The 109630-nt window shown below is 40.9% G+C and overlaps 2 protein-coding genes, 1 long non-coding RNA gene and 2 pseudogenes across 10 annotated transcripts; 2 read left to right on the top strand and 3 right to left on the bottom strand.

The window, feature by feature from the left end:
* Nucleotides 1-1246: 1246 nt before the first annotated feature.
* On the bottom strand, nucleotides 1247-26671 carry NOX1 (NADPH oxidase 1). 4 transcript variants are annotated; one of them, XM_077989175.1, is made up of 13 exons: nucleotides 26411-26671; nucleotides 23042-23137; nucleotides 17757-17867; nucleotides 17428-17512; nucleotides 16941-17092; nucleotides 16664-16845; nucleotides 16450-16582; nucleotides 9693-9785; nucleotides 8650-8885; nucleotides 8271-8433; nucleotides 7781-7927; nucleotides 7102-7226; nucleotides 1247-1999 (listed from the first exon to the last, which is right to left on the bottom strand). In XM_077989175.1, the coding sequence occupies exons 1-13, from the start codon at nucleotides 26453-26455 to the stop codon at nucleotides 1873-1875; spliced, it is 1695 nt and encodes a 564-aa protein (XP_077845301.1). In that variant the 5' UTR covers nucleotides 26456-26671; the 3' UTR covers nucleotides 1247-1872. The 4 variants fall into 4 exon arrangements, with proteins under 4 accessions (XP_077845301.1, XP_077845302.1, XP_077845303.1 ...); XM_077989176.1 differs by lacking the exon at nucleotides 17757-17867; XM_077989177.1 differs by lacking the exon at nucleotides 7781-7927.
* Nucleotides 26672-39488: 12817 nt separating this feature from the next.
* Nucleotides 39489-83758, bottom strand: XKRX (XK related X-linked). Of its 4 annotated transcripts, XR_013412999.1 has the most exons (5): nucleotides 82279-83758; nucleotides 77012-77280; nucleotides 68532-68994; nucleotides 54620-54874; nucleotides 51667-52153 (listed from the first exon to the last, which is right to left on the bottom strand). XR_013412999.1 is itself a non-coding variant. In XM_077989182.1 (4 exons), the coding sequence occupies exons 1-4, from the start codon at nucleotides 82650-82652 to the stop codon at nucleotides 40962-40964; spliced, it is 1146 nt and encodes a 381-aa protein (XP_077845308.1). In that variant the 5' UTR covers nucleotides 82653-83758; the 3' UTR covers nucleotides 39489-40961. The 4 variants fall into 4 exon arrangements, 3 of the variants coding, with proteins under 3 accessions (XP_077845308.1, XP_077845309.1, XP_001090721.1); XM_077989182.1 differs by lacking the exons at nucleotides 51667-52153; nucleotides 54620-54874 and adding an exon at nucleotides 39489-41001; XM_077989183.1 differs by lacking the exon at nucleotides 51667-52153 and having other exon boundaries at nucleotides 54242-54874.
* On the bottom strand, nucleotides 39826-40780 carry LOC701495 (heterogeneous nuclear ribonucleoprotein A1-like; annotated as a pseudogene).
* Nucleotides 63958-66372, top strand: LOC106995268 (ribosome biogenesis protein NSA2 homolog pseudogene; annotated as a pseudogene). The gene has a single exon (XR_013413000.1). The product of XR_013413000.1 is annotated as a ribosome biogenesis protein NSA2 homolog pseudogene (transcript).
* Nucleotides 83759-89508: 5750 nt separating the features above from the next.
* On the top strand, nucleotides 89509-93259 carry LOC144338709 (uncharacterized). Its single transcript, XR_013413027.1, has 2 exons — nucleotides 89509-90470; nucleotides 92760-93259. It is a non-coding gene; the product is annotated as an uncharacterized LOC144338709 (long non-coding RNA).
* The last annotated feature ends 16371 nt before the right edge of the window (nucleotides 93260-109630 follow it).

Raw genomic sequence — 109630 nt, forward strand, 5'->3', positions numbered from 1 at the left:
ATGAAATTGAAGGATTTTCTACTCATAAACATTTATAAGAAATTTGCTGATTAAGGTATTTCGTATTACAACTTTGCAAGAAAAACTTGCTCAAAGCAGATGAGGAGCTTTCTGTATATCCTGCTCATCCCCAGTTCAACTTGGATGTTGGCTATGCATAGGATTTATTATTTTCATTACCATGAATATAATAAATCATGAATTTATGTTTACTTCCATAAATATTCAAGCCTTGGGATATTGATTTTGGCAGCCATCATATCTTGAAGTGAGTGTGTCAATATATTTAGACATGGAGACCAAGAGTGATGCCTTTCTCATTAGTAACTCATTATAAGTTTCAAGATTCCAAATCAAAGTCATTGAAGATGAAGTTGTCATTTGGTCAGTAGTTGTCTAATAAGAACCATGTCTTCAAGGTTTCATTGTGCATTTTCCCAAAGCCTTATTAAACCTGAATTAGCTGAAATCCGGGTGAACAAATTGGCAACAGCAGTGGTATCCCTCCCTATGTAAACAACTGATCAGTATTTTTTTACTGTTGTAATAAATGAAACATTATTAGCCACCATGAGTTCATGACCTACCTTTATTGTGCTCAGACTAGTGACAAAAAAAAAGGTTTTATTCCTCAAGCCATAGAGGTTCCTAAAATATTAGAAACAACCATTTGTTCATTCTTGGTCACTTAATGGTAGAAAAAATAGATAATATAATGCTAATTCAGTAGAACCATTCTTCTAAATCTATAATGAGTTGAATTGTCTGGGTACAATGAAGTGTGAGGTTTCTCTCTTAAGAGCCCTGGGCTTCTCTCCTAGTGATTCACTGTGACGCCTAACATCCCAGAGCCAGTGTGGTCCTTCTAGGCTGAGGTTGGGTAGAGGGCAGAAATAAAAAGCATTCTGATAGAGAATGAAGGCGTTTTGTTTATGTCATTAGCTGAATTATTCCTTAGCGATATAGGTAGGAGTCCACAAAAATCTATGAAAATTATAAATTGTTATTTTTTAAACTAGACATTAATAAACTCCTTTAATAAAAATAGTGATAAAGAGCTCCTCTTGACTAAATAAGTCATCCTAACATGGAGTTCAGGTTTTCACAATCGCTTTTAACAGAATAATACAAGACGACAATATAGCTGACTTGCAATTGTAATACAATTTCAATTACAATTAGCATACTTTCTAGATTTTCTTTCCCAAATGGAGAGCCCAAAAAGAAGTAACAAAAGACTCATTCATCAAGCAAAGAAGAAAATCCTTTATTTTTTGACAAGCAAAAATAACAATAAATTGCTGTTCACACTGGATAAGACCATATCAAAAGTAACAGTAAAAATGTACACTGTTGGTGTTATATGGGGATGGGGTTCTCAGTAATTTTGTTTATTATTTATGTTTATTGTTATGTTTGTCATTAATTATTCAATAAATTTTTATTTAAAAAGTCAACCTACTTAGAAATCTTCTGTGGGGATGGGAGGGACAAAAGATTACAAACCAAAATTCAGGAGATGGTAACACCAGAATTGATAAAATCACCTGGGGTTATTTGTATAACTCAACCACCAAACCTCTGCTATCAAGCCTTGCTACAGTCATGGCTGTCCAGAAAGGTTTACAGTTATTTTTCCAAGAAAGGATCCATGGGTTTAAGAACTTCAGAACTTTAAGAACTTCAGAAGTTCTTTAGTTGCTGAAGCTCAAGTAACGAAGTTGAATGCAATCAAAAAAAGAATACCAGGGAGTCAAGGCTTGAGAGGTACATTCTTACCCCAAAGTAACTGCTCAAACCTACCAGACCAAGTAAATTACTGAAGATACAAAGGAGAAACAAAATGCAGATTGCCGTCCTTATTTCTATAACTCAAAAATTTTCTTTGTTGAAGTAGAATTGAACTTTTCTAGGATCCAGACTGGAATATCGGTGACAGCATTTGCGCAGGCTCTTTGCCAAAGTCTGAGGGCCACATAAGAAAACTCCCACTACAGACCTGTAGGAACAGAACAATAGTACGGGCTAGAATGCAACAATGATAGAATGGAGAAACTGCCTCTGTTAGGCCTCTACTACTTCCAAGAACCTTGAATAAAAATTTGGTTGTTAACTCCCACGTTCTTCATGGTAGTTTTTTAACCTTTTCTGCGCACAAACCCCAAATATGCTCTCAGCCCTTAACACTTTCAGCACTCAGCCTTCCCTGTTTTGAGAACACAGATGAGAGACATAGGACAGTGCAGTGGCTAAGTGCCAGACTGTGCAGCCAGTCTGTCTGCGTTGTCTGGGCTCACATCTCAGCTCTGACATTTATCCCACCTGTGGGACTTTGGGCACATTTCTTTTTTTCTTTTTTCTTTCTTTCTTTTTTTTTTTTTTTTTGAGACGGAGTCTTGCTCGGTCGCCCAGGCTGGAGTGCAGTGGCACGATCTCGGCTCACTGCAACCTCCGCCTCCCGGGTTCAAGCAATTTTCTGCCTCAGCCTCCTGAGTAGCTGGGACTAATTTTTGTATATTTAGTAGAGATGGGGTTTCACCATGTTGGCCAGACTGGTCTCAAACTCCTGACCTCGAGTGATCCACCTGCCTCAGCCTCCCTAAGTGCTGGGATTACAGGCGTGAGTCACAATGCCCGAGAAGGGCAAATTTCTTAACCTGTCTCTTTCAGCTTTCCCACCTGTAAAATGGGGATAAAAATAGTACTCACCACATAGGGTTGTTTTAAGGATTAAATAAGAACATGTAAAGAAATTAGAAAAATGCCTGCCACATAGCAAGTACATATGTATTAGCTCCCATTAAACCCATCCACTGTGAGCTTATCCCCACCTCAAAATTTCTCCTACTGGAGAGGTGGTGTTCTTTCTTGCCAAGGCTAATCTTTCCAACTGTGCTCTGGGTCTCACCTTCTTCCTTCTTTCATACCCTTCTCTCCCCCTCTTTTTTAAAAATCTAATCATGGTATAGTTTCTATACCACAATATTCGCCCCTTTGAAGTGTGCAATTTGTGCTTTTTCGCATAGCCACAAAGTTATGCAACCATCACCGCTATCTAATTCCAGAACATTTCCATCATCCCCAAAAGAAACCCTATCCACATTAGCAGTCCTTATTTCCTCCCAACTACCCTGTCCTACTCAAGACGATCACTTACCTACTTTCTGTCTCTGTTGGGTATGCCTATCCTGAACGTTTCACATAAGTGAAGTCATACAATACATGGCCTTTGGTGTCTGGTGTTTTTCAGCATGATGTTTTCAAGATTTGTCCATGTTGTAGCATGTATCAGTACCTTGTTGTTGTTTTTTTATAGCTAAATAATATTCCAGTATGTGAATATACCACATCTGCTTCATCCATTCATCTATTGATGGACACTTGGCTTGTTTTCACTTTGGGGCTATTATGAGTAATGCTGCTGTGTACATCATGTACACGTTTTTGTGTAGACATATATTTTCATTTCTCTTGGGTGTATAACAAGGAGTGGGATTGCTGGGTCATATGGAAACTATGTGATTTTTTTTTTTTTTTTGAGACACAGTGTCGCACTGTCACCTGGGCTGGAGTACAATGGTGTGATCTGGGGTCACTGCAACCTCCGCCTCCCGGGTTCAAGCAATTCTCCTGCCTCAGCCTCCCGAGTAGTTGGGATTACAGGTGCCCACCACCATGCCCGGCTAATTTTTTTCACCTTTTTTTTTTTTGAGACGTAGTCTCGCTGTCACCCAGGCTGGAGTGCAGTGGCACAATCTCAGCTCACTGCAAGCTCCACCTCCTGAGTTCACGCCATTCTCCTGCCTCAGCCTCCTGAGTAGCTGGGACTACAGGCGCCCGCCACTGCACCCGGCTAATTTTTTTTTTTTTGTATGTTTAGTAGAGATGGAGTGTCACCATGTTAGCCAGGATGGTCTTGATCTCCTGACCTCGTGATCCACCCGCCTTGGCCTCCCAAAGTGCTGGGATTACAGGCATGAGCCACTGCGCCCGGCCTAATTTTTTGTATTTTTAGTAGAGACAGGGTTTCACTATGTTGGCCAGGCTGGTCTCAAACTCCTGACCTCGTGATCCACCCGCCTTGGCCTCCCAAAGTGCTGGGATTACAGGCATGAGCCACCGTGCCCGGCCTAATTTTTTGTATTTTTAGTAGAGACGGGGTTTCACTATGTTGGCCAGGCTGGTCTCGAACTCCTGACCTCGTGATCCACCCGCCTTGGCCTCCCAAAGTGCTGGGATTACAGGCATGAGCCATCGTGCCCGGCCTAATTTTTTGTATTTTTAGTAGAGACGGGGTTTCACTATGTTGGCCAGGCTGGTCTCGAACTCCTGACCTCGTGATCCACCCGCCTTGGCCTCCCAAAGTGCTGGGATTACAGGCATGAGCCACCGTGCCCGGCCTAATTTTTTGTATTTTTAGTAGAGACGGGGTTTCACTATGTTGGCCAGGCTGGTCTCGAACTCCTGACCTTGTGATCCACCCGCCTTGGCCTCCCAAAGTGCTGGGATTACAGGCATGAGCCACCGTGCCTGGCCTAATTTTTTGTATTTTTAGTAGAGATGGGGTTTCACTATGTTGGCCAGGCTGGTCTCGAACTCCTGACCTCATGATCCACCCGCCTTGGCCTCCCAAAGTGCTGGGATTACAGGAGTGAGCCACCGTGCCCGGCCGGAAACTGTGTTTAACACTTTGAGGAACAGTCAAAGAGTTTTCCCCAAGTGTGGTACCATTTCACATTCCCACAAGCAATGTAGTAGGATTGCAACTTCTCCACTTCCTTGCTAACACTATTGTCCATCTTTTATTATGGCCCTCTTAGTCCTCTCCCCTCTTTCATGTATTTATTTTATTCTATGTAATGGTCCCTGTTCTGTCTATAAATATGCTTAAGCTAAATAAACATTTCCTGACCCTGCTACTCTTCCAACACTATTGACCACGCTTCTCTAATATTTGCTCCCTTGGGTTCTGTGACACCGCTTCTCTGTGTACTCCTATTTCTTCCTTGGTTTGTCTTTTTCCCTTCCCATATAACCTAGGCAGCATTCCTTGGTACTCTGTCCCTTGCTAGTCTCTCTCTCTCCCTCTCTCTCTTTCTCTCTCTCCTGACAACCTCATACTCTCTCAAAACTTCAGTTACATTCAACAGGATAATTAGCATCTCTTATGCTTATATGCTGCTTTACAGTTTACAAAGCATTTTTTTCATATATTGTCTCACTTAATTGTCACAACAACCCTGCAAGTGAGTAGAGCAGGCATTCACTAATATGACCCTTGTCTTACAGATGAGGAATCAAGATCAGAGGGTTCAGAAGTTCAAGGTGTCATAACTAGACAGTGTCAGAACCGGAATGAAGGCCGGGCACGGTGGCTCACTCCTGTAATCCCAGCACTTTGGGAGGCCAAGGTGGGTGAATCACCTGAGGTCAGGAGTTTGAGACCAGCCTGGCCAACATGGCGAAACCCTGTCTCTACTAAAAATACAAAAAAATTAACTGGGTGTGGTGGCAGGCGCCCGCCTGTAATCCCAGCTACTCGGGAGGCCAAGGCAGGAGAACAGCTTGAACCCAGGAGGCAGAGGTTGCAGTAAGCCGAGATCGCACCATTGCACTCCAGCCTGGGTGACAAAGCAAGACTGTGTCTCAAAAAAAAAAAAAAAAAAAGAGAACCAGCATGAGGACCCAGGATCATCTGAATCCAAGTCACTAAGTGCTCCAGCCACTGCCTTCCTGAAGCCTTTCTTAATCACCTCATGCCATGTGGCCATAGACTTTTCTTCCCTCTAGCGTCCATGCACCTGTTTCACGGAGTGCATTATTCTGCTTTGAGGTGATTGTGTGCATCTCTTATTCAAATGTATTCTCCTTGAGGGCAAGAACCATATCCTATTTCTCTTTCAACCTCCAAAGCTTCTAGAATGGTGAAAGCTGAGCTTATAAAAAGTAACCAAGGCTGGGCTCGGTGGAACATGCCTGTAATCTCAGCACTTTTGGAGGCTGAGGCAGGTGGATCACCTGAGGTCAGGAGTTCGATACCAGCCTGACCAACATGGTGAAACCCCATCTCAGCTAAAAATACAAAAAAATTAGCTGGGCATGGTGGTGGGCACCTGTAATCCCAGCTACTCAGGAGGCTGAGGCAGGAGAATCGCTTGAACCTGGGAGGCGGAGATTGCAGTGACCAGAGATCATGCCACTGCACTCCAGTCTGGGCGACAAAAGCGAAACTCCATCTCAAAAAAAAAAAAAAGGTAATCAAGAATATTTGTAGCATTGAATTGATCATCACCTGCCTACTTGTTCAGGGAATCTCAGCTTCATATCCTTCCCATTGGCATGGCTGATTTCATAGCACCAGGGTTTTTTGTGCTCTAACATGTCTCAAAACCCTCCAGAAAGATTGAGCTCAGGTGGCCAGTAAACTAGATAATACCTTTGTTACTTTAAGTAGAGATTATTGAGTCCCCTCCCCCAAAAAATGCATTTGAATTGCTCCAGTTCTCTAGTTTGTTTGGTAGGATAGATCAGAACTGATTCCAGTTGCCTCACTGTTTGAATGGAGTTTGCTAGGGCAAAAAAACCTCTTTTCATCAATTTCAAGATCATGACCCTATTTTTCTAAAACCCCAGATGAAATTTCCTCAATCTTCACCAAGAATCTAAGAATGGCACAAAAGGTTTCTGCCCCAGAGATCTTTTCTTAAGAGTGTTCAACATGCTGTAATACCTTTCCTAAATCCTAACTCCGCAAACTCATCTTTTTTTTTTTTTCTTTTGAGACGGAGTTTCTCTCTTGTTGCCCAGGCTGAAGTGCAATGGCGCAGTCTCAGCTCACTGCAACCTCTGCCTCCCAGGTTCAAGTGATTCTCCTTGCCTCAGTCTCCCAAGTAGCTGGGGTTACAGGCATGCGCCACCTCACCCAGCTAATTTTTGTATTTTTAGTAGAGATGGGGTTTTGCCAAGTTGGCCAGATTGGTCTCGAACTCCTGACCTCAGGTGATCCACCTGCCTCGGCTTCTCAATGTGCTGAGATTCCAGGCAGTAAGTCACCGCACATGGCCCCCACAAACTCATCTTACTGGAGGAAAATATACTTACTTGGGGTGGGAGGTAGCTATTGTAGAAAACTCATTGTCCCACATTGGTCTCCCAAAGGAGGTTTTCTGTTTCAGACCTGTCAGGATGTCAGTGGCCTTGTCAAAGTTTAATGCTGCATGACCAACCTGGATTCAGAGGAATAAAAAGTTAGAAAAACCAAGTCCTAGGCTGGGCGTCGTGGCTCACACCTGTAATCCCAGTACTTTGGGAGGCCAAGGTGGGTGGATCACCTGAGGTCAGGAGTTCAAGACTAGCCTGACCAACGTGGTGAAACCCCGTCTCTACTAAAAATACAAAATTAGCTGGGCGTGGTGGTGCATGCCTGTAATCCCAGTTACTCGGGAAGCTAAGGCAGGAGAATTGCTTAAACCCAGGAGGCAGAGATTGCGGTGAGCTGACATTGCGCCATTGCACTCCAGCCTGGGTGACAAGAGCAAAACTCCGTCTCAAAAAAAAAAAAAAAAAAAAAAAAGAAAGAAAGAAAAGAAAAGAAAAGAAAGAAAAGAAAAACCAAGTCCTGATAGCTGCCTCTTCCTTCTTTCCACCACTTTTAAACTTGTGTGTGAGTGTGAGGGCAGGTAGGAAATCATAAGAAATAACTTCTAATCCATATGCACTATCCTTTGTCTGACATTCGTCTTATGTTTACTAGGTGAATTAGTGTGTTATTTGGACTCACAATGTTGCTGTCCCATCCAGTGAGAAAGAGACGGTAGTTTAGAAAACCCACTTTGCCTAATTCCTCCATTTCCTTTTCCAGGGAAGTCAACAGGTCGTTGAACCAGGAAAAGGCACCTGTCTCCCTGCAGATCCAGTAGAAATAGATCTGAAATCAGCAAAAGAGATCATAGCCTTATTAGGTGACCTTAAAAGTCACATTTACAGAGCCGCAAACTTTAGGCAGCAGGAATGTTCAGAGTTCTGACAATTTTCCTTAGGAAAGAGCCTTCCAACATCTTTGGTCAGGGTTATCTTAAACTCCAAATAGAAAAGAAGACGCTGTTCTTATGATAAATCTGTTGAAGTGGATGTCCTGGCCAAGAGAAGTGGTCACTTATTCTCATAACCCCAGGGATAGCTTGCTCTTATCAATTGTAAAGAACTTAACCCAAGAATGCAATAGACTTGTCAGACCCAGGTCAGATAAAAAGTGATATACGGGATTATACCTTTTTTGTTTTGAGGTTGTGGTCTGCACCCTGGAATTTGTACCAGATGGATTTCAAGATAGAAGCAAAGGGGGTGACCCCAATTCCTGCTCCAACCAGCACAGCCACTTCATACTGGAAAACATCCTCACTGGCTGTGCCAAAGGGACCATCCACTTCAATCCTGGCAGAAGACAGAAGATAACGGGCAACTGAAGACTCCCCTCCACCTCTAACCTCAAACATCCTCCCAGAAATATAGTTGTTCCCATGGTTGACTTCTGTGTATTTATTTTAATCCTATTCTATTGTACCAAACTTAAGGTTCAAGGAAGAATTGCTTTCTCTTTTCTGCCAGTCTGCATTCTGGTCTGGGACTCTTCTGGTCTCAAGGACCTACCTGGGAATTGGTGAATACTGTTGTTCAAAAGCCCTTATGAGATTTTCTGTCCAGTCCCCTGCTGCTCGGATATGAATGGAGAAGAAATCTTCCTCTGGAGCAGAGGTCAAAGTAAAAGGATGCCATTCCAGGGGAGAGATTGAGGGGCAATTAACAAAGATATACTGCCCCACTTCCATGCTGAAGCCACGCTTGTTCATCTGCAATTCCAAAACTTTGGATGGGTGCATAACGACCTAGTGAATGAAGCACATAGACCAAAGAAGGCAAACTCTAATGGCAACAAGGACAGGCAGATAAAGCGAATGAGTGAAGCTAGAGGGCTGGTGACAGTGGTGAACTACAAACACAGATCCTCTCTAAAGAGGGCAGCAGCTACTTAGCTCCAGACAGTGGTTGCAATATGGAACCATGACAATGTTATCAGGTTTTCTGATTCTTCAAGAGAAGCAAGAAATAGCTTTGAAAAAAAATCAAACAAAAGCTTCCATCCAGATTTTTAAATGCTAGCAACCAATTCAACTTTATAAACAAACATTGTGTGCACCAAACAATCATCCTGATGATTTCGGCGAAGCCCCTCTTTCCCAGTTCTGTCCAGTACTGTATGCCAAACCCAATTTTGTTTTGTTTTTGTTTTTTGAGACAGAGCCTTTCTCTGTCACCCAGGCTGGAGTGCAATGGCGTGACTTCGACTCGACTCACTGCAACTGCCGCCTCCCAGGTTCAAGCGATTCTCCCACCTCAGCCTCCCAAGTAGCCAGAATTACAAGTGGGCACCACCACGCCCAGCTAATTTTTTTTTTTTTTTTTTTTTAATTTTTAGTAGAGACGGGGTTTCGCCATGTTGGCCAGGTTGGTTTCGAACTCCTGACCTCAACAGATCTGCCCTCCTCGGCCTCCCAAAGTGCTGGGATTACCACCCACGGTGCCCGGCCTCCAAGTTCCTCTTTATTCCTTTCAGGGTGACAACATAAAAATTTAGTTCTATAGTCTGATAGAAGAGAACTCATCACAGCAAGAGGAAAGTGCATATTCTTTACCTTGGTAATCACAACTTTCTGCTGGGAGCGATAAAACCGGAGGATCCTTTCACAGATATAAAGAATGACCGGTGCAAGGATCCACTTCCAAGACTGCACAGAGACAGGGTTAAGAATGAGATTACACATTAATTTCTTGTTTAGGACTTATTTGTGTAGCAGTTCATCCTTCATTCTTTACTGAGTTCTCCAATGTGTATCATTTTTAAGGTACTAATTTCACCAAATCTGGAAGACGGAAATAGAAAAAATAAAAGACAACGGTGTCGTTTGCTAATCTGTTATTCATAAAACAGACCAATTCCTGGAAATTTACAAGTCTGACCAAGAAGCAAGAGAAAAGCACAGAAATGGGACACATGGTAAACATCCTTATTCTTAGATTATATGTAAAATTTAATTTTAAGGCCTGGCACAGTGGCTCATCCTGGTACTTTAGGAGGCTGAGGCGGGCAGACTGCCTGATCTCAGGAGTTGGAGACCCAGCCTGAGCAACATAGCGAAACCCTGTCTCTACTAAAAATACAAAAAATTAGCTGGGCGTGGTGATGCATGCTTGTAATTCCAGCTACATGGGATGCTGAGGCATAAGAATCTCTTGAACCCGGGAGGCAGCAGAGGTTGCAGTGAGCTGAGATCACGCCACTGCACTCCAGCCTGGGCAACAGAGCAAGACACTGTCTCCAAAAATAAAAAAATAAAATAAAATAAGATTTAATTTTAAGAATCTAAGATTATCTTCGAGGACAGCTTGTACAATCTAAAAAACCAACAGAGAAAGTAGATGTGAAATAGAAGCAGATGATTAAAAACAAAATAAACACAAGAAAGGGAAAGTATGTGGCTGATGCTATTGGCTCATAAAACTCAGTACTTATCCATCACCTCCTTTCTCAAGTGCTTAAACATTTAACGTAGTCACTTTTTTTTTTTATTTTTATTTTTTACCTTGTCTACATTTTTTTTAAAGTCAGCTTTTCGGCCAGGCGTGGTGGTTCACACCTGTAATCCCAGTACTTTGGGAAGCTGAGGCGAGTGGATCACTTGAGGTCAGGAGTTCAAGACAAGCCTGGCCAACACGGTGAAATCCCATCTCTACTAAAAATACAAAAATTAGCTGAGTGTGGTGGTGGGCACCTGTAGTCCCAGCCATTTGGGAGACTGAGGAAGGAGAATCACTTGAATCCAGGAGGTTGCAGTGAGCCCAGGTCGCGCCACTGCATTCCAGCCTGGGCGAGAGAGCGAGACTCCATCTCAAAATAAAATAAATAAATAAATAAATAAACAAACAAATAAATAAATAAAGCAGCCTTTCTATCCCTGAGATCTTTGCAAAGCAGCAGTTTGTTTCTACCTGTACAGGAACTACTAAAAATGTACTTCCTAGCAATACTAAATTATGTCCTTTCTTGCACAGTTGCTCAAGTGTTATACATTGGGACTGTGTGAAGTGAGGTTTCTTAAGCTGGTGCAAGTAAATAACTTCCTTGAGTATCTCTAGGGAAGGAAGAGGCAGAGATGGGATAAGTCAAACAGAGTGAACATTATGCAATTCAGTGCCATTTCTTATTTGAAAAAATTCCCTAGCTGAATTTGAGGAAAAATATATTTAAGAAATGGGTAATAACAATGTGAAAAAAATATTGGCCTCAGAAATAGTCAGAGTAATAAATATTAAAACAAGATACCGTTTTAGTCTCTCAAATTGAAAAACAACTTTAAGTAATAATGCCCAGCATTAACTGGGATTCAGGGAAATGGGAGTGTTCATGTGGGCATGCAAATTGAACATGCATTTCACATGGCTGAAAATGCAAATTGGCAACATCTTCCCAGAGAGCATTTGAGCAGCACATCTCAATAGCCTCAAAAGTGTTCTTTCTCTTTTACCCTGGAACTTCACTTCCAGGAAATGGAGATAAATAATTAAGGTGTGAAAAAGTATTATACATGAGTAAAGTAATGGCCACAATGTTTACTTTAAAAATGATTAAAATGGTATATATACCATACACATATTTCTTCAAAAAAGTACTTTAAGACCACATGGGAAGTTTTTTTCTAATACTGAAATGGGGGAACATGTTTCTAAATAAAATAAACCATCCCGAAGCCATAAAAGAAGAGCGTGAAATGGTGTGTCGTTGTGGTTTGGATCTGCATTTCTCTAATGATTGGTGACGTGGAGCATTTTTTCATATGCTTGTTGGCTGCATGTGTGTCTTCTTTGAAAAGTGTTTCTTTATGTCCTTTGCCCACTTTTTTTTTTTTTTTTTGAGACTTTGTCCACTTTGTTATGGGATAATTTATTCTTTGTTGTTGTTGTTGTTAATTTGTTTAGGTTCCTTATAGATGCTAGATATTAGACCTTTGTCAGATGTGTAGTTCGCAAATATTTTCTCACATTCTCTAGGTTGTTTGTTTACTCTCTTGATAGTTGCTTTTGCTGTGCAGAAGCTCTTTAGTTTAATTAGATCCCATTTGTCAATTTTCATTTTTGTTGCATTTGCTTTTGGTATCTTCATCATGAAATCTTTGCCGGGGCCTATGTCCTGAATGGTATTAGGTTGTCTTCCAGGGTGGTTGTCTTCCAGGGTTTTTATAGTTGGGGGTTTTACATTTAAGTCTTTAATCCATTTTGAGTTGGTTTTTGTATACGGTGTAAAGAAGGAGTCCAGTTTCAATCTTCTTCATATGGCTAACCAGTTATCCCAGCACTACCTATTGAACAGGGAGTCCTTTCCCCGTTGCTTATTTTTGTTGAGTTTGTTAAAGATCAGATGGTCATGGGTATGCAACATTATTTCTGTTCCATTGGTCTGTTTGTCTATTTTTATACCAGTACCATGCTGTTTCGGTTACTGTAGCCTTGTAGTATAGTTTGAAGTTGGGTAACATGATGCCTCCAGCTTTGTTCTTTTTGCTTAGGATTGCCTTGGCTATTTGGGCTCTTTTTTGGTTCCATATGAATTTTGAAATAGTTTTTTTCTAATTCTGTGAAGAATGTCATTGGTAGTTTGGTAGGAATAGTGTTGAATCTGTAAATTGATGTGGGCAGTAGGGCCATTTTAATGATATTGATTTTTCCTATCCATTAGTATGGAATGTTTTTCCATTTGTTTGTGTCATCTCTAATTTCTTTGAGCAGTGTTTTGTAACTCTCATTGGAGAGATCTTTCACCTCCCTGGTTGGCTGTATCCCTAGGTATTTTATTCTTTTTGTGGCTATTGTGGATGGGATTGCATTCTTGATTTGACTCTCAGCTTGGGTGTCAGGGTATAGCAATGCCATTCATTTTTGTATATTGCTTTTGTATCCTGAAACTTTGCTGAAGATGTTTATCAGATCTAGGAGCTTTTGGACATAGACTATGGGGTTTTCTAGGTATAGAATCATATTGTCTGGAAACAGGGATAGTTTGACTTTTTGTCTTCCTATTTGAATGCCTTTTATTTCTTTCTCCTGCCTGATTGCTCTGGCCAGGACTTCCAGCACTATGTTAAATAGGAGTGGTAAGAGAGTGCATCCTTGTCTTGTTCCAGCTTTCAATGGGAATGCCTCCAGCTTTTGCCCATTCAGTATGATATTGGCTGTGGGTTTGTCATAAACGGCTCTTATTATTTTGAAATATGTTCCTGCAATGCCTAGTTTGCTGAGAGTTTTTCATATGAAGGAATGTTGAATTTTGTTGAAAGCCTTTTGTGTATCTACTGAGATGATCATATGGTTTTTGTCTTTAGTTCTCTTTATGTGATGAATCACATTTATTGGTTTGCATATGTTGAACCAATCTTGCATCCCAGGGATAAAGCCTACTTGATCGTGGTGGATTAGCTTTTTGATGTGCTGCTGGATTCAGTTTGCCAGTATTTTGTTGAGGATTTTTTCATCGATGATCATCAAGGATATTGACCTGAAGTTTTCTTTTTTCATTGTATCTCTGCCACATTTTGGTATCGGGATGATGCTGGCCTCACAGAGTGAGTTAGGAAGGAGACCCTCTTCAATTTTTTTGCAATAGTTTCAGTAGGAATGGTACCAGATCTTATTTATACATCTGGAAGAATTTGGCTGTGAATCTGTCTGGTCCTGGGCTTTTTTTGGTTGTAGGTTTTTTATTACTGATTCAGTTTTGGAACTCAATATTGGTCTGCTCAGGGATTAAATTTCTTCATGGTCTGGTCTTGGGAGGTTGTATTATGTGTCCAGGAATTTATCCATTTCTTCTAGGTTTTTAAACCATTTCTTCTAGGTTTTTTTTTTTGTTTTTTTTTTTTTTTTAGTTTATATGCATAGAGATGTTCATAGTAGTCTCTGAGGGTTTTTTTTTTTTTAATTTCTGTGGGGTCAGTCGTAATGTCCTCTTTGTCATTTCTGATTGTGGTTTTTGGATCTTCTCTCTTTTTTCTTTATTAGTGTAGCTAGTGGTCCATTCTTTATTTGTGTAGCTAGCACTCCATCTGTCTTATTACAAAATTAGTTTCTAAATAGGTAATACATGTATATGGTACAAAATCTGAAAGTACAACAGGATATACAATAAAAAGCAAATCCTCCTTCCCCTCCAGATCCCCAGAGGTAATGTTATTATTTTGTGAATTCTTCTGGAGAACAGGCATTTAAATGATCTTTTCAATGCAAATGATAGGAGACTATATACACTGCCATGCCTTTTACATTTAACATCTTAGAGACTGGTCCCTATTAGTGTCTATGGTGCTCTCTCTTTCGTTTTACTGGTTGCAGACTATTCCACTGCATGAAAGTTCCAAAATGTAACTAGTTCCCCATCGAGGCACACTTGTTTCCAATCTTCTTTTCTATTTAACAATGCTGTAATGAATAACTTAATGCATGTAATTTAACACATATTTAAGTATATTGGTGGAATAAATTGGAAGTCGAGTTTTAAAGCTTAATTGCTACTGCCAAATCACTCTCTACAAGCAGTTGTATAGGTTTACACTCTCACCAGCAATGCATAAGAGCATTTCTCCATATTCTTGCCAACACCATACATTAGCAGGTTTTTTATCTTTGCTAATCTATCAGGTTAACAGATTCTTGTGGTTTTATTTGGCATTTTTTCAATTATGAATAACATTAAGCATCATTTCATATATTTAAGATAAAAATATATCTCCATTTCTGAGATCATTCTGTTCATATCTTCTTTATCTCTTTTTATCATGTTATTAGGCTTTTTCTTATTGATTTCTAGGAGTTACTGATATATTAGAAAATTAGTCCATGGCCTGTGAGTTGTAAATACTTTTCCTACTTGGTAATTTTTTGTCTATCTTTATTTACAATGGGAATTTTTGTTTGTTTGTTTGTTTGTTTGTTTTGACACAGGATCTCACTGTCACCCAGGCTGGAGTGCAGTGGCATGATTACAGCTCACTGCAGCCTCAACCTCCCAGGCTCAAGTAATCCTTTCACCTCACCCTCCACGCCACCATGCCCAATTAATTTTTGCATTTTTTTGTAGAGATGGGGTTTAGCCATGTTGCCCAGCTGGTCTCAAACTCCTGGGCTCAAGCAATCCACCCACCTCAGCCTCCCAAATTGCTGGGATTACAGGTGTGAGCCACTGTGCCTGGCCCGATGGGGATTTCTTTTGCCATGCAAAAATATTTCTTCTTTTATGGCTTCAGGATGGTTTATTTTATTTAGAAACATGTTCCCCCATTTCAATATTAGAAAAAACTTCCCATGTGGTCTTAAAGTACTTTTATGGGTTTTTTTACATGTAAATTTTTGCTTCATGTATCCTCGATTCATATTTTAGTGCAAGGTGTGAAATGAAAATATACCTTTTTTCCCAGATGATGATCTTCTTGTACTAAAAATTGTTAATTTATCCTTTTCCTGCTGAATTAAAATGCCAACTTTATAAGGCTTTTTGTTTTATATATTTTTCGTGTTCTAGATGAGAACTAAGCTATTGCTCTTAATCCTGAATCTGATTTAAAGACCTTAATCATTCTCAGAGTACTTTGAGGCACCACAAATCAACCTTCCCCTTCCATTTACTCCTCAATATAACCTATTTTTTGAGAAAGCAAAGGTAAATCATAATATCTGCAAGAATTACCCTGGGGCACACCTTGAGTTCCCTAGAACACAGTTTCATGATCGCCCAGTATCTAACAAAAATTTCCAAGCATAGTCTTAGAACACCAAAGAAAGCCCACTTCAAGAATGCTTTATTTCCCTCCAGAATTTGACTGGAATATCACAGCTGAGCTTTGGGGCAGTATAGTGGTCAAGAGTTCAAACCTTTGGAATCCAAAAGGCCTGGGCTTGTATTCAAGCTCCACTACTTACTTACTGTAAGAGCTTGTCAGTTTACTTAATCTCTTGGATTCCTGTCCTTTTGTTTCAAAATTTAGACAAAAAAGAAGTACATATCTCATAGGTTATCGCTATATATAAATGAAATAATCCATATTATGCAGCAAGGCTGGCAGATGATAAACACAATTAATAATGTGGGCTATCATTATTACCTTTGCAGAGGGTCTCACAACATGCAAGAACTATTAGTTTTTTCTCTTCAAGATCCCCTTGTAATTGCCTGTTGCCAGTGATATTGGAAGTTTCTTAAAGGTAGGAACCCCATGGATATCCTTCATAAGACCCAGCACAGGACTGAGCTAATAATAATGATGATAATAACAATAAGAGTAATAATAAGAATAATAACAGTAACAGCTCCAAACAAGAGTCTGTCCTTGCCCATAGGGCTCTTACCTCAGGGGGCTGCCCTTCAAACTCAGGGCGCCTACAGCGGCAGTCATGATTATTCCACATCTCAAAATACTCTGCACACTTGTGAGGATGACCCTCATTTATGCTCTCCTCTGTTTGACCCCGGACAATTCCACTGAAATAGACAAAGAAGGATGGTTTGGGACAAAGAATTATGCAAGGTCAGGGGCTGAGAATGAGGGTTTGAGGATCTTACCCAATGCCGTGAATCCCTAAGCCAAGGATATAGAAGATAAAAAGGTGGTGAGTATACCAGAAGACCTCAAAATAACTCCTCCGGATGAACTCAGTAGCTGAAGTTACCATGAGAATCAAGGCTATTGTCATGATCACTCCAGTGAGACCAGCAATGCTGGTGAATGTCACATACTCCACTGTCTGTGAAAGGAGAAATATCAGCCTGACACAATGTCCACCTGTGCACTTCCTGCTCATGACCTGATCTCAGATGCTTTGCTAGAAAGTCAGCTCACCATGTTTCGGAACTGGATGGGATTTAGCCAAGAACCCCCCTTTGTCTCATCATGAGATAGGCTGGAGAGAATGGAGACAAGTGAGCCATCTGTGGCCTGTCGGCTTCTGCTATAGCGGTCAAAGTTAAACAGGTGTGCAATGATGTGAATAGCTAAATGGAAAGATGAAAAGAAATGTTAAGAGGCATCTCAGCAACATCACGGTGGGTGTGCTCCATGAGACTAGAAGAATCCTACATTATAGTGCTTAGCAGAATGCTGAGTGCATAGAAGGTGCCCAGTAAACCCTTGATTGCAGAGATCTTTTTTATACTTACTCTGTTCCCAAAGGAATAGAACTTAAGCTCATGGAAATAGGCCAAGAACAGTGCCTGACAAATAGTGCCCAGTGCTCGATAAATATTTTTTGAATATGCATATGGATGGATGAATGAAGCAAGATTCTGAATGCCCTGGAGTCTGCAGATTCATGGATTGCCTGCATTACCTGTATGTAGGCAGATCATATAGGCCACCAGCTTGTGGAAGGTAAGGTTGTGATCCAATTGCTTTCTCAGTGTGCGACTGCAAAACTACAAATGTAAAGTGATCATGGTCAGATGTATCCAGCCAGCTTTATTAAATTCACTAACCCATAACCAATATGTCTTCTTGCACATAGCATGCCAATACTCACCCACCCTTACCCACCCCCTTAGCTACCAAAGGAGACTTCTGCCTTCCATTCCTAGGAGCATGGTGTTGGGCTGTCCTACTGAGGAGTCTGGGGTCTCCTTCTTTAATGTGAAAGTTGACTTAGGAGTGGCTGGGACTCACTGAGCAGGTGCCCCTCAGGAAGGACAGCAGACTGCGGCACACAGGAAGCAGGATCAGCATGCTGTTAAAATTCAAGCAGAGAGCAGACGCTCGGGCACAGGCCAATGTTGACTAGAGCAGAGGAGAAAAAGAGACCATTAGCTGCTTCATTTCACCATCTAGCATGTGAGCCACTGACCCAGCCCACTCGTCTGAGGCCTGCAAATGAACGGGGCTACAGCTGCCTCCCCTCTCTCTCAGTAGCTAACACCATCAGGCCAGGCTCTGTTTGCAGAATACATAAAATATACTGAATTTAATATTGAATTGAGATATTCTCATGACAGTAGTTTGGAAATGTTTGACTACATTTACTAACATGAAAGAAAATAGGATTTAATGATTACATGTTAGCAAAACATTCTATGGATGTAACATTTTACTTAATACTCTTAATTATAATTTTGTTATTTGCCACTTGTAAAAACGTCCTAAGGATCATACACACACACACACACACACACACACACACACACACACACACACATATATATATGTGTGACAAGGTCTGGCTCTATTGCCCAGGCTGGAGTGCAGTGGTGAGATCTCAGCTCACTGCATCCTCTGCCTCCTGGGATCAAGCCATCCTCCCACCTCAGCCTCCCGAGTACCTGGGACTACAGGTATGCACCACCGCACCCAGCTAATTTTTGTATTTTTGGTAGAGACGGGGTTTCGCCATGTTGCCCAGGCTGGTCTGGAACTCCTGAGCTCAAGAGATCTGCCTGCTTTGGCCTCCCAAAGTGCTGGGATTACAGACGTGAGCCACCATGCCTGGCCAAGGATTATATATACCTTTATTTGCATTTTAAATAAAGCTCATACTTAGAGGTATAATTACAGATGGTATTTTATTCTTTTCTGTATTTTCTAATATTGCAGTTATAAGCACATAATAGTTATATAATAAAAACCCCTAAAATTTTAAGCAATTCTATTAAAATGTCTTTTAAAATTGAACAAAGTTAGTCAAGACTAGCAAACCTCTTAGAGTAAAATTTTTAAACAGGTAGATATTTGAGAAGGGAGAACTTCAGAGGAGCAAAATTTTAAGCTGATTTTCTTGGGTGGCCAGGCAGCATAAATCAAGAACAACCTGATCCAGCAGTAGAAGCTGCTAGCAAAGGAGACAAGAAATCAATGCTTCAAAGAAGTATTTAGCCCAGAAAAACAGGCCTTACTAGGTATAAGCTGGACAGAATATGCTTAACTCCATGGCAGCTAAAGCTGACTTCTCTCCTCAACTCTGTACAACTGGTCTCTGAGTCTACTTCATGAACTTGGGACTGCTATAGAGTGTGACAATGTTGTCATAGCAGAGGAGCTGACAGCAGCAGCCAGGCAATTTTTTTGCATTTCAGCTGACTGGCCAGCCTTATATTGTGTGCATGTCAAAGACTTTCTAAAAGGAAGGGTATGGGTTAAGGTTAACAATTTCTTGGCCTTTTTCTAATTATCTATGAAGCACAAAATTGATTTTTCCTTACATCGTAAACCCAGGAACATGTGATATCAGTTTAATACACCAGGACAAGACCTGTCTAGTATCCATAATGGCTAAGAATGTCAGGCAGTGTGGTGAACAAAAGCTGCCCTACTGTTTTCCATTTCTGGCTTTTCCACATGACCTGTGTTTTCTCCCTCTGCTGAGTCACGCTCCGACTGTTTTCGGTACAGACAGCCTGTTCCATTTCTGAGTAAATTTCCTCTGCTCATCTCAGAGATCCTGCATTTCCACACTGGTTCCCACTACTTGCTTATTTGAATCACAGAGATTTCTTAAAGCTAAAATTGGCAAGTGAATTGAAAATATAGGACTATAATTTCACAGTTCCATATTCTGTGGTGGCTATCTGTATAGGATGAATTCTTTTTAGAGAAAACATTTTTTCCTCATTGCAGCACATTTAAATATGCCAATGTATGTTCATTTCTCTAGATCCCCACTCACTGGTGTTATAATTGAACTCCTGCTGCCATTAATGCATCATTGACTATGGATTTAAACTTCTTCCTCTGCTGCTTATCTGCTCTACTTCATAGTGAATCAAACTGCTCTCTATATTTTCCCAAGGAGAGCATGAGTTGAAAAAATAACCTGTGAAATGTTTAAATAAATTATGGTATACCAATGTAATTAATTGTTATTCTCTTAAAAGGCTGAGAGCTCTATGCAGTGATGCAGTGATGGTAAATATTTTAATGACTAGCTTTTTGGGGAGAGGGGGATTCCTGATTTCTAGCATTTGCCAATTTTGATGATGTAAATACTCCTACCATGGCGGATTTCAAGACACTAACTTGATGTCATTGAACACCACTGAATGTAGAGTTGGGAAGAGATGCACACAACTGGCATTGCAACCTGATATGAGCTGGTTTCAGCACACCACTGGTTAGGCACTCACATGGAAAGATATCTGAGGCTGGGTGCAGTGGCTTATGCCTGTAATTCTAGCACTTTGGGAGACCAAGGCTGGTGGATCACTTGAGGTCAGGAGTTTGAGACCAGCCTGGCCAACATGGTGAAACCCCATCTCTACTAAAAATACAAAAAATTAGCCAGGCATGGTGGCGCGTACATGTAATCCCAGCTACTCGGGAGGCTGAGGCAGGAAAATTGCTTGATCCCAGGAGGTGGCGTCACTGCACTCCAGGCTGGGCGAAAGAGTGAGACTCCGTCTCAAAAAAAAAAAAAAAAAAAAAAAAAAAGATATATGTGAGATATATTAACATAAGCAATTTCCAGCCAATATCTACAAAGTGATCCCTTTTTCGGTTAAAACAAAAAAACTGTGTGTCCTATTGTATGTGTTTACCCAAACTCATAGAACCGTACACCAAAAAACAGCAAATTTGACTATATGAAAATGAAAACGTGAATAAACAATAGTACCCACCTCAAAAACAAATCCTATGTGTCTGATACATTTGTGAGCTTATGTCAGTGTGTGTGCATGTCTGTTTGTGTGTGTGTTTGTGTGTGTGTATCTCCGGGGAGTGGGGTGGGAGGGAGATTTTCACATTTTACTTATACCCTTCTATTAGGTTGGTGCAAAAGTAATTGCTGTTTTTGCAAACAGTTTTAATAGCAAAAATCACAATAACTTTTGCACCAACCTAATATATGGTTTGATCTCATTGCAAGCAGCATTATTGATAATTAATTTTTTAAAATAGGGCCTTAAAAATGAAATGTCCTACGGAGTAGAATAATGGACATTGGAGACTACAAAAGGTGGGAGGGTGGGAGGGGAGTGAGGGTTGAAAAATGACCCACTGGGTACAATGTTCACTATTCAGGTGATAGGTAACTAAAAATCCAGACTTCATCACTATGCAATATATGCATGTAAGAAACCTGCACTTGTGGCTGGGCAAGGTGGCTCACACCTGTAATACCCGGCCTTTGGGATGCCAAGGTGGGAATTTTACTTGAGCCCAGGAGTTTTGAGACTAGCCTGAGCAACACAGGGAGACCCCATGTCTACAAAAAAAAATTTTTTTAATTAGCCAGGCTTGGTGGTGCACATCTGTGGTCCCAGGAGGCTGAGGTGGGAAGATAGCTGAAGCCTGGGAGAGTCGAGGCTGCAGTAAGCCATGATCATGCCACTGCATGCCAGCCTGGGTAACAGAGAAAGACCCTGTCTCAAAATAAAGAGAATGAAAACAAAGAAGGAAAGAAGGAAGGATGGAAGGAAGGAAGGAAAGAAGGAAGGAAGGGAGGGAAAGAAAGAAAGAAAGAAAGAAAGAAAGAAAGAAAGAAAGAAAGAAAGAAAGAAAGAAAGAAAGAAAGAAAGAAAGAGAAAGAAGGAAAGAAAGAGAAAGAAGGAAGGAAAGAAGGAAGGAAGAAAAGAAAGAAAGAAAGAGAGAGAGAAAGAAAAGGAAGGAAGAAGAAAGAAAGGAAGGAAGAGAAAAAAGAAAGAAGGAAAGAAAGAGACCTGCAGTTATACCCCCTACATATATAAACAATTTTTAAATAATTTTTAAAAAACAAAATGTCCATGGGACATCAGCATAATTTATTTTTCTGCTGCTGACATTTTGGTCATGCAGTGATCAAGCTGTTAATAACTAGTCACATTTATTGCATCATTCTCTTAGTAAAAAGCTATTTTTAAAGCAAATTAATACCTCCTTTGGAGTTATTTTCTAAAGAAGGATCAAGGATGAACATTTAAAATGGAAAACAGCAGGGTGAAATAAACCATGAACAGAACATTCAAATTAGTTGTGATCTCAACATGGATTCTTTGATTATGGAGAGAGAAAAAAGCATTTTTTAAAAGGACAAGCTGTCTTTAAACATGTACATTGGGAGGATACTGAAAGCTACTAAGAAAAAAAAAAGACACTGTCAAGATGAAAGTGATTTTAAAATCCTCTGTTATTGCATAATAGACTAGAGGTAGCAGTCAAATATGATCTTCTAACCAGGCAGTGTCCGGGTTCATCAGCCTGTGAGAGAACCATCCTCAACTCCACGCTTCCTCCTGGTCACCTCCACACCCATGTGCCCTACCCACTCCCTCCCTCTTCTGTTTTTGATCTGCCGCTTCCTCAAGCTTCTCTGTTGTGTAACCTTGACCTGAGCCCTCCTTTCTGCTGGCCTTGAATTCTGTAGCACCCATGAGACTCCCCTAAGTATCCCTCTTATTTGATAGAGAGGTATGTTTCCATGACAGCAGTGTTTTCAAGTTGTGTTTGTTTTTTCTTTTTTACTTTCCTTTTTTTTTAAAAAAAAACCAAACACTTCCTTAAAATTGTAAGCAGGTGTTCATAGATAGATATAGGCTGCTTTGGTTGAAACAGGGGCAGGAGCAGGAGCACTGCCCAGTTAGCCTTCCCCTCATACCCTGTAGGAACACCCGAGTTTCTGGAAACCAGTTTGAAAACCACTGCCTAATAGTTTTCTTTATGGCATGTTTCCTTTATTGGGTCTGGGTAGTGTGCCCTAGATGGGGTTATCAGATTTATTAAATAAAAATACAGGATGCTAAGCTAAATTTTAACTTCAGATTTTTAAAAATAAATATTTTCATATACCTGTGTTCCATACAATATTTGGAGCATACTTATATCAAAAAATAATTTGTCATTTATCTGAAACTCAAAGTCAGTTGGGCATTCTGTACTTTTTCTGGCAACCCTAGCCGTAGAGGATATCAGGGCATTGGGTCACAAAGAAGCCAGAATCAGAGATAAGGAAAAAAATAGGATTCCTCCATCACAACCGTGATACTCACCCCAAGGATTTTTCTTGTGTAGTAGTATCTGTCGGCCGTCTCATATTTCAGGAAGGCATCCACAAACAGGAAAACATTCAGCCCCAACCAAACAGCCTAGAGGAAGAAAAAAAAAACATGCAAGGGATAAAGTGAAATTTGAGTATGGGAAGGAGTAAATAAAGGATAGGGATAGGAAGAGTGTCGCCATTTTGGCTATTTTGTGTTTACCTGTTTTCATCTTAAATGAGTACAATCCTGCCAGTATCTAACTGGCTTTCACAGTGAGTCAGCACTTTGAGACATGCATTAGACCAGAGCATGGTCAGCAAACTGAGGTCCATGGCCCATGACCTGTTTTGCCACAGCCTGCAAGCTCAGAATGGTTTTTTATATTTTATATTTTCAAATTTGCTAATGGTTGAGAAAATCAAAAGAAGAATATTTTGTGGCATGTGAAAGTTATATAAAATTCAGATTTCAGTGACCATAAATAAAGTGGTATTGAAACTTAGCCACTGCTACTCATTTCTGTATTGTTTATGGCTGTTTTTGTGATACAATGACGGAGTAGAGTAGTTGGGACAGAGACCATATGGCTTGCAAAGCCTAAAATATGTACTATCTAGCTTTTTACAGAAACATTTGCCAATTCTTGGACTACAGCATTCAAACTGTTGCACCTAAAAGATGGCAATAAGTGAATAAATGGATATCTGAAGAAACAAAGAACAAATTTAGCATCTATAACAATACCTATCTGAAAAGAACTAAACCATTCCAGATGGGCCTGCCTTTTTAATTACACCCTGACATACATTTTCCTGTTTTCAGATTGTGAGTCTTTTTTCAAATTAATCTATTTTTCCTTTGGACTCATTTGAGCTCTTAAGACTGCTTTTGCTTGTCCCAAGTTCTGTCTCTGCACTGGCTAAACGTGAAATTTGGAACTCACTGCCCATTGCCTTGAGGACCAACCAACTGGTCTCTAGCTCAAGTGTGAAGGTGATTTGACAGTCTGTAATTCGACAGGTCTCCAGGGCGCTAGTATATATCCCTTGACCCAGTGTGAGTCAGAACCATCTCAGCACAACAGGCAAAGGACCTTTAGCCTAGGACATGGCCTATTCAGAATCCCTAGATCTAGACCACTCACACACCTTTAGTACTATAATATAGTGATTTAAAGTGTGATATTGGAGTCAAGTTGTAGCATCACCAATTAATAGCTCTGTAATCTCAGACAGACATGTGATTTAACTTTTCTAAACCTCAATTTCTTCACCTGTAAAATGAGGATAATAACAGGACCTACTTTATAGTAGTGCTATGAGGCTAACGTCAGATGATGCGTGTAAAGTGATTAATGCAATGCTTGGGGCTTAGTAAGAGATCAATAAGTGCTAGCTACAGAGTTGTGTCACCACCGAACCTCCTTTACCAATCAATTTCTTCCTGCCTCCTTTGCTCAGATACCCTTTTCCAGAGCTGAGTGTCTTCCAGAGAAACGTCTTTGAAAGAAGAGAAAGTCAACAGTCACAGATGCCTCCAGAATTTGGAAGACAGAGGAGAGAAGTTTATTTAGAGGGAGCAGAAATATTTCTGGATCACAAAGAGACACAGGGGCAAATAACTCTGTGTCAGCCCATCATCAATTGTAGGCAAGGCAAATGATGAAATACAGTGATAGCTAGGAGTAATGAATTCCATTCCCCATCTTAGCTGTCATTTCCTCCACTATGAATGACAAAGTAGGTAAACTACAAGACCTGGGAGGAAGGAGGAATAAAACTATTTTTAAGTAATTTATTTTTTATTTAAAAATCAGTGCATAGGAGTATATATCAGAGATAATGAGAAGTCTAAGCTTGCCAGCTGGTTTGGTGGGGGATGGAAATTCAAAGCTAGAGAGTTAAATGTGAGTCACCATCATAGCTGGTAACCTCTCCTAGCAAAAAATAAGAGGGGAAAAATGCAGGTAAATGTGGATTTTAGAGCTAGAAACACCCTTATATTTCTATCTAATCTAGTCACTTTATTAATTCCCTGCTCCCCTCCCCTGCCCAGTCCCCCCCACATACACATACAGGACCTGAAGTCTAGAGAGGATAAATAATTTGATCAAGGTCACCCAGTTAGTAGCAGAATTCAAAGTACTTGTCAGGTTCTCTTTCTCCTAAACTAGTGTTTTTTCCATTATTGTGCAAAAGAACTCAATATAAGGCATTGAGCATTTAAAATATGTCATGGGATAACCTGACAAAATAAGCACTTTTGTTAAATGTAAAACAAACAACCCTCCAGGAAAACTCACATATTTTTCCCTGGAGCACCTGGTGGGGGAGCGAGGGGGTGGACAGGAGAAAAAAGAAGCATCACATCTTCTCTTTTCTCCTGTTTCGCCTGTGGGACCCAAAAGCAAAATAGGAGAAAAGAGAAAGAGTAATGAATGAAGATCTAGGAAAGTGAGAAAGGACACAGGGAGCCCCAGGCTCACTTGTGGCTCAGAAATGGAAGAATGAGAGTAGAGAGAGGTGTTTGAGTGTTAGGAGAAAGGGATTGTGCATACATAGGGTGGTAAAGGGGTTCTGGCCTGAACGTCACTGGGGAGCTGGGTTCGAGTGATGCCTCTTCAGTCAATTCATTGTGTGACATCTAGGTCTTATTTTCCTTTGTACAATCAATAAGTTGGTTTACATCTGCACTATGCAATGCCACAGCCACTACCCACATGGGGCTGCTGAGCACTTGAAATGTGGCTAGTCTTCGCTGAGATGTGCTGTGGTATACATATCAGATTTGAAAGACTCAGTAAAAATAAAAATATGTAAATTATCTTATTAATATGTTCAATATTGAATACATACTGAAAGGATCTGTTGATATGTTGGGTTAAATGAGTTATATTGTTAAATATTAACTTCACCTGTTTATTTTTACATTTTCAGTGCAGGTATTAGAAAATTTAGGAAATACATTATGTGGTTTGCTATATTTCTAGTGGGTAGTGCTGGGCCAGATGATCTCTAAGATCACTTTCATCTCAAACATTCAGCGACTTTTTGAAATCTTGACGGGACCAGTATAGGAAAGATAGAGAGAAATCAGCACTCATGGTAGTAGTTAGAAGTGAGATGGAAGAGAAAGGGAGATGACAGAAAATGAAAACAGATTGAAATTCCAAATACTTGTGATTTGACAACATGAACAATTGCATGCTATTTGCCTCTGTCCTCTCATCTGACCCAGAGTTGTATTTTTTAACTAACTGGTCCTGAGGAACCCAATAATTGGCATGGAATCTTTCCCTTTCAAATTATTTTACAAATATTAACAAACATGATTTCTCCTTAATTCTTCCTGATTAATAGGAAGTCAAACATCACTTACCAGAAACAAAACTGAAAACCAGTGGTTAACCACCCAGTTTCCCATTGTCAAGAAACTGGAGCCCCTCTAGGCAGCAGGGAAGATTCAGCAATCCGGATTCTGGAGAGGTCCTTCAGGAATGGGACATTTATCCAGCTCAGGGTCTGTGAGTCTTCAAGATGTGAAAAACGCACACCTACCCCAAGAGTCCCCGGGAATGAATAAGTTTATTCTGCCTCCCTTCTCTGGATGAAACTGTGCTATCAGCTTAGATAGACCAGCCCTACCTATGAGAACCACAGGGGTTTTCCCTGTGGGGTTTTTACCCCTTCAGGAAATAGCAGTATTCTTGGATGAAATATTCTCTCTCATCACCTTATCAACATAACCTAATGTGAAGCATTGCCTTCCTAGATAAAAGATTTGCTAAAGTTTCTCATAAAAAAGATAATTAGTCTGGGTCCATAAACAGATTACTTCAGGAGAAGTAGGGAGGGAAGCGTGTGTGGTAAGGAAGCTGTTTCAAGGTGGACTTTTCAAAGTGTTGCCACGTCTGCCGGCTGCCATTTGGATTTCAGCCTGGCTGGCTCAGAAACTTTAGTATACCAGTTGCCCTGGAGGATGACCCATGCTTGACATATATGATGATGGCTTTGGGGAGAGCTTGACTGGCTGGAAGGACAAGTGAAAAGAAGGGCCAAATAGAATAAGAGAAAATTTAACAAGTATAAATGTACTCTTTGGTTCAAAATAAACAAGGGCAGAGCACTCAAAAGAATGGAGATGATTGCCTTCGAGTATGATAGATTAACTAGAGTTGTATGTTCAGCTCTGGGCAGATTAACTAGAGTTGTATGTTCAGCTCTGGGCACTGATTTTTTTCCTTTTCTAAAATGGTAAAATATATACAGAAGAGTGTATACAACATATATATGTAACTTAAAGAATAATTTTAAGGAACAAATATCTATCTGTTCACTACTCAGATTAAAGAAAATAGACTATTTTTCTCCGGTATCTTAAAGCTCTTTGTGTTTCTCTCCCCGATCACATCTATCTTCTTCCCCTCCTCTACCCCACCAGATGTAATTACTATCCTGAAATTTGGGGTAATCATTCTGTTATTTTTCTTTATATTTTTACTAACTATAGTTGCATCCCTAAACAATATATTGTTTAGTTTTTCCTGTTTTTGAACTTTTTGTAAATGAAACCTGGCAGTGTGTATGTATGCTTCTGTGGTTTGCTTCTTTCAACATTGGGTTTTTGAGATTCATACATGTACATGTAATTACAGTTCATTTACACTGCTATCTAATATGCCATTGCATGAATGAATATACATTAATGTATTCATTCATCCCACTACTGATAGATATGATGACAGAACAATGTTGATCAAATGTCACACATATGCTACAGTTTCTCTAAGGTATATACCCAGGAGTGAAATTCCTGGGTCCTGAGATTTGCACATATTCTACTTTGCTATGTAATTCTAAGCCCGTTCCAAAGTGACCACCTAAATGTATACTACAGAGAGTTATGAATGAGAGTTCTACTTCCGCCACATGCTTACCAGCCCTCAGTATTTTCCAGACTTTTTTGTTTTTATGATTCAAGTAAGTGTGGAATACTATTTTATTATGATTTTAATTTGCATTTCCCTGATTACTAATGAGTTTGAGCATCTTTTAATTCAACTGCTGGCCATTTGAGTTTTCTCTTTTTAAAAGAGCCTATTCTGAGCCTATTCTACCTTATGGCCTATCTTTCTATTGGTTTATTTTTCTTTTGCTTATAGATTCTTAGGGTTCTGTTTATAATCTTATACTAATCTTTTATTGGTTATGTTTATGGCTTATCTTTTCACTCTCTTAATAGTGTTTTCTGATAAATGAAAGTTCTTAATTTTAATGCACTCTGATTACCAGTCATTTCTTTTATGATTTATGCATTTTATGTTTTGCTTTAGAAATCCACCACTATCCAGATATCAAGACACTCTTTTATATTTTCTTCCAGAAATTTTATATTTTTGCATTTTACATTTATGTTTTGAATCCACCTGGAGCTGATTTTTACTTATGGTATCCAATTTACGACTTTTAAATATGGAAAACGAATTGCTCCAGCATCATTTTTGAAAAGTACTTTTTTTTTTTTTTTTTTTGAGACAGGGTCTTGCTCTGTCACCCAGGCTGGAGTACAGTTGTATGATCTCTGTTCACTGCAACCTTTGCCTCCTGGGTTCAAGTGATTCTCATGACTTAGCCACCCGAGTAGCTGGGATTACAGGCAAGCACCATCATGCCCAGCTAATTTTTGTATCTTTAGTGGAGACAGGTTTTTGCTATGTTGGCTAGGCTGGTCTTGACCTCCTGGCCTCATGTGATCCACCCATGTGGGCCTCCCAAAGTGCTGGGATTACAGGCATGAGCCACCGCGCCCGACCATTTTTGAAAAGTACTTTCAAAAACATACTTTCTTCGCTGATCTAAAATGTCAGTTCTATTATATATGAAATGTCTTTATACACGAGTTTGTTTCGGAGCTCTCCATTTAGTTCTTACATGCCACTGCCTTAATTACTAAGTCTTGACATCTGATAAGACAAGTTCTCCCACCTTGTTCTTTAAGAGTGCTTTGGCTATTCTTGGCTTTTTGTTTGTTTGTTTCTTTGTTTTGTGGGGGGGGGGGGGGGTTCTGTGTTTTGTTTTTATTCTTGGCCTTTTCATTTTCATGTAAATTTTATAATCAAATTCTTGCATCTCCTTTGTTATATTCACTTCTAAGAACTTTATATGTTTTCATGGGGTCGTAAATTATATATTTTTATTTTAATTTTTAATGATGGCTGTTAAAGAGACAATTTGTTTTTACATATTGATTTTTATATCCAGCAACATTGCTGAACTCACTTATTAATTGTAATAATATTTCTGTATTTTGTCTTAGATTATCTATAAACATGGTCACATTTTTTGCTCTAAACACAGTTTTATTTCTTTTTTCAAATTCTATCTTTTTTTTTTGAGATGGAGTTTCCCTCTTGTTGCCCAGGCTGGAGTGCAATAGCTCACTGCAACAGCTCACTGCAACCTCTGCCTCCTGGGTTCAAGCGATTCTCCTGCCTCAGCCTCCCGAGTAGCTGGAACTACAGGCGCCTGCCACCATGCTCGGCTAATTTTTGTATTTTTAGTAGAGACGGGGTTTCACCATGTTGGCCAGGCAGGTCTCAAACGCCTGACCTCAGGTGATCCGCCCGCCTTGACCTCCCAAAATGCAGTGATCACAGGCGTGAGCCACCGTGCCCAACCTTCTTTTTTCTAATTTTTATAACTTTTATTTCTTTTTATTTGCTTACTGCACTTACTAGAACTTCTAGTACAATGTTGCACAAAGGTAGAAGTAGTGATCCCCTTGCCTAATTCCCAATCTCAAAGGGTATGCTTCCATTTCACTCTTCCATACCAAGGGGATGTTTTGTACAGGTTTTGTAGATATCCTGCTACATATTTTTATTTTACTTTACTTTAGGCACAAAAGCAAATATTTATTTAAAATGGAAAAGAAATCACAGCACATTTTAAACAGATTTATTGAGGTATAATTTATATGCCATGAAATGTTCCCATTATAAGGAGTATAGCTCAATGCATAGTACATTTTATATTTATTATAAAAAGCTGAAAAATCTCTTCAACATCACCAAACCCATAAAAATAACATTTTCATTAGCTGCCAAACACACCTGCAATTTAGTATCATAATGCCAGGTGAAATTGGCACAGTGCATAGTAGGAGTTTTCCTGGAAGCCATTTCTACACTAAGGCAGCTATCGATCAGTTAACTAGATATAGAAGTGGCAGTGAACCACATAATATATATTCTCCTAAATCCAAACTAAATATACCACCAAAACAATAACCTCTTATCTGTATTCCAGAAATGCTCATGGCCAGTCCAGCATCACTTGACCTGAGGGGAAGTGTGACAGAGGGAAGTTGGAGTGGTAAGAGACAGTCAATCACTAGCAATGAAAATATTTTACATTTGTAAATTTTACAAAAATACTTGCCCATGCCCAAGACCACATATTAAAAAAGAAACTAAATCCTGTCCATGGAAGGGTGACCAGGTTGATGTAATGATTTGAAAGCATCCTATATTAGAAGGATTTAAAGAGTGTAGGGAATTTGGCCTGGAAAAGGTTTATCGGGGACATGAGTTTATCTACATTTTTTTTTAGAAGATTTAGATTTTTTTGTATGTGACCCAAGGAGTCAACCAAGGAATGGGGGCTCTAAAGTAACACACTTTTGGTTGGGCACGGTGGCTCACGCCTATAATCCCAGCACTTTGGGAGGCTGAGGTGGGCGGATCACCGGGGTCAGCAGTTTGAGAACAGCCTGGCCAACATGGCAAAACCCCATCTCTACCTAAAATACAAAAATTAGCCTGGCATGGTGGTGCATGCCTGTAGTCCCAGCTACTCAGGAGGCTGAGGTACTTGAATCACTTGAACCCAGGAGGCAGGGGTTGTGGTGAGCCAAGGTCATGCCACTGCACTCCAGCCTGGGCAACAGAAAAAGACTCTGTGTCAAAAAATAAAAATACAAATAAAGTAACACTTTTTTTTTTTCAATATAAAGCAGAATTTTCCAACACAGGTGTTCAGAGAAGTAAAGAAGTAATGTGTTTCCTATTACTTGAGACTCTCAAGGAAAAATGGACAACCCCTTGTCAGCTTTTTATAAGGGGAATATCAGCACCAGGTGGATGGTTAACTAAATGTCCCTTAGATATACTCCAACATTGAGATCCTGTGATTCATAAAAGAATGATCTATAATCTGGATGATAATTTATGTATTATCTAAAGAATTATATATGCCATGCTGATCGGACCCTTATGTCTGTGAGGTAGGACCCCCATTCCCAATATCAGAGTACTATGAAGTCCGTTGATAAGTTGGTGATCACAGAATCTGAGCTAAGATAGTCAGATGATCTTAACGGAATATTACTATTAAACTGTAGCAGCAAACTCACTTGGCCCTTTTCAAGATAAGATTACACCAGCAAATTCAACTAAAATATTCATGCCCCAAATCTGAAACCTCCCTCTCTTGGGCAATGCTGGACACACTAAAAACTTCTCACCATCAATACATTTATGCGGCCAACAAACATATGAAAAAAAGCTCATCATCACTGGCCATTAGAGAAATGCAAATCAAAACCACAATGAGATACCATCTCACGCCAGTTACAATGGTGATCATTAAAAAGTCAGGAAACAACAGATGTTGGAGAGTATGTGGAGAAATAGGTATGCTTTTACACTGTTGGTGGGAGTGTAAATTAGTTCAACCATTGTGAAAGACAGTATGGTGATTCCTCAAGAATCTAGAACCAGAAATACCATTTGACCCAGCAATCCCATTACTGGGTATATACCCAAAGGATTATAAATCATTCTACTATAAAGACACATGCACGTGTATGTTTACGGCAGCACTATTTAAAATAGCAAAGACTTGGAACCAACCCAAATGCCCATCAATAATAGACTGGATAAAGAAAATGTGGCACATATGTACCATGGAATAGTATGCAGCCATAAAAAAGAATGAGTTCATGTCCTTTGCAGGGACATGGATGAAGCTGGAAACCATCATCCTCAGCAAACTAACACAGGAACAGAAAACCAAATACTGCATGTTCTCACTCATAAGTGGGATTTGAACAATGAGAACACATGGACATAGGGAGGAGAACATCACACACTGGGGCCTGTTGGGGGGTGGCAGGCAAGGGGAGAAAGAGCATGAGGACAAATACCTAATGTTTAAACTGTTAAGTAATTCAACACTCTCTGTTACATATTAATTCCTGGAAGAGGTGTACCAGAGTTGTAACTATAAAGGCAACTTTGGGACAAATGAGGACAGACACAAGTGATCAGGAAGAAGACAAAACATGCAGCTCAGGGAAGAGCTGTGTGTTTACAGTTTGCAAGAATCCACCTTAAAAACTATATGGGCTTAAAAACTAGATAATGGGTTGATAGGTGCAGCAAACCACCATGGCACATGTATACCTATGTAACAAACCTGCACGTTCAGCACATGTATCCCAGAACTTAAAGTAAAATAAAAATAAGTTAAAATAAATAAATAAAACTTCTCACCATCAACTTCCCTTTTTTGTAAATTCTCCAAGAATTGCTTTCCTTCTGTTGGCTCTAGACATTATAATAGTCCCCTCCACCCTGTATTGTTTCACCTATTTTAATGTTTGCATTTCCCAGGTTTATGGATTATAGGGCATTGATTAAATTTGAGGTTGCTTCCTGGAGATCTCTAGGGAGTACTTAAACGTCATCAGTAACTTATTCATAGTTTTACCATAGACTGCAGTCTTTCGGAAAGATTTCCTGTAGACGGTTGATCCCACCCATGGTAGGTGGATTCTTGCAAACTATAAACACACAGCCCTTCCCTGACCTGCATGTTCTGTCTTCTTCCTGATCACTTGTGTCTGTCCTCATTTGTCCCAAATTTGCCTTTACAGTTACAAATCTAGTACACCTCTTCCAGGAATTAAGATGTAACAGAGAGTGTTGAATTACTTAATAGTTTAAGCATGTGCTTAGGACATCATCAGAAAAAATTGTTTTGAGAATACTTTTAAGGATTTATAAAAGAATTTAATGGCTGGTATTTCAAAAACAAAAATTTAAGTAGTCATGGGAAAAATGATAGTTTGTTTTACTTATTTTATTGTTTATAATTACTTTTAATTTGAATCCATAGAGGATAGTGTTGGGAGGACATTCGTTTCTTTTAAATCTTAGAGCCTTTAAAGGTATTAATCTGGTCTTGATTACAGCATCCAAAAATGAAACATCCCATAATGATACAAGGGACTGATACATGTGGAATCATTTGAAATCAATTCTTTTTACTACGTTGGAGCAGAACCAGACCTCACCAAAGTAGCACCTCATAAAGGCAACATGGTATGATGGAGCTGGATTTGACCTCCAGCTCCCCACTCATTATTAATGCTGCCTTGGAAAAGTCTAACTTTGCTCAGCCTCAGTTTCTTCTTCTGTAACTTAGCATACTGATCCCTCATGGAGAACGTATCCAAATTGTAGCCTATATTGACAGGCAGAAGGCAAAGTGGTGCTGCGGAAGAGATGGTAGAGCAGTATGGTGTAGTGGTTAGAAACAGATTCCAGAGCCAGTCTACTTAGGTTTGAAGTCTGCCTCATTATCCATAAAATGGGTTGTTGTAAGAATTAAATGAGTTAAAGTATGGAAATCAATGAGAACACTGCCTGACATATAAAAAGCACTCCATAGTTGCTTGCTACAATGATGATGATGACGATGAGCCCTAAGAAAATATAAGCAGAGGACCTAAACTCAATACTACTTTCTTTTGCCATTGAAAAGGGGAGCAGAAACTATAGATCAGAGACCATTATTATACAAACTTTGTAAGATTATGAAACTTTTGTCACTCCCTTGTGTCTGTCGGTTTTACCCTGTTTTCTCCAGAGTTTAGTAAATTTTAAATGAGCCTGTGTGCTTGGCTTCAATAGTAGCAAGAAACTGGGAAGGTGCAGAGTTTGTGTCTCATTCTGCAGCTAGGCTTGGGGAGATAATTACCAAAGGAGAAAACAGGTGGTATCCCTATGGCCACAAGGAAGAAAGAACACTGGGGGTGGCCCTAAGCCTGGAAAGGGGCCCAGGGACTCAATGATGGAAAGGTTTATGTAGTTCCCTGTTCTCCTTACTCCCCTCACAGGGCTGTGGTGAGCATCGAATGAGCTGGTATGTATAACAGTGATTTTTAGGCCAATAAGTGTCATGGAGACATCACTAGAATAGCAGTAAGTACTTTCATGTTACATCTGCTACTTTGGAAATCTGCCCTCAAAAGTGTATATGTAAGACTTATTCAGCTCAGAAACAATGTTCAAGTCTTGCCTTTTCTTTAAGACCGATTAAGCTCTGCCTCTTCCAGGAAGTCTTCTCTGACCACCTCAGTCATCATACCACACTGTCTTCTAATTTTTGTAGCATGACATAGCATGAGTTCCTCATGTTCTTACCTCTCTCATAGCCTGTGAAACCTCCCATTGTTATTTACCCTTTTCTGAACAAGTCCTGTCTTATCCAGATTTTCCCTTAAGGCAGAGCACAAAGCTTTCCATGAACAGTAGATGTTCAATAAGCATTTGTCATGTGGTGGTGTGGTAGGCAGAATAATAGACCCCTAAAGATGTCCACATCCTAAGCCTTTGAATACGTTACCTTGCATGGCAAAGGGGAATGAAGGTGGAATTAAGATTGCTAATCAGTTGACCCCAAAGTAGGGAGATTATTGTGGATTATATGGGTGTCCTAATGTAATCATAAGGATCCTTAGAAATGGAAGAGGGACACAGAAGTCAGACTGATGAGATGTGAGAAGAACATGACCTACTATTACTGACTTTGAAGACAGAGAAAGGAAGCCAGGAGCCAAGGAATGTGGGCTGGAACTTCTGCCATAGAGCCTCCAGAAAGTAATGCAGCCCTGTCAGCACCTTGATTTTAACCCAGTGAGAGCCAATGCAGAATTATGACATCCAGAACCATAAGATAATGATAAGTGTGTGTTGCTTTAAGTCACAAAGTTTATAGTAATTTGTTACAGCAGCAATAGGGAAGTAATACAGATGGTAAAGAAAAGACTTTCCTGCAACCATATTTACTGGCTCTGAACTGACTACCCGTAGCCCGGGAAAGAAGATAGGCCGGGTGCAGTGGCTCATACCTGCAATCCCAGCATTTCGGGAGGCTGAGGTAGGCGGGTCACTTGAGTTCAGGAGTTCGAGACCAGCCTGGCCAACATGGTGAAACTCCATCTCTACTAAAAACACAAAAAATTAACCTGTCATGGTGGTGGGCACCTGTAATCCCAGCTACCTGGGAGGCTGAGGCAGGAGAATTACTTGAGCCCTGGAGGCGGAGGTTGCACTGAGCTGAGATCACGCCACTGCACTCCAGCCTAGGTGACAAAGCGAGACTCCATCTCAAGAAAAAAAAAAAAAAAAAAGAAGATAAAGCCACAAGATTTCAGAGCTAAAGGCTGACAATGTATAGTCCCTACCATCAACACAACGTGCTGTGGATAAATGCATTAGAACTATTTTGGTTGCAAGTAAAGCAATATGTAAACGATTGGCCTTTTAAATAGGAAATGCAACTGCTTTAAAAAAAAAATCCTTTTCCTTTGTTGTATTAGGAGCACTTAACACATGGGACCTCTCCTAGAACAGAATGCAAATATTTGCCCTCCCTTCTGGAGAGTACAAGATGAGACCATCTGAATTTTGAAGACTGAGCCCTCTTTGCAGTTAAGAAAAAGATTTTCATGGTTAAGACTTTGGACTCTGCTTTGAAGCTCTTCACCATGGGTCATCAAGGTCTCTCAGTAACAAAAAAAAAGAAAAGAAAAATAAATTGGTTGCTCCCCTTGCTTTGGAATTTCAACCCCTTTGGACATAACCATGAAATAACTGGTCATTTAACAGTTTCATGGTTCCATTTCTAAAATCAGACAATGTTGCTTTCAATGAGACCACAGCAGATGAGAGGCAGAGCAGAGTGTAAGCAGGTCAGATTGGCAGTTACCTAGGTAGGTTGTACGGATTTTTTTTTTTCTGAGAAATTAGAAATTCTATTCCTCCTCTCCAAGCCCCTAAAAAATAGCCTTTTCATTAGTGTGTTATAAGGCAGAAAAATTTTACCATTTGGAATTTTTCCTTTGAGAAAAGCTTTGTTCCTGAAAGCTATAGTTAAATTCCATTGTTACCTTGTGGTGGTGGAGGGATAAGTGGGCTTGGTCTTCTGTCCAAGGGAGAAAGAGAAATAACCCATCAACCCACGATCACCTGTTGCTCATTATATTTTCACCAAGAGTAGGGTCCAGAGAGAAACGGACCTAAGAGAGGTAAACTTGAAGGTGAAGTAAAAACAGAAAGATTTGTAACAGGAGCATCTGACAAGAACTAATAGTTAGAACAGGATACTGCAGCAGTGGACTTTGAAAAATAGGAGTGCATTGGGCATTTGGAGGTGGGCTGAAGCCAAAGTGGGTGCCCAAGTGGGGAAGCTTGACAATCCATTCGATCCATCCAACAGTGCCCTCCCCTGACCTACTGAATCAGAATTTTCATTTTAGCAGGACCACCAGGTGGTTCATACCCATACTAAATTTGAGATGCATTGCCCTAAGGTGTCTGCAACCCACAAGGGCTTAAAAACTACTGACTTAAGCAGGTTTGGAAAAAGATTAAATAGAAAAAAGTTGGAACCTGATCTCAGAAAACTGTTAAATTAAATTCTTTCCTCTGTTCATTTAAAGATTTGTCTTTTAAGAAACAGTTTTTAAAAATCAACTTTTCTTTCCTCCTTTGCTTAAATCTTCACAAACCACAAATAAGCTTACTTTCGTTATTGCAGGAAAAGCCTGAATTTACTTGGATAAACATCAAAGGTTCCTGTTAGAGTCCTCTTTTGATCATTAAGAAAATACAAAAGCAAACAATAACAAAAAATCCCCAAGAGACCTTTGTTTAAGATATCAATTTGTCTTAGTAATTGTCATAAGTCATAAAAGACCTGGGAGACAGCAGGCAGGAGGTCATTAGGTTCACCACTCAATTTTCAGGCAGGTCAGAACTCGAAGTGGACAATTATCTTTTAAAAAACTCTGAGGAACAAAACATGGCCATTGCTCTGACTTAAAGCTCTTACACTCAGAAATCTCAGTTAGAAGTCAGCTTAGGGCCAGGCACGGTGACTCATGCCTGTAATCCCAGTACTTTGGGAGGCCGAGGTGGGCGGATCACGAGGTCAGGAGTTTGAGACCTGCCTGGCCAACATGGTGAAACCCTGCCTCTACTAAAAACACAAAAACTAGCTGGGCATGGTGGTGGCATGCCTGTAATCCCAGCTACTCAGGATGCTGAGGCAGAAGAATCGCTTGAACCCAGGAGGCAGAGGTTGCAGTGAGCCGAGATCATGCCACCCAGGAGGCAGAGGTTGCAGTGAGCCGAGATCATGCCACTGTACTCCAGCCTGCACGACAGAGCAAGACTCTGTCTCAAAAAGAAGAAGAAGAGGAAGAAGAGGAAGAAGAAGAGGAGGAGGAGGAGGAGGAGGAGGAGGAGGAGGAGGAGGAGGAGGAAGAGGAGGAAGAGGAGGAAGAGGAGGAAGAGGAGGAAGAGGAGGAGGAAGAGGAAGAGGAAGAGGAAGAAGAGGAAGAAGAGGAAGAAGAGGAAGAAGAGGAAGAAGAGGAAGAAGAAGAAGAAGAAGAAGAAGAAGAAGAAGAAGAAGAAGAAGAAGAAGAAGAAGAAGAAGAAGAAGAAGAAGAAGAAGAAGAAGAAGAAGAAGTCAGCTTAGGCCATGCAGTGGCTCACGCCTATGATTCCAGCACTTTGGGAAGGCTGAGGCGGGTGGATCACCTGAGGTCAGGAGTTCATGACCAGCCTGGCTAACATGGTGAAACCCTATCTCTACTAAAAGTACAAAAATTAGCTGGACGTGGTTAATACCTGTAATCCCTGTAGTCCCAGCTACTCGGGAGGCTGAGGCTCAAGAATTGCTTGAACCTGGGAGGTGGAGGTTGTAGTGAGCTGAGATCGCACCACTGTACTCCAGCTTGGGTGACAGAGCCAGACTCCATCTCAAAAAAAAAAAAAAAAAAAAAAAAAAAAAAAAAGAAGTCAGCTTAGCTCCCTAGCCTTTTCTAAGCCTGTTAATCTAATGGAAGGGATCACCCTTTTCTCTCTCATAGGTGGTCCAGCCAGGCCCATGAATATGTGCCTATCGGGCCTGAAAAGAGCTAGCCAGGCTGGAGAGAGAGCAGGTGATAGACAATCTTTGAGTAAAGATTGACAATGTGTTTCTGTCTTGGAACTAACCTCTCTTCACTCTGATTTTTGCTACCATTGAGTAGTTCCCTGGTAGTACAAGAAGAGAGAGAAAAGCCAACTGTGGGAGAGAGGAGTATTTTATTGTTTTATACTTGGTCTCTTAGACAGGTGTAGTTTATTTCAAAGGGGGAAAATGAATGTCTTTAGGAGTTTGAAATAAGCTCTATTTTCTCAGTGGAAACTTGATTCTATTGGAGTGTTTAGAGACTCAATCAGAGAATAAAGTGAGTGTTCATTCATTCAATGTTAATTCAACATTTATTAAATATTTAATTTTGAACGGGCATTATGTTAGGAGCTAATGATACAGAAGATGAACAAGTTTCTTGTCCTCAAGGAACTTACATTCTGGTGGGAGGGACAGATAAAAACAACTAAAAATAAAAGTATTTCAGGTAGTAATGAGTGCTATGAAGAAAACTGAAACAGGAAAGGGAGAAGGGAATGATGTGTGTGTGGTAGAGAGGCTATTTATTTATTTTTTCCTTTAATGTAAGCCTCTTTATGTTCATTAAAATGCTTTCTGAAATTGGTCATTTTTAAAAGGCTGCTCAAACACTTCAAATCTGTGGGTTTATGGAGGAGCATTAGCCAGCAGCTAGTTTCTATTCCTAGCAGAGTTTTGAACTTGAATTGTGATAGAAGCATTCAACATTATCAGGGGTAGTGGGTAGGGAAAGTCCAAATCTCTGCCAGTCCCAAATCCATAGAGTTGTCATTTCATTTAAGAGAATTAAATCGTTTATTGATTACATATGATAATGGATGCTACACAAGCTTCATTCCCATCTATAATTTTATCTGGTACCATTATTCAACTTAGATATATTGCATAGGATGTGCCAGCAATCATTTTTATAACCAATAATTCCATGATTTTGCTTGGGTAGTCCCTTTTAATGGTGAACTTCAGGTCACAACAGTAACTGTCAGTTCAACTACACCAAGGTTTCTGAAGACAATGGCTTCTCCACCCAAGCAGGTTGTATATAGATTCCAAATAGAACCCGGCATCACCCTGAAGGAATTCTAACTTCAAACTGTTGGGGAAATTTACCAAGATGGCTTCAGAGTAGACTAACTTTACACAGCACATTTTAAAAAAAGACATTTATTCAGTGTCACGATCAGACTGTTACATTTAGCAATCAACAACATGGGAGCAACAAAATAAAACTACATTAAAACCCTTTGTTGGAATGCTTTACACTTTCCACAGAACAGAAAATAAAACAACCTGTTATACAATTAGTCACAAATACAATCCTTGAGTTTTTTGCCCATACACATGAATATTTGTCTAAAATATGTCTTCTTTGTAGCAGCTAGGCCCTGCCACCACTGTGCTTGGCTGAGTTCACAAATCTGTTGTAACCTGTAGCTTCCCTGTCACTTCTCTGGCTCTCCACTCCTGCTAAGCTTTGTTTCCTAATTAAAATCTTCTGCCACTGCCATAGCTACTGCTGCTACTGGAACTGCCATAGACACTGTGGTTCGGTAAAGTATTGGCCTCCACCACCATAGGGGCCAGAGCTTCTGCCCCAAAGTTTCCTCCCTTCATGGGTCCAAAATTTGAAGACTGATTGTTGTAATTGCCAAAATCATTGTAGCTTCCACCACCTCCAAAATTGCTTCAATCATTACCAAATCCATTATAGCCATCCCCACTGCCACCATATCCACCACCACCACGGCTGCCACCAAAGCCACCACGACCACTGACATTTCCTCCATGACCAAAGTTGTCATTCCCACCGAAACTACCTCCACAACCACCACCAAAGTTTCCAGAACCACTTTGACCTCTTTGACTGGAAGAAGCACTAGCCATCTCTCGCTTTGACGGGGCTTTCCTAACTTCACAGTTGTGGCCATTCACAGTACGGTATTTTGGAATGACAATCTTATTCACGGATTCATGGTCGTCAAAGGTTACAAAGGCAAAGCCCCTTTTCTTGCCACTGCCTCAGTCAGTCATTATTTCAATCACTTCAATTTTTCCATGCTGTTCAAAATAATCTCTTAGGTGATGTTCTTCAGTGTCTTCTTCAATGCCACCAACAAGTTATCTTTTTCACAGTTAAGTGGGCACCTGGTCTTTGACAATCTTCTCTTGAGACAGCTCTCTTTGGTTCTACAACTTTTCCATCCACTTTGTGTGGCCTTGCATTCGTGGCTGCATCCACCTCCTCCACAGTGGCGTATGTAACAAACCCAAAGCCCCTGGAGCGCTTGGTGTTTGGATCTTTCATTACCACACAGTCTGCGAGCGTTCCCCATCGCTCAAAATGGCTCCTCAGGCTCTCAACAGTTGTTTCAAAGCTCAAACCTCTAATGAAGAGCTTCCTCAGCTGTTTGGGCTCTTTAGGAGACTCTGACTTAGACATGACGGAAGGGAGAAGAGAGACTTTAGTGATGCTTCTTGGGTGGTGTCCACAGGCAGAAAGGAGCAAGCTGACAAACGTATCTGGAGAGGCTATTTTAAATAGAGTGATCAGGGAAGGCCTTTTTGAGAAGGTGGCATATGAGATAATATGTGTATGCTGAGAAGGGAACAGCCAGCCTTCTTTAGGGTTCTAGACAGAAAGACTTGCCATGTACAAAGGACCTGAAATGAAAATCAGTTTAGTGTGCTAGAGGAATAGCAAGAAGGCAAGAGTTATGTGTTGAATTGTGTCTCCCCAAAAAATCATATGTTGAAGACATAACCTCTAGTGCCCTAGAATATAACCTTATTTGAAAATGGGGAACTGGCTGGGTGCGGTGGCTCATGCCTGTAATCCTAGCACTATGGGAGGCTGAGGTGGGCTGATCAAGTGAGGTCAGGAGTTCGAGACCAGTCATGGCCAACATGGTGAAACCCCATCTCTACTAAAAATAGAAAAATTAGCTGGGCATGGTAGTGTGTGCCTGTAGTCCCAGCTACTCAGGAGACTGAGACACAAGAATTGCTTGAACCTGGGAGGTGGAGGGTGTAGTGAGCTGAGATTGCACCACTGCACTCCAGCCTGGGTGACAGTGCAAGACTCTATCTCAAAAAAAAAAAAGAAAGAAAGAAAAGAAAAGAAAAAGAAAAAAGAAAAAAAGAAAGTAGGTACCTTATAGATGTAATTAGTTAAGATGAGGTCATACTGGAGTAGGGTGGCTCCTAATGCAATATGACTGTGTCCTTATGAAAAGGGGGCAGGTTTTTTACTTTTTTTTTTTTTAATATTTTTTTAGAGACAGGGTCTTCCTAGATCATCCAGACTGGTCTCGAACTCCTAGCCTCAAGCAATCTTCCTGTGTCAGCCTCGCGAGTAGCCATGATTACAGGTGTGAGGCACTGTGCCTGGCTAAAAACGGGGAATGTCTGAATGCAAACATGCGCAGGGGAGAACACCATATAACGATGAAGGCAGAGATCAGGGTGATGCTTCTATAAGCCAAGGAATGCCAAAGATAGCCAGCAAATCACCAGAAGATAGGACACAGGCATGGAACAGATTCTTCCTCACAGCCCCCAAAAGGAACAAACCCAGGCAGATGTGGTGGCTCACACCTATAATCCCAGCAGTGTGAGAGGTTGACGTGAGTGGATAACTTGAGCCCAGGAGTTTGGGACCACCCTGGGCAACATGGTGAAACTCCATCTCTACAAAAAAATACAAAAATTAGCCGGGCATGCCTGTGGTCCCAGCCACCTGGGAGGCTGAGGTGGGAGGATCACCTGACCCCAGGAGGTTGAGACTGCAGTGAGCCATGATTGTGCCACTGCACTCCAGCCTGGGTGACAGACTGAGACCCTGATAAGGAACAAATCCTGCCTCAAGAAGTATGAGGCAACACATTCTGGTATTTAAACCACTCAATTTGTGATACTTTGCTATGGCATCCCAGCGAATGAATACAACCAGAGTTGCTGGACAGAAGTGAGGGTAGGTGGGGAGAGGTGAGTTCAGAGAGGTAGACAAAAGTCAGATTACCTAGGGCTTTGCAAATGGACTTAAACTCATTGTTTTTGGTAGATTTAGGAAGCTTCTGAAAATTAGAGGTAGGTGAGGACCATAAGTCACCTCTCCTACCTCCTTACTAGGTAGAATATTATAATGAAGGTAATTGTCAGACTGAATTCTATGACACATACAGCTATTAGCAATCAGGGATCAAAACAGTCATACAGTCTCTCCTTGCAAAGTCGGTCAAGTACAGGTTGGTGCAAAAGTAATTGCGGGTTTTGCCATTAAAAGCAATGATGAAAACCACAATTACTTTTGCACCAACCTGATACATGCTCTCTGATCTTTAGGAACTCCAGCAAGCTCTTTGCATAAAAAGCTACATGAAATACTTGGCCTAATATTATGGTAACAGGATCAACCTATCTTCTGGTTGGAACAGGAAAATCTTCTATTAAGAAATACTATTTATTTTATTTATTTATTGCTGTGTTACAAATTACCCCCAACATGTAGTGGCTAAAAACAACATTTATTATCACTAGGGACATCTGGCAAACTGGCTCTATAAAGGATCACACAGAGTCTGAGGCCTAGATGCCATTCCAGAACATGCTGAACTGTTGGGCTGGCATGCCAGATTTTTATCTTTTATTCATGCAAGCATTGAGGTACATGGACAAAATTTCTAGCCATTGCACATATTTTTAACAGAATTCAATTCATCAATGAAATATTATTTCTTACATCCTTTATACTACTTAATGGACTCTCTGGTACAAGGTTTCCTTCCCTGAGGTTCTGTGAATAGAATTTAGGGGGGTTCTTTGGACTTTGATGGGAAAAATTACACCTTTATTTTTATTCATTTCTAATTGAATGTAGTCAACAAATCACGGTCTTATCATCAGTGTCTGCAACTTTCTCACCAACATATATCAAAGATATTTTCATATCACGTTATAGCTGTTGCAAATATCTCATAAGATCAGTTATGCTCATCACTATTTAAAAATTGTGATGATTATAGACCTGCTCTAGTTGTGTTATTTGCTAGGTTAATAAAAAAAGAACACACAATATTGTTAAAATGTCCATGCTACCCAAAGTGATCTACAGAGCCAATACAATCCCTATCAAAATTCCAAGGATATTTTTCACAGAAATAATAATAAAAAATACTAACATACACATGGAACCACAAAAGGCACATAATAGCCAAAACCATCCTGAACAAAAAGAACAAAACTGAGGAATTATGCTACCCAACTTCAAATTATACTGCGGAGAGATAGTAACCAAAACAGCATGGTAATGGTATAAAAACAGACATATAGACTAAGGGAACAGAATAAGAGCCCAGATATAAATCTACACATTTATGGTCAATTGATCTTTAACAAAGGTACCAATGGGGAAACGGTAGTCTCTTCAATAAATGATTTTGGGGGCCAGGCATGGTGCTCATGCCTATAATCCCAGCACTTTGGGAGGCCAAGGCAGGTGGATTACTTGAGGCCAGGAGTTTGAGACCAGCCTTGGCAATATAGTGAGGCCCTGTCTCTATTTATAAAAAAGAGAAGAAAGAAAGGAAGGAAGGAAGGAAAGAAGGAAGGAAGGAAGGAAGGAAGGAAGGAAGGAAGGAAGGAAGGAAGGAAGGAAGGAAATTTAAAAAAATTAATGATGTTGGGAAAACTGGATATTCACATGCAGAAGAATGAAATTGGACCCTTGTCTTATACTATGTTAAAAAAAAAAACAAACCTCAAAATGGATTAAAGACTTAAACATAAAGCCTGAAACTGCAAAACTACTAGAAAAAAACAATGTAAATGCTTCTTGACACTGGTCTAGAAAATAAATTTTTGGATATGACCCCAAAAGCATAAGCAAAAATAGACAAATAGAATTGCACTAAACTAAAAAGCTTCTGCACAGCCAAAGAAATAATCAACAAAGAGAGACAATCTACAGAATGGGAGAAAATATTTGCAAACAGTATATCTGATAAGGGGTTAATATCCACAATACGTAAGGAACTCAAACAACTCACTAGAAAGAAAACAAATAACTCAATTAAAATAGTTTGAATGAATGAATAAGACCTAGTATTTGATAGCAAAACAGGCTGACTATAGTCAATAATAATTTAATTGTATATGTAGAAATAACTAAAAGAGTATAATGGGAATATTTGTAACACAAAAGTTTAAGGCTTGAGGGGATGGATATCCCATTCTCCATGATGTGATTATTACACATTGCATGCCTATATCCAAACATCTCATGTGCCCCATAAATATGTATACCTACTATGTACCCACGAAAGTTAAAACTAAAAAAAATTAAAATAAATGTAAAAAAAAATTAAAAATGAGCAAAGGATCTGAATAAACATTTTCAAAGGATAACAAACAAGTGGCCAACAGGGATATAAAAAATATAATGTCCAACATCGCTAATCATCATGGAAAGGCAAATCAAAACCACAATGAGATATCACCTCGTACTTGTTAGAATGGCTATTTTCAAAAACAGGAAAGATAACAACTGTTGGCGAGGGTACACAGAAAAGGGAACCCTTGCATACTGTTAGTGGGAATGTAAATTAGTACGGCCATTATGAAAAACAGTAAGTGGTTCCTCAAAAAATTAAAAACAGAATTACCATATGATCTAGCAATCCCAATTCCAGGCATATATCCAAAGGAATTGAAATCAATACGTTGAAGGCATACCTTCACTCTCACATTAATTGCAGCATTCTTCACATTAACCAAGATATGGAATCAACTGTCCACCAATGGATGAATGGATAAAGAAAATGTGGTATGTATGCACAACAGAATACTATTCAGCTTTAAAAGAAGAAAGAAATCCTTTCATTTGTGACAATATGGACAAACCTAGAGGATATTACACTAAGTGAAATAAGCCAGGCACAGAAAGATAAATACTGCATAATCTCACTTATGTGTGGAATCTTAAAAGTTTGAACTAGTAGAAGCAGAGAATAGTGACTACTAGGGATTGGGGTGGGAGAAATGGAAAGATGTTGGTCAACGTGTACAAAGTTTCAGTGAGGATGAATCATTTCTGGAGATCTATTGTACAGCATGGTGACTATAGTAAATAATAATGTATTATATATTTGAAAATTGCTATGAGAGTAGATCTTAAATGTTTTCACCACACAAAAATGATAAGTATGTCACTGTTGGTGGGGATGTAAATTAGTACAACTTCTACCAAAAAAACAGTATGGAGATATCTCCAAGAACTAAGAAGGGAACTACCATTCAGTCTAGCTATCCCACTACTGTATATCTATCCAGAGGAAAAGAAATTATTGTATAAAAAAGACACCTGCACTCATATGTTTGTCACAGCATTATTTACAATAGCAAAGACATGGAACCAACCTAAGTGTCCACCAACAGTTGATTGGATAAAGAAAATATGGTGGAGATACACCATGGAATACTACACAGTCACAATAAAGAACAAAATAATGTCATTTGCAGCAACATGGATGCAGCTGAAGGCCATTATCCTAAGTGAACCAACACAGAAGCGGAATATCAAATAGTGCATATTCTCACTTACAAGTGGAAACTAAACAAATGGCACACATGGACATAAAGATGGGGAAAATAGACTCCGGGGACTCCAAAGGAGGGAGAGTGGGAGAGGAGGAAGGGGTGAAAAATTACCTACTGGGTACAATGTTCAATATTTGGGTGATATGTACACTAGAAGCCCAGTTCTCACCATTACACATTTAATTCCCATGTAACAAACATACACATGTACTTGAATCTAAAATAAAATTTTTCAAAAAAATAGGCCAGGTGCAGTGGCTCATACCTGTAATCCCAGCACTTTGGGAGGCCAAGGCAGGCGGATCACGAGGTCAGGAGTTCGAGACCAACTTGATCAACATGGTGAAACCCCGTCTCTATTAAAAATACAAAAATTAGCCGGGCATGGTAGTGCATGCCTGCAATCCCAGCTACTCAGGAGGCTGTGGCAGGAGAATTGCTTGAACCCAGCAGGGGGAGGTTGCAGTGAGCCAAGATCGTGGCACTGCACTCCAGCCTGGACGTCAGAGCAAGACTCTGTCTCAAAATAATAATAAGTATATGAGATAATTATATGTAAATTAGCTTGACTTAGTCATTTCACAATACATACAGATATCAAAACATCATGCTGTACACCATAAATATATACAACTTTGTCAATCATACCTTAACAAAGCTGAGGGCGAAGAAGCACATGTTAATGTCATAAATTGTATCTTTAATATTTTGATGAGTGCATTTGAATGTATTTATGTTTTTTTCAGCCTGTGGTGTAACCATAGCTCATTGCAGCCTCCACCCCCGGGGTTCAAGCGATGGCAGGGGAGTACTCAGCTTCCCAAGTAGATGGGACCACAGGTGCACAGCAACACAACCAGCTAATTTTTTTTTTTTTTTTTTTTTTTGAGACGGAGTCTCGCTCTGTCGCCCAGGCTGGAGTGCAGTGGCCGGATCTCAGCTCACTGCAAGCTCCGCCTCACGGGTTTATGCCATTCTCCTGCCTCAGCCTCCCAAGTAGCTGAGACTACGGGCGCCTGCCACCTCGCCTGACTAGTTTTTTGTATTTTTTAGTGGAGACGGGGTTTCACCATGTTAGCCCATGTTGGGATGGTCTCGATCTCCTGACCTCGTGATCCGCCCGTCTCGGCCTCCCAAAGTGCTGGGATTACAGACTTGAGCCACTGCGCCCGGCCACAACCAGCTAATTTTTAAATGTTTTGTAGAGGCAGTGGGGAGGAGTGGGATGGGATGGTGGGGTGGTCTTCCGGTGTTCCTCATGCTGGTCTCAAACTCCTAGCCTCAAGCAAACCTGCCACCTCAGCCTCCCAAAGTGCTGTAATTACAGGCTTATGCAATTGGTTTTGATTGTAATCCTATGTATTTTTTTGGGGGGGTATTAAAAGCATGACTCTGAAATGGGTTCACCAGTTGGCCAAAGGGGACCATGGCAAAAATAAAGTATAAGAATTTCTGACTTAGCGCAGGTTCAGATAGGAAAAAGTGAACATCCTAGAGTATAATTACCTTTGGGATGTAAACACCTGAGTAGGATCTTTCAAATGCTAACTAATCACTCCTGAGTATGTATTCCTGATTAGGATAATTTGAATGTTAACTAACCACCCCCAGAGTGTGGATTAAAACTAATTAACAATGAATTGTAAAACCTGTTGATCAGTATGAATAAACATTACCAGTTTCTCCTCCACTTCAAAGTATATACTAAATCCACCCCTTCTTCCTACCTCCACTGTCCCCAGCCTAGGCTGGTATTTCAAAAGATCATTTTGTAGACAGACACAATATTTCATTAAATAATTAATTCATGAATCCAAAATGTCATAGGTTGTAAGACTCATCATTCTTTTCTGCACCCAGAAAGAAAATTTGCTGTCAATTAAATTATGACATGTTATTAATGGTAAAATTCATCCTAATTTCAGAGGTGATTAAAAGTGAAAAAGATACGCATTTTAGAATAGATGAAATAAGGTATATCACACAGCTGATACTGAAGCATTTTGAAGCAAATTATAAACAGTATACATTGCACACATACAGTATAGCATGGTAAGGAGTTTGGATTTGATTTTCTTCACACTTAGGAAAAGTCGACATTTCCGTTCTGAAGCCTGCTGACCTGCCACAAGATGGCGAGAGCTCCAAGGAGTCACAAGGAGAGGCAGCGAATGGAAGGGAAGGCCAGCACCACAGGTGAAAGATCAACAACGAAAACAGTGATGGGTCTGTCTTGTGGGACCTCCACTGGGTCTATTTCAATGTTGGTAATAATGAACAGAAAGCAAGTACTTCAGAGAAGCAGAAAGATGAACATTTGATGTTCCATTCTGCCTTGTGTATACTGGGTTATACCCTCCAGACGCAGGTTCATGGGCAAGATCACTTGGTTAGTGTAGGCAGCTGACAATGTAGACTCATTAGCAATCAGGCTGTCAGGGCTGTTTAACGTGTTTCAGAACCTTCCTCAGCCACAGGCAGCCAGGCAAACTTGAGAAGTGGCTCATAACAAGACAAGGCTTGCCACGAAGGGTTGCTCATTCCTGCTAGGCAACCCATTTGTTTTAAGCACAGGGTATGTAATAGGGAAAATAATAGGATGTGAGCTGTGGTATATCTCTGTGGGGTGAGTACTGAGGGAGGTGAGGTCTCTCCCAGGCCGTAAAACCCAGAGTTACCAATTTGGTCCACACTAGCTCTGTGGAAAGATGTCAGAAGGCCTGGATTCTCTCACACATTGCTGCTGGGAATGCAAAATGGTATAGCCCATTTGGAGGGGAACTTGTCAATACATAGAGCAATCTCACTTCTTGGAATCTAGTCCAAAGACATACTGGAAAAAATGCAGAATGACATATGCCCAGTGCTATTTATTGGCATTATTTACAATGCTAAAAGACTAAAAAACTCAATACAACCACATAATGGAGTAATACACAGTTGTAAAGAGGACTGAAAATAATCCTCATATATTCACATGGAATGATCTCTGGATTTATGAAGTGAAAACAGTCAAGGTAAAGAACAGTTTTTATCATGTATCATCTTTTGTGTACAAGAAGGGAAATAGACACATACATGTATGGCTCTCTATATATTTGCTTATATTTTTAAATAAGAAACATTAAAAGTGTGAACCACAATCTTACAAAACTGGGGGAAGGAGGGAACAGGATGAAGTAATAGGAACAGAAGCTAAATTTCTCTGGATGTATCTTGTTAGCTAGTTTCATCTTTGGAAGCATAATTAAATATAAAATGAAGTGACCAGGCACAGTGGCTCATGCCTGTAATACCAGCATTTTAGGAGGCTGCAGCAGGAGGACTGCTTGAGCCCAGGAGTTTGAGGCTGCAGCGAGCCATGATTGTGCCACTGTACTCCAGCCTGGGAGACAGAGTGACACCCTATGTAAAAAAAATTACTAAAAAAATTTTTAATAATATTAACTCAAAAGGAAAATAAGAATCAATCCCTAAAAACTGAAAACAAACTGAAACAAATGAACCTCACTATATATCAAGTAGGTGGCATAATCATACAAATAGAATACCTTCAAATTACTTTAAAACAATATTTTGAACATACATCCCTAATGATATATGATCTAAGGACAAAATGAACCACAAAGAAATCTTAAACTGATTTCCATAGTCTTAATGTTAATAGTAATATTGGTATTGTTATTTTTAAATTATTATTGGTTTGTTTAGAATTAAGCAAATAAGTATGAGGTTAATATACTTAGAAACAAAGATTGTCATGGTAAGAGAAAAAAGACACAAGTACGCTGGGCGCGGTGGCTCACGCCTGTAATCCCAGCACTTTGGGAGGCCGAGGCGGGTGGGTCACGAGGTCAGGAGTTCGAGACCAGTCTGGCCAACATAGTGAAATCCTGTCTCTACTAAAAATACACAAAAAATTAGCTGGGCATGGTGGTGTGCGCCTGTAATCCCTGCTACTCAGGAGGCTGAGGCAGGAGAATCATGTGAACCCAGGAGGCGGAGGTTGCAGTGAGCTGAGATCGTGCCACTGCGATCTGCCTGGGCGACAGAATGAGACTCTGTCTCAAAAAAAAAAAAAAAAAAAAAAAAAAAAAAATACACAAGTACAAGATAAAGATATTGGGCAAAACCCTGTACCATTACATTTGAATTGGAAATAGCTTAATAAACTCATTATATTTTTCACGTTTAAAAATATCTTTTTCGGCCAAATGCGGTGGCTCACACCTGTAATCCCAGCACTTTGGGAGGCGGAGGCAGGTGGACCACGTGAGGTCAGGAGTTCGAGACTAGCCTGGCCAACATGGTGAAACCTGTCTCTACCAAAAAATACAAAAATTAGCCGGGTGTAGTGGCACGTGCCTGTAGTCCTGGCTACTCGGGAGGCTGAGGCAAAAGAATCGCTTGAACCGGGGAGGTGGAGGTTGCAGTGACCTGAAATCACACTACTGCATTCCCGCCTGGGCGACAGCGACAGAGCAAGACTCCGTCTTAAAAAAAAAAAAAAAAATCCCACAAATATATATATATATGGAACATATATATGGAACACACACATATATATATGGAACATATATATATGTTTTTCCTAGTTCTTTCCACTGAAAAGCCTAGAAGCAATGACAACTCAACAGCAAAAAAATACCTTTAGCACCCAGCCTTTGATCTTTCAATACCATTTCCCACTGAAAGGAGTCAGGAGTCAGAGTCCTTTGGAGAAATTGCTATCCAGGTCGGGGTCAGTAAATGTATGAGATGAGCCCAGGACATCTTGCAGCAGAAAGCAAGGAAGCTATCAAGGATTACTGGGATTCTGTCAAAAAAACAAGGAACCACTTTGGAGGGGATACTGGCCAATGATAAGACAATTTGTGCATAAAAATAATGAAGAGACATCTGCTTTTGGCTTAGGCATGTTAAGAGTGACACTGCTGTCCTTACAAAAAATTAAAAGTCGAGGTCACTAAAAATGGTGGAGTAGATAATTCCAGGGTTCTGTCCTCCATACAGGTAACTAATAAGCTGTCAAACTGTCAGAAGCAACTTTAGCAATACTCTGGAATCTAGTTAACACTTTACCACCAACCAAGGGAAAGCTTAATGAAGAAAGAAGCTGCTACATTGTAATAATTGAAGACTTTGGCATTTAAAATTCCCTGTCTGCTGTCCTCACTCACCAGATCAGTGGCACCTATGAAAATAGCAGCCTACATTCTTGGTGCAAGTTGCTTTCGCCAGAGGAAACAACACAGACCTGTTCTCAAAGAATTGTGGATGTGTATTTTGACCTGTCTGGTGACTCCCTGAAGGAAGGGTGCGAGGGCTTGCCTTTTTTTTTTCAACTGACTTGAAATGTTCCAAGGTCTGGGGCAGATCTGCCAAAAGCATTTCAAGGCAAAGGTATTGATCACAGCAGCTTTGGCAAGAGATAGCAGTTAGGACAAGCAATAGACTGAAAAGAATGGGAAGGAGGAGGCTGGGAAAGAAGATAACTAGGGGAATAATGGATTTCAAAAGCTCCCACCTAAACCAAAAAACGAGAAGGCCATGCACATGCCCAGGGTTGAACACATACTCTGTAAAGGTTTGAGAGAACCTTAAGCTTTCACTGGTGGCTGACCATCATCGGACTCCACACAAGCAGGACATGAAGCCTGAGGCACAGTTGCAAATGCGTTGGCTAAGCATTGAAGGACTACTCCCCAAAAAGAGTCAATCTACAAGGCTTGGAAGAGCATTAGTTTCTTTTTCTCTTTTCTTTCTTTCTTTTTTCTTTTTTCTTTTTTTTTTTTTTTTTTTTTTGACTCCTGGCATTAAGAAGAAAACTTCATCAAAACGCTTGCTGACCACTAAGCTAATGGAACACAGACTTCATGGCCACACGTAGCAAAGAAATCAGACTTTAACAAGTAGTTTAGAAAAGTCACTAAACAAACAACAATCCACAAGCAGAAACAAAAGTCCTGCAATAGAGAAGAATCCGAGTTCCAGAGTTCCAACTTTTAATACTCAAAATATCCAGCTTTCTACAAGAAAATTATGAAAAAATTATGAAACATGCAAAGAAACAAGAAAGCATGGCCCATACATACACAAGAATAAAGAAATGAATGAAACTGCTCCTGAGGAAGCCCAGGTAGTGGAATTACTAGCGAAAGATTTTAAATAAACTGTCTTAAGAGAATACTAAGAACAGGCTGGGTGTGGTGGCTCATACCTGTAATCCCAGCACTTTGGGAGGCCAAGGCAGGCAGATCGCTTGAGGTCAGGAGTTCCAGACCAGCCTGGCCAACATGGTGAAACTCCATCTCTACTAAAAATACAAAAGCTAGCTGGGTGTTGTGGCACGTGCCTGTAATCCCAGCCTCTTGAGAGGCTGAGGCGGGAGGATCACTGGAGCCTGAAAGGCAGAGGATACAGTGAGCCGAAATGGTGCCACTGCACTCTAGCCTGGGTGACAGAGTGGGACCCTGTCTCAAAAAAGAGAGAGAGAAATTTAGAAAGCCTATCCAAACTGAAAAGGAAGAAGTAAAATTATTCACAGATGACTTGATCTTATATAAGGAAACTTCTAAAGAATCCACAAACAATTCGAACTAATAAACAAACAAAGTTACAAGTTGTAACCTGTTGTGCTGTGTAAGATCAGCACAAAAATTCAGTTGTGTTTCTGTGAACTAGAAGCAATGTAAAAGTGAAATTAAGGAAACAATTTCATTTCCAATAGCATGAAAAATAATAAATACCTAGGAATAAATTAAACCAAGGAAGGGCAAGACTTGTACAATGAAAATTATAAAATGTTGTTGAAAGAAATTAAAGAAGACCTAAATAAATTGAAAAATATCCCATGTTTATGAATTGGAAGATTTAATATTAAGATGACAATACTACTCAAAGTGATCTATAGATTCAGTGCAATCCCTATCAAAATCTCAGCCATCATTTTTGCAGAAATGGAAAACATGATTGTAAATTTTAAATGGAACTGCAAAAGACCCCAAATAGCCAAAATAATCTTGGAAAAGAAAAACAAAACTGAAAGAGTTGGCCGGGTGCAGTGGCTCATGCTTGTTATCCCAGCACTTTGGGAGGCACAATCTCAGCTCACTGCAGTCTCAACCTCCTGTGCTCAAGTGATCCTCCTACCTCAGCCTCCGGAGTAGCTGGGACTACAGGTGGGAACCATTAGTCAGGGATAATTTTTATTTTTTGTAGAGATGGGGTCTCACTATGTTGCCCAGGCTGGTCTCAAACTCCTGGGCTCAAGTGATCCTCCTGTCTTGGCCTCCCAAAGTTCTGGGATTACAGGTGTGAGCCATCACACCCAACCCCAGTCCTTATTTTTTCACTAATATTACCTTTCCTCTCCAAGCTACCTGGACTCAAAATCTCAGTTGTCTTTGACAATTACTTTTTCTTGTCCCCAAGTAATAAAGAATGATCATATCCATAATTCAATATTTGATATCATGTTAAGAATGTATGTACTGGTAGGGCACGTGGCTCACACCTAAAATCCCAGCACTTTGCAGGGCCGAGGTGGGAGGCTCGTTTGAGCTAAGGAGTTCGAGACCAGCCTGGGCAACATAGCGAGACCTAGCTTCTATAAAATTTAAAAAGAGAAAAAAAAAGAATGTATGTCCTACAGGTTTTCAAAGACTGAATCTATGATATGCATAAAAACACCTTAAGGGGAATGGGGGTTTGAGAATTTAGCTTCACAATCTCCATTGTTTTTTTTTTTTTTTTTTTTTTTTGAGACAGAGTCTCGCTCTGTCACCCAGGCTGGAGTGCAATGGTGCAATCTCAGCTCACTACAACCTCTGCCTCCCGGGTTCAAGCGATTATCCTGCCTCAGCCTCCTGACTAGCTGGGACTACAGGTGCATGCCACCACACTCAGCTAATTTTTTTGTATTTTTAGTAGAGACGGGGTTTCACCATGTTAGCCAGGATGGTCTCAATCTCCTGACCTCGTGATCTGCCTGCCTTGGCCTCCCAAAGTGCTGGGATTACAGGCGTGAGCCACCGCACCCGGCCATTTTTAACGAGCTCCTTAAGTAACTCTGATGTACACCAAAGTCGGTGCCATTGGTGTGTGTGTATGTATCTATCTATATACATATGTGTGTATATATCATGTATCATAAGTGTAAATAATAAAGAAAGAATAATGGGAGAAAAAGCCCCAAATGTAAGCAGTCTATAAGAAATTCACTTTACATATAAAGACTTAGGTTAAAAATTAAAGAATGAAGATATACTATGCAAACACTAAGCAAAATAAAACTGTAGTAGCCATGTTAATTTTAGAAAAAAACAGTCTTTGAACCAAAGAGGCATTACATAATAATAAAATGGTCAATTTCCCAGGAAGACATACCATCCTAAACATGCATGCAACATCAGAGCCTAAAAATCCATGAAAGAAAACTAGTAAAACTGATAGAAGAAACAGAAAAATCTACAAGTGAGAGATTTCAATACCCCTCTTTCAGTAATTTAAAGATCAGACAGAACATTAGTAAGGATACAGATGACCTTAACAGTACTATCAACCAACTTGACCTAATAACATTTACAAAACACTTCACCCAACAGCAGCAGAATACATTCTGCTAAGTGCACATGGAACATTCATCAAGATACCACATTTTGAGGCCAGGCATGGTGGCTCACACCTGTAATCCCAACGCCTTAGGAGGCCAAGGTGAGGATCACCTGAGGTCAGGAGTTCAAGACCAGCCTGACCAACATGGTGAAACCTTGTCTCTACTAAAAATACAAAATTAGCTGGGTGTGGTGGCACATGCCTGTAATCCCAGCTACTTGGGAGGCTGAGGCAGGAGAATTGCTTGAACCCGGGAGGTAGAGGTTGCAGTGAGCTGAGATTGCGCCATTGCACTCCAGCCTGGGCAACAAGAGCGAAACTTCATCTGAAAAAAAAAAAAAAAAGATATCACATTTTGGATGATAAAATACACTCAACACATTTAAAAGAATAGAAATCATACAAAATGCATTCTCAGACCAAAAAGAAATTAAGCTAGAAATCAGTAACAGAAAGATAGCTGAAAAGTTCCCAGATATTTGGAAATTCAACAATACAGTTCTAAATAACTCACAGGTCAAAGAATAAGTCTAGATTAAGTCTAGAAATTAAAACATATTTTGAACTAAATGAAAATTAAAATACATCTTATCAAAATTTGTGCAATGCAGTAAAAGCAGTGCTGAGGGGAAAAATTATGGCATTATATGCATATATTAGAAATGAAAGATCTAAAATGATACCAACTCCCTATAACCTTTTCCAGAAAGTGGAAAAGAATGAAACAATTCCCAACTTATTTTATGAGGCCAGCATTACCGTAATACCAAGTCCAGACAAAACATTACAAGAAAATGACAGACAAATACCTCTCATGAACATAGATGCAAAAATTCTTAACAAAGTATTAGGAAATTTAATCCAACAACATAAAAAAGGATAATACATCAAGAACAAGTGGGATTCATCCCAAGAATGAAAGTCTGTTCTATCTTTATAAATCAATTAATGTAATTCATCATATGAACGGACTAAATAGAAACCATATGATCCTATTAATAGATATAGAAAAAAGTCGACAAAATCTAACATCCATTCATGATAAAAATGCTTGAAAAACTAGGAATGGAGGGGAATTTCCTCAACTTGATAAAGAAAATGTATTAAACAAAAAAAAACCCCACAACTAACATCATACTTCATGGTAAGAATCTTGGAGCTTTCTGCCAAGATCAGAAACAAGGCAAAAAACAAAAAAACAAACAACAACAAAAAAAGGCAAGAATGTTTAATCTCAGCACTGCATTCCAACATATTGGAAGTCCTAGCTAATGCAATAAAACAAGAAAGGAAATACACTGTATATGGATTGGGAAGAAAGAAAAGTGTCTTTGTAGTTAACATAATTTTCTATGCAGAAAATCTGAAATAATTGACAAAAAACTGCTGGAACTGGAACTAATAAACAATTATAGCAGGGTTGCAGGATACAAAATTAATATACAAAAATTAATTGCTTTCCTATATACCAGCAATGAACAAGTAGAATTTAAAATTTATAATAAATTATCAAGGAGCATGATTGCTGGATTGTATGGTAAGAGTATATTTAGTTTTGTAAGAAACTACCAAACTGTCTTCCAAACTGGCTGTACCATTTTTATCCCCACCTTCAGTGAATTGGAGTTCCTGTTGCTCTACATCCTCATCAGCATTTGGTATTAATCAGTGTTTTGGATTTTGGACATTCTAACAGGTGTGTAGTAGTATCCTGTTGTTTTAATTTGCAATTCCTTAATGACATATGATGTCAAATATCTTTTCATATGCACGTTTACATTAACACCCCCTAAAATAAAATACTTAAGTATTTAATGAACTATATGTTCATTAAATTATTTTTTAAAAGACACCACTAGTTTGGTTCTTATTGCCCTGTAGAACATTAACCAGTTTTGATTCTAAGTTAGCAATCTTATTTTAGCATTCCTCTGGTGTTTTTACTAACTATATGTAAAATACCAGTTTTCATATCCTCTTTTGAGTTGGCTGCCACCTTACTGGTTTCCTCCTCAGTGAGTTAAATAAATCTTTGATACATACAAATTCTCTATTTGTATGAAACATATTTCTTTGTTTTAGAATTGTTTTGAGAATCATATGTTAACAATGATCCCATTTTTGTAAAATACAAAACCAACAATATGGGGGTAGGGGTAGAAGAAAATGTTTCAAGCTCTTTTCAGCAGTTCTCTGTTTTGGGAAGGTGGGAGAGATTACTAGAGATTTCTCTTGTGTTTAGTGTTTTGCAACATTTAGATTTTGTATAAATTTACATGATATTTGTAATCAGAAAAATACATTGCTTTAAAAAGTAAGTATGTATGAAAATGATTCACACACAGTGTGTACTCTCAACAAGTTCAAGATCTGGCTAAAGATACAGACCTGCTTCATTCAACTACATAGAAATACAAGGCCAGTTATGATAGGTGCCTTCAAAGGAAGGGGACTATCATCTGTTGAGTGTTTGTGAGATACCAAGAGCCATCTTGGATCATTAATATAGATTCAAGATATGTACAAGTTCTATATAAAGAAGACTACAAAACTTTGATGGAAGATATCAAATAATAACTAAATAAATGAAGAAATAGTCCATGTTCATGGATGAGAAGAATCAATATTGTCAAGCTGTCAGTTCTTCCCAAATTCTTCAATAGGTTGAATACAATTCCGAGCAAATTATTTTGTGGATATCAATAAACTGATTCTAAAGTATTTATGGAGAGGCAAAAGGCCCAGAATAGCCAACTCGATATTGGAAGGGAAGAACAGAGACTGACACTACCAAATTTCAAGACTTACTATAAAGCTACAGTAATCAAGACTGTGTAGTATTGGTGAAAGGGCAGAAAAATAGATCAATTGGACAGTAGAGATGGCCCAGAAATAGACTCACATAAGTAGTCAACTGATGTTTGGCAAAGGAGCAAATGCAACACCATGGAGCAAAGATGGTCTTTTCAACAAATAGTACTGGAATAACCAGACATATACATGAAAAAACAAACAAACAAACAAACCAGACGTTACACCCTTCAAAAAATTAACTCGCAATGGATCAGAGACTTAAATGTAAAACACAAAATGGTAAAACTACTAGAAGATAACAGGAGAAAATCTAGATGACATTGGATATGATGATGACCTTTTAGATACAACACCAAAGGTATGATCCATGAAATAATTGATAAGCTGGACTTCATTAAAATTAAAAACCTTTCAACTTCATTCTTAATTAAATAAGTTCCTGCTTTCCTGTTCTGGTGCTGAATTCCTGGCTTGGCCCCCTAAACACATGATTCTTCCATGCCACTCCCAGGTAAGTTTAAGTTTTCTGACCTGGCTATGCCTGTTTAATCCTACTCTCCTGGCTGGGAGACAGGGAGGCTTGTCCAGCAGGTGTTGATACCTGGGGGTTGAGGCTGGCAGAAGGAATGTCTTATGGGTAAGTGAGCCAATCCAATGGAGAAGAGCAAGTTGGAAAATCAAGTGAGGCAGGTAGAAGCTGGTAAACCAGAGAAGCAGAGCCAAACGGGTCAGGAAAGGAAGAAGGCCTGGAGCCCAAAGTAAAGAATATAAGCACGTGGAGGGCAGGGAACCATATAGAGTAGGCTAAGCCATAAACTGGTTTGGATAGATATTAGAAATAGAAGTCTTTTGCCTGTTTTCTATGTGATGTGTGAATAGATCTGCCCCCATTTAAAGAGCCAACAATGAGTATAAAATGCTCACTGACTTCAGTCCTACCCAGTCCAGACCATGGGTCCCAACATCTGTGGGAGGTAGTACAGTAAAATGGAAAGAATATGAGCTTTGGAATAAGACCAGGGCTTAAATTCTGGCTCTTTGTCTTAGTAGTTGTGTGACTGTGGGCAAGTTACTCTCAGCTTCAGCTTTTTTATAGGAAAAAGAGAGATAGAATCTAACTCACAGAGTCATTGTGATGGTAAAATGAATCTATATTAATGATCCAAGATGGCTCCTGGTATCTCATAAGCACTCAACAGATGATAGTCCACTTCCTTCGAAGTCACCTATCATAACTGGCCTTGTATTTCTATGTAGTTGGATGAAGCACATCTCTATCTTTAGCCAGATCTTGAACTTGTTGAGGGTACACACTGTGTGTGAATCATTTTCATACATACTTACTTTTTAAAGCAATGTATTTTTCTGATTACAAATATCATGTAAATTTATACAAAATCTAAATGTTGCAAAACACTAAACACAAGAGAAATCTCTAGTAATTTCTCCCACCTTCCCAAAACAGAGAACTGCTGAAGAGAGCTTGAAACATTTTCCTCTACCCCCACCCCCATATTGTTGGTTTTGTATTTTACAAAAATGGGATCATTGTTAATATATGATTCTCAAAACAATTCTAAAACAAAGAAATATAAGTTTCATACAAATAGAGAATTTTTATGTATCAAAGATTTATTTAACTCACTGAGGAGGAAACCAGTAAGGTGGCAGCCAACTCAAAAGAGGATATGAAAACTGGTATTTTACATATAGTCAGTAAAAACACCAAAGGAATGCTAAAATAAGATTGCTAAATTAGAATCAAAGCTGGTTAATGTTCTACAGGGCAATAAGAACCAAAATAGTGGTGTCTTTTAAAAAATAACTTAATGAACATATAGTTTAATATATAGTTTTATTTCTATAAAGATGCATTTAAAATTACAATTTTAGAGCCAAGACAGTTCAATTAAATCAATTGTCAATATTAACATAATTGATTGTCTGTTCCATCCAATAATGTTATATTCCAGGTTTTTCTTTTTAAAAAGACTTTTTTTTTTTTTTTTGAGACAGAGTCTCGCTCGGTCACCCAGGCTGGAGTGCAGTGGCCGGGTCTCGGCTCACTGCAAGCTCCGCCTCCCGGGTTTAGGCCATTCTCCTGCCTCAGCCTCCCGAGTAGCTGGGACTACAGACGCTCGCCACCTCGCCCGGCTATTTTTTTGTATTTTTTACTAGAGACGGGGTTTCACAGGGTTAGCCAGGATGGTCTTGATCTCCTGACCTCGTGATCCACTCGTCTCGGCCTCCCAAAGTGCTGGGATTACAGGCTTGAGCCACCGCGCCCGGCCAAAAAGACTATTTTTAAGAGCAGTTTTAGGTTCACAGCAAAACTCAGAGGAAGGTAGGAAGATTTTCCATATATCCCCTCCCCTGCAAGTACATAGCCTCGCTCTTCATCAACATCCCTCATCAGAGTTGTGCATTTGTTACAATTGATGAAGATACATTGACACATCATAATCACCCAAAGTTCATAGTTTACATTAAGGTTCACTCTTGATGTTGTACATTCTATGGGTTTGGACACGTATATAATGATATGTACCCACCAATGTAGTATCATACAGAGTAATTTCACTGCCCTAAAAATCCTCTATGCTCCACTTATTCATCCCTCCCCTTCTCCCTGTGGTGTCTTCTTTAGGTGGACAGAAAACAAAGTCACTGCATCTTGCCAGTTTTACAGAACTGTAAAATGACTGGACTCTCATCAACTGTGTTAAATTGCAATTATCTAGACCTAGAGAGTCAGATCACACTCAGAGAGGCCTGTTAAAAAAATTATCTTAACATGACGTTAAAGCATCAAGTAGTCATCTTTCCTTTTGTATTAGTTTCCTAGTGCTGCTGTAACAAATTACGAAAAACTAGGTGGCTTAAAACAACACACATTTATTCTCTCAACAGTTCTGGAGATCAGAAGTTAGAAATCTGTTTCACAAGGCTGAAATCAACATGTCAGAAGGGCCATGTTCCTTTTGGAGGTTCTATGAGAGAAAGTTTCCATGCTTTTCCAGCTTCTGAAGCTGCTTTCTCGAATTCCTTGGTTCGTGGCCTCTTCCTCCATCTTTAAAACCAACAGCATAGCATCTTCAAATCTCTCTGCCTCCATCTTCACATCACCTTCTCTCTTATAAGGATCCTTGTGATTACATCAAGCACACCTGGATAATTCAAGGTAACCCCCTATTTCAAGGTAACCCCCCTATTTCAAGGTAAACTGATTTGCAACCTTAATTTCCCCAGCTATGTAACATAACATATTCACAGGTTCTGAGGAGCAGGATATGGAGATTTTAAGCGGGGGTAGTCCTTATTCTTCCTGTCTCACCCTTGCTTCCAAATTTTGAATGATTCTTTATAGCCTCATCTTACATATTTTATTCTTTAACTTGCTTTTGTCACTTAAATTTTTTTTTTTAATTTTTAAGACAGGGTCTTGCTGTGTCGCCCAGTCTGGGGTGCAGTGGTGCGATCATGGCTCACTGCAGCCTCAATCTCCTGAGCTCAAGTTATCCTCCTACCTCAGCCTCCCAAGTAGCTGGGACTACAGGTATACAACACCATGCCTGACTGATTTTTCTTTTTCTTTTTAGTAGAGTCGCGGTCTTGCTCTGTTGCCAAGGCTGATCTCAGATTCCTAAGTTCAAGCAATCCTCCTGCCTTGGCCTCCCAAAGTGCTGGGATTACAGGCGTGAGCCACCACACCTGACCTGTCCCTTATGTTTTCATTCAGCGCATTCTGTATGCAGCTACCACATTCCTCTTAATGGGTAGATAGTATTCCAATTATGGAACTGTTAGAGTTTAGTCATTTCCCCATAGATGAACATTTAAGTTACCAGTTTTTCACCATTATAAATAAAGGGGCAATGAACACCCCTATGCATAACTCTTTGTGTAATTGTGACTATGTTTCCATAGGAAAATTTTCTGGAGGTTAAAATTCTGAGATACAATGTATGTCAATTTAATTTTCACAAATATTAACAAATCACCTTTCAAAATGTACATCAATATCTTACACTCATACCAATAATGTGTGAGAGTACCTGTTTATCTCCCACATCTCTTACACTACGTATATGGAATTCATTTTTAAGTCTTTCAGGATCTACACAGCATTTTGAGATATCCATATAGATTTTCTTGGCAAAAAATAAAAGCTTAATCCTTGGTGAATTGAATGTTAAAACAATGCAAATCCATGTGTACAACTCAGAGGGCTTATCCTAACAATGATGCATTGGTAACAGATAATGTGGGTAAATGTGCTTTTCATATTATAAAGTGCTATTCAGATATTATTTTCATGCATGGAGTGTGTGCGTTTGTGTGTGTGTGTGTTTGAAATGGAGTCTCACTCTGTAGCCCAAGCTGGAGTACAGTGGCATGGATCTCAGCTCACTGCAACCTCTGCCTCCTGGGCTCAAGCGATTCTCATGCCTCAGCCTCCCAAGTAGCTGTGAGTACAGGCATGTGCCACCATGCCCAGCTAATTTGTTGTATTTTAGTAGAGACAGAGTTTTACCATGTTGCCCAGGATGGTCTCGAACTCCTGAGCTCAGGTGATCTGCCTACATCGGCCTCCCAAAGTGCTGAGATTGCAGGTGTGAGCCACCACGCCCGGCCGGAATGTGTGTTCTTTTCATACTTAGTTCACATATCCCACATAGGCTGGCCTCACTGCTTGCTAGTTTCACACAGTGTACTTTCTTTTGCCAAGACTCAACATATTTCTGCTATGTACCCCAGGGCCTCTATGGTCTAAAGTGTGTGACTGATTGTGCCAATCCTTCAGGAGGAAAGACAAAGTAAGATTATGGACATGTGTGTCCTCTGAAGATAGTAAGACAGCCCAATAGCAAAGGCTTCAGAGAACAAGGGTTCCCACTCTTAAGTAGGTAAGTATTTCGCAGGATAGAGTCAGCTGATTATGTACTAAAGAATTTCCTAGATATAAAGCCCCATGGGCTTAGATGGAAAGTCCTGATGAGTACCCTACCCCACAGATGCCTGCCCCACCCTCAACCTGGAACATGACAATAAACTCTGTAATGTTAAGGACCATGACCATATGAGGTGCAGGCATGAAGGGGCTAGCTGAAAGGGCACTGAAGGTTGACCTAGGCTCTAGGGAGGGGCATTATTCTCTACTGTCCACTTCCCTTGGCCTGCTCTAGAACTAGAAGTCAGCTTCTTAGCAGGAGTAAGAGCAGTGCGGGCAAGATGAAGTGGAAGGGAATAGGCTTCAGCACTGGCCTGACTGGTTGTTCCTGGAGTCAGAATTCATACAACCCTTAGCAGGAACTGCTCTCTCCGGTTTTCTTCCCACAACCACGGTTTGAAAGGTGTGTAAGGAAGAGCATACAGGAGTTAATGTCCTGAAACTAGAAAGAAAATGGGGCCCCTCTACCATCCTTCTTCTCACTATCCCAGTACGAATCTACAAATACATGTGAGCATATGCTCAGCTTTCATCCCAGGCTTTTTAGGACTTCTCTCTCTAGAGAGAATTCAGTAGTGCCTCCTGATAAGGAGTGTTTAGGGGGAAAAAATGTTTGGGATGAACCAACCATAGCTCAGAAAATACTGCTGAAACCACTAACATATTAAAATGCTTTCACAAAGGACCTAAGAGGACGCAGAGGCTTGTGCCATGATAAAGAGTGTAAGCTCTGGAGCCTGAGGGCATAGGACTGAATCCTGTCTCTGACACTAGCTGTGACCTTGGACAGGTCTCTTAACCTTCCTATGCCTTAGAATCATCTGTAAAATGGGAGACAACAATACCTACCTCATAAGGGTTATCGTGAGGATCGAATGAAATAATGCATATAGGCCAGGTGCAGTGGCTCACGCCTATAATCCCAACACTTTGGGAGGCCAAGGCAAAAGGATCACCTGAGGTCAGGAGTTCAAGACTAGCCTGTCCAACATGGTGAAACCCCGTCTCTACAAAAATACAAAAATCAGCTGGGCATGATGGTGGGTGCCTGTAATTCCAGCTACTTGGGAGGCTGAGATGGGAGAATCGCTTGAACCCAGAAGGCGGACATTGCAGTGAGCCAAGATCGTGCCACTGCACTCCAGCCTGGGCAATAAAGCGAGACTCCATTTCAAAAGAGAGAAAGAAAAAAAAGCATATAAAGCACCTAGTACCATGCCAGGAATATAGTAAGTGCTCATAAATATAAGCTATTATTTAGTTCTCCCACAGTGCCTCACAGTCCTATGCCCATAGCCTTTAAAGTTCTTGTGGAGCAAATGAAATTGAAAACTATTAGTTTATTCCTCTTCCTAACATGCAAATTTGCCCATATGTAGCCTACCAGATTTCCAATAATATGAGAATAGCTGTTTTTACAATGGCCTACTTCTTTTCCCCAAACTTCATAGTTCTGCCTGCCTTTTCCAGAAACCATTTGCTGGCCCTATCTCTGCCTCCTCTCCACTCAGCAAGACTTGTCCCTACACATGTACCCTATGTTGCTTTAAGATTTCAGAGAGTAGGCCAGGGGTGGTGGCTCACGCCTATAATCCCAGCACTTTGGGAGGCCAAGGCGGGCAGATCACCTGAGGTCGGGAGTTCAAGACCAGCCTGGCCAACATGGGAAACCCCGTTTCTACTAAAAATACAGAATTAGCCAGGCATGGTGGCACACGCCTGTAATCCCAGCTACTTGGGAGGCTGAGGCAGGAGAATCGCTTGAACACGGCAGGCGGAGGGTGCGGTATGGCGAGACCATGCCACTGCACTCTAGCATGGGCAACAAGAGCAAAACTCCATCTTAAAAAAAAAAAAATAGATTTCAGAGAGGACTGCATGGCATCAGCTCGTGGGTCTCTGAGACCTGAAAATTCAGAGCGTTTTTGCACCCTAGAGGCTGCTACTGGCGGCTCTGCGGCCGTCACCATGCCACAGAACGAATATATTGAATTACACTGTAAACGCTATGGGTACCATTTAGATTACCATGAGAAAAAGAGAAAAAAGGAGAGTCAAGAGGCTCACTAACGTTCAAAGAAGGCAAAGAAAATGATGGTCTGAAGGCTAAGCTTTACCATAAACAGCACCATGCTGAGAAAATACAAATGAAAAAGACTATCAAGATGCATGAAAAGAGAAACACCAAACAAAAGAATGATGCAAAGACTCCACAGGGATCAGTACCTGCATATCTGCTGGACAGAGAGGGACAATCTCGAGCTACAGTACTTTCCAATATGATTAAACAGAAATGAAAAGAGAAGGTGGGAAAATGGGAAGTCCCTCTGCCTGAAGTACGTGCCCAAGGAGAAACAGAAGTATTAAAAGTTATTCAAACAGGAAAGAGAAAGACAGCATGGAAGAGGATGGTTACTAAAGTCTGCTTTGTTGGAGATGGCTTTACAAGAAAATCACCTAAATATGGAAGACTCATCAGGCCACTGGGCTTGCGTTTCAAGAAAGCCCATGTAATACATCCTGAACTGAAAGCCACCTTTTGTCTACCAATACTTGGTATAAAGAAGAATCCCTCATCCCCACTGTATACAGCTTTGGGTGTTATTACCAAAGGTACTGTCATTGAGGTAAATGTGAGTGAATTGGGCCTTGTGACGCAAGGAGGCAAAGTCATTTGGGGAAAATATGACCAGGTTGCCAACAATCCTGAAAATGATGGATGGATAAATGCAGTCTTACTGGTTTGACAGCAATTTCATATATAATTATTGAGGACTACAAACCAGTTGAAAATAAACTGCCATTACTGTGATGTTTGTGAATACTACCAAACAGCCTTACATGTCTGCAATCATCAAGAGATGTATTTAGTAAATTGCAAACATTAAAATGGTTAAAAAAAAGATTTCAGAAAGTCAAAAGAGAGTAGTCAATTTTAAAAGTGTTTGCAAATGGAAGCGAGCATGTTCCCTGCCCCACTACCATATTTCACAATTCCATCTTCTCCTGTGTATCTGGAGGATTTTTACAGAACCGAATGGCCACCATCTGTAGGAAGTTCTAAGGGTTCATTTACATAATGTATCATTGGTGTCTTTTCTCCTTGGGTGAGGGCAGCAGGTTTTTCAGGTCAGAAGCTGCTCCACACCCCTAAACTCTCTGCATTCCCAGGATGTTAAGTCACTGAGTAAGCTGGGGAGGATATACGGAAGGAAAATTTTGCCTGGTCCAGTACTGAGGCACACTTTTGCCCTGTATAGCGTCATTGTATCTCGAATTGCCTTGCTTAGATCACTATGTGTCTGTATGTTTCCATAGCACCCACTCCTTAAGTAGCTGATTCACATGGCTTTTATGGACCAAATTGTTGTTCCATGCTGCTCTTGCTTTTACTTGAGGGTACAGTGACTACTGGGGAGAAATTCTTGCTTGAATTCCAAAGAAGTAATGTGTTCTTCTGGAGGTCTGATAGATTATTTCTTTCAAGTTCACCTTGAATAACATAGTTAGAAGACAGCAGGTGAGCTTTATATGACAATAACCTAAGTCTCTTCATCATGAAAAATGGAATGAGGTAGTTGGGGTTGAAGAAAGGAGCTCTCCACTGTTCCAAAGCAAGTCCGTACACTCTCTCCCAAATTAAGTATACAATCCTTTTAGTCCCAAACAGTGACTGATGAAGGGAAAACCATGCTAACCATGCCAAGAAATAAGATACTTTGGTTAACAGCCCTGCTACTTAGAAGAGAGAGCTCCTTGCCGGGCGCGGTGGCTCATGCCTGTAATCTCAGGACTTTGGGAGGCTGAGGCGGGCGGATCACGAGGTCAGGAGATTGAGACCACGGTGAAACCCCATCTCTACTAAAAATACAAAAAAATTAGCCGGGCATGGTGGCAGGGGCCTGTAGTCCCAGCTACTCGGGAGGCTGAAGCAGGAGAATGGCATGAACCCAGGAGGCGGAGCTTGCAGTGAGCCGAGACTGCACCACTGCATTCCAGCCTCAGTGACAGAGTGAGACTCTGTCTCAAAAAAAAAAAAAAAAAAAAAAAAAAAAGAGCTCTCTCAGCATAATGTCTGACATTGGATAAGAGGTGAGGAAATGACTAAAGATAAATTCTTAGCATGCTACCACGAGTAAAATTGGATGAGGACAGGAAGCCCTAGGTCAGATTGTTCACAATTTCTTGAAGTGTTGTGGTGGCCACGACTGGTACACATTACTAGGAGTTCTTCTAATTTTCCTGGTCTGGGAGGGGCAAGCATTAGTTAGGTAAATGCTGGAATATCTGGTCCCAAAAGGCAGTGGCCATAGTAACTTCAATCCCTTGGTTACCTCAGAGGTAGCTGGCTGACATTCTTATCAAAATACCCAACTGATATAAGAAGTAAACATTGAAATATAGGAGAAAAGGAGACATGCATTCGTCCACTGGGGGTATAGGAACGAACAGAGGGTTGGTAAACATATGCTCCTTGTTATAAAGAAAAATCCTGGCCGGGTGAGATGGCTCATGCCTATAATCCCAGCGCTTTGGGAGACCAAGGTGGGTGGATCATTTGAGGTCAGGAGTTCGAGACCAGCCTGGCCAACATGGTGAAACCCCGTCTACTAAAAATATAAAAATTAGCCAGGCATGGTGGCGGGCACCTATAATCCCAGCTACTCGGGAGGCTGAGGCAGAAGAACTGCTTGAACCCGGGAGGCAGAAGCTGCAGTGAGCCAAGATCACATCACTGCACTCCAACCTAGAAAACAGAGTGAGATTCCATCTCAGAAAAGAGAAAAAAAAGAAAAAAAAAAAGTAAAATCCTGTAGGCAGAAACCAGTACTGATGATGATTTAATGTGATCTTGTTTCCCTCCTCTGACTTCACTCTACCTTGGAGTGTTAGTCACCCATCCCAATCCCAAACAACATGAAGGTGATGTCTCAGCTATCATTACTTTCTCTCTCCCCACAACACACACACACACACACACACACACACACACACACACACATACACACACACACACACATTAATGAAATACTCAGGACAACAGCAGACACAAAGTAGTCTTCATTTCTTCCACACATTGGAAACATTTTCAATTACAGTTCAGCTTCTCTGAGGTCCACATCAAGTAGTAAAATACCAAGAGCACAGAAAAGCTGGGTTGGATAAAATCTCTGCTAATGAGGCACTAAGGGAGAGGCTTCGCTCAACAATTCCACTAGACAAGCTGGAGGTCCATGCAGGTGCCTGAGAAAAAGAGTCATTTTGGCTTATGCCCTGAAGGAATTCTACTCTGCACTTTCTCCTCAGAGTGTGCCTATGAAGTGCCACTGTAAAGAGAGGTCCTTGCTGAATGGCCACTAGTAAAATCCTAACAGAGAGCTAATCTGTTCGGGGAGCAGCTTTTTTAATAGTGGGGATTTTCTTCTCAGCCAGAGCTTCTCACTGGAATTAAAAAGACCCCAGCCACACTGACAGTTGCAGGTTCCACATTAGTCAGACTGTTTCCTGGGAAGTACTCTTAGCTGGTAAGTTGTCATATCCTCTGATCAGTCAGGATATATTCTAGTGGGATTCTGGGCCTTCGGCTCAGTCCAGGAAAGCTCAGAAATGCATCAAGCAAATGAGCAGAGCTAGAAGGTCACTTTAGAGAGCCTAAAGTGTTTGAAGGCAAGTTATTCCAATCGACCTAGGTAAGAAGGGTGTGAATGGTATTTCTGACCCTTTCAACCATATAGTGGATACCCCCTGGTTCCAAACATAGTGGTAACTCTTAAGAAAATAAAACCTATTTGGGAGTTGCTCTTTCTTCTGATAGGCTTAACAGAAAAGTCAAGAAAATGATGGGTATCTCACCCATGAGCCTCATCCTTTCCTTCAATTTCATGGTTACTCTTGGCAACTCCCAACTCATCCTAAAATACCCAGAAAATAGAATCAGACAGCACTTTGCCTTGCTTCAGTCTCAAAGGGTGGCTCTGGGTTCTCAACCCTGGTCCGAGAGTGCTGGTGGCAGCAGACACAGTGGAGGTAGTCTACTACATTATGGGCGAAGAGTGAGCGCAATGGATGCAAGTACTGGAAGAAAAGGAGCATGAAGCCAATGGAAATCAGATAAGCAATAATGAGCTGCAAGGCAATCAAGGAATGACAATAATTCAGTAACACTTTCGCTCCAAAGAACTTAAAAACCAAGACCATGATCACATTCTCTACCAACCTCACACTGTAGTGCAGGCCCATATGTCCCCAGTTCTGCCCTTTGTCGACAAGATCTCTATCTGCCAACCTCAACTGCAAAGCTGACCAGCAAGAGAAGTTGATGCCAGCATAGAGGATGGTGACAGAAATCAGGACCACCAGAGTGCCGACCCGGCTGAAGTTTTTCTCAATGTTATTGGGCATCTGGGCACCACTCCTCCAGAACTTAATCCAGGGCTCAAAGAGGATGATCAGGAAGTTGAGCACTAGGAAGGGCACAGCCTTCAATTTCAAAGTAGCTGAGAAGAGTACTAGAATCAGGAGGCGGGAAGTGATCTCCAATGTCCGCCAGATGGTGATGCAAAGGACTTCTAGTGGCCCAAGGCGAATCTTGTAATCATCGTACTTGATCTGGATAGCCAACATATTGCAAAGGGTCGCCCCATAGGTGACAGATACCAGGGAAAATACCATTAGCACAACTGTTAAAAAAAAACAAAAACAGGCAATCAGTCAATGTTGGTAATGAAGGCTGTACTTATAACCCAGAGGTCCAGAGAGAGGACAGGTGAGACTTGAGAGCCCCAGTTAAGAGCAAATGCAAATATGATCACAGTATGTAAACAAATAGCATGCATTTGAATAGACTTTCTCCAAAGGCGGCATGTAAATGGCCAACAGGTATATGAAAAGGTGTTCAACATCACTAATCATCACAAAAATGCAAATCAAAACCACAATGAGATATCACCTCACAGCTGTTAGAATGGCTATTATTTAAAAAAAAATAAGTGTTGGTGCGGATGTGAGAGAAAAGACCCTTATACACTGTGGGAACATAAATTGATACAGCCATTATGGAAAACAGTATGGAGGTTCTCCAAAAAAATTAAAAACAGAATGGCCAAATGATCAAATAATCCCACTGCTGGGTGTATACCTAAAGAAAATCAGTATCTCAAAGAGATATCTGCACTCCCATGTTCATTGTAGTATTATTCTCAATAGCCCAGCTATGGAAACAAACTCAGTATCTGTTGACAGATGAATGGATAAAGAAAATCTGGTGTGTGTGTGTGTATGAATATTATTCAACCATAAAATTAAGGAAACCCTGCCATCTGTGACAACACAGATGAACCTAGAGGACATTATGCTAAGTGAAATGATCTAGATACATAAAGAAAAATACTGCATTGTCTTACTTATATGTGGAATCTAAAAAAGTTGAACTCCTAGAAACAGAGTAGAATGGGTGGTTACCAGGGGATGGGGCCTTAGGGAAATGGAAGGATTTTGATCAAAGGCTACAAACTTAGAGTTATAAGATGAATAAGTTTCAGAGCTCTAATGTACAACATGATGACTATAGTTGGCAATAATGTATTGTGTACTTGAAATTTTTAAAGAGAGTAGATCTTAAGTTTTACCACACACACATATATACACACACACACACACATACAAAAATGGTAACTATGTGAGGTGATGAAAGTGTTAGTTTGGTTGTGGTAATCATTTCACAATGTGTACATACATCAAAACATCATATTGTACACCTTGAATACATACAATAAAACAAAATAGATGCACAAAAAATTGAAAAAATGAACCAAAATATCTTTTTTTGTGTGTGATAGTCTTTTTTTTTTTTTTTTTTTTTTTTGAGACGGAGTCTCGCTCTGCCGCCCAGGCTGGAGTGCAGTGGCCGGATCTCAGCTCACTGCACGCTCCGCCTCCCGGGCTCACGCCATTCTCCTGCCTCAGCCTCCCGAGTAGTTGGGACTACAGGCGCCTGCCACCGCGCCCGGCTAGTTTTTTGTATTTTTTAGTAGAGACGGGGTTTCACCGTGTTAGCCAGGATGGTCTCGATCTCCTGACCTCGTGATCCGCCCGTCTCGGCCTCCCAAAGTGCTGGGATTACAGGCTTGAGCCACCGCGCCCGGCCGTGTGATAGTCTTATATCAGTTTTAGAAATCTTTTTCTCTACATTGCTCTATTTTCTAAATTTCCCATGATGAACATATACTGTAACACTTTAATAATCATTTAAATATATAAAATAAACTTCCTTTAAAAGCGTGGGTCTTAGAACATTGAGAAGTCACTAACATGAGAAGAGTACATATAAAGGTATCAGGCAGACTTTGCTGATGAAGCAGGCTTTGGAGCAAACATTGAATAAGGCAGAAAGAACTCTATCTGAAAAAATCCAGTCTTAGGAGACTCATAGAGAATGCCCTTGCTAATAGAAGTCCCTTCTTTGATGTATATCTTCTTCAAGGAACTAACATTGTTTGTGTATTTCTAGAACACTTAACTTCAGTGATGTGTCAAAATGTGTATTGAAAATTCCATGAAGGCAGGAGGGACCATGTCTATTTTGCTCACTGCTGTATTCCCAGAGCCTAATATATTACCTGGAACATAGCAGGTGCTCAGTAAATGTTTGTGGAATTAATGAAGACTTCTGAGATTAGAGAGGTGCATAAAATACCTAATTAGGCTGGGCGTGGTGACTCATGCCTGTTATCCCAGCACACTGGGAGGCCAACACGGATGGATCACCTGAGGTCAGGAGTTTGAGACCAGCCTGGCCAACATGATGAAACCCCATCTCCACTAAAAATACAAGTATTAGTCAGGTGTGGTGGCGTGCACCTGTAATCCCAGCTACCTAGGACACTGAAGCAGGAGAATTGCTTGAACCTGGGAGGCAGAGGTTATAGTGGGCCGAGATTACACACTGTGATCCAGCCTGGGCAACAGAGTGAGACTCTGTCTCAAAAAGAAAAAAAAATTAGCTGGGCATGATGGCATGCCTGTAATCCCAGCTGCTCAGGAGGCTGAGGCACGAGAATCACTTGAACCCAGGAGGCAGAGGTTGCAGTGAGTTGAGATCGCCCCACTGCACTCCAGCCTGAGCACCAGAGTGAGACTCCTTCTCAAAAAGAATAAATAAATAAATAAATAAATAAATAAATAAATAAATAAATAAAACTAATTAGAAATCCTTGGTTCCAGCCGGGCACATGGTGGCTCACACCTGTAATCCCAGCACTTTGGGAGGCTGAGGTGGGTGGATCACCTGAGGTCAGGAGTTCAAGACCAGCCTGACCAACATGGTAAAACCCGGTCTCTACTAAAAATACAAAAATTAGCCAGGCGTGGTGGTGCATGCCTGTAAGGAGGAAGAGAAGAAAGGAAAGGAATGGAGAGGAGAGGAGAGGAGAGGAGGAAAGAAAGAAAGAAAGAAGGAAAGAAAGAAAGAAAGAAGGAAAGAAAGAAAAAGAAAGAAAGAAAGAAAGAAGGAAAGAAAGAGAAAGGGAGGAAGGGAAGAAGAGAGAGAGAGAAAGAAAGAAAGAAAGACGAAGGGAGGAAGGGAAGAGAGAGAAAGAAAGAGAGAAAGAAAAGGAGAAAGAAAGAAAAAGAGAAAGGAAGAAAGAAAGAAAAAGAAACAAAGAAAGAAAAAAAGAAAGGAAGGAAGAAAGAGGAAAGGAGGAAGGGAAGAAAGAGAGAAAGAAAAGGAGAAAGAAAGAAAAAGAGAAAGAAAGAAAGAAAAGGAGAAAGAAAGAAAAAGAGAAAGAAAGAGAAAGAAAGAAAAGAAAGAAAGAAAGAAAATAGAGAGAAAGAAAGAAAGAGAGAAAGAAAGAAAATCCTTGGTTCAGCTGTATGGGAACTTTTGGAAGTCACTGAATATCTATGTGCCTCAGTTCTCAATTCACTGAGATACTCTAGAGTTGCTTATATTTGTCATCAGCAATGTCAATTCATTACCCCCATATGTTAGGAATCTCTGAATTTGCAGCAGGGTGGTTCAAAAAATTCAAAACCCTGTTGCCTCGCCCATGACATCCATGGAACCATATGTTAGAGTAGTGGCCCTAAAGAGCCAGGATGCTCCCTAACCTACCTAAGCCTCAACTACAGATGACACAGGTGGCCCTTTCCTTTTCTTTCTTTATGTCAAAGGATGCTGATTACTAAGAAAAGTCCAGTGCTCTCAAGAGAACTGGGAGGGCTGAGGAATACTCATCCAAAAGAAAAGCTGGAGCTTTCTGTTCCTATTAAAACACTTGATCTAGGGAAAAGGTGGCCATAGTGATGTCAACTTAATCTTTTACTTTTCATGGAGGAAAAGTTAAGATGTCCCCCAGGTAAACCCAAAAGGAAGCACAGCTCTGTTTCTGAGTTCTTCAGTTTTAAGTAGAGTGTTGGAATCTCAGAGACTGGAATGGGAGACTCTCGAAGTGGTAACTCTTGGCTTTCTCAACCATTCTCAGCCCCATCCTCAAGAGCTGATGCACCTTATGGAACTGGGAATGTCAGAGCATACATTCAGCTATGTGGCGATGCTTTCCCTTACACTAGAACTCATTTATTGATTAGTAGTGTAACAGAAGGAAAAAAAACCTGATGCTTCCAATAATGTCAAAACATTTTCAATCTGTGTCCCTACAAATAGACTCATGCCATAAAAGAACAAAATACACAGGCTCTGGAGGCAAACACCCTGAATTCCAATCCAATCTTTGCTTACAGGACCTTGGGGGAATATACTTAAACTCTCGGTGCGTCTGTTTCTTCATCTGTAAAATGAGAATAATAATTATCTCATAGGGTTGTGGTAAAGATTAAATAAACATTTACATGTAAAGGGCTTAGAGAAATGCTTAGAACCTAGTAAATTCTATCTTTTAGCTGTGTTCTTTCTTTTTCTTCCTTCTTCCCTTATTCTTTCTTGTCCTTTTTCTTCTCCTCCCCCTCCTCCTCTTTCTTCCTATTCTTTGTCATCTTCATCATCCCCGTGTTTCCAAAAGTATGGAAGGTGGGTTTACTTTACCTGGATACTATCCTGGTACTTAGAAAATCAGGTCATTTTAAAACTGATAGAACATCTGAAAGTAAGCCTTATAAAAATGTAAGACTCATAGCAAGAAAACTATACAACTTTACTGAAGAAAATGATACAATTTTACTGAGGTACATTTTAAAATATTTAATAAAATGGAGAGATTTATCATTTCACAATATGAAATCCATCAATCCTATAAACATGTAAATTCCCCCCAAATAACCTAAGCAATTTGATACCAATCTCAATCAGAATCTCAATGAAATGTTTTTTTCTTTTGCTGTTATTATTTTGCTTTGTTTTTTGTAGGAGGAATTGAAAAACTGATCTTGAAAATTAATCTACTTAGAAGACTGGGGAAAATTGTTCTACCAGATGAGAGATGCGATAGGCCTTTGTAAGAAAGGCACAAAATCTAAAAGCAATAAAGAATTTGAATACATAAAAATGTAATACTTCAGAATTCCAGAAGATACTACAAAGTGTATTGTGGATATTAAATATATCACACACATATTACTTGTATGACATGTATATACATGTTTAAAACGTGTGTATGTACAAACAAAAAAATACAAATATATGCATACATACTCATTCACAGCAGAGAAAGGATTAATAACAAGAATAAGTAAATAGCTCCTAAAACTTAACATGAAAAAGACAACTCACTAGAAAAAGTGAGTAAAATATATAAACAAGCAATTCACAGAACACACAATGACCAAACACAAAAAGATGCTCAGCTTCATTCATAACCAAAGAAAGCCAATTATTTTAAAAGTCAATTATTTTATAATTATACAAATAAATAATATTGAGTTTAAGATATGAAGAAACAGAAACAGGCACATTTGCATACTGTTGGTGAGAGTATAAATTCATATACCTTTTTGGGAGAGTTATTTGGCAATATCAATAAAATTTTAAACATGCATATCCTTCCACTCAGCAATTCTACTGCTATAAATTTGTCCTACAAAGTCTCATTTGAGGACACATGCATTTATAAAGATGTTTACTGTGGCATAATTTGTAATTAGAAAAAACGTTTTTGTGAAAAATTAAAATTTGTGAGACTGACATAGGGTTCCTGCTGCCCCTCTTTCTTCCACAGTGTGAGGTCCTTAATCATGGCCTCCAAACATCTGCAGAAGTAAAGCATCATGGGAACTTAACTAAAGCTGTCCTGGGAAGAGAGGTTGTAATGAGGGGAAAAAATAACTTGGGGAGGTTGTGCTACCTTTTTTTTTCTTTTTTGAGACAATCAATAGAATCCTATCAGTAGAAAATTAGGAGAATAACAATAGTCTAATTCATATAAAGGAAACCCATATTATTGTTTATTATTGTGATACATGTATATATAAATAACTTGAGAAAAGATGTACTGGCATACCGTACTTTTGAAAAAGACTTTGTTGACAGAATGTTTCATACAGTCCATTTTTGGGCAAAAACATATACAATATATATTGTATGTATGTTTATGTTTACATAGTAAAAATAAGTCCAGGAGGATATATACTGGATAATTAACAGAGGTTATCTTTGGGGAGATTACGTTTCCTGTTTTATATCTATTCTGTATGGTTTCTAATTTTTACTATAACCATGTCTGACTTTTGTAATTAAAAAAAATAAAGACCAAAACTAGTAATGCATGATCACGGAAAAAAAATTTCAAACCATACAGAAGAATTTAAAAAAGTAAGACTGCTGACTTTTCATTCCCACTCTGCAGAGGTAGTTTCTTGCATAGTTTTCCAGAAATTTTCTGTGCATATACAATTACTTATACGTCAATCTGTGCATGTATTACTTTTGTAATGTACTCCTTTATTTATTTATTTATTTATTTATTTATTTATTTATTTATTTATTTATGAGACGGGAGTCTCCCTCTGTCGCCAAGGCTGGAGTGCAATGGTGCAATCTCGGCTCACTGCAACCTCCACCTCCCAGGTTCAAGCAATTCTCCTACTTCAGCCTCCCGAGTAGCTGGGATTACAGGCACCTGCCACCACGCGTAGCTAAATTTTTTTTTTTTTTTTTTTTTTTTTGAGACAGTCTCACTCTGTTGCCCAGGCTGGAGTGCAACAGCGAGATCAGGGCTCCTAGGTTCAAGTGATTCTCGTGCATCAGCCTCCCAAGTAGCTGGGATTATAAGCATCCGCCACCATGCCTGGATAATTTTTGTATTTTTAGTAGAGACAGGATTTTGCCATTTTGGCCAGACTGGTCTCAACCTCCTGACCTCAGGCGATCCACCTGCCTCAGCCTCCCAAAGTGCTGGGATTACAGGCACCAGCCACCGTGCCCGGCCTTGACTTTTTAAAAAATATTTTTAGTAGAGATGGGGTTTCACCATGTTGGCCAGGATGGTTTTGAACTCCCGACTTCAAGTGATCTACCTGCCTCGGCCTCCCGAAGTGCTAGGATTACAGGCGTGAGCCACCATGCCCAGCTGTAATGTACACCTATTTTTATTAGATGATTTAAAGGAAAAGTATCATCATTTCTAAAGAGTTTTCTCCTCAAACTACTATGTATGTATGTGAAAAGCTTCAAGACCAATAGAACTTCAAGAACAATTCTTAGTGGGGGAAAAAAGACAAAAGAGGGCAAATTTCCTCCTTACCTTATTTGAGACATGGGACTTTGCCAAACAGGGCTAGAACCTAATAATTAGGAAATGGTCTAAAGCTGTACCCACACCTATACCAGCGCCTGCCCAAGCAGATGAAGCACATCTCAGGCTGTTAAAATTCATTAACAACAATTTATCTCAACTTTGAAAACACTGACTCACATTTCATCCACTGCTAGAGGTCGTACTCATTTCAGGATCCCTTTTTTACAAGTAGGAAATTAGGTCAGTGATTGCTTTGTAACTTCCTCCAAAGATCGCAGTGAAGGTCAGAACTTGGACCAGGCCTCACTCTCATTAGTATTCACCCCACACTCCTTTTCTTTCTCTCCACTGGCATTAGCAGAAATGATTCAATCACTGGTTCCCAAATGTGGCTGATCAAAATCAACTGGGGTCACTTTTAGAAATACATATTCCTGCCCCAGCCACACTCTAAGATTGATTCAAGTCTGGGGAGCGAATATAATTTCAAAAAGAAGCTCATCACACGATTCTGATGATCAGTACTAGTTGTGAACCTCTTATTAAAGACTGCCATCCTTAAACAAACAAAACAACTAACAGCATAATTTAAACATTTTGGGCAAGGGAAAATATCCTACTGACTGCTGGTATTATTAGCTTCTTCTGGGCCCAGAGAAGGCTTATCTGTGACATTTTTAGTCTAAACAGCTTACCTGTTTAAGAAATCTGGCAGGCTTGAGATGTCTGACTCCACAAGTTCTTTGACAGTCTCCCAGTGCTGTCTAATAGAACTTTCTGTGATGATGGAAATGTTTATACCTGTGCCATCCAATACAGTAGTTGCTAGCCACGCATGGCTACTGAGAACTTGAAATGTAGCTAGTATCAACGGGCAAGTTTTTAATTTTATTTAATTTTAAGTTAAATAGCCACATGAAGCTAGTGGCCAGTATATTAGACAGCTTGGGTCTAGACTTCTAAAACCCTTGATTTAACTGGAGCCCTCCCCTCTCCTGACCCCACTCACCTCTACCCAGGGGAACCTCTGCAGAGATCAGGCTCACATAGAGCTGATAGGTCAGCTGGGGCACTGAGCCCAGGAAGGCTTGGATCTGTGACATACGTTTGTAGGCATTGCGGTGCATAGCCAGGGTCCGGATGGAGTGGCCCACCTCCCATTCTATCAGCACCTCCTCGCCATCTATTAGCATCTTCTTTCGGGTGAGGCTGACATAGGGCTCCTCCTGCTCCTCTTTCTTCCACAGTGTGAGGTACTTAATCATGGCCTCCAAACATCTGCAGAAGTAAAGCATCATGCGAACTTAACTAAAGCTGTCCTGGGAACGGAGGTTGTAATGAGGGGAAAAAAATAACTTGGGGAGGCTGTGCTACTTCTGTATTTTATTTTATTTTATTTCATTTTATTTTATTTTTGAGACAAAGTGTTACTCTGTCACCCTGGCTGGAGTGCAGTGGCACAATCATGATTCATTGCAGCCTTGACCTCCTGGTCTCAAGTGATCCTCCCATCTCAGCCTTCTGAGTAGCTAGGAATACAGGCACATGCCACCATGCCAGCTATTTTTAATCTGTGTAGAGATGAGATCTAGACATGTTGCCCAGACTGGTCTCGAACCCCTGGGCTCAAGAAATCCTACTGCCTTGACCCAAAGTGCTGGGATCCTAAAGTGCTGGGATCACACGTGTGAGACACCATGGCCGGCCTGCACTACTTTTTGTCTTTTTCTCTCTCCTGCTCTGATCATTTCTCATAAGTCAAAGGGTGGATCATACCTTCCACAAATTACATGAATCGAAATCCTTTTTTGTCCAGTCATTGACTATCCTAAGAACACCATTTCAGAAGTACTTGTTTGAGGACTTGAGGAATTGTTTTGTCTTTTTAAGAATAGGCCTATGGCAGGTAGAAAAGTGCCTTGAACACAAAAGTATTAAGTCAATACTGTTTTCCTAGCGAAATGATGAAGGTTCCAAAAGGCCCTGTTTTCTTACCTCAAATTCATGAGCTAAAGCATTCCTCACTCAAAGCATTCAGCTCCATAACCAAGGTTTTAGATTCTGCTTTTTCTTTATTAATTTAATTTAATTTAATCTTTTTTTTTTTTTTTTTTTTTGAGACGGAGTCTCGCGCTGTCACCCAGGCTGGAGTGCAGTGGCACGATCTCGGCTCACTGTAACCTCTGCCTCCCGGGTTCAAGCGATTCTCCTGCCTCAGCCTCCTGAGTAGCTGGGATTACAGGCACGTGCCACCACGTGTAAGTTTTTTTTTTTTTTTGTATTTTTAGTAGAGATGGGTTTTCACCATATTGGCCAGGCTGGTCTTGAACTCCTGACCTCAGGTGATCCACCCGCCTCAGCCTCCCAAAGTGCTGGGATTACAGGTGTGAGCCACTGCACCTGGCCAGATTCTGCTTTTTCAAGAAAGGGCTCATAACTATATCTCAGCCAAAAAGTCTTGGGAGAGATCAGGGAAAAAAAGTATCTCATATACACAGGAAGCAATGAAAGCAACAAAGGTACTTAAAAGACGACAACTCAAACCTGAATGAACTACATACCTAGGCCCTCGAAAGATCACTGTAATAGTTACTTTTTGTGCCTCTTGACCTGTTCGTGGACAGAAGCCTTTTAAACTGGATTCTTTCTTTACAAAGAGAAAAACATCCTTATGAAAGTCTATCATCCTTGGAATAAGGGTAAGATGACATTTCCTGCTATGCCCTTCCTATCTCCCCCATACAAATCAGAAGTCTATAGCAGTTCTGATGTGGTAAGTGGAAGACAAGCAACTAGAACATCTTGTTCTGGAACACCTGAGTTACCACTTCCCTACTCACCTTGAACGAATAAAAACTGTGGACTACTTATGACTAGTAAGAACATTTGTAGTGGACATTAAGGCATCTTGCCTAATAGACTGAGGTCAAGGGTTGTATTTATCTTGTTTACAGCTCTTATCACTTAGTGGGTATTTGAGAAATATTTGCTGAGTAAATGAAAGAATAAGAAGGAAGAAAATAATACAGGGTAAGCAATTATGGGAGGAGAGGATAATAATAACAGCAATGAAATTTAACAGAAAAGTAGACCAAAGACAAGCCCAGAGGTTGATATGCTCTCTAGCCTTTAGTTCCTGATAAGGAAAATTTGGAACATATGCTGGCTGCCAGTCTCCATAGATCACCCTAAGATTGATGCATGTGTACCACTCTGAAGCATGTAGTTTGAAATTTTCACCTTCTAGGGACAAACTCTAAGACCTGGGAAAGAAAAAGATGCAAAGAAAGAACAGAAAAGAAAAAGCAACACTTTTTTCTGATTCTTGTTCTGCATAAGTGCATTTTCAATGAAAAATTTTATATTTTAATCCAAACCCATCAGTACTATTGCTAAATTGGAGAACAGTATTGGAGAAGGTGGTGGCATGAAATGTTCCATTTACATTTACATAAATGTTCCGTTTCTATTCTCAAGGCTATTTTCTGGTTTAAGTAAGGGTGTTTGCCCATTTATAAGCTTCAGTAAATTAGAGCACATTTTCATTTCAGAAGTATGCTTGCATTTCATGTAAGGCACCCAGACCCTACAGGCACTTTCATGTGCCTGATAGCACTAATCAAGTTCCTACCTATCTAACAAGTAATTGGCCTTGAAAATAAACAAATCCAGAGTATAATTTATGAGTTTTTAATTATCTTTTCTCTGCTGTGGGCTTAGCTGCCTGAGGTTATAAATGCTTCCCAATCATTTCTAGCGGAAGCTAAACAACAAAAATGAAAAACAGTACTCAACACTCCACACAGAGGGTTCACAAAGCAAACAAAGGAAGTCAAAAAGAGGGGAGGGTGCAGCTGGGTACTTTCTGAAATTCGTATCTTGAGAGTTTTCGATTGGTTAACTCAATATATTGCATTTGAAAAAGGAGGGACGAATGGTTTATTTGCTCCTCTAGTGACATCTTTAAATTTCTTGGTTTCAAGGTCAAGATGAGGTCTTCCTTTTACAGCTTAACTTCAAAGATTTAGAACCATAAAGGATCTTTAGATTACCCAGTCCAAAGATGCATATAGGCCAGCTGAGTTATATCTGACCAATAGAAATGGTTTGGCCCATCCTGTGTTGTTGTTGTTGTTTTAGTCAGCTGTGAAAATTTAAAATCATGACATTTCATGTAAAAATCCTGTCTTTGGAGCATCTCCTGAAAACTTAGTAGATCTGGCAATACTGGGTCTGAATTCCAACATGGAAACAATGGGCCAGGGCTCTAGAGGGGCTACCTCCTTCAGGCAGGTCATGAAGATTTCAGATTACCATGGTATTCACTACTCCTCAGTATTTCTCTAACACTGAGACTTTGTTTTCATTTATCATCACACACAAGGCTACTGTTTTTTCTTATACTAGGCCTGCTCCATTCATTTATGATACCTGCCTGGTCCATGCAAGTGTTTGAGTTTGAGACCCATGATTTAGACTAACCCATTTGCTTTACAGATGAGAGAACTGTATATGCCTTCCTGTGAAGACATCTTCAGAGATTTTACCAAGAACACACAACCAGTCAGTGATAGAGGGAAGACTAGACTCCAAATCTCCTGAATTTCAGGCCACTGTTTCTGTTGATATCCCATATTCTCTCTGATGGAGCCTAATCAATTCCTCCCCACTTAAAAATGTATTGATAAAAAAATTTTCTGGCTTTATTGAGGTATAAATGACAAATAAAAATTATATATATGTACATACATGAAATTTTATAAAGGAGTGAGTTCCATCCTTAATCAGTTTCACAAACTGTTTTTAGTTGTCTAATGATGAAGTATCTTCCCATTGCAACACTCTGACCCATATTCTCGGCTGACTGCAGTCGTCTACCTCTCTTGCAATCAAGACAAACGTGGTCCATTCCTTACTCCTGAACTCATAAATTTTGCAACATCTCTCTACCTTGAAAACCCCATAGCATCCAGATGAGACTGTTGACAGAGATGCCTGTCTTCCTAGGATTAAGTACATTCTCTCCACTTGAAGGCAATCTGAATGGAAATACTTGATACTACTAAATTGTGCTACTGCATCCACATAGAGAGATGAACTGTCTTCCTTTGTCCCCTCCTAACTTTGTATCTTTATTGCAGAAATATACAAAGAGATAAACAGGAGACTGATAAACCGACAGAGAATGAACTACATTGAGTTGGGGTACCAGATTATCACAGATGGTTTAAAATATTTTCCAGATGTCAAATTACATTGAAAATTTGAAAATGGCAGTAGCACCAGCCCAAGCAGCTCAGGGTAAAGAAACTCTTATCCAATTTACAAAGCATCCAAAAGGTAGAGTCAAAATTACACTCAGGCCAGGCACGGTGGCTGACTTTGGGAGGCTGAGGCAGGAAGATCACTTGAGCCCAGTCTACATAACGAGACCCCATCTCTACAATTTTTTTTGTTTTGTTTTTTGAGATGGAGTCTCACTCTATCGCCCAGGCTGGAGTGCAGTGGCACCCATCTTGGCTCACTGCAACCTCCACCTTCCAGGTTCAAGTGATTCTCCTGTCTCAGCCACCAGAGTAGCTGGGATTACAGATGTGCGCCACCACTCCCAGCTGATTTTTAGTAGAGATGGGGTTTCACCATGTTGGCCAGGCTGGTCTTGAACTCCTGACCTCAGGTGATCCGCCCACCTCAGCCTCCCAAAGTGCTGGGATTACATGTGTGAGTCACCACACCTGGCCTAGAATTTTTTTAAAAAAATTAACCAGGCATGGTGACACATGCCTTTGGTCCCAGCTACTTGGAGGCTGAGGTGGGAGGATCGCTTGATCCCAGGAGATCAAGGCTGCAGTGAGCCAGGATTGCACCACTGCACTGTAGCCTGGGAGACAGAGCAAGACCTTGTCTTAGAAAAAAGAAATTAAAAAAATAAAATTACACACTCTGCAGCTATGGCCTTCATGCACAGGGTGATCACGTCTTGTTGTTCCCATACTAGTTTACACAGCCCAAATCCAGACAGCAAACATTCTCTAATAAAGTCTTGTTAATAGTATCGTTCATTGTTTTGGAACACAGGTACATACCACATGTTCATCATGGTGGCATTTAAGATTTCAGATAAGTTTTTTGGATGGTAGACAGGGAAGCCGAGAGTGGGAGGAAATGAGAGAACTGATTAGAGCCATAGTAGCCATCTTGTAAATCTTTCATCTTTCTCTGCCCAAGTCTGGGGTGGGGTTCGGGGGGTAAAGAAAAGATTTAAAAGTTGCTCACCTGATAACAGGTCCCAAGAGGATTAGATGCATAAATAATGATAGCGGTTTATCTTTGGCTAGATCTCTGTGGACAAAAATGAGGGTCAACTGGACCATAATGGATGAAAACATAAAGAAAGAAAAGGTGTATGTCATCCAGTAAGTTTCACTATTCTTTCGATAGATTCTAACCATGTACAAAGCAGATGCAGCCTCCCCACAGTACAAAAAGGTGGAGAAAAGGATACTAAATGGAAAAGTAAATCGGGGGTTGGTTCCACGGATGACATCTTCCTGCAGAGATGAAACCGGATCCACATTTGGCTCCTCAGGAATTTCATAAACTCTGTCCATTGTTGAGGTTCTTTCTGAATGTTGTGGTCTGGTGTTCATAGCACCCTCCCATCCATCCCCAAGAGAACCCTGTAGCCGCTGCAGTCCAAGTATAGGTGAGGAGAGCTCTGTCAAGTCCCGTTTGGGAACAGAGATTCACTAGTTAGAACAAGAAACCGCTCTCTTCTAGACTCAGATTCGACTTGGAGTCTGGGATGGAAAACCCAGGAGTACCACTTTGAACTCGACTCTTGATTGGCCCAGGATTCCAATCGTCAACATACTTGCTGTGAAACTTGAACAAGACAAAAGCAAGCATCTCAGCGCCCCATCCAGAGTCCAACTCCAGGGACGTGAAGAGTCATGAGAACAGCGGCTTCCGTGGCAGCTCCTTTTGCAGCCCCTCAGGCAGGGAGTAGCCAATCTGTTGGGAGCACCGACACTCAACAGCTCCTCACAAAGAGTGCTGACCAGTGTGTTCTCTCAAGTCAGCGGAGAGCTGAGCCAGGGCAGAAGAGGGGGCGCAACCGGGATTCAGTTCAGTGCCTGGGTATCCTAGCTATTGCTAGGCTGTAGCTATCAGCTCGCCCGCTCACCTGCGCGCTCTCAGGACCTTTGCTGAGTCCAGGGTTCTCAGGATAGCTCCTCGGATTCCCCAGCCCCGCCCCCAAGACCGCCTGGCCCGGGACTGGAGAGCAGTGTTGAGGGAAAGAAGCAGAGCGCGCTCGCTCTACAGGATCAAAAAAAGGCTGGAGGGGCTGCTTCTCCTCGGAGAAACTTTGCTAGTGAGAGGCACGACGTGCGGGTCGCCAACCTGGCTGGACGGATGTCGCCAAACTCTTGGACGCCGTCTGCTGCCAGGGTCCTGCCTGGCCTGCGATTCCAGCTGCGAGAGGCCGGCAGCTTCAAAAACTAAGGCATCGGGACGGCGGGGGCGGGCGAGATGGGCGGGACAGCTGGGGCCAAACAAAACCAGCCAGAGAGTTCCCCGGCAGGCGGCCAGCCGAGGGATGCTCCTTGAAGAGTGGCGGGACAAAAGGGGCTTGGGCCGCTCTTCAGAAGCACTTCTGACCACGACCTCCAGACCCAGGCGGGAGCCACAGCTTTACTCTTCCCTAAGAGCAGCAGGCGCCCACTTCTACCCCGCCCTCCCTAACTAGTTAAGTGACTTGCTCCAACACTCATTCTACCCACGAGGTTAGGCAGGTGTGTCTCCCTCGGCCGCAGGGTTGAACCTCCCTAGGTCCTATTGCCCTCCAGATAATATCATGAGAGGGTGAACCTGGGAGGAATTGGGCCAGAGTTTTCAGCGGAGGGAAGATGGAACAGGATAAAGGTCAAGACTCAAGGTCAGCCTACAGACACTGAAAGCTCATATTTTATGCCTTGATTTCTCCACTTGCAAAATGAGGCCAGGATAGGAGCTTTAGAAAGAACTTACAGGTCTTTGGTTGAAAGGTTATGAAGAGGTGCCAAATTCTAAACAGACTGGCAAAAAGCCAAGAGAGAGCTGTTAGTAAAAACTGAGAGGGGTATCTTAAAGAGCTTTGCAAATTACTTGTATTCTTAAGTGTAATCCTCCCCTACCTCACTGAGCTTTCATTTGCATGTCTTCATTTGCATAATTCTAAACCTCAGAGAAAAAGAGAAAACATCTGCCTCCTGGTAATAATATAAATGTAGGCCAGGCACAGTGGCCCACGCCTGTAATCCCAGCACTTTGGGAGGCTGAGGCCGGCAGATCACTTGAGGTCAGGAGTTCGAGACCAGTCTGGCCAACATGGAGAAACCCCATCTCTACTAAAACTACAAAAATCAGCCGGGCGTGGTGGTGCATGACTGTAATCCCAGCTACTCAGGAGGCTGAGGCAGGAGAATCACTTGAACCCGGAAGGCAGAGGTTGCAGTGAGCCGAGACTGCACCACTGCACTCCGGTCTGGGCAACAGAGCAAGACTACGTCTTAATAATAATAATAATAATAATAATGTAGCAGAGCCTGTGCCAATCTCCTTTTGCTGCAGGAAGTTAGTAAAACAAATCTATATGAGGAGTGGCCAAGTAGCAGCCACCAAAATGATGGCCTCCAGGTAGTCCTGTCTTATGTTGTTTTTTAAGGTTTCTATGATTGCTGCCTCCTTTCCCCAGGGCTGATTCAGGGACAGATTCAACATCTAAAGGTTGTGGCATTCTGAAGCAGACTCCGCATCTTGGTCTGCACCTATGCCAGCATCTAGGCTAGGAGGCTGCTCCTTTCTCCTTTCCATTTCATGAAGGAGGTCAACACTATTGAGAACAACTTCAGAGAGTGTTCTTTATCTTATTAGTTGGAACATTTCAACTGGGACAAGGTTCTCCAGCACCAGTATATGGTGCAGAACCTCTTGGGGCTGCTCTAGTTACCTGTTCACAAGGTGAATCTCAGGCAAGGTGACCAATTAATCCCATTTCACTGGGATAGGGGGAGTTGGTCCCCCTAACATGGGAGAGTCAGCTGGGCGCGGTGGCTCACGCCTGTAATCCCAGCATTTTGGGAAGCCAAGGCGGGTGAATCGCCTGAGGTCAGGAGTTTGAGACCAGCCTGACCAACATGGTGAAATCCCGTCTCTACTAAAAATTCAAAAGTAGCTGGGCATGGTGGTCGGCATCTGTAATCCCAGCTACTCGGGAGGCTGAGGCAGGAGAACCCCTTGAACTCAGGAGGCAGAGGTTGCAGTGAGCTAAGATAGCACCATTGCACTCCAGCCTGGGTGACAAGAGTGAAAACTCCATCTCAAAAAAATAAAAATTAAAAATTAAACAACAACAACAAAAAAACATGGGAGAGTAAAGCTACGAAGAAGAATGTAGAATCCCAACATTTACCTTTTAGCCTTTCCTCCTTCTTCTCCATGCCCTTCTGTCTCCCCAAATACAAAAATTTACAATGCTTCCTACTTTGTTCCAAAATGACTCCTTCTGTCTGTCATTCAAGGCTCTGTATAATCATCACACTACTTCCCTCTCGGATTTTATTGCCCACCCTACCCCTACCACAAGGCCAGCTGGTTTTCTCACTACTCCTATTTGCCTTGCTCACTCCCACCTCTCTGCCTTGTTGATGTGATTTACAACCCCCTTCACCCTTTTCTCCATTAGTCCAAACCATAACTTTCTTTCACGGGTCAGCCCAAGTGCTCCCTCCTCCAAGAAGCCTTCTGTCACCTCCCCAACTCTCACTTTTCTCTATCTTTGTGCTACTAGCACATGCTCTTTCATACTAGTCCTTCAACTCTTTCTGTGTTTGTCCTGCCTCCCCCCAAAAAGTGTAAAGTTAGTGAGGGAAGGATGCTCAATGACTGTTTATTGTGGCACTTGTTGATGACAATGGTGACTGACAAATGGTGTTGATGATGAAGCTTCCTCCCCCATACTTCCTCCATGAAACCATGCAAGACTCAGACACACTCATCTCTAAAAGCTGTGGCCACTGTAGCTGGGGCATAAACTCCTCTGGCTGAATGAGCATTGTCTCATTCAGCCATCAGCTCACAGAGGTTCCCAGACCACATGATCTGTCCCTTCTCAAGAATTTCTACAGCATTCTTTTGTTTATACCAGAGTGTAGCACCAAAATTATTTCAAGTGTATTAATTTTTATTCCCCAACTAAATTATCACAGGCTCCTTGAGGGCAGAGCCCCATTACGGTACTTTTGTTAGACTCCCCCATGACTGGTATAGACCTGTAAAGTTCCTGTCATCTGATCCCCCTCACCCACCGACTTCTCTATTTTCAGCCCTAGGACTCTCTGGCGCTTTAGGTCACTAAATCCTCTGGTCTCTTATTTCCCTGTTCCTTTGCCTTGCTGGGAGTAGCTAAGTGAGAATTTGCCATTTCTATCCAAACATTCCTTGCTCTCTCAGGCCATCTCTAGATTCAAGCTCTTTACTCTTCTTGGGACTAAAGATGCTGGAAATGTTGGCAGTCATAAGGCTGCTGAGGCTCTAGGAACCCCTGTCCCATTAAGAGCACTGATCTCCCACAGACTAGTCATCTGGGATGACACCTAGGCTGCCCCCGAATGCCAGGTAGTGTTCAAGCATAAATTTCTCCTCCTGAGAAGCACTAGAATTCTGCAGGAAAGGGGAAGATCAAGATCTGACTCTTTACTACTCTACTTCCAACCACTGACTCAATGGGAACAAAGAGTGCATCTAAAAGCCACGTGGTCTAAAAGTTCTTGGCATCTTTATCAGCATTCAGAATCCCTCTGTAAGGCTCAGGGATGGGGTTGAGCTTTCCAAGCCTCTGCAGCCTGAAGACTGCTCAAAAGTCTCCAAGGAATTGATCTGTTAGAGGTGCGTGGCATCCATGAGAAAAGAGGAGAGGAAGGACAGAGATCTGCAGCAAGTGACTGACAGTCCAGTCACAGAACACTCATTGGTGGGAGGTGATGGGCAAGGCCCAGAGAATCAATAGCCAGAATGGAAGATGGCTTCCTTCTACAGAATGCTCAGTTTGGGCTGTTAGAATGCTTAAAAGGTATCTAGAGGCCAGGCATGGTGGCTCACGTCTGTAATCCCAGCGCTTTGGGAGGCCGAGGTGGGAGGATTGCTTGAGCCCAGGAGTTTGAGACCAGCCTGAGCAACAAAGTGAGACCCTGTCTCTACAAAAAAAATGAAAACAAAATTAGCTGGGCATGGTGACACACACCTGTAGTCCTAGCTACTCTAGAGGCTGAAGTGGGGAGGATCACTTGAGCCCGGGAAGTTGAAGCTGCAGTGGGTTGTGATTGTGCCACTGCACTCCAACCTGGGCGACAGAGCGACTCTGTCTCAAAATAAAAAAAGAAAGAAAACAAAAAAAGCCAGGTGCAGTGGTTCACACCTGTTAATCCCAGCACTTTAGGAGGCCGAGATGGGTAGATCACCTGAGGTCAGGAGTTTAAGACCAGATTGGGCAACATCGTGAAACCCCATTTCTACTAAAAATACAAAAATTAGCCAGGAGTAGTGGCACACATCTGTAATCCCAGCAACTCGGGAGGCTGAGGCATGAGAATCGCTTGAACCCAGGAGGTGGAGGTTGCAGTGAGCCGAGACTGTGCCATTGCACTCCAGCCTGGGTGACACTGAGACTCCGTCTAAAACAAAAAACAAAAAACAAAAAACAAAAAACAAAAACGAATGCAAAATCAGTCATATCATCTAGGTCTTATTTGTCTTTTCACTATAAACTCCCTGAGAACAAAGACCTTTGCCTGTTAGTTCTGAGCTACTCCCTCATCAGTATCATCCATAGCTGTGATTTGGGCCTGGAGTTAAAACAGAAGTAACTTCCCTGCAGCCCTCACCCCTAGCATATTTCTTCAACAAATCTGGTTAGAAATGATATCTAAATTAGTCTTGAAGGGAAAGAAGTGCTGCCACATAATGCAGCATGGCATTTGGGATGCTGGGTGTTGTCAGGCAGCTGGCGAGCTCTATTTACATTGCCTGGTGGAAGAGAAGGGTCAGAGAGGGGAATATAATGATATTATTTATTTTTAAAATAATACCCTTTATTTAGAAATAACTCATATGCCATACAATTCACCCATTTAAAGTGTACAATTTAGTAGTTTTAGTACAAAGTCTGCAGCCATTACCATGACCTAGTGCCGGAACATTTCATCACCCCAAGAAACCCATGCCCATTAAGCACTCAGTCCCCATTCCCCACTCCCCGCAGCACTAGGCAACCATGAATCCACTTTCCATCTCAATAGATTTGTCTATTCTGGATGGAATCATACCATATATGATCACATATGACCTTTTGTATCTGGCTTCTTTCACTTAGTATGATGTTTTCAAGGTTCATCCATGTTGTGGCATGTATCAGTACTTCATTTCTTTTTATGGTAATACTACACTGTATGGATCTATCACAGAGAAACAGAACCAATTGGCACAAGGGGATAGCTGGAGATATATTTTAAGAAATTAGCATATGCAATTTGGGGGACTGGCAGGTCTGAAATTTGGGGCAGACTGGCAAGCTGGAAATTCAGAAAAGAGATGGTGTTGGGCTGGGCGCGGTGGCTCAAGCCTGTAATCCCAGCACTTTGGGAGGCCGAGATGGGCGGATCACGAGGTCAGGAGATTGAGACCATCCTGGCTAACACGAAGAAACCCTGTCTCTACTAAAAAAAAAATACAAAAAACTAGCCAGGCGAGGTGGCGGGCGCCTGTAGTCCCAGCTACTCGGGAGGCTGAGGCAGGAGAATGGCGTAAACCCGGGAGGCAGAGCTTGCAGTGAGATGAGATCCGGCCACTGCACTCCAGCCTGGGCGACAGAGCGAGACTTCGTCTCAAAAAAAAAAAAAAAAAAAAAAAAAAAAGAGAGATGGTGTGGTGTTGCAGTCTTGGATCCAAAGGCTTGAAACGCAGGCAGAATTTCTATATTGCAGCCTGGAGGCAGAATTCCTTCTTCTTCAGGAGACCTCGGCCTTTGCTCTTATTGCCTTCAACTGATTGGATGAAGCTCACTGACATTATGGAGGGTAATCTGTCTATTGATTTTGTTAATCCCCTCTGAAAAATACCTTCACTACAATATCTAGACTGGTGTGTGACCAAACAACTGGGCACAATAGCCTAGCTAAGTTGACACATAATATTAACCACAACAGGATTGTCTCCACTTTTTGGCTCTTATGTGGATGATTTGAATACAAGTTTTTGCATGAATATGTGTTTTCAGTTCACTTGGGTACATACTTAGGAGTAAAATGCTAGATCATATGGTAACTATGTTTTGAGGGTTGCCAGACTCTTCTAAAGTGGCTGCACCATTTTACATTTCCATCAGCAGTGTATGATGGTTCCAATTTCTCCGCATACTTGACAACAATTTTTATATGTCTTTTTAAGTATAGTCATCCTAGTGGATTTGGTTTGCATTTCCCTGAGAGCTAAATTGATTGACTGAGAGAGAGTGTGTGTGAGAGCGACAGAGAGAGACAGAGAGAGAGAGAGTATGTAAGGGCATTTGAACACCAGCTGGTTACATTCATTCAGTTATTTCACTTTTCTTCTTTTTTTCTTAGTCAGATATAGCATTGTGGGGCACTCAGTTACTTCAATAAACATTCATTTGTAAATATTTATAATTGCAATCAGCAAGACAAAGATCTCTGCTCTTAAGGAGGTCACACAGTATAGTGGACATTTGTCCTTTGTAGGGGTTGCTGTCCAGCATATGAACCCCTGTATTTGGGAGAGAGGGCTTAGGAATCTTGGTGGGAAGTAGGTCCCCCTTGCAGTCAGAACACAGGCACATGACCTTGGCTCACCCAATCCAAAGATCCATCCCTTGGACTGGGAGCCAGCGACCCAAAGCAGTGGAAAATCTCTGATTGAGACAGCTATGAAAATGTGCCTTTCACTTCTCCCAGCATGGGGAATGTAAATGACCTTGGCCCTAGCTGCTAGGTTCTAAATTCACCCCAATATTTGCAGCTTTTCTTTGAGGCCACATTGCTTCCAGCCAATGACTGAGCACAGCAGTGATACTAAGTCAGATCCATTTCTGGAAGACAGAACTATTCCAATAGGCAGCTTTGGCTACAGGACTCCCGTCAGCTAGGGCAAATTTTATTAGAACTGCTCTTCAGGCCAAGACTCTTCCTTCCCAACCTTCTTCTTGCCTTCTCTTATCCATAAAGGTCAGATTTACATTGCAGTCTGACAGCTTTTCCAGCCTCTTCCAGTTCTTGCCCTTTCTGTCATGGGCATTTCCCCCAATCAATCTCTTGCATATCTAATTCCATCTTAGTATCTGCTCCTTGGAGAATCTGAGCTAACACTGATGGCAGTTAGAGTGGTGGTGGTAGGCACTCACTAGTGCTAGGGAGGTGATCTGGTAATGGCCCAAGATTCATGATCTTTCCTGTTGCTTTCTATTCTTAGCTTGTCCATTGAGTCATCATGTAGTCTAGGGAGAGTCCCTTTCTCCTCTTGGTGGTAGTAGCAGTGGCAGCTGTGATGTTGGCTATATAGGCCTGAGTCTAGTTCTCCAGTCCAGCTGGTGATTTTGTGAGCTATTCAATATGCTTTCAATATATACGTTTTCTGCCTAAATTAGCCAGTCAATTTCTGTTGCTCACAACTGAAAACCCTCTGGATTATACAGGAAAGTGACAAAAACATTCAATCACAATACAGCATGATAAAGGTTGTGTATTAGTTCATTCTCACACTGCTATAAAGAAATACCCATGGCCAGGCATGGTGGCTCACACCTGTAATCCCAGCACTTTGGGAGGCTGAGGTGGGTGGATCACTTGAGGCCAGGAGTATGAGACCAGCCTGGCCAAAATGGTGAAACCCCATCTCTACTAAAAATACAAAAATTAGCCAGGCATGGTGGCACGCACCTGTGGTCCCAGCTACTTGGGAGGCTGAGGCAGGAGAATCAGTTGAACCCAGGAGGCAGAGGCTGCAGTGAACCGAGATCACGCCACTGCACTCCAGCCTGGGCAACAGTGTGAGACTCTGTCTCAAAAAAAAAAAAAAAAAAGAAAGAAAGAAAAAAAAAGAAAAAGAAGGAAGGAAGGAAGGAAGGCCCAAGACGGAGTGATTTATAAAGGAAAGAGGTTTAATCGACTCACAGTTCCACATGGCTGGGGAGGCCTCAGGAAACTTACAGTCATGGCAGAAGGGGAAGCAGGCACCTTCATCATGAGGCAGCAGGAAAGAGTGAGTGCAGGAATGAGGAAGTGCCACACTTTAAAACCATCAGCTCTCATGAGAACTCACGATCACAAGAACAGCATGGGGAACTCACTATCACAAGAACACCCCCATGAACACCCCCATGATCCAATCCCCTCTCACCTGGTTCCCCTGCCCCCCCCCAACACGTGGAAATTACAATTCAAGATAAGATTTGGGTGGAGACAAAGAGCCAAACCATGTCAGGTTGTAACAGAAGCACAGGGTCTGTGGGAGCACATGGGGCACCTAACACAGCCTTTTCCCTTTTTTTTTTTTTTTTTTTTGAGACAGGGTCTCACTCTCTTGCCCAGAATGGAGTGCAGTGGCGAGATCTCTGCTCACCGCAGCCTCTGCCTTCCAGGGTCAAGCGATTCTCTGCCTCAGCCTCCTGAGCAGCTGGGATTATGGGCACGTGTCACCATGTCCAGCTAATTTTCATATTTTTAGTAGAGACGGGGTTTCACCATGTTGGCCAGGCTGGTCTCGAACTCCTGACCTCAAATGATCCACCAGCCTTGGCCTCCCAAAGTTCTGGGATTACAGGCATAAGCCACCGCGCCCAGCCACCTAACATAGTATTTACATCTCCCCAAATGACATTAACTGTACACAACCTGGAGTTGCTAGTCACCTCTTATCACTAATTTTATAAGCTGCTTCAAATTGAAAGACTCATCACCATCTCCCCAGTTTACCATTTCTTAGGCAGTAGTTTTCATAGTTCAATTCATATAAGAATCACTGGAGGGCAGAGAAGGGCTACTTGCAGACTCCAGGGTGCCAACTTTTGAACAATGCAGGTGGTCAGAGAACTGACTATACTTCGAGAAAAACTGTCCTAGGGATAGCTCTACAGTCTATTCCTAGTACAGTTTCATCCATCATCCTAGTATTGATTTCAAAAAGGTTTGTAGCAGTTTACACCTCTGTGGCATGGGCCAGAGTTAAGCTTAACTTCAGAGTCATTCGCACACAAGGATCTGTCTATGACACCAAGGCTCTGGATTTCCTTGGGCTGCAAACAAAGAATATTACTTCCCTAATATAATTCAGTAATAATGAAACTATGTGCACACATTTTCATATTCTTCCTTATTGGGTACATTAAGCACTTGTTGGACCTTAAGGTGCTCAATCTTATGGTCAAGAAGAGGAGATACTCCAGCAGTGCCAAGAGGAGAAAAGGATTCTCCCTAGACTACATCATGATGACTCAATGGACGAGTTAAGAGTAGAAAGCAATGGGAAAGATCATGAATCTGGGCCATTACCACATCACCTCCCTAGCACTCCTGCCTCACTGATTTGCCTTTACTACTAAAGAAAGGATCTCGAAACCATAAAGGACTTTGGTTTTAATTTTAAAAGAAAAAAGTAGTTATTATTAGAGCAGTTATTAGTAGTGTCTAGAGCAGCAGAGAAAGTAGGGAAAGTCAGGCTGACAGAGTCAGACCCTAGAAAGAGAAATCAGGTAGACCAGAAAGTGACATTGCAGTGGGCCGGAAAATGCACAGTCCTGCTTGTTGGGACAGAAATCAGGCCATGCCCTATCTCTCTCACAAACAGCAGTGTGGTATAATACAAAGAGCTACATTATGGACTGGAGTAAAACACTGTGGGATTGGCCGGGCGCGGTGGCTCATGCCTGTAATCCCAGCACTTTGGGAGGCTGAGGCGGGCGGATCACCTGAGGTCAGGAGTTGAGAACAGCCTGGCTAACATGGTGAAATCCTGTCTCTACTAAAAATGTAAAAATTAGCTGGGCATGGTGGCATGCTCCTGCAATCCCAGTTACTCAGGAGGCCGAGGCAGGAGAATCGCTTGAACCCAGGAGGCAGAGGTTGCAGTGAGCTGAGATCATGCCACTGCACTCCAACCTGGGCAACAGAACAAGACTCTGTCTCAAAAAGAAAAAAAAAAAAACAAACTGTGGGATTTAGTCTTGAATCTGCCTTTAACTCTTCATGTAATCTTGGGTTTCTCTGGAATCTCTAAGATCTCTTCTAGCTCTAACATCCTGTGACTCCCTATTTAAGCATGGCAAATTGATTCTACACACAGCACTGTGGTTATACAGCCACTTGAACAGGTCAATCGCCAAAGTGTCCTAACCAATTTCTCGTAAAGATATACTCTCACATGTGAAATATGTATACTCATGTTGATAATCACCAAAGTTGAGATGCAATGCAAATACCCATCAATAAAGAACTGCTAAAACACATTCTGGTACATCTGCAGTAATTATGAAATACTTAGATTCCACACAGTGCTGCCCTACAGCCATAAAGAAGCTCTGTATGTGCTGATATGAAATGGTCTCCAGTATGTATTAAAGGAAAAAAGCAAGGTGCAGGATATCATTTATGGTATGCTACTATTTGTATAAAACTTAAGGATATAAAGAAAAAAATATCAGGTTATACATATACATACATGTACAGAAGATCTCTGAAAGGATACACAAGAAACTGGTCACTGATTGCCTCCAGGGAAGAGAAATGGACAAGTAGGGAGATGGCAGGGAATATATGTATTAATCTTGTCAAAATATTAAAATAAGAATCTTAACCAACTGTGTCATAGACCTCTCTTTTTCAACTATCTAACAGAACTTAAGAGATCAAAGTTAGGAGTGACTTTGTTTCTGAAAGCAGAAAGAAGATTTTGAGGCAACGTGTTGGCTCAGCCTGGCTCAGAAGTGTGTAGATAGCTATCATGGGTCTTAGCTGTTTCCTTCCCTCCCCGCCCTTGACTTGCAGGTGCATCTTGAGAGTTGCTTCAGGCAGCTGACAATACAAAGGAAACTGGAGAGGCTGGAAGCCTCTGTGTCAGTGAGGCCTGGAAGAAGAGTGAAGCAGCAACCAGAAGTTCACATATTTCCAAGTAAGGCACCTGAAAAGACTTTCTCACTCCTTCAGAAACCTGTTGCCGCACCTCCAGGGTAAGTCACGGGATCAGCTGATACCAGGCCACATGCCCAGATAACAAATCAAATTTTATTTCCACTATCAGTCCCCCTGAAGAGCAAAAGAGTGTCTGTTTTTTTCTTCAGAAATAAATATGACAAATAGCATCCACTGAAAGCTAGTAGCAATCTAAAAAGGACAAAGTTTAAAAAGATATATCATTCATAGCCAAGCACTAATCACAGATTAACACAATTAGTGGGAAAAACAATTCATCCTGTTTAGACTTATTTTATGAAGGATAATCATATATAAAATTAACTGAAGCATTATGCTTTGAAATACAACTCATTCAGCAAAAAGTCTAGAACTCAGTTTTAACATACCAAATGGACACATTTAACATGTTTTTGTGTGTGTGAAAGGTAATTGACTGGTTTTAACTATTATACAAACTGTAATGAACTAAAGGGCTCTTTAGTTTAAATAATATTAATACCAACATTTATTGAGTGCTTACTATGTGCCAAGTACTGTTGTGAGCCCTTTATGATCTAATTTAACACCTGCAATGCCCTTATGAGATAGGAGCTATAATCATCTCCAGTTTATAGAAAAGGAAGTTGAAACACAGAAAAGTTATGAAAACTTGTCTAAGCTAAAGTCACTTAAGTAGTAGAGCTTGGATTTGAACCAAGGAAGTCAGGCTTTGGGCCCTGGGCCCTAGTCATTTAAAACAGCAAACAAATTGTGTTGAAAATTAAAATATGGCCTGCAGGGAAATTTTAGGGAGTCAGTTTGACAATTCCAGGGGTACCAGCCAGAAAGAAAATCTGAATTTGTGAAGTTCATATCTGAACTACTTTAACAGTCACCTAACTGGTTTCCTTACTCTAGATTCTACATCCTACACTGTCCCACCCTATTGAGCTTCCTAAGATACCACTATTATCACATCACTCCCTTCACTTACTTAATAAGACTCTCTTCATCAAAAGCTCCCATGGGCTCCTTTCTGTTTATCTAATAGATCTCAAACTTGAATGTGCATCATCAACATCTGGGGAGCTTGCTCAAAATACTGATTTCTTAGGCTCCAACCCAGAAAATTTGATGTAGTAGGTCAAGGTGGGGACTGAGAATCTATGTTTTAAGCAAGCCTGGAAAAACATCGGCCTATGTAGACAGCCCAAACTCTGTGTGCTAGCATTCAAGACTGTCCATGACCTGGCCCAAACACGACTAACTCCCAATATGAGTGCTCTATTTTAGAATAGTCATTGTCCTCAAACTTCTCATGTAGGAGATATTTTTTAACTGCAAACATTTGCCCATACCCTCCAACCCATCAGAACAACCTCTTGCCTTCTTTCCTCCTAGCCACTGTACATCCCTCCAGCTTAAGCCCAAGTTTCACTTACTTTATAAGACTCTCTTTAAATTTTCCGGCCCAGTGGATATCATTTGTTTTCTGAATAATTAAGTCTCTACTGTCTGACCCTAATTATTTTGGTATTTAACTGGTCTCATGAGTATATGCCTTGCTCCCCTAATAACAATGATGGTTTTTTCAGGGCAGCTAGAGCTATCCATTAGGGTAGCCACAAGCTACATATGGCTGTTTAAACTTAAGCTAATTAAGATTAAATACAATTAAAATTTCAGGCCTGGCGTGGTGGCTCACGCCTGTAATCCTAACACTTTGGGAAGCCAAGGCGGGTGATCACCTGAGGTCAAGAGTTCGAGACCAGCCTGGCCAACATATAGTGAAACCCCATCTCTACTAAAAATACAAAAATTAGCTGGGCAGGGTGGTGCACACCTATAATCCCAGCTACTTGGGAGGCTGAGGCAGGAGAATTGCTTGAACCCAGGAGGCAGAGGTTGCAGTGAGCCAAGATTGCGCCATTGCACTCCAGCCTGGGCGACAGAGCCAGACTCTGTCTCAAAAAAAAAAAAAAAAAAAAAAAAAAAAAAAAAAAAATTAAAATTTCATTTCCTCAGTCACACTAGAGCACTAGCATATTTCAAGTGCTCAATAGCCACACGTGTATGGATAGCACAGATATAGAAGATGTCCACATCACAGAAAGTTTTAATGGACAAGAATAAAGAGTCTGTTGTGGCTGTTACAGCTGCAGCTACCTTCTTACATATTCTCCCAATAAACATTGCTTCCTGTGAACTTAACTAAATATGTATCCTGAGAACAAAAAGTGATGGGATTTCTTTTTAAACTCTGATTCCCATTTCCAGTAAAAAATAAGGAGCTCAGAAGATATGTTTCAAATGTAAATATCATTCATCATTTCTTTTCTTTCTTTCTTTTTTTTTTTTTTTTTGAGATGTGGTCTTGGCTCACTGCAACCTCCGCCTCCTGGGTTCAAGCGATTCTCCTGCCTCAGCCTCCCGAGTAGCTGGGATTACAGGCACATGCCACCATGCCCGGCAAATTTTTGTATTTTTAGTAGAGATGGGGTTTCACTATGTTGGCCAGGCTGTTCTTGAACTCCTGACCTCAGGTGATCTACCCGCCTCGGCCTCCCAAAGTGCTGGGATTGCAGGCATTAGTCACTGCACCCGGCCTATCACTCAGCATTTCTAATCAAGCCTCAGAACCCTTGCCTTCTCTCAATTCTCATCCTTCTGGACGTCTCTGCTGCATTTGGCATTCTGTAGACCAGACTTCCCTCTCCTGCTCAAAATGCTCTCCTCTTTTGCTTCTCTGATACTGTAACAACAACAAGAAGAAAGATCATCACTAATTTATTAATTATTTACTTACCTTGTGCCAGGCACCATGCCAAGCACTTTACATACCTTAACAACCATATTAGGTAAATACTATTATTATCTCCATTTTACAGATGAGGTATATGAAGTTCAAAGAGGTTAATTGATCTGCTCAAGGTCACTGCAATAGAGGTATTAGGACTAGAACCCAAACATCTTCCGAGGCTCTCCTCATGAGTCATTACTAGATCAAATGCATAAAAAAAAGCAGGTCAGATCATCAAAGAACAGAAACAATCCATTCAAGAGAGTCTCCTCTTTTATTTTCCCCTTTTTGTCTGCCCTTCTAAAACTCTCTTTCTTACTCTATCTCACATACCCCTCTGGTAGATTTTTGAGGTCTTAACAGCCTGGGGAATTTAAAGGCAATTATTAGATAACTGACAAAAAAGTAACCACAGTCGATCCGGGACAGCAGGGGCCATATACTGCCTTTCATTTTCCAGAATTTTGTCTTATCCTATACCCTGTAGACCCTGTACATGAAAACCTATGTTGCTCAGAAGTTAGAATTTTGATCCAACTACCATGCCAATAGTCCATTTTAATCACACTGGAGGCCATTTAGAGCTTTTTGGTTCTCTGGGTTTGCCTCTGTGTCCAGCAGCTTCTGCCAGAGCTAGTCAAACACGACTGAGAAGTGCTAGAGGAGTTCAGCTTTAGGCTGGAACAGTCACCAGCTTACTAGTGTTTCACATTACCTTGTTTACTGATACCCTTAATCAGGTCAAATTCAGCATTCCTGGCCAGTAGACAGGGGTTGAGAATGTGGAAAAAAAAAAAGTTTATAGCAACCTTGCCCCCTGCCTTCATGTAAAAGAGATACTAACTCCACTCCCCCAAAACTCACCAGGCTCCCATAACATGTTCTGAGCTATACAAAGCCTAGCTACAGGAGACAAGAAGCCAAGTTAATGACCATGCAGACCATTTAGATTTTGAAGCCTCTATTACTTAGGCTAAGGAAGAATAAGCAAAACTGGCTTCTCATCCTAGTTATGCAACTAACTGACTCTGTGTGTGTGTGTGTGTGTGTGTGTGTATTTAGTAAGAGCTCTTTTCCTTTTACTCTCTATGCATATACCATAAACACTAAATCTATGCATGTACTAGAAACATAAATATTTTTCTTAACTTTCCTTTTACTATATATGCATGTACCACAAATAATATAACCTATAACATAATAGGATATTGTTTTATGTTTTTATACTTTACATTAATACTATTACACAGAATTTTCTATAACTTTTTAACCTTTTTTCCTCAACTGTATGTTTCTGTGTCTTTGTGTATTTTGTTTTGTTTTGTTTTGTTTTGTTTTGTTTGAGTGGAGTTTTGCTCTTGTCTCCCAGGCTAGAGTGCAATGGCACAATCTCGGCTCACTACAACCTCCCCCTCCTGGGTTCAAGTGATTCCCCTGCCTCAGCCTCCTGAGTAGCTGGGATTACAGGTGCCCGCCACCATGCCCAGCTAATTTTTATATTTTTAGTAGAGACAGGGTTTCACCATGTTGGCCAGGCTGGTCTCGAACTCCTGACCTCAGGTGATCCTCCCACCTTGGCCTCCCAAAGTGCTGGGATTACAAGCGTGAGCCACTGCGCCTGGCCAACAGTATGGTTTTCATATATTTTGCTGTAGCTCTGTGTTGCTACATATAGTTATAATTCATTCATTTTAACTGCTGTATGGAATCCCATCAGATGAATATATCATAGTTGATGTGTTCCTTCTGTTGATGATCATTTAGGTTGCTTTTCATTTCTTACTGTCTCAAACAAAATCTTTCAATGGACATCTACATATATATGTGTATCCTTATGTACATGTGGGAGATTTTCTCTTGGTTAAATATCTAGGAGTGGTATTACTTGGTCATTGGGGTATGCCTAAGTTCAGCTTTGGTAGACACTGCCAAATAGCCTTTCAGAGTAGTTGTACCAATTTATATAATCACCAATAGTGTACAAAAGTTCCAATAAATCCTCATCTTCGCCAATACATGGTAATGTCAGTCTTTTTTCATTTGAGCTCTTCTGATAGGTGTGCAGTAGTATCTCATTGTGGTTTTAGTTTGAATTTCCCTCATCAATAGTGAGATAGAGCACTTTTCATAGATTTACCATCTGATATGCTTTCTTAAAGCAGATATCGGCCGGGCACGGTGGCTCAAGCCTGTATTCCCAGCACTTTGGGAGGCCGAGACGGGCGGATCACGAGGTCAGGAGATCAAGACCAGCCTGGCTAACACGGTGAAACCCCGTCTCTACTAAAAAATACAAAAAACTAGCCGGGCGAGGTGGCGGGCGCCTGTAGTCCCAGCTATTTGGGAGGCTGAGGCAGGAGAATGGCGTAAACCTGGGAGGCAGAGCTTGTAGTGAGCTGAGATCCGGCCACTGCACTCCAGCCTGGGTGACAGAGCGAGACTCTGTCTCAAAAAAAAAAAAAAAAAGCAGATATCAACAGAAACAAGAAAAGGGTGGCATGATGGACATGGAGGAGAGGTAGTGACTATGAAATGAGGGTGGGAAGTGAACACTATAGAAAGCAGAGTCTAAGGACACTAAATCAAACTTTTTGTTTCGTTTTGTTTTTTGAGACTGAGTTTCACTCTTGTCACCCAGGCTGGAGTACAATGGCGCAATCTCAGCTCACCGCAACCTCTGCCTCCTGGGTTCAAGCGATTCTCCTGCCTCAGCCTCCCAAGTGGCTGGAATTACAGACGCCTGCCACTACACCCAGCTAATAATTGTATTTTTAGTCGAGATGGGGTTTCACCATGTTGGCCAGGCTGGTCTCGAACTCCTGACCTCAGGTGATCCACCTACCTCGGCCTCCCAAAGTGCTGGGATTACAGGTGTGAGCCACCATGCCCAGCCAAATCAAACTTTTTGAATGCACCAGTTTTTCTGAGAACTAGCCAAGTATACACGAATTCGGGAGTTTCTAAGCACAGTAGTTAATGGTGCATCCTTGAACTCCAACCACAAAAAATTCCTGGCAGTGACCTGAGGCCAAGTTCTCCTTTCCACAACAGCAGCAATTCATGCTGTTTCCTGGCGTCTCTCACCAAGTTATTTTCCCGACTGAATCTCAATGTCCTTGTCTCAAAAATGGCAGCACTGGCTTGTCAGATTCCAGCTAGAAGGCTATATGACATCAGTGTTAAAGAGCACAGAAGGTTAAATGCTCTTTGTACCCCACATCAATCAAACAGAACTTTCTATAGCAGTCTGTAATAGGCAGACTGTAATAGCAACATGGTTTATAGTATTGCTTCTCAAATTTTCTTTTGTTTTCCTTTTTTTTTTTTTTAAGACAAGGTCTTGCTCTGTCACCCAGACTGGAGTGCAGTGGTGTGAATGGGGCTCACTGCAGCCTCGACCTTCCTGGGCTCAGGTGATCCTCCTGCCTCAGCCTCCCGAGTAGCTAGGACTGCAGGTTATGCACCACCACGCCTGGGTGATAAATATATATATTTGTAGAGACAGGGTTTTGCCATTTTGCCCAGGCTGGTCTCAAACTCCCGAACTCAAGTGATCTGCCTGCCTTGGCCTCCCCAAGTGCTGGGATTACAGGCATGAGCTACCGTGCCCAGCCCTGCTTCTCAAACTTTAATATGAATGTGAATCACCTGGGATCTTTCTAAAATGCAGATTCTAATTTAGTAGGTATGAGGTAAAGCCTGAGAGTTTACATTTCTAAGAAGCTCTCCAATGCTGCTAATCTGAAGACGACATATTTATCTTAGAACATGAGCTATGGAGTCAGGCAGACCTGAATTTCAATCCCAGTTCCACTATTTTTAGCTATGAAATCTCGGTAGGCTATTTAATCTCTCTGAGCCTTAGTTTCCTCGCCCATGAAAAGGAGATAAACTGGGAGGCTGAGGCAGGAGAACTGCTTGAACCCAGGAGGCAGAGGTTGCAGTGAGCCGAGATCAGGCCACTGCACTCCAGCCTGGCAACAGAGCGAGATTCTGTCTCAAAAAGAGAGAGAGAGAGAAACAAAATTACCTACTTCTAGGGTTGCTGTGGAGATTAAGTGAAACGATGCACATAAAAACATGCCTAGCAGACAGGCACAGTGGCTCACGCCTGTAATCCCAGCACTTTGGGAGGCCGAGGCAGATGAATCACCTGAGGTCAGGAGTTCAAGACCAGCCTGGCCAACATGGTGAAACCCTGTCTCTACTAAAAGTATGAAAAATTAGCTGGGCATGGTGGTGGGCGCCTATAATCCCAGCTACTCGAGAGGCTGAGGCAGGAGAATTGCTTGAACCCGGGAGACAGAGGTTGCAGTGAGCCGAGTTGGCGCCATGCACTCCAGCCCGGGCGACAGTGTGAGACTCCGTCTAAAAAGAAAAAAAAAAAGAAAAGCCTAGCATGGTGCATGGAAAGAGTAAGTAATTAATAAATGCCACTTATTATTAATATTCCATGAACTGTCACTCTCAACACATCTATACGCTAAAGATTGCAGTTCAGAATAATTATCTGAAATCTCTGCAAGAGCCTACATTAATCAGAGAGAGAGACAGATTGAATCATATTTAGTCATATTTTGTTAGGCTTATTTCATTGGATTCTAATTCTTTGACAATTGAGACCTCATCTGTATCAGTTAGGGTCCTAGCAGGAAACAGATGGCACATTCAAATTAGCATAATTGGTGGAAAGTTTAACAAAAAGACTATCTACAAAGGTGTGGGCAGGGTATAGGAAAACCAACAGGGAGAGAGAATGCATAACTTGGGGCCATTACTACCCTATGCACAAGAGGATGAGGGGAGAAACACATAGAAGAAAAAAGAAGAATGTGATACAGAGAGTCCCCATGAGAGAGCAGTGACCTTTAGTTAAGGGACAGTAGCTAGCCTGAGGCAATCTTCCAAGGAGGAAGCCAGAAATACACACCCTGACCTCAATTTCTTCCCTTCCTGTGATGTCCTGCCAGGGATCTCCACTGCTCAAACCCTACCAGAAGCCAAAATGGGAAAGGAACTCACTGATGTAATCCACATAGTTTGTCCTCCGGGAGCACAGAGCAGGGTATAAAAGGGTGAAGAGCAGATCAGGAGGGTTAAGTAGAAGATACCTGGTACACCACCTGTGACACATATATTCAACTAAAATACATCCAAACCAGAACACTATATTCCTCTGACCAAGCCAAGAGAGAACAGACTACTGTTTCAGACAAGGTTAAGTTCAACTAATTTATCAAGAAATGGGGATCAATAATTTCCAGAGTATCTCCCCATTACATGTCCTATATCATCTAAAACCCAACACAGCTAAAACTGAATTCATCTTCCACTACCAACCTAATTTAGCTTTCCCATTTCCCTACCGTGGTAGCTTTTGGATACACCAGTTTCTCAGCCAGCAACATCCTTTCATTTCCTCTGTGCATATTTACATCTTACTTACCCTTTAAGGTCCAACTCAAATACTTCTCCCTCCTCCAACAGGTCTTTCCCCCAATTACTTTAGCCGCCACTGATTTTCCTTGTGTATGAACTCCCGTGGTAATTTAGTCACTATTGTCAAGTACTGCTATTTAACTGCTTTGTGTATACATATCATCATGCTAATTAAATATTACACTTCTGAAGGGCAGGAACTATGTATTAACTTTCTTTTTCTCCTCATCAAAGGAAAGCAACTTAGACTTATTGCATATAATGAGTATACAATAAACACCTGAAGAATAAAGACAGGGAAAAAAAATAGCAGGGAACCAAATTTCCAATTTCGTTTTTACATGACAGCTTTTCAGAAAAACCCTAGCTCTCTGAGGGCCTGCCTGGCCTTATGTGGAAATCTACAGGCACAAAGGGCAGCTCTGCTTATCATCTATCCACTTGGCATTTTAAAAACAGTCTTCTAAATAACCCTTGAGTTAAACAGAGAATCAAAACAGAAATTACAAACTGCAAAAATAATCAGCAGGAAAATCAGAACCCATCAAAACCTATACTATGCAGCTAAAGTGGTACTCATAAGAAAGTTGCAGCATTACAATCACTTATTTATTCCAATATATTCAAATGTATTTCAACTGATAATACATGAATTTTTTTTTTTTGAGACAGGGTCTGGCTCTGTTGCCCAGGCTGGAGTGCAGTGGCATGATCTTGGCTCATTGCAACCTCCACCTCCCGGGCTCAATCCATCCTCTTACCTCAGCCTCCCAAGTAGCTGGGACTACAAGCACAAGCCACCACGCCCAGCTAATTTTTATATTTTTTTTGGAGGGACAGGGTTTCACCATGTTGCCCAGGCTGGTCTTCAACTCCTGAACTCAAGTGATCCACCCGCCTCAGCCTACCAAAGTGATGGGATTACAGACGTGAGCGACCATGACCGGCCAATACATGAATTATTTTGATTGACAATAAATGTACTAAACAGTCACCTCAAGAATACAGATAAGTAACAAAATAGCATACCCAAAGAAAGTAGAAAGAAAGAATTGAGCATTTTTTTAAAAAAAAATCAATGACCCATTTCTCACTACTCCTCCCTCTTACAATAAAACAGAAAACCTTGATGTAAAAACAATCAAGCATGGGAAGTCTTTGAAAGATGGAAAGGACAAGGTGGATTGCCTAGAGACTTTAGGACCTAAAGAACACTACAGTAGTGAGCTGTCTTCCATAAATCCCAGATGGGGCACTGGAGAAGCCTGCAACCTGAAACTGCCAATAGGCCTAGACCCAAAAAAGAACCCCTAGAAAAGACTGTTCCCTTTAGTTAAATGACTAGGAAAAGGGTGGCCTAGCAGAAGAGAAAATCTTTTTGATAATATCCACTCTACCATAATCAAACATCAAAGGAAAATTTCCCCCTTCCCTGTGGTGTCAGCTGTGCCAAACAGAGATACCCATGTCTGCCTCCACATGGCAGCAGTTAGGCAGGGCAACTAGGCCCTGTGCCTCCCCCACAAGGGTGGTATCAGCAGGACCAAACAGGAGTGAACTTCCACCCTATCTCCCCAGTAGCAAAGAGGTGGAACCCAGGCTATGAGAAGTGGTGCTAGATGGCCCTCCACTTTCCCCACTGGGGTAGTATCAGTGGGGCCATCCCTACCTGACAGCAATAAGTTGGTGCGAGTCATCCCTCCATTCCCCATTCCCCCACCTGGAAGGGGCCCAAAAGCGAGCTGAACTTCCACCCTTCCCCACAGTGCCAACAAGGTAGAACAAAACAGTGTGGCAGTATTCTGCTTCTCCCTAATCCCTGTGTCAACAAGGCCCGACAGGGAGCAGAACTTACAATCTCACCCAGCAGCAACAAAGTGATGTGAGTCAGTTCTATGCTTTTGCCAGGGAGGTATCTGCAAGGCTGACTGGGGAACTAAACTTTCACTTCCTTCCATTGGCAACAAGATGCGGCGAGGTGCCTCACTTTTGCCAGCGTCATTGGGGTCCAGCAGAGAGTTGTATAGCCACTCCAACACAGACCTGTACACCACATTTAACCCAGGGTGACTGCCTGCAAAAAAGGAAAAAGAAACAGGATGTTTTTGTTTTTGTTTTGTTTGTTTGTTTTTTGTTTTGTTTTGTTTTAGAGACGGAGTCTCGCTCTGTTGCCCAGGCTGGAGTAGAGTGGTGCGATCTCAGCTCACTGCAACCTCTGCCTCCCTGGTTAAAGTGATTCTCCTGCCTCAGTTTCCCAAGTAGCCGAGACTATAAGGCATGTGCCACCATGTCCAACTAATTTTTGTATTTTTAGTAGAGACGGGGTTTCACTATATGTTGGCTAGGCTGGTCTCAAACTCCTGACCTCAGGTGATCCGCCCACCTCGGCCTCCCAAAGTGCTGGGATTACAGACGTGAGCCACCACGCCCAGCCAGAAATAGGATGTTTAGTCTCACAACATAATACCTAAAATGTCAAAAATACAATAGAAAATCACTTATACCAAGAATCAGGAAAATCTCAACATGAATGACAAAATAAAATCCACAGACTCCAGTGCTGAGCTGACACAGATGTTGGAATTACCTGAAAAGGATTTTCAAGGAATCATTATAAAAATGCTTCAACAAGCAACTTAAAGTATGCTTGAAACAAATGAAAAGAAGTCTTAGCAAAGAAACAGAACATATAAAAAAGAACCAAATGAAAATTTTAGAATTAAAAAATAAAACAATAAAAATTTTAACACTCACTGGATGGGCTATAGCCAAATGAATATGACAGAAGAAAAAGTCAGTGAACTTGAATATGGAACAACAAAAATTACCCAATCTGAACAAGAGAGAAAATGGACTAATGAACAGAGCCTCAGGGTCCTAAAGGACAATGAAGAAAAACAGAACATCCATATCACTGGAGTTCCAGCAGAAAAAAAGAAAGACTAGGGGGCTGAAAAAGTTCTGAAAAAATAATAGCTGAAAACTTCTCAAAGGTTAAAATGTTGACACTAGAAGACTGTGGTAAATTACTTATGTATAATGCAATACTTAGAATAACCACTTAAATATTCATATAAAATATATATTCATAACCTATATAAATAAATGAAAATGGAATTATATGCACTAAACAACAGAGCTGCAAAATACATGAAGCAAAAACTAATAGGAAAGTGCAAATACCTAAGTCCACAATTGTACTTAAAACTTGTAACATTTCTCTCTCAACAAATAATGGATCAAAATCAAAAAGGAGACAGAAGGACTGAACACCACCATCAACCATCAAGGTCTAATTGACATTTACAGAATATTTCACCCACCAACAGCAGAGCAGACATTCTTTTAAAGAGCACATGGAATCTTCACCAAAACAGATCATATCCTGGGTCATAAAATAAACCTAAACAAAAGGACTGAAACCATGTTAAAAAAAACTGAAACCATAGAGCATATTTTCTGAGCACAAGTTAAATTAGAAATTAATAACTAAAAGACAATGGGAAAATCTCCAAACATTTGAAAATTAAGCAACACACATAAATATGCCATAGGTCAAAGAAGTCTTAAGGGAAATTTTAAAAGTATATAAAACTGAATGAAAATAAAAATACAATATATCAAAATGTATGGAATGCAGCTAAAGCAGTGGTGATAACAAAATTTATAGGACTAAACACATGAGAAAAAAGAGGACAGGGCTGAGTGAGGGAGCTCACGCCTGTAATCCCATCACTTTGGGAGGCCGAGGCGGGCAGATCACCTGAGGTCAGAAGTTCGAGAGCAGCCTGACCAACATAGTGAAACCCCATCTCTACTAAATATACAAAAAATTAGCCAGGCGTGGTGGCGGGTGCCTGTAATCCCAGCTATTAGGGAGGCTAGGGCAGGAGAATCGCTTGAACTCAGGAGGTGGAGGTTGCAGTGAGCCGAGATCGCATCATTGCACTCCAGCTTGGGTGACAAGAGCGAGACTCCGTCTCAAAAAAAAAAAAAAAAAGAAAAGAAAAAAAAGAAAGAGAAAAGGAGGACAGAGGGAGGGAGGGGGACAAAGGTTGAAAAACTACCTATTAGGTACTACATTTGCCACTTGGGCAACAGAATCATTAGAAGCCCAAACCTCAGCATCATGCAATATACCCATGTAACAAATCTGTACATGAACCCCCGATTCTAAAATAAAAAATTAAATTAAATTAAAGAGAATCCCCCAGGGGAAAAAAAAGAAAAACAAAAGAAGGAAAACACTCAAACAAATAATCTGAGTACCCATCCCACCTGAAGAAACTAGAACAACAATAGCAAGGCAAATAGAAGAAAGGAAGTAACAATGTTAAGAGCATAAATCAAGGAAGTTGAAAACAGAAAAATCATACAGATGATGACTGAAACTAACAGGTGATTCTTTGAGGAAAAAAAATCAATGAAATTGATAAACCTCTAGAAAGACTGACAAAAAATAGAGAAGACACAATTCACCAATATCAGGAATAAAAGAGGATAATAAGAGAATACGATGAACAACTCTGCATGGATAGATTTGATAACTTAGATTAAATAGACCAATTTCTCAAAAAGCACAAACTACCACAACTCATCCAATGCAAAATAGATAATTTGTGAATAGCTTTATAACCATTAAAGAAGTTAAACTTAGAGTTTAAAAATTCTTAAAAGAAAAATATCCAGGCCCAGATGGTTTCACTAAGAATTATACCAAACATTTAAAGAATTAACACAAATTCTTCATAATTTTTGCCAGAAAAAGGGAGTGAATTCCAACTGATTTTATGAGGCCAGTATTACCCTGAGACCAAAATCAGACAAAGACAGTACAAATAATAATAATTAAAATTATACCTCACAACTAATTGTGGTTTATTCTAGGTATACAAGTCTGGTTCAATATTTGAAAATCAATGTAATCCACCTATCAACAGGCTTAAAAATAAAAACCACATGATCATATCAAACAATGTAGAAAAAGCATTTGACTAAATTCAACATCCATTCATGATAAATGCTCTTAGCAAACTAGGAATACAAGGTAACTTCATTAACCTAGTAAAGAATATCCACCGAAAAACTAGAGCTAACATCATACTTAAGGCTAGGGGTGGCAGTGGCAGTGGCATGGGGGCCGCTGTCCTCCACTAAAAAAAAAAAAAAAAAGTTGAAGGACAATGCTTTCTCCTTAAGATCAGAAAAAAGGCAAGGGTGTGTGTTTCTCACCACTGTGATTCAACATAGTACTGGAAGTTCTAACTTGCTCAATAAGGCAAGAAAAATGACATAAAGGAATAAATATTGGAAAGGAAGAAATAAAATCGTCCCTATCCTCAGACGACATGACTGTTTATGTAGAAACTCTCAACGAATCAACACACATTAAAAAACAAAACAAAAAAAACCCCTACTGATACACACAACAAATTAGACGGATCTAAAGGGAATTATGTTGAGTGGAAAAGCCAATCTCAAAATACTCCATTTATATAACATCCTTAATGATGAAATTACAGAGATGGAGAACAGATTAATGGTTGCCAAGTTTAGGGACATGGGAGGAGAAGAGGTGAGTGTGACTACAGAGGTAGGAGGATCTTTGTGGTTACAAAAAGTCCTATATCTTTATTTTGTTGGTGGTTACACAAATCTATGCACATGTTAAAATTGCACAGAATTTCGGGACAACTGGATATCCACCTACAAAAGAATTAAGTTGGACTCCTACTTCACATCACATACAAAAATTAATTGAAAGTGGATGACAGGGCTGGGCACGGAGTCTCACACCTATAATCTCAGCACTTTGGGAGGCCAAGGGGAGGATCACTTGAGGCCAGCTGGGCAACATCGTGAGATCCTGTCTCTACAAAGAGTGTTTTAAAAAGCAGCCGGGTATAGTGGCACATGCTTGTAGTCCCAGTTACTCTGGAGGCTGAGGTCAGGGGATCACTTGAGCCCAGGAGTTCAAGGCTGCAGTGAGCTATGACTGCACGCACTCCAGCCTGTGCGACAAAGTGGGACACTATCTAAAAAAACAAAAACAAAACAAACAAACAAACAAACAAAAAACACTAAACTAAACTAAAATGGATGAAACGCTCAAGTGTAAGAGATAAAATTTTAAGACTCTAAGAAGAAACAGGCATAAATCTTCATGAACTTGAATTAAGCAGTGGTTCCTAAGGTATGAGACCAAAGACAAGCAAAGAAAAAAAAAAAAAGATAAATTGGACTTGATCAAAATCAAAAACTTTTGTGCTGCAAATAATACTATTAAGAAAGTGAAAATACAACCCACATAATGGGAGAAAAGTTTTGCAAATCATATATCTGATAAGGGACTTGAATAGAGAATAAATAAATACCTCTTAAGGCCAGGCGTGGTGGCTTATGCCTGTAATCCCAGCACTTTGGGAGGCCGAGGCAGGTGGATCACCTGAGGTCAGGAGTTCAAGAACAGCCTGGCCAACATGGCAAAGCCCTGTCTCACTAAAAATAGAAAAATTAGCTAGGCATGGTGGCATGCACCTGTAATCCCAGCTACTTGGGAGGCTGAGGCAGGAGAATCACTTGAACCCAGGAGGCGGAGGTTGCAGTGAGCCAAGATCGTGCCACTGCACTCCAGCCTGGGCAACAGAGTAAGACTCTGTCTTTAAAAAAAAAAAAAAAAAAACCTCTTAAAATTCAAAATTAAAAAGACAAATTACCAAATTTCAAATGAACAAAAGGCTGAAATAGACATTTCTCCAAAGAAGATATACAAATGGCCAATAAACACATGAAAAGATGTATAATATCATATTAAACATCGGAAACATGCAAATCAAAACCACAGTTAGATGCCACTTCATACCCATTAGGAGTGCTAAAATCAAAATGACAGATAGCTGGGTGCAGTGGCTCATGCCTGTAATCCCAGCACTTTGGGAAGTCAAGGTGGGTGGACCACCTGAGGTCAGGAGTTTGAGACCAGCCTGGCCAACATGGTGAAACCCCATCTCTACTAAAATTACAAAAATTAGCCAGGCGTGGTGGCAGGCGCCTGTAATCCCAGCTACTTGGGAGTCTGAGGCAGGAGAATCACTTGAACCTGGGAGGCAGAGGTTGCAGTGAGCCAAGATTGTGCACTGCACTCCAGCCTGGGCAACAGAGTGAGACTCTG

This window comes from Macaca mulatta, chromosome X (assembly GCF_049350105.2).
Source record: "Macaca mulatta isolate MMU2019108-1 chromosome X, T2T-MMU8v2.0, whole genome shotgun sequence".
NCBI lineage: Eukaryota > Metazoa > Chordata > Mammalia > Primates > Cercopithecidae > Macaca > Macaca mulatta.

Bases quoted from the DNA above. Each gene is read 5' to 3' on its own strand.
- NOX1 (XM_077989175.1), bottom strand. From the start codon at position 26,455: ATGGGAAACTGGGTGGTTAACCACTGGTTTTCAGTTTTGTTTCTG. The intron at 17,868-23,041 runs GTGAGTATCACG...CCTCTGCTCTAG, and splicing joins ACACAAGAAAAATCCTTGGG to TCAACATTGGCCTGTGCCCG. The intron at 17,093-17,427 runs GTAATGCAGGCA...CTTTCCATTTAG, and splicing joins TATGATCTGCCTACATACAG to CTATTCACATCATTGCACAC.
- XKRX (XM_001090721.5), bottom strand. From the start codon at position 82,652: ATGAACACCAGACCACAACATTCAGAAAGAACCTCAACAATGGACAGA. The intron at 77,281-82,278 runs GTGAGCAACTTT...TTACTTCTGCAG, and splicing joins CTCTTGGGACCTGTTATCAG to ATGTTTGGAGGCCATGATTA. The intron at 68,995-77,011 runs GTGAGTGGGGTC...TTTTTTTAACAG, and splicing joins AGAGGTTCCCCTGGGTAGAG to TTGTGCTAATGGTATTTTCC.